This window comes from Nycticebus coucang, chromosome 12 (genome assembly GCF_027406575.1).
Source record: "Nycticebus coucang isolate mNycCou1 chromosome 12, mNycCou1.pri, whole genome shotgun sequence".
Taxonomy (NCBI): Eukaryota; Metazoa; Chordata; class Mammalia; order Primates; family Lorisidae; genus Nycticebus; species Nycticebus coucang.
Window position 1 is genome coordinate 55,873,376 of NC_069791.1, and position 144,179 is coordinate 56,017,554.

Genomic DNA, 144,179 nt, shown 5'->3' on the forward strand with positions numbered 1-144,179 from the left:
CAGACAGCTACTTGTCCAGTTTCACACCTTCCCAACCTCTTGGGCCCTCTCTCAATAACTCCACTTTGTCTACGTGGAGTTTGGCCACCCCAGAGATGAAGAAAGTGCTGGCCCAGACAGATCCACACATCAGGGCAAAGAGTGCCAAGAAATTATCTGGGCTCTGAACTCAGCCACAGCATAAGCAGCTCTGTGGGCTGCCCTGTAACCCTGTGGGATGGAAGCTGAAGGAAATGGTGTGGGGCGTGCAGACCTGGTCCCAGGCAAAATCTGTCTTTTCCAATCTATCATTTTTTTCCCCTTCCAACCCCTTCTTTAAAAAAAAAAAAAAAAAGGGCTAAAAGTCAGATACCCATCCTTGCACACCACTCTAGCTTATACACAAAACGTCATACCTCTATAACTACCAAAGCATTGCATATCCTTCTCATGGAACTTACCAGTCTTCTGTTATATTTCTTCAAGTTCTTTTCTTTCCTGAGTTAATATACCAAATTAGTTCCTGCTAAAGTGTTAATGACTAACCCCACTTTTCCTTTTCTGCCTGTCATCTACCCTCCCCAGCAAAAGGTTAAATAAAAAGGAATTTTAGACATAAATGGCAGAGTCTATGAGGGTGTTAATTTTGAGCAGGTGAAGATCTCACCCAGGGCTCATCCATTCTCGCTGTTCAGGTAGCTTCCACTTCCACCTGTGCATTAAGTCAACCAACCCTTCAGATATGATCCCCTAGAAAGAAGGGATGTTCCAGGGAATAGGCAGTTAATATGAAGACCGCCATCTACTGGCAGATGGTACCTATTGGCCCTATTGGTGCACTTGATAAGTTACTGCTTCTGCATGGAGCTTCCTGATTGGATTGCTTAAGGCTACGAACCAGTCCTTTCCCCCATTCCTTTTTCCTAACTTTTCTTCTTTATTATTTCTTCGTTAACTTTGATTCCTTATTGTATACAACATTTCACAGAGCACTGGCACTGGGAAAAATCTCTGGAGGGTATAACTGTTATGTACCATTAACACTTTAGTATAAATTAACCCATTTGACCACCCCAAGTCCAGAAGTTGAGCAGATATTCCAAGGAGATGACAAACTTGTTGCTCTACTCTTCCCTGCTGCCTTCCTTCCTTTCTCTCCACCTTTCCTCATTCCTCTTATCATTCATTATAGAAGTCTGGCCCCCAAATACATCTTGGCCGAGGAGGTAAAAGGACTGCAGAACATTTTCATTTACCAGAAGACAGCTGTGAATCTTTTAAAAGATTGATAATCTTACTGGCCTTACTCCATCAAACCTCATTCATGTCCTTTCTGAATCTCTAAAACAAATGCAACTCCAGGAAATTTCTTCAATCTTGGGAGACCTTATTTCCAGTTCCTTCGGCTCCTCTGGACGTCTCTCTCCTGCCTGCCAACAAGAAGTATAAAGATCATTGCCATGTTCTCATGCATGTTTCCAGGGTAGTGTGTTTCTTATCTGCACTCTTGATATGGGCTGTTTACTTCCCTAAGCTACGTTGGCTTCTCTTTCTTGTGTCTCACCCTCGTGTTAAGTATAAGTTTCAGCAGTGATCGTGTGAGTAGATGTGTATTGGTTAGGGGTCAAACAGTGGTAAAATGGTGGGTGAGAAGATCTTTGTGAAGTTCAGAAGACACTCTAGGTCTTCACACATCTGCTTCTGGGTCGTAAGAAGTGGGTGGTAGATCATGGGTTTACCAGCTATAGTATGAGTGCCCCTAAAGACACAGAATGACTTTCCAGGGATTATTTGGGCATGGATTGCTTTAAGGGAATTAATTTTCAGATCTGAATTCTATAGCAGCCCTTCCCTGACACTGACCCGCCTGACAGCGTACCTACCAGTGCACCTGGTTCTCTGGCCCTGGCTGCTCTTTCTCAGCAGCCCTTTCCCCGCTTTCCAAAAAGGAAAGAAAATAACTCTCACTCACCTTAAATCTTATTCTGGTGCATTAGGCCAAGTGTACAAACCTCCACGGGATCAAAAAAATTAACCACGGTGGTGATGTCAATCTCTGAAGCTTTCCCTGTCTTCTAGGTTTTTCTGTTAAGCACAAAGCATGGCATGAGAAACAGGGTCCTTTAACTCGTTGGGAGATATTTTGAATTCATAAATATTGTACAGTGAGGTGTAACGTGATAACAATGTTTGTTTAATAATTCTCCCTGTCCCCCCCTCAGCAGTTGTCACAGAACATATTGCCATCATGCTAATCCCATGAAAGTAGAGTGAGTAAAGGTAGGAAATATTGAAGACGGTACATCACTTCATGCAGGTGATAAAGTCACGGTACAAGTTCATGCTCTGTTTCTCTAACAACATCTATCCATCCATCCATCTATCATCTTAGAATTAGAATTCAGAACGTTAGCATTGGGGACATATATTAACCCACTGATTTGGATCAAAAAAATGAAAAGTTGGTGGTTTGGGAGGATAAAGGAGAATAAGCCTAGTGTGGGTGATGAATTTTATGATGAATGGATTTAATAATTAGTCTCAATTGTAGATATTATTCACAAATTGAATAGGCTAACTCTGTAGCTCTTAAACGTCTGACAAAAACGAAGTATATGATATTTATAAAATCAGCGTATAGAGATGGAAGTGGAAGACATTATTCTTAGTAAAGCATCACAAGAATGGAGAAGCATGAATCCTATGTACTCAATTTTGATATGAGGACAATTAATAACAATTAAGGTTATGGGGGGGAGCAGAAAGAGGGACGGAGGGAGGAGGGTGGGGCCTTGGTGTGTGTCACACTTTATGGGGGCAAGACATGATTGCAAGAGGGACTTTACCTAACAATTACAATCAGTGTAACCCGGCTTATTGTACCCTCAATGAATCCCCAACAATAAAAAAAAAAAAAAATCAGCGTATAGAAAAGGTTTTGTTAAATGTATATGGAATGAAAAATATTTCAATTTTTCTAACCCTTTTTAAGTATATTAAATTAGATGTGCCTCTAATCCAAAGAATAACAAGATAATTAATAATAATTTGATAAGTCTTGGTAAAGCATTTTTAGGTGACTTTCCAAAAACATAGAAACTTAATGACCACACAGACTGAGTAATAACTACTCTGAGTTAAATGTTTTCTAATTCTTTGCTTCCAACATATCAGAGGAGGACCTAATCGAGTTGTCAGCTGATAGATTATTAAAAATAATTCTTGGTGATAGTACAGTATGTTATTTTTGGCATCAAACTTGGAAAGAGTTCAGAGAATTAAATCATATTGCTATAATAAAACTCCATCCAAACATATTTATGTGAACAAAGTTTCCCAGAATTACTTCTATAAAAATGAATAGAAATAGAACGATACTACCCCTGCCTAATTCTAATAACAAGTAATATCATGCACAAATACTGCATAGATTAAAGAGAAAAGCCTTATCTATTTCATTAAGAGATACATTGCTAATAAAACATTCTTAATTGAACTTTCTGCTTTAAGAAAGTTGTAGAATCATGTGCAGTTATAAGAAACAATCCAGGAGAGCCGGCGTACCCTTAACACAGCAGCAACATCTTGCAACACGAGAACAGCATTACACCAGGATATTGGTGTTGATACAGTTAAAACGCAGAACATTTCTATTACCACAAGGATTCCTGATGGTTCCTTTTTATAGTCACAACTACCTCCCTCTCATCCTGCTCCTCTTTAACCTCTGGCAACCACTAATTTAATCTTCACTTCTATAAGTTTATCATTTTAAGAATGTTAAATAAGTGGAATCATAGAGTATATAACTTTCCGGTATTGGCTTGTTCCCCCCACTCACCTTAAGTCCCTGGAAATTCATACAGGTTGTTGAGTATTTAAATGGCCCCTTCCTTTTTATTGCTGAATAGTAAATGTTCCGTGGTATGGATGTATTGCTGTTTGCTATTTACTCATTGAAAGATAACTGGGTTGTTTCCAGTTTGGGGCTATTACAATGAAAGCTTCTGTAAGCACTCGCGTACAGTTTTTTTGTGAACGTAACCTTTTTCTGGGATAGATATCCAGAAGGGCAAATATTTGGTCTCATGGCAAATGAGCGTTTAAAACTTAAAGAAATCGCCAAACTCATTTCTAGAGTGCCTACATTCCCTCCAGCAATGTATGAGTGAGCTAGTTTCTCTACATTCTCAGCAGCATTTGGCTTGTCATTATTTTTTTCTCACATTATTTTAAAACAAACTTTATAATAGTTTTAGATTTACAAAAAAGTTGCAGAGATAGCACGGGCATCCCCTATATCTCTCCCCCCGTCTCCCTATTCTATTAACATCTTCATTGAATGGCACCCTTCTTGCAACTAAGGAACCAAGACTGGTAAATTACTGGTTAATTACTATTAACTAAACCCCACAGTTTATTTGAATTTCACTACATTACACTTTTTTCTGATCAAGAATCCCATCAGGATTCTTTCTTTCTTTCTCTCTCTCTCTCTGTCTTTCTTTCTTTCTTTCTCTCTCTCTCTCTCTTTCTCTCTCTCTCTCTCAGTCTCTCTCTCTCTCTCTTTCTTCGTGTTATCTTAGCCTTTTCTGGTCTATGACAATTTCTTAGATTTTCCTTGCTTTTGATGACCCTTACTGTTTGAGGAGAGCCATCAGGTATTTTGTAGAACATCCCTGAATTTGGGTTTGTTTGATGTTTTCCTCTTGGTGAGACTGAAGTGATGGATTTGAGGAGGATTACTGTGCAGGCGTCCTCAAACTTTTTAAACAGGGGGCCAGTTCACTGTCCCTCAGACCATTGGAGGGCCGGACTATAGTTAAAAAAAAAAAAAAAAAAACTATGAACCAATTCCTATGCACACTGCACATATCTTATTTTGAAGAAAAAAAACAAAACGGGAACAAATACAATCACACCGCCTCATGTGGCCCAAGGGCCGCAGTTTGAGGACCCCTGCTCTAGAGGGAAGTGCCATTCCCACTACATTCATGCAGTCACCATGCTGGTGACATTACCCTTGGTCACCTGGGTGAGGGAGTGTTTGCAAGGTTTCCCCACTCTAAAGTTAACCCTTTCCTCCCTTTCCATACTTTATTTTTCAAAAGGAAGTTAACAAGTATAGACCAGCCCTCAAGGGGTTATTAAACCTCCTCTCCTTGAGGGAGAAATATCTACATAAATCATTTAAAATTCTTCTTTCTGGAAGATTTAACTATTTTTTTAAAAATAGCTTTTTTAAGAGCAATATCAGATTTCTAGAAAAACTGAACAGAGTAAAGGATTCAAGCCAGCCCTCTCAAGCAACTGGCAGCTACTTGGCAAAAAAAAAAAAAAATCAGAGTTTAGACTTGATGTGTCAAGCTGTCAGTAAATCACTCCCTGCTTCTTACATCAGTCCCGTGGCTCCCATGTATTCTCTGTAACAGTATTTGTGTTTTTTTTAATTTCAGGTTAATATGAGGGTCCCAGCAACCAGGTCACAATATTTGAATTTGTTAGGTAGAGTCCCTCTTGTAGTTGTGTCCCACATCCAAAAGATGTGCCATACACCCCCACACTGTGCCCATTACGTGGGAGCACCCCAAACTCCCCGCATCCCCCTGCTCATTCTCCGTTGTTGGGGTCCTGCCACAGGGGCAGTGATCAACTAGGAAAAAATAAAAGTAAAAGTGGTGAGAGATAAAGGGACAAGACACAAAGAGGAAATTTTCAAGACTGGGCACAGGGGTCCATCCTTGGCACGGCTTTAACAAGTGGCGCTGCGTGTTTGTTCCACCCAGCTTTTATCGAAGGCTATTTCTTATTTAGCTAAGGGGGTAAACTTTGAAAGGGGGAAAGAAAGAATATCAGTAGTTTTTATAAGTAAGCATGTTAGTTCTTATTTTATCTATGATCATTAACTTTAAGGGTCTGGGCAGCCTTGAGAAATCTGGACTCTGAGTCTTGTGTGTGGGCAGCCTCTTGTTTGTGGTCACACACACAGATTTGTTGGGGGAGGTTAGACCCCTCTAGTCTCTCTGTGGAACAGACGTGGTGATGTCAGTTCTCTGAAAAATCAATGGAAAAGAGGAATATTTCCTTTATCTCCACCTGGAGGTGTTTCCTTCCACGGTTAGGATACAAGTCTTCTTGTCTACTGAGTCTAACCTTGTCTCAGGGCTCAAACTGTTTTGATCTCTACCCTGGCCATTATATAAATCTCCACAATGGGTATTTACTTCCAGAAGGTGGTCGACCCGGTTAATGTTCCTTCCCAGGTCTTGCATGCAGCTTCTGCAATGGCCATTGTTCTTCAGAGTGTTTATAGACCCAAAAGGGTCTTTGTAGGCTGTGTCTTTTACAGGCCAGGCTTCTAGTGAAAGCAGAAAGTGCCCAGACCAGTAATTTAACTGTCACTGTAAAAGTAAGCTAGCTAAATTGTTTTTATTCTGCCTTGCTCAACGTATTTCTCTGTTTTCCCCCTTTTCTGGAGGTGTTTTCCCTTGTCAAGAATGGTACCTTCAGTCCCCATTCTCCCTGTACCCACCCCCCAATTTGGATTGAAATGAGTTTTTCTCTATGTGGGCATGAATTAGATTGTGTACTGGTTTCATATTGGTATTGGGTACATGGAATAATTGGTTTTTCCATTCCTGTGCTACTTTACTAAGAAGAATGTGTTCCAATTCCATCCAGGTTAATACAAAAGATGTAAAGTCTCCATCTTTTTTAGTGGCTGAACAGTATTCTGTGGTATACATACACCACAGCTTGTTAATCCATTCCTGGGTTGGTGGGCACTTAATTTGTTTCCACATCTTGGTGATTGAAAATTGAGCTGTGATAAACAATCTAGTGCAAATGTCTTTATGATAAAAGGATTTTTTTTCTTCTGAGTGGATGCCTAGTAGTGGGATTACAGGGTCAAATTTGAGGTCTAATTTGAGTTCTTTGGGGATTCTCCATACTTCTTTCCAAAGAGGCTGAATTAGTTTGCAATTCCACCAAAAGTGTAATAGTGCTCCCTTCTTTCCACATCCATGCCAGCATCTGCAGCGTGGTGTGAGCTAATCTTACTGGGATTAGGTGTTAAGATGTGTTGCTTGAAGTTAAAAAAATATGGTAGTGAATTTGAAAATTGTATTGACTGCAATTTAGCTAATATTATGCACTGTACTTATAAAGCTGTTTTATAATACAGGAAAAATGTGTTACGGTAAGTGAAGTTTGTCTTTATTTGTCTTAATTTACTTTTAATTAGTATATTACAATGTTCAAGTCAGTACAGAGTTTATGGTATGGCATGGGGGTTGGGATTAGGCCTGATTTTAATAATAATTCTCAAGCAACCAGAAACTGCATTTATCCAGAATCTACCAATCCCTGTGGGTGCCAGATAATGGAGAGATTACTGCACTTTCTTTCCCTCCCTGTGCCTCCCACCCTGGCTCATAGTTTCCTCTATTAACATCTTGTATTAATGTAGCACATTTGTCACAATTAACGAATCAATATTGGTATATTATTAACTAGATTACATTACCAGTTATGTTATTAATGAATTAGATACATTAATAACTGAATTATAAAGCAAATATTGACATGTTATTAACTAAAGTCCATGGTTAGTTAGGATTCATTCTTCCACAGTTCTATGGATTTTGACCAACACATAATTTCACGCATCCCCCATACAGTATCAAAACAGTACATACATGTATATGGTATCCAAATACACTCTACAAAATAGTTCCACTGCCCTAAAAATCCTCTGCACCTTATCCACTCATCCCTTCTTTACCCCCCATCCCCAGCAACTGCTGTTTTACCGTATCTATTGTTTCAGCTTTTCTAGTATGTCATATTGAATCACATGATGTGCAGTTTTTCCAGACTGGCTCCTTTTACTTAGCAGTGGGTTTTGAAGGTTCCTCGTGTCTTTTCATGGTTCAATATCTCATTTCTGTTCATCACTGAATAGTATTTCATTGTATGCGTGTACCATCGTTTGTTTATCTATTCACCCATTAGAAGGATATCTTGACTGCTTTTGAGTTTTGGCAATTAAGAGTAAAGTTTCTACAGCCATTTTTGCACAAATTTTGTGTGACCTATGTTTTCAACTCATTTGGGTAACACCCAGTGGAGCAACTGCTGGATCCTATGGTAATCTACAGTTAGCATTATAAGAAACCACCAGATATTCTTCCAACATGGTTGAATCATTTTGCATTCCCACCAGGAATGAATGTGAGTTCTCTTTTTAAATTTCAGGTTGATACAAAGGTAAATTAGGTTACAATGTTTGCATTTGTTAAGCAAGGTCCTTGTTGTGGTTGTGCGCCTCACCTAGGGGGTGTGCCATATACCCTTACGTTGTGCAGGTTAGTTGAGAGCACACCAATAAATTTGAGTTCTTATTAACTCCTCATCACCACTTGGTATTGTTAGTGCTATGGATTTTAGCTGTCATTATAATCTTATTGTTTTAATTTGTCATTTCCTAATGATGAGGAACACCTTATCTTTGATGAGATACCTGTTAAGATCTTTTGCCTGTGTTTTAATAGGATTGTTTGTTTTCTTAGTTTTAAGAGTTCTTTGTACATTTTGTATACGAATCCTTTATTGTAGTGGTCCCCAACCTTTTTGGAACATTTCATGGAAGACGCATTTTCCGTGGACAATGAGGGGGATGGTTCAGAATGATTCAAGTGCATCCCATCTCCACCTCAGATGCCAGGCATTAGATTCTCACAAGGAATGCACAGCCTAGATCCCTGGCACGTGCAGTTTACAGTAGGATTTGTGCTCCTCTGAGAATCTAATGCTGCTGCTGATGGGAGGGAGAGCTCAGGCAGTGATGTGAGCGATGGGCAGCAGCTGTAAGGACAGATGAAGCCTGCCTTGCTCACCAGCCGCTTACCTCCTGCTGTGAGACCACCACCAGTACCAGAGGTTGGAGACTGCAGCTTTTTTGGATATGTGTTTTGCAAAGTTTTTCTCCCTGTCTGTGGCTTGTCTTTTCATGTTCTTAACAATGTCTTCCACAGAACAGAAGTTTTACATTTTAATGAAGTCCAACTTAACCAATTTTTTCTTCCATGGATCACATTTTTAGTGTCCTATCTAAAAAGTCATTGCCAGAGCAAAGGTTGCATACATTTTCTCCTACATTGTTTTCCAGAAGTTTCATGATTGAGGATTTTACATTTAGGTCCATGATCCATTATAAAATAATTTTTGTGAAAGGAGTAAAGATTGTGTCCATATTTTTCTTTTTTTGCATTTGTCCATTTGTTACTAGCGGTATTCATCGATAATATATCCTTTCTCTGTTGAATTGCTTTCAATCTTTTGTCAAAGGGAGTATATTTATGTGGGTCTCTGAACTCTCTCTTTTGTTTCATTGGTTTGTTTTTCTTTTTTTTTCCTCAATACCATACTGTCTTGATTATTGTAGCTTAATAGTAAGTCTTGAACTTGGGTAGTAACAGTTCCTCAACTTCTGGCTGCTGCTTCTTCAATATTCTGTTGGCTGCCCTAGGCTTTTGCCTTTTGATATAAGCTTTCAAATCAGTTTGTTGATATCCACAAAATAACTTGCTAGGATTTTGACTGTGATTACATTGAATCTACAGATTATTTGGAAAGAACTGACATCTTACCTAATATTGAGCCTTCCTGTCCATGAACATGGAATATCTTTCCACTTATTTAGATCTTTGATCTCTTTCATTAGTTTTATAGTTTTTCTCATGTAGCTCTTACACACATTTTGTTCTATTTATGCCTAAGTATTTCATTTTGGGGGGTGCTAATGTAAACAGTGGTAAGTTTTTAATTTTTATTTCCAATTGTTTATTCCTGGCATATAGGAAAGCAATTGACTTTTGTATATTAATCTTATATCTTGTAACCTTGCTATAACCACTTATTTGTTTGAGGAAATGGTTTGGGTGTTTTGGGGTTTTTTTGTCAATTTTTCTGAATTTTATACATAGATAACCATGTCATCTGCAAACAATCTGTATAATTTTTTTCTTTGAATGCTTTAGCTGGGACTGCCAGTGTGATATTGAATTGGAGTGGTGAGAAGGAAGATTCTTGTATTGTTAATTCAAATATTTTTATTTTAGATAGTCTGATAGATATGTAATGATACTTTGTGATTTATTTGCATTTCCATTATGACTAATGATACTATTTTTACATACTTATTTGCTATCTACATATCCTCTTTGATGAAATATTTTTAATGTCTTTTGCCCATTTTTCTAATTATATTGTTTGCTTCTTACTGTTGAATTTTGAAAGTTCTTTATGTACTTTAGATAGTAGCATTATGTCACATATATGGTCTGTAAATATTTTCTCCCTATCTGTAGCCTGATTTTTCATCCTACTAAAAGAATCTTTTGCAGAGCAAAAGTTTTTGAGTTGAGTCTAAGAACTCTTTGTTTACCCTTAGATTCTGATGATTTCCAACATTTTTCTTTCTAAAAAAGTTATAGCTTTACGTTTTACATGTAAATATTGACTCATTTTGAGTTAATTTTTATATAAGGTATGACATGTAAAGTTTTTTTGCAGGGAGGGAGTTTGGGGTGAACGTCTAATTGCTCTAATACCCATGAACGTCTAATTGCTCTAATACCATAATTCCATTTATTGAAAAGTCTAAAATTCCATTCAGTTCCTTTTGTGCCTTGTCGGTAAGCAGTTTGGGTCATTTGTGTGGGCCTGTTTCTAGGTTGTCCATTCTGTTCCATTGATCTGTATGTCTTTTCTTACACCATACAGTCTTGTTTATTGTAACTGTAAAATAAGTCTTGAAATCACATAAACTGATTTATCCTGATTTTTTTTAAAAAATAAATTGTTCTAACTCCTCAGGAATTCCATATAAATTTTAGAATAATCTTGTGTATATCTACCAAAAAGCTTGCTGGGATTCTGGTAGGAATTGTTACAAATGTATATATCAATTCAGGCAGAACTGATAGTGTTTATTATGTTCACTATTTCCATAAATAAACTTATATATCTCTTCATTCACTTAGATCTTACTGATCTCTTTCAGTGTGTAAATCCTATATATGCTTTGTTAGGCCTAATAATTTCTTTCTTTGTTTTTGTTTTGTTTTGTTTTGTTTTTAGCAATTTTACATGGCATTATAATTTTAGTTTTAGTGTCCACATATTTATTGCTAGAATATGAGAATACAATTGATTGGGATTTTTTTGTGTGTTTATCTCATATCCTGTAACCCGAATGAACGTACCTATCCGTTCTGGGAGTTTTGTTTTTGTTTTGAGACAGAGCCTCAAGCTGTCACCTGGGTAGAGTGCTGTGTCATCACAGCTCACAGCAACCTCCAACTCCTGGGCTTAAGCAATTCTCCTGCCTCTGTCTCCCAAGTAGCTGGGACTACAGGTGCCCACCACAACGCCTGGCTATTTTTTGGTTACAACTGTCATTGTTGTTTGGCAGGCCCAGGCTGGATTCGAACCCACCAGCTCAGGTGTATGTGGCTGGCACCTTAGCCGCTTGAGCCACAGGCACCAAGCCAGTTCTGGGAGTTTTTTTGAAGATTCTTTGGGATTTTCTTCATAGGAAATCTGACAATTAACTTCTCAAACCCATCACTGAACAAGTACTACATTTCTCATCGCTGAATATCACTATGATCACTTTTGAAGTACTCTCCTTGGGAAGCTAGGCACTGAATCCAGCACCTAGGTAGTCCACCCTTCAAAGCAATTTTGGAACATTTTTTCTGAAATGACCATCAGAGCTATCACTATATAGCACACAAAAACATGCAACAATAATAATGAATGCCACGCAGCAAAACACCACCACATGTCGACACAAACACAACTGTGAGACAGTGATACACCAAGGTTATGAAACCTTACTGAGTTGTTTGTACAGTGCTGCCAATGTAAGTACTTGGTGACAAATTCACAATATTAATTGTCAGAACTTGTACAAAAAGAGTTCCATAATTGCTTTGAAAGGTGGACTAGGTGCTGGCATCAGTGCATAACTTCCCAAGAGGAGTATTTCAAAGGTGACCATAGTGATGTTCAGCAATGAGGTATGTAGCATTTTTTCTAGGATGAGCTCATGAACTTAATTGTTAGACTTTATAGACAATCATGTCATCTGCAAGGGAAATAGTTCTTTTTTTAATAATATATGATTTTTATTTTCTATTCTTGCATTTTTGTCCAGGCTAGAACTTCTAGCACTATGGTGAATAAGAGTGTCTTATTCCCAAACTTAGAAGAAAAGCATTTGGTCTTTTACCTTTAAGTATGACATTTAAGTATAGGGTTGGGATTTGTATGTTTGATTATTGCTATAGATATGCTTCATCAAGTTGAGGGAATCCTTTTCCATTTTTGTTTTTTTCCAGAAAGATGTTGAATTTGTCAAATGCTATTTTTTTATGTCAATTGATATGATCGTGTAATTTTTTCTTTAGTTTGTTAATATGTGTGTATGATTGATTACATTGATAGATTTTTAAATATGGAGCCAACCTTGCTTCTCTGGAATAAACCCCATTTGGTCATAATGTATAATTCTTTTTATATACTGCTGAATTCTATTTGCTAATATTTTATTAAGGATTTTGGTGTCTGTATTTATGAAACGCGTTGGGCTATAGCTTCTTTTTTCTTTGCTGTCCTTTATCTGGTTTTGGTATCAGGGTAATTAACGTTAGCTTCATTAAATCAATCAAACTCCTCTGCTTCAATTTTCTGGAAGAGATTGAGTAGAATTGGTGTTCATTCTTCTCAAAGCTTTGGTAGAATTCTCCAGTGAAATTCATCAGACTAAAGATTATTTTCTTGAGGAATTTCTAAATTACGAACTTTAATTTTCTTAAGGGTTATAAAATTTGCCAGGTGCAGTGGCTCATGCCTGTAATCCTAACAAATGAGAGGCTGAAGTGGATGGATAGCTGGAATTTACGAGTTCAAGACCAGCCTGAGCAAAAGCAAGACCCCCATTTCTACTAAAAATACAAAAAAATGAGGCAGGAGGATCACTTGAGCCCAAGAGTTGGAGGATGATGTGAGCTATGACACCATGGCATCCTACTCAGGGTGACAGCTTGAGACTCTGTCTCAAAAAAAAAAGTTATAAAATTATACTGATGATCTATTTCATACAGGGTGAACTGAACTGTGGTGGTGTATACTTTTTGAGGATTGGCTTTAAATTCTTTTATTATCCTTTTGACACCTTCAGGATCTGTAGATCTGTAGGGATGCCCCGTATTTTATTCCTGACATTGGTCATTTGAGTCTTTCCTTTTCCTGTTTTTTGATCTTCTTGTTGGAGGTTTGCCAATTTTATCGATTTCTCCAAAGACTAGCTCGTTGTTTCCATTTTCTCTGCTGCTTTTCTGTTTTTAAATTTCATTGATTTCTGTTCTTATCTTTAGTATTTCCTTCCTTCTGCTTACATTTGGGTTTATTTTGATTTTCATTTTCTAGGTTCTTGAGGGGAATATTTGTTTTTTGACATGAGATTTTTCCTCTTTACTCATGTAAGTACTTAGTGTTACATATTTTCCTTTCAGCACTGCCTGTGTTCCATAACTTTTTATAGGCAGTATTTTCATTTTCTCTCAGTACAATGTATTTTTGGATTTCTCTTGAGACATCTTCTCTTCCCCTGGATTATTTAAAAATGTTTTGATATTCTCCTGTTATTGATTTATAGTTTGATTCCACTGTCATTAGAGAATACACCATATTATTCCATTTTCTTTAAATATATTGAGGTTTGTTTAATAAACAATATAGACTATATTGGTACTTTTCATTTTCTAAAACATATCAAAATTTGTAAATATTTTATATTTTTCACTAATAAAGTACTCATAATAGTTACAGGAACTTGGAAAATTATGGGTTTGAACACATTCTTATTAAAGAAAAGTATGACAGGGAAAGTGAAATAGAAATAGAATTCCAAAGGGAAAATGCAACAAGATAAGATTTCTAACCTATAAAGAAGCCTTTATTTTATGAATACTTTTAATGTAAAATATGTACTGAATAATTATGGTAACTGTTTTCCACTGGATATATGTAAACATATGATTTAAGAATTTTATTTTAAAATGTCAAAATTTGTACTAATCTGAAAATTACAACCATTTTAACTACATGTTTAAACATTTGATGTAAACACTTGGATGTTGACTTACAAATAAAAGAGAGTATATGTAATTCTTTAAATGTCAAGGACCAGGGGTCAAGTAAGCAAACAGCATCTGAAGCCAACTATTCTGGAACACAGTGCACCAACCAGCAAGATGTGGACTCAGGTGACCCATGAGGTAATGATCAGGACCACATACCTTCTTGGGTATCTTTTATTCATTCTCTTGAATACCTGTATTTATTAAGTACCATTTATTATTCTGTGCTCCTTTCTTTACTAAGTGTTAGTAATATATAGGTGACTAACTCAAGGTCCCAGCTCTCCAGGAGAGCATCTCTTACCAAGAAACCATGAGCGGAACCCCCATTTGCTGGGTAGTCTGGTTCTATCCCTGCCCTCCAGGGGTAACTGTGGTCAGTGAATGAGGATATACAGAGGTATCATTCTCTAAGCCTAGACCATGGCTTAGTTCTGTATAAGCCATGGTCTAGGACTTATTTACCCAGCACTTTCTATAGTTACTCTAACTTACGGCACATCATCATCTGCCTTAATTAGCTCAGTGAGAGAAGTTAAATGGACTTAAGCAAATTACAGGCAACCAACTCAGGCACCAAAGCTGGGATGGATACCACAAAAGAAGCCAGGCTTCTCAGCTCAGAACTTCTCCATCTCAGGCCAGCCAGATTTGTCCTGGTGGCAGCCACGGTCCTTAAGGAAGGAAGACAGGGCACTGTGGTGGAGTAAGAAGGGCTTGGTGAGAACTGAGGCAACCAGGTTCTTGTCCCCGCTGCAACACTGTTACTTTAAATAAACGACTTCTCTTCTCTGAGCCCAGTGTCTTCACCTGCAAAAGGAGAGGTGTAGGTTATAGGGGCCCAGGCCTCTGCACACTCTGTAACGCTAAGTCCCTTCTGGCTGGGTTCACACATAATCCTCAAGTCCCAAGCACTCTTCCTGGTTTGCTGGGGTTTTCACTGCAAATTAGGTTTCTCACAAAGAGCTTTCCAACTGGTCTTTTCCTCAGGCTGGGTTCTGCCAACTTGGTGTCTCCCTCAGCTCCCTTACTCCCAGAGCAGCATTTTTCCAGGTTCTGTGCCTCAGCCATTTCCTCAAGCAGCTTCCCTGGACCAGCCTGCAGGGCCCTGAGCCTGGCTCTTTTTCAGCTGCTTTATGCTTCCTGTCTCTGAGCCACCCCTCTGGTGCCAAAGTCAGCCAGGCACTTTCTAATTCCTGGATCATTAGCTCACTAATGCAGACCACACCCATAGGATGCCATTTAAGGGGAAAGTTGCCTACACTTATAAATGGGCAGGAGCTCTCCCACCACACCTTACGTGAGACTCCTCTCCTAAGCAGAGGAGGTTTTAGTCAAACCCTGCAGCCCTGTCAAAGCTGAAAATCTATGGTTTTCAAATGTTACCCAGATCAGCCTTCAAATCTGGCACCCAAGAGAATATGGTAGAGAGTCCAGACAAGTTGAAATAGTGTAGAATTCAAATATTTTATCAGCATAGCACGGTGGCTCAAACCTGTAATCCTAGCACTCTGGGAGGCCGAGGCGGTGGATTGCTTGAGGTTAGGCATTTGAGACCAGCCTGAGGAACAGCAAAGACCCCACCTGTACTAAAAATTGAAAAATTAGCTGGGCATGATGGTGGGCATCTGCAGTCCCAGCTCCTTGGGAGGCTGAGGCAAGAAGATCTCTCAAACCCAGGAGTTTGAGATAGCTATACTATCATGGCACTCTAGCTTGGGTGACAGAGTGAGACTCTGTCTCAAAATAACAAATAAATAAAAAAATAGATAGTTTATCCTTTGTCTCTGTAAGCTATCAATGTATCCAAGAACCAGTGTGAACACATTCATCTTTCTCTGCACTAAAATTGGAGCAACTAGAAAGTATGACCCTCTCAGAGTGACTCTTCTGCACCATCTAGGTGGTAATCTTGTGAACAAATGAACTTCATCAAGCCTGTTGCAGGAAATGTAGGTGATAGAACACACATTAATATCTCCACAGAGAAGCAATCTGACAATCCTGAATGTAAAATATTCTGCAGGACAATGGGCATGGATTCTTTAGCAATCAATGTCACAGAAAAGAAAAAGAGGCCAAAATTCTCATTTAAAAGACTTAGTAAATAATTAAATGCAGTATGTGGGTTTGTTTAGACCAGTGGTTCCCAATCTCCCTAATGCCGTGGCCCTTTAATACAGTTCCTGTGGGTCATGACCCACAGGTTGGGAACTGCTGGTTTAGACCCTTATGACAGATCAAATGTAAAACGGCCTTTTTAAACTGAAATTTGAATTGAACTGGGTATTGGGTGATCCTGTTAGGTCTTTGGTTTTGTAGTTATACCACTCCTCCCTTCTCCCTCCTCCCCTCTTTTTAGAGCTACATATGGAAGTGTTTAGGAGCAAAATGACACACGATGTCAGGAATTTTCTTTAAAGTACTATAGGAAAAAAAGAAAAAGAAAAAGAAGAACTAGATAGATGTATGGCAAAATGTTGGTAATTGCTGAATCTGGGGGATGGGAGTTCATTTCCTATCCTTGTGATTTCTCTGTATGTTTGAAAATTTCATTATAAAAAACTTCTTTAAAAAGGTCTGGGACATGCTAGTGTTTGGGTGTCAAAATGATATGTGACTCTTTACAAAGCCCAGACCCACATCTTACAATAAAGAGTGGGGGCCGTGGCGTCAGATAGAATGGGATCGCATCCTGGCTTTGCCTTCTGCTTGCTGGATGGTCTTGCACTGAATCTCTCAACCTCGTTCCCTTATATGATTAATATGAGATCAAATGAAATAACGTATAAAGTACCCAGCAAGATAGACATCTGGTAAACAGTTGAAATGGAAGCTATTGCCATCAATTACCTTAAACCCCAATGCATCAGAAAAATCCCTTTTTTTTCCTTTGAGACAGAGTCTCACTTTGTTGCCATTGGTAGAGTGCTGTGGCATCACAGCTCACAGTAACCTCAAACTCTTGGGCTCAAGTGATTCTTGCCTTAGCCTTCCAAGTAGCTGGGTCTACAGGTGCCCGCCACAATGCCCGGCTATTTTTTAGAGACAGGGTCTCGCTCTTGCTCAGGCTGGTCTCGAACTTTGAGTTCAAGCAATCCACCCACTTCAGCCTCCCAAGCACTGGGATCCTTTATCAGGCCATGTGGGGTTGGGCTCAGAAAATAGAAATTCAGAGAAGTAAGAATCAGGAAAAGACATGAAACAAATGGTCCATATTCTCAGGATTGGATAAAACTCTGATGTCCCCAAGGATAGAGCCCATACTCTTTAGAGACAGCCTCATTAACCTCAGCTGCCTGGGCCAGGTATGGAGGGGGTCCAGGCACAGAGCAAAGAAATCAGCTGGGAGGAGAGCAGGGGTCCCAGGAAGAGAACACAAGCTTTCTGCCTCCCAGTTTGTACGTGCACCAGGAGCCTTTGTTGCTAGGAAGAATCTAAATATATATAGTGTGTTGTTGTTGCAATGCTTCCTTCTGACAGCCTGTTGAGTATTTTCTCTCATAGAGCTCAGATTCCCCAAACTGGAAAGTGAAATCATTTTCAGACTCCCAAGGGAAGCTAGGGCCCCGGATTCATTTTTCCCTAGAGAAAGCATGTTTGCTGGAAATTAGGGAAGGTAATTGAAGAGGCCTAAGGCCAAAAGGGACCTGCAGGGGTCATTGAGTCCATCCTCCAGCCTCCAGGCAGGAGTGAAACTAATCCATTCCAGATGGCCACTGTCCCCTGTCTGCTGAAGACCTCCACCAGAGACCCTCAGAGCCTGACTCAGCAGCTCATTCCAGAGGAGGCTGAGCTCAGACTTTGGGTCTAATCTCAGCCTCGTCACTGACCCACTGTGGCTCTTGATGAGTTATTCATCTTGGACTCCAATTTTGCCATCTACAAAAAAAGGAATATTGATAGCCACCTTGCTGCTGTGAGGGTGGATCAAAATACACAATGGAAAAGAGCTTTGTGCCCAGGAAGGGGTCAGCATGTAAAATGCAGGGCAGTATTCCTTCCTCAGGTTTAAAAACTCCTGTAGAGCTTACAGAAACAACACCCTATTCTCATGGTTCCTTCCCACATGGTAGGAAGTAGTGATAAATTCCGAGAGGAAAGAAATCTTCCTTGGTTCCACAAAAATAATGTATCAGTATAATTGGCTCAGAACAAATTGAGTCTTGACAGCAGTGAAGAAATACACAGTGGTAACAACATCATCGTTAGAGAATAACTCTGCAGCAGCAAGCTGGAGCCCAGTTTCGTTGTTGGCATTATGTCAGCAGAGCTGAAGAAGACAATGAATGCAGACCTGAAACCTGGAAAATGAGGCCCAGAGAGGTTCAATAATGTCCTCCAGGCAGCACAGCAATTAAGGGGTGGAGGAGGACTTGAACCAGAGCTCTTTCTATTTACTGAGTTTCTGCTCTGTGCTAGGCACTGTGGAGACAGTTGCAAAAAAGACTATCTAGCTCTTGCGAAGCTTAGAGGCTAACAGGGAAGATAGACAGTCAACAGCCAGACACACACGCAGAAGTAATTGTAGGGGGTTCCAAAACAGGAGCGGGGTGGTGGTGGGGTCATGAGCACGAGTGCACGTCACAGGCAAATGTGGCCTCCTAGACTTGCAGAATGGCCCGAAATGGCTAACTATTATAAACAGTAGGCGGCCTATAATCCCAGCTCTTTAGGAGGCCAATTGCTTGAGGCTAGGAGTTTGAGACCCAGTCTGAGCAATATAGTGAGGACCCCCCACCCCATCTTTGCAAAAAATTAAAAAGAAAATTAGCCAGGTGCAACAGCTCACCCCTGTAATTTTAGCACTTTGGGAAGCTGAGGTGGGAGGAGATTGCTTGAGACCAGGAACTCAAGACTGACCTGGGAAAGGTCAGACAGATGCAAAAAAGACCATCTAGCTCTAGAATAAGGTGTCATTGGCATTATGAGCCAGATCGCATCTCTACCAAAAAAAAAAAAAAGGGTGTCTTGTGCCCGTAGTTCTAGCTCCTTAAGAAGCTGAAGCCAAAGGATCACTTGAACCCAAGAGTTGGAGGTTTCCATGAGTTATGATTGTGCTTTTCCCTTCAGTCTGAGCAATGGAGAAAGACCAAGGGAACGCAAACCTTCAGTCTGAAATGAGTCTACAGGCAGAAGACGGCGGGGTTTTAGACTGCTCCTCTGTGGAGCCTTCCCTAACGTCCAGGTCCCAAAGAGGATCACATGTGGGCAAGGGCTGTAAGAAGAAGCTCAAATGCCTTACCTGAAAAATTATTCAGCCTCACTTGTTCCTCTCCAAGGCAGGCTAGGAATAAGGAGGCAAATGGAGAAATAGTCCTTGTCATCTGAAAATTCATTATCCAAGACCTTGAATTATGAGATAAACCAATGGGAAAAAGTTTAAATTGATCTCTTTAAAAAGTAGTCCACTTTAAACATCCTTTCTTAACACCAACATGTCTTTGCAAAATAAAGTTACTCAACTTGCATAAAATACTGTACCTTATAGGTTGGTGAAAGGGATATTGAGAAACTACTAAAATCACATGTGGATCTGTTAACTGGAGAGGACCCAGCTGAGTTAGCCAGGGAATGGACACCCAGTGGACAACTCACAGAAATGGTGCTGGGCTTCCAAGAGACAGGTTTTAGTATCAAAAGACTAAGGAAGAGTCTTTAGGATAATCAATGAAATGACCCTCTCAGTAACTGCAATTTGAGAGCCAGAATTTAATTGAAAGGTGTCTTCATGAAATTGTGTAAGAAAAATGATGCCCAAACAATCAATTCTTGATGAATTACTTATTTTTTTTTTGTGTGTGTGTGTGTGTTTTTTGGCCGGGGCTAGGTTTGAACCCGCCACCTCCGGCATATGGGACTGGCGCCCCACTCCTTGAGCCACAGGCGCCACCCTGAATTACTTATTTTTATATTTGCAGAAACTATAAGCCACATTTATTTCCTGAGTGTATGTATATCTTTATAATTTGTGGTATAACTTTTTATATTTTCCACCGTTTACTATCTATCTCAGAATGCATGTTTAATGGTCCTTTTCCTGTTCTTACACTTGGTGATGAGGACTGGTCTCGGTTCACTGGAACTCACACATGTGGCCCCTATGTCAGGGGTAGAGAGGTCTGAGTAGTATTTACTTCAATTCCATTCTCAGTTTACTGTGTGACTCTGGCAAAGTTGCTTAACACCTTTGCGTCCCAGTTGGCAAGTCTGCAAAAATTAGGTGAATAATTCCTGCCTTCCTTCTACTCCATAAGGGTCTTGGTGGAGCAGGATGATCCTCTTGAAAGTAAGAAGTGGTATTCAGAAAAGAGGACGATGCCACCACCTGACCAGTTCCTGGTTCCCTGTGCTGCAGGAATGGAAAACTCCCCAATAGTAGGCAATTTTAACATGGTTTCTGTTTCATTTTGATACAGTAATAAACGCTAAGGTTCCTTTCAGGCCTGAAATCCTACGATGTGTGTCTTTACAGCAGTTAGGGCACAGGAGGATATGCACTAGGTGGCGAGCAGAGATCTGGGTGCTCAGGCTCAGGGTTCAGGAAATTCAAGGGAGTGTAACTATTATCCTGTTAGCCCCTTAATGCACAACATCCTGGAAGGTCAGGGAGGCTGAGCTTTCCTTCCTATGTTACAGATGTAGACACTGAGGCAGTTGCAGACTCTGCAACCTGTGAAACCAGTCATTCACCTCCAACTTGAATCCTCATCTTTTGGTCCCCAATTTCCTCTTCTAATTCTACTGCTACCGTGCAGGACAAGAAGCTAAAACCATCCAGGGGCCTGGCCACCGACCCACAGTATTTGGAACCATCCTGGGAGGCAATGGAGGCACTACTGGGGCAGGGCAGTGCTGGGGGCAGTAGGTAGAGGTCAAGCAGGCCCTCGAGCAGCTCCTTAGAGGTCCGTGCTGGACGCTGCCCCCACACCACGGTGCCAGGCCCTTTCCTCCTAATTGCTGTAGCCCTACGAGTATTGGGAGGAAAATGTCATCCAGCTGGTCTGGATTTCTGAGCACATGAGGGACCCAGAGAATGTTTCGTAAGCTCCATTCGGAGCCTCTGTTAGGCAGTGAGGGAGGCCCTTTTTAATGAGTTGAAGGAAGCCCCATTTACCAGCTGGCCCAGACTGGAGGTGGAGGGGGGCACACAGGTGGTGGAACCGGAGTGAGGCTCCTTAGAGTGCCCTTCTCTGCTCGGGTGTGTTCTCATAGGAACATTAGGAGACTAAAGAAATCATTTCTATTCTCATATCACATACTCAGCAGAAGGGATTCCCTGGGTTCGGAAATGGGCATAGGAAGGGGAGTGGCTGAGGTATGGCAAGCCTCAGTCCTGTGCCCGGGCTCAGCTGCCATGTAACGAACGCTGCTGGAGGGGAATCAATGCCTCAGGGCTCACCTCCCACAAAGCTTCCATCAGACAGACCCAGGTTCAAATTTTGTGTCTGTGTGACATTAGGAAATTACTAAATTATCATGCGATTTAAATTTGCTCATCTGTGAAGTGAGGACAATAACACCTCTTGGACAGCTGGGAAGATTAAAACTAAAAAACTTATAAAACACACAGCATGTTGGCAGGCATAGGGCGGCTTACTGAATTATGATAATACGTATTAGTATGTATCAATACAAAATGAAGCAAGGGCCAGGATGCTGCAACATTGTGCCGGGCACTGCAGAGGGTACCGGGAGGGATGAGACCCACTTGGTGCTCCCCAGGAGCTTGTGCTGAAATTGTAATGGCAGTGGGCGGTGGGTGTGGAGTGAGATGACTAATGCTACACGGCAGGAGACCGTCACCAGCAGAACAAAGCAGCTCCAGCAGGAGTGATGCAGTGAGTATACCAAACGCAAAGAGGAGAATTCCCAACACACTGGGCAGATCAGGGAGGGCTCCTGGGAAGAGGCAGAAATCGACTTTCTTGTCCTACTGGCTACAGTAAACTCGAGCTGGTTATCTAGTGACCCAGCAGAGCATGTTCAGTGTTGGATGCATCCAGAGACTGGGTGTTCATCTTCTGATACTCCCATATCTCTTTGGGGCAGAAAGAAGCAGAGTGAATGGAGGTTTTGCTCAAACTCTGCTAGAATCCTGAGTTCTGGATGGCCTGCTGAGCAAACTCATTCTACCCAGGTATGAGGAGCTGGAGCAAACCAAATATCTGGCTTGAGGCTAGTGGGCCAGCAGTTAAGAATTTTTAGCAACTTTTCAAGTATCTGGATTAGGCAACAAGTCTTCCTCAAGATTTGTCCTTTACTAGACATATGTCCCTTGTGAGAAAGGTTTAGGGGCTTTGTCCATTTGGAGGGGCAGTGGGGCCTGGGGGTGCCAAATGAAGACGATACTCAAGTCAGTGGTCCTGGGGAGAAATGCTTTGCAGAAAGCAGATCCCCATGGGAGGGAGTTTACTTTACCATCAGTGTCTTCCAATGCATGAGCCTGGGTGAGAGAGGGGGGCAGGGGAAGGAAGGGAAAAGCAAGCAGTGACACCAGGCACAACATCGTAGAGTTTGTTTTCCACAGTTTGTTTTCCACACGGCCCCTTTATCTTGTGTCAAATATATCTCCTGGGAAAAGAAAACATGCCTCAGGGCAATCCCTCGGGAACATTTTTTCCTCCTTCATGTGATTTATGTTGAAGCTTCTGGGAGAACCCTGGGGTCCCATGTGGAGTGTGAGGCCATTCATGGCGCTGCAGGGGATGTGGGGGGTAGAGGAACGAGCTTCCCAGATATCACAGGGCCTGAGCCAGCCTCTGTCTACCCAAGAGCTCCCAGATCTCAGTTGCTACAGAGAGGGTGAACATGGGAGCGGGGCCTCCTCATGAGGCGTGCCTACTTTTCTGCGGGACTTAACCCAATAGAAAGGACCTTGTTACAAATTTAAGTGCTGGTTTCAAGTCCTGATCCTGCTGCTTGATCACGGTTCGGTCTCGGTTTCCACAGCTGTAAAATGGCAATGTTAAAAACTGTTCTGCCTGCCTCGCCTGGTTACCATGGTCAGATGAAACGGCAGAGATAAAGGTATCACATTGGAAAGTACACACACACATACATTGTTACTGGATAGCTTGTGACAAGAAGGGCCCTTGGGGCTAGAGTCAGAAGATCTAAGTCCCAGCTCTACCACAGTATGGCTGTGGGCCAGTCGTCGTAATTCTGAGTCTCACTTTCTATACCTGAAAAATGGGGACAATATCATTCATCCCATCTCTCTTGGATAAAAAGAGGAGTAATGGGGTGACTGCTGTATAAAGTACAGTAGAACCAGTAAGTTGTCCATCTGAGGGGACTGTCACAAACTGGTCAACTTACAGAAGAGGTCAACATAAGGAACCTCCGTTGAGTACAATTGGTCCATGTCCAGTCTGTGAAAATTGGATCAACTTAAGGAGGTGGTCAATGTAGGGAGGTGGTCAACTGTGGAGGTTCTGTCATATATGGGTTAATATTACTATAAATTATTTTTAGGGTTTAACCAGATCAGAGGACAAGTGGAAACTTGTGAAGAAGAACCAATATTTTCTGCCCTTGGATTCAGTCACTTGAAATCTCTGGATTTTCCCAGTGGCCTGGCATCTTGAGAACATTTTTGCTTTGAAAGAAATAATTTGATTGTGGATATGAATACTGGCTTTCAAATTAGTGAATGTTGGAAATCCATGATTATGGCAAAAAGCACAGGTCAATTTATAGCATTTTTGTAGCAGAGTCCATCCAATATCCATTTTCCCCTTCTTTTACTAAGAGAACCTTATTTGATTACAGGAGTGGTAATGTGCTCAGGCAAAACAAATGCCATTTCCCATCTCCATCTGTAAATAAGGTGGGCTGTATCTGCTAATAGGGAGGACTGAATGGCCAACTTTAGACCAGAGAGATGTAATGAGAAGTTCTTGGTGAGGCTTAAGGAAAGTTTCTACAAAGGAGGGACTAACTGAGCTGGCAGGTGCCTTTGCTGCTACCCTTTGCTGTCTTAATGTTTGGAATGCAGAAGTGGTGTTCCAATAGCCATTTTGTGACCATGAGGCTATCTTGGTATCAAGATAGTGAAGCAAAATGACAAAGGAACTTGGTTGGTTAATGATGTTAATCAATTGTCAGTCTGGCCTTAGACTGTCTACTTCTGTACTTTTTTTTTTTAAGAGACAGAGTCTCACTTTATTGCCCTCGGTAGAGTGCCGTGGCATCACAGCTCACAGCAACCTCAAACTCTTGGGCTCAAGTGATTCTCTTGCCTTAGCCTCCCAAGTACCTGGGACAACAGGTGTGCATCACAGCTCCTGGCTATTTTTAGAGACGAGGTCTCGCTCTGGCTTAGGCTGGTCTCAAATGTGTGAGCTCAGGTGATCCACCTGCCTCGGCCTCCCAAGTGCTGGGATTATAGGCCCGAGCCACCACACCCAACCCGAATGTACTTTCTAACTCGATACAATCTTATCCTATAATATTAATATTATCTTAAGTCCACATAATTATTCTCTTAGGTGCTAAGAGATAAGTAAGCTGAGATCCAAAGAGTGATATTACCTGAAGACAGTCACCATAAAGCATGTGTTTTAATTTCTGGATCAGCTCCATATTTCTCAACCAAAGTGAACACCTTTGTCAATTATCCTAGGACTATTTTTTTTTTAATTTCAGAATATTAAGGGCATACAAATGTTTTTGTTACATGAATCGCTTTTACAATGCTTGAGTCATTGTACTGATTAGGTAGATTTTTGCCCCTTCCCTTCTCCCTCACCGTCACTTGATTTCCAATGAGCTTACTTCCTTCTGGCATATCTGTGCCTTTTGGTTATTTTTAATTTACTAGTAAGTCCATCTGATGTTTGCTTTTCCATTCTTAAGATATTTTACTTAGAATAATGGTATCTAGTTCCAATCAATTTGCTGCAAAAGGCACTAATTCATCCTTTTTTATGACTGAATAGTACTCCATGGTATACATAAACTATATTTTGTTAGTCCACTCATGAATTGATGGGCACTTGGGTTGATTCCACATCTTGGCAATTGTGAATTGTGCTGCAGTAAACATTTGAGGGCAGGCATCTTTTAAATAAAATGACTTTTTTTCCTGTGGGTGGATACCCAGTAGTAGGATTGCTGGATCAATGGTAGGTCTACGTTCAGTTCTTTAAAAATTCTACATACTGTTTTCCACTGAAGTTGTACTAATTTACAGTCCCACCAACAGTGTATAAGCATTCCTTTCTCTCTGCATCCACAACTGCATCTCCTGTTTTTGGACTTTTTAATAAAAGTTGTTCTTTTAATAGGGGTAGGGTGATATCATGTTGTGTTTTAATTTGCAATTCCCCGAAGATCAGTGATGCTGAGCATTTTTTCATGTTTCTTGACCATTTGTCTGTCTTCTTCTGAAAAGCCTCTGTTCCCATCTTTTGCCCACTTTTTAATGGGATTGTTTGTTTTTTTCTTATTGATTGGTTTGAGTTCTTTGTAGATTATAGATATTAGCCCTTTATTGGACTGGTTTTTAAGTCGGAGAAAGCTAGAAGGCATTACTGTTACCACTTTGCAGTTTGAACAGTAAACCAGAGAGGCTAGGATTCCAAATTAAGACCTTGTTACTTTTACAGTGAAGAACATATCCAGAGAGAGGTTTAATGATCTGAAGGTCCACAAATATGTACCCTTTTCCTAAAGCAGCAGAGAGAGGAAAAGTGGAGAGGGAGGCTACAGAGTGGGAGCCATGAAGCTAAGCCAAGGAGCCCTGTGCAGCACCCCTGCCAAGCACACACCCTGATTAAAGCCACACCCCACATTACACCCACAGTGACAGTCCTTCGTTCTTCCAGTTAAGGCCGAGGCTGTATTTAGCACTGTGGCAGTGTACCTGAATAAAAATGAAAAATCCTAGACCTCTGTGTGTTCAAAGAAAATCAAATAGCTTTTCAGAAACACCTGGAAGGCAGGTGAATTTTCTTTCTTAAAATAGAAATCTTTACATATCTGGAGTTTGGCATTGTTTCCTTAACATGGGGATACTGGACTGTGTAATGTACCAATTATGTAATATGACTCACTGTGATTTTAATCTCTGAACAAACCTACTTAAGGAATTGACAGAATTGAGTACAGTTGGTGATATCATGGAAATAAGACCTGTCTATGCAGATAAAAAGAACTGAAGAGTTCACAGACCTATCAGTCAGTTTTCAACCCTACAGTCTTATTCAAAGTGAGTAAGCAAAGCTTTTGTTGAAGCAGAAGTACTTGTTTGGCTACTCCCAAACAAAATGTCTTACACAGTATCAGGGGTGTCCAACCTGCTACCTGTGGGCCACACGCTGATTGTGGGAGGACCTGTTTTGCTTATCTGTGGTGTCAGATATTAGGAAAAGTATGCATGGTCCTTTCTTCCTTCCATTCAGCTTTTGTCATGTTTATGAATTTAATGTGTGGCCCAATGCTGCTTCTTCCAATGTGTGGGAGAGAAAAAAAAATGTTGGACACCCTGGCTCCAGAGAGATGAAGATGTTGCCCTGCCTTCTTCTATTCCCTTTCTTCTTTGAATCCCTACTGTCCTGATCTTCTAACATTGCACAGTTCAGCTTTAAGTTACATTCTGTTGTATAATGATCGCTAGTTCAATTGTGTCCTTTCAATGTAACTGTAAACTGCTTAAATGTAAGGAAAACAGCAAATGGGTTATTTAAAACTAAGAAGTATGACTTCTGCCTCCAGAAAGATGGAGTTGATGTACTTTTCTCTATTTCTTCCAAGTATAATGTAAAGCCCTGGACATTATATATAAGACAAATACAAGAATATTGAAAGACAGAGAGAAGAAAGCAGACCTACTGGAGACCTCAGACCCAAGGAAAAATATGGTAGGGAGTTCCTTGTGTTTTTATTATTATATTTTGCCTCATGTATCCCAGACTTGGCACTAAAGAGCTTGACAACCTGGAAATGCCAATGAGCACAAATAAAATCTTACTCTCTAACCAAAAGACAAGAAAAGGGATAAACTAACAATACAGAAAATATTTAGATAACTGGTCTACTGTAGCCAAAACCACAAACAAACAAAAAAAACTGTGGCTCCATCCCCACCCATTCTAGGAAAAGCTGAGTAGAAAACCTTGACTTCAGTTCTTCATAGACCATAACAAGGCACCAGAAATGAAACAAGACGTATTACTACATATCCAACAAACATTAAAAATAAACAAACAAATAGTAAAGGAATACTACAAACAACTCTTAACATATACATTTTGAAACTTAGATGAAATAAACCACTTCTTTGGAAAACATAAACCACCAAAACTCAGGAAATAGTAAATATAAAATTTGAAAAGCCCAATAACTATTAAGAGAATTGAATTCATATTTTTAAAAGTAAAAAGAAGCTTATAAACCCAGTTGTTTCTATCAGAGAATTCTACAAAATAAAACAGAATTAACACTAATTCTATACAATATCTTCTAGAAAATAAAAGAGGAAGAAATACTTCCCAGTTCATCTTATGAAACTACTATTATTCTGATACCAAAAATAAAAACAGTACTAAAAAAACTACAGATCAATGTCCCTCAGATAATGGACACGTAGTCCTCAACAAAATATTAGCAAAAAGAATTCAGCAATATACAAAATGAATTGTTTACCATGATTGGGGTTTATTCTAGAGTTGTAATGTTGGTCAATGTTTGAAAATAGTCTATCCACCATATTGATAGGTAAAAGAAGAAAAGTCACATGATCATAACAACCAATGGAGAAAAAGCATGTGAGAAAATTCTATACCCATTCATGTTAAAAACTCCCATGAAGAAATAAGAAGAGAAGGAAACTTCCTCGACTTACTAAAGAGCAGCTACAAATGTTCCCATATGTTAACAATCTATGTAATGGTAAAAGCCTCAAAGTTTTTCCCCTACAATTAGGAACAAGGTGAGAATATCCACTCTCACTTCTCTTTTTTGATATAGCGCTGGAAGGGATATCCAGCCTGTGGCTCTCAGGCTGTATGTAGGTTATTTGCAGACTGTGTTGCTTATCTGTGATGTTGAATATCACAAAAGTATATGGGGACCTTCTGTTTTGCTCATCAGCTGTTGTTCGTGTCTGCGTAGCCCAAGACAACTCTTCTTCTTCCAGTGTGCAGCAGAAGAGAAAAAGGTTGCACGTCTCTATATGAAATAAAAGGTTGCTTTAGGATAACACCCAAACTGTGTTTTCCTCTAAACCCTATAACAATCAACACAGAAGAAGATTTCTAGGACCAAAAGTGGGGCTTTTCCCCACACAAGCAGCAGACACCAGCTGGGAGTCCTCTAATTCAAGTCAGATGCCGCCTGGAGACAGCCCCAGATCCCACAGGCTGAGGGCTGAGTCTCTAAGACTGCACCCCTACCCACATACCCGTTGCAAGTCTGGCTTCTGACTGACCAGCTTCAAGTTGGGGTTCTCATGACCCCCTCCTTTGGGTTCCATTAACTTGCTAGGGGATCTCACAGAACTCAGGGAAACACATTTACTGGTTTATTGTAAAGGATAAATCAAGGGATATAAGGAAGAGACACGTAGGGCAAGGTACGGGGAAAAGGGCACAGAGCTTCCCTGCCCTCCCGGGTGTGCCACCCTCCAAAAACCTCCTCATGCTCAGCTCTCAAAACCCATTCCTGTTGGGTTTCTATGGAGGCTTCCTCACAGGAATGACTGACAACCATGTAGAAATGTGACTGGACGAAAGTACACCATCTAAACCCATCAGGGCCTGTCTATTCAGATTCTTCCCGGCCTCCCTAGGTACCATTCCTTTCTCCGGGGTACAGGGCAGGACCATCTCTGGAATAAGGGTCTTTTGACCCAGAATCAGATTAGAGTGCTGCCTTGGGCAGGTGAAAGAAGGGCAGAAAAAGGTCAGAGAGAGAGAGAGAGATTCTGTTTCCTGAGCCCTACAGCACGTCAACCTTATAGCAAGGACTATGGGACTTATGAGTCAGAACTATGGACAAAAACTAACACACAGAGGGTGCCAAAAATGTACATGCATTTTAATAAAGGAGAAAACTGTATTAAAATTGTAATACTCAAGTCACATCGGCTTCTGCAATTATAAGAGATACAAGATACAGTATATAATATACAAGATAAATGTGATAGGTATATACTGAATATTACTATTTTAATACAGTTTTTTCCCTTTCTTAACTGTGTATATATTTTTTGGCACCCTGTGCATACATTATAATACCACAAAGGTACACATATTGGAAAGAAAGAAATAAAACTGTGTTTATTAGCAGATCACATAATTGTGAGTCTACTGAGAAAATCCCAAGTAATCTACAAAAAAACTAAAGTAATAAGTGAGCTTTCAAGGTAAATACACAGAAATCAATTACATTTCTATAATAGCAATAAACACAGACATCAAAAATTAAAAATATAAAATGGCAAAAATAAAATTTACATTTGTTCAGAAAAATTAGGTAATTAAGTCTACATCTAACAAAATGTACACAACTTTCATACTGAAAACTACAAAATGCTGATGAAATGAACCAAAGAAGATTTAAGTAAATGAAGAAGCATACCACGCCTACAGGTTAGAAGATTAAACGCAGTAAAAATGTCAGTTCTCCCAAATTGATATATATGTTTAATGCAATACCTATCAAAATCCTAGCAACATTTTTTGGTAAATATACACAAGATTATTCTGAAATGTACATTGAAAGGCAAAGGAACTAGAACAGCTAAAACAATTTGGAAGAAGAATAAAGTGGAAGGTATCAGTCTAGCTAATTTTAGGATTTATTATATAACTGCGGTCATTGTGTTATTGTTGTTGTTGGTAAAAACACATAGAAATCAGTGAAATAGAATGGAGAGCCAAAAATAGAACCATACAAGACTGTCCAACTGGATGCATGAGAAAGACAGCCTTTCAGCAAAGGTCTTGGAGTAATCAGACATCCACAGACAGAACGATGAACCTCAACTGAAGTCTTATACCACATATAAAAAGTAACTCAAAACCAGTCACAGACTTAAATGGAAGTGTTTTACAAAACTTTTGGATAAAATCACAGGAGAAAACCTTCATGATTTACGGTCAGGCAAAGAGTTCGTAGACTTGACATGGAAAGTACAATACACAAAAGAAAAACACTGGTACCTTAGGCTTCATCAAAACTAAAAATGTTTGCTACAAAGAGCACATATTTGCAAGCCACGTTTCTAAAAATGAACTAATATCCAGAATATATTTTAACACACTCTAAATTCAACAGAAATGAATAGTTTAATTAGAAAACAAGCAAAAGATGTGAAGAGACCTTTTATTGACAAGGATGTACAGAGGGCAAATAAGCACAGGAAAAGGTGTTCAACATCAGTAGCTCCTGGGAAAATGGAAAATAAGACCACAATAAAATACCATTACATGCCTATCAGAATGGCTAGAATAAACAACAGAAGAATTCCAAATAGTTTCTGTAGATTCTCCCCCCTCGACGTGGTGGAGCTTGACCCCTGACTCCTGACCCCTGTGAGGATGGGCTATGCTAGGCACTTGATTCCAAGGAGCAGAGTATGCAAGTGGAGGCAGCAAAAAGTGGAGAAACCTGGCAGACACTCCCTTACCCAGGTGATCAGGTTAACATCATCAGTCATGTTGATAACATGTACCTTTTATATGATGTGGTGCCAGTGGTACCTTATCTTTGTGGTAATCCTTCCCAAATCCTAAGTCTGACCATGATAAAAGCATCAAACAAAGCCACATTGAGGGATAGTCTACAAAATACCACTGGCCAGCACTCCTTAAAGTTGTCAATGTCATCAAAAATAGAGAAAGTCTAAGAAATTGTCACAGACCAGAAAAGGCTCAGGAGACATGACAAAGAAAAAAAAATGTGGTACCCTGGATGGAATCCTCCATCAGAAAAAGATACATGGGTCATTACAAAAGTTTTGAGATACACAGAAATCAAGAAATGTAAAATTTTTGTGGATGGAAACAAAGGAAGCCTTCTCTCCCAGCAACACCAATAAGCCAAGCAAGTTGAAACTTGCATGGGTGAATCAGAAAGGACACTGTCTACTGTGTTCCTTGGAAGTGGAATAATGTCCACCACAGAGTAGGTGGCAGTGACCCACATATTAGAGGCAAACTAGTGGGATTCAAATGAACTGTGGTGTCTAGTTAATAGTAATGTGCCAGTGTTGGTTTCTTAGTTGTGACAAAGGAACTGTATAAACATAGATGCCAGCACATGGGGAACCGGAGTGAGGGGTGTCTTAGCTCAAACAGTTATAAAAAATTAGCCTGGACTGGGTGGCTTAAACAACAGACATTTATTTTTCACAGTTCTGGAGGCTGGGAAGTCCAAGGCCAGGGTGTCAGCACGTTTGAGTTCCTGGTGAAGGCTCTCCTTTGGGCTTGCAGACAGCTGACTTCTCACTGTGTCCTCACATGGGGGTAGGGGGAGAGAGAAAGAGAGCTGCTCCCTGGCCCTTCCTTATTTGGACACTAATCACATGATGAGGACCCCACCTTTGTGACCTGATCTAAGCCCAATTACCTCCCAAAGGCCCCATCTCTAAATTCTATCTCATTGGAGTTTAGGGCCTCAGCATATGAACTGGGCGGGGGATGGAGGACATAATTCAGTCTAAGGCAAGAGGTATATGGAACTCTCAGTACCATCTTTACCAAACGCTGGTAAAGATGCACAGAAACTAGATTACTCATACGTTATTGGTGGAGGCCAAGTGTGGTGGCTCACGCCTGTAATCCTAGCACTTTGGGAGGATCACTTTGAGGGCAGGAGTTTGAGACCAGCCTGGGCAACATAGTGAGACTTTGTCTCTACAAGAAATAGAAAAGTTAGCGGGGCATGGTGGTGCTAAACTGTAGTTCCAGCTCCTTGGGAGGTTGGAGTAGGAGGATTATTTGAGCCTAGGAGTTTGAGGTTGTAGTAAGTTATGACGGTGCCACTGTACCAGGCAACAGAGCAAGACTCTATCTCAAGATAAAAATAAAACAAAATAAAAGAAAAAACATTTTTAGTAGGAATTTAAAATGGTATGACCACTCTGGAAAATAGTTTGGCAGTTTCTTAAAAAATTAAACATGCAATTATTCTATGACCTAGCAATCATACTCCTGGATATTTATTCCATAAAAAAGAAAACTTACGTGCACATGAAAATCTATACACTCATGTTTATAGCAGCTTTATTTATATTGGCCCCAAACTGGAAATAATCACTTCCCTTTTAGTACTATCAGGATTTGCTATCAAGGTAATACTGATGTCCTTTGATAAATAAATGGTTAAATAAACTCTGGCAACATTCATACTATAGAATACTACTCAGCAGCAATAAAAAAGGAATACACTATTGTACCTGAAATAACCTGAATCAATCTCTAGAGAATTATGTTGGATATGAAAAGCCAGTCCCAAAGTGTTACAGGCTGTATGATTCCATTTACAACAACGTATTTGAAATGACAGAATTATAGAAGTGGAGAAGAGATCCAGGAGTTAACAATGAAGGGTGAAGGGAAGAAAGGAGATGTGATAACAGGACGACAGGTGGCATCCTTGTGGTGATGGAAATGTTCTGTGTGTTCATTGTATCAATGTCAATATCCTGGTTGTAATATTGTACTATAATGTTGAAAGATGTTACCACTAGGGGAAACTAGGTGAAGGATACTTAGGATCCATATGTTTTTTTTCTTACAACTTTCTGTTTATCTATAATTGTCTCAAAATAAAAAGTTTTAACTTCCAAAATAGTCAAAAGTCCCAAACTGAGACATTTTCAAAATCAGGCCAACAGTTACAGAGAAGGTCTCTGAGTCTCTTTGCAGTCAAAAGGGTATAGGGCGCTGTGTATCTGTAGCTGCTTTCAACTCTGCTCCCAGCCATGGGGAACAAAAATATCAGATTAGATGCATTAGAAGCCAGGAAATATTCACAGGAGTCAAGCAGGCAACAGAGAAGAATGGAAAAGACAAAAAGGGCATGAAAAGAACAATCAGCTAGTGACACTAAGAAACACTTGATCTTGACTTCTCTGAAGCCGTCATGCAGGGAGAATGGTCACATTCTGGGAGCTGCCATTGCCATGAACACTTCTGGAATCTCTTCCAAACACACCTTGGACAGTGTGTGAGAAGCTACGCTTTACAAATCTTCTGCTATTTGACGTAGATTGTATTTTCTGAAATCACTGACAATGACAGGAGGCACTATGGTATTCTGTGATGAGCACAGCCTTGGGGTTCAGTGAGAACCAGGCTTAAGGGAAATCTTTGCGACTTAGTAAATGCCTGACTGCAGGCAGGTCATTCAGTCTTTGTCAATGTCAGTTTCATAATCTGTAGAATAAAGTTAATTATGCCCATCTCCCAGGATTTGTGAAGATTAAGCGTGAGAATAGATGTGAAGCACCCAGGCCTGGGCCTGGCCCAGAGTCAAGTTTAACAAATGCCTGCTTTCAAATAATATTGAGAACACGAGTTGATTTTCTTGTAAGATGCCTGAATGAAATCTGAAGGACTTCCAAAGAAGGGTTCACAACCGTTCTGAGTTGCGTCAGTCAACCACTTTGGAATATGCTGATAATCTCCTAAACTGTATGTAGAACAAGTCACATTTTGTTTAAGAAGTTCTGGCATGTTTGTTATACACCCAATTTTATTTCCTTAGCGTCATATCCCACAATGACATGGTACCATTTAGTAAACAGATAGTCAGGCCCAAAAGGAATTATAGTATTTATAAAATGACATTGGTGATTTATCTTAAAAATCTAAACTGTGGGCTCAGTAGATTTTTGTCTTCAGTAGATATATGTTTCTGACACATTTTTACAAAATGGTTCAAGTACGTGTGCTTTAAAAAACCTCTTAAAAAATAACAATTTGGGCACTAACATGAATAATAACTGTGATTGATTGAAACATAGCAAAAGTCATTATGAGTTTAGAGAACATATTTGCAATCCACATATCTGACAAAGGACAGATATCCAAAATGTGAACTCAATAATAAGAAAGCAAACTGTCCAATAAAAGATGAATAGAAGACCTGGTCTCTAGTCCAGCAGGTAAGAAGGTCAGAAGTCACCACTATACCCTAACTACAAGGAGAAAGCCAGACTAACTAAAGAATCAGCAACTCCTCTAAGATCTGCAGGAGGAGTAAGGTCACAGGGCAAATTGCTGCCTTCAAAATAGAGAAACAGATCAGGGAATACACAGAGAGTCACAACTTACCAGGACAGAAGCCCCCCAAAATACCCAGCGCAGGAACCAGTGCCCAGGGAGGAAAACCTGAACTGGAATTGATGCACCGCTGCAGGCTTAGTAATGTTATGATGCCTGCGTGTAGACTACAATGAACTAAAGTAGAAACCAATAACAAAAAAAATAAACAAAAAAAAAAAAAAAAAGAGAGAGAGAGAGAGAAAGAAAGAAAATCCCAAATGCTTTGAGATTAAACACCCACTTCTAAATAATGTGAGTCAAAGAGGAAATATCAAGAGAAATTTTAAAATATTTTGAACTAAATATAAAAAGAAGCAAACTTATTAAACTTTGTAGGATGCAGAAGAAGCAATGCCTAGAAGGAAATTTGTAATAGTGAATGCATATTTTAGAAGAGAGGAAAAAAAAACTAAACATAATGTAAGCTTTCATTTTGGGAAACCAGGAGAAACAGAGCAAATTAAATTCAAAGTAAGCAGAGAAAAAAAATAAGAAAAATTAGACTGGAAATCAATGAAATGCAAAAGAAATCAATAGGAAATATTGATGAAACCAAAACTAGTTCTTTGAAAAGATGAATAAAATAAGTATGCCTCTACCAAGGTTAAGTAGGAAAAGAGAAAGAAGGAAGTTTTAAATTACTAATATTAGAAATGAAAGAGGAATCAGCACATTGTACCCCATAAATGCATTAATGTATAATGATCTATGTGTTTATGATTTAATAAAAATGTTTAAAAAAAGAAATGAAAGAAGAGGCATCACTATAGATTTCATGGATAATAAAGGAGTATTATGAGCAAGTCTATGTGCCCACAAATTTGATAACCTAGATGAATAGATCAATTCCTCGAAAGACACCATCTACCAAAAGTCACATAAGAAGAAATAGACAATCTAAGTAAGCCCATGTGCCTTAAATAAATGCTATACTAAATAAATAATTAGTAACCTTACAAAACAAAAAGCACCAGGTGAGGCCCAGATAGGGTCATTGGTGAATTATACCAAACATTTACGAAAGTACGCAATCTCTTTCAGAAAATAGAAGTAGAGGGAAGGAATGTTTTCTAGTCTATAAAGCCAGCATTACCCTAATACCAAAACCAGAAAAAGACAGAGAAAACTATCGGCTAATGTCTTTCATAAACACAGATACAAAAATCCTCAAGAGAATATTAGTAAATTGGGAGCAATAAGGGAGATGGCAGATGGTAAGAAGGACTTTAACACATGCAATCGGTGTAATCTGTCTTATTGTACCCTCAATGAATCCCCAACAATAAAAAAATAAAAATAAAAAAGCTTCAGAATATTAGTAAATTGAATCTAACAATATATAAAAAGAATTATACACTATGGCCAGGTAGGATTTATGCCAGGTATACAAGGCTGGTTCAGCATTCAAAAACAGTTGATGTAATCCATCTCATCAACAAGCTAACGAAGAAAAGTTGCATCATCATATCAACAGATGTAGGAACAGGCAAGGATGTCCCACTCCTTTCAACATAGTACATATACTGGAAGTCCTAGTAAATACAATAAGAAAATGACAAGAAATAAAGCGTACAGGTACACTGATTGAGAAGAAGAAAATAAAACTGACTTTGTCTGCAGTTGACATGATTGTCTATGTAGAAATCTACAAGAATCTACACAAACCTCCTGGAAATAATAAGTGATTACAGCAAAGTTGCAGGATAAAAGCCTAGTACACAAGTCAGTCACTTTGATATATACAAGTAATAAATTTGAAATTAAAAACACAATTTACATTAGAATCTAAAAAAATTAAATAGACATATCTAACAAAGTAGGTAAACGCTCTATCTAAGGAAAACACCAAAATGCTGATTCAAACAAATCAAAGAAAAACTAAATAAAGGAAGAGATATTTATGGATGGGATGTTTATGGATAGGAAGAGTCAACACTATCAAGATGTCAGTTCTTCGCAACTTGATCTATAGATTCAATGTAATCCCAATCAAAATATAAGCAAGCTCTTTTGTGGATATTGGCAAACGGATTCTAAAGTGTATATGGAGAGGCAAAAGACCCAGAACAAAGTTGTGTTATATACTTTAAATAAACACAATAAAAGACCATATGATTCTCTCAATTGATGCAGAAAAAGCTTTTGATAATATCCAGCATCCCTTCATGATCAGAACACTCAAGAAAATTGGTCTAGAAGGGACTTTTCTTAAACTGATAGAGACTATCTACAGCAAACCCACAGCCAATATCATATTGAATGGAGTTAAATTGGAATCATTTCCACTCAGATCAGGAACCAGACAAGGCTGCCCATTGTCTCCATTGCTTTTCAACATTGTAATGGAAGTTTTAGCCACCGCAATTAGGGAAGAAATGGCGATCAAGGGTATCCATATAGGGTCAGAAGAGATCAAACTCTCACTCTTCGCAGATGATATGATTGTGTATCTGGAAAACACTAGGGACTCTACTACAAAACTCCTAGAAGTGATCAAGGAATACAGCAGCGTCTCAGGTTACAAAATCAACATTCATAAATCGGTAGCCTTTATATACACCAACAACAGTCAAATTGAAAAAGCAGTTAAGGACTCTATCCCATTCGCAGTAGTGCCAAAGAAGATGAAATATTTGGGAATTTACCTAACAAAAGACGTGAAAGATCTCTATAAAGAGAACTACGAAACTCTAAGAAAAGAAATAGCTGAAAATGTTAACAAATGGAAAAACATACCATGCTCATGGCTGGGAAGAATCAACATTATCAAAATGTCCATACTACCCAAAGCAATATATAATTTCAACACACTCCCTATTAAAGCTCCACTGTCATATTTTAAAGATCTTGAAAAAACATTACTTCGTTTTATATGGAATCAGAAAAAACCTCGAATAGCCAAGACATTACTCAGAAATAAAAACAAAACAGGAGGAATCACACTACCAGACCTCAGACTTTACTACAAATCGATAGTGACCAAAACAGCATCGTATTGGCACAAAAACAGAGAAGTAGATATCTGGAACAGAATAGAGAACCAAGAGATGAATCCAGCTACTTACCGCTATTTGATTTTTGACAAGCCAATTAAAAACATTCAGTGGGGAAAAGATTCCCTATTTAACAAATGGTGCTGGGTGAACTGGCTGGCAACCTGCAGAAGACTGAAATTGGACCCACACCTTTCACCATTAACTAAGATAGACTCTCATTGGATTAAAGATTTAAACTTAAGACATGAAACTATAAAAATACTAGAGGAGAATGCAGGGAAAACCCTTGAAGAAATTGGTCTGGGTGAGTATTTCATGAGGAGAACCCCCCGGGCAATTGAAGCAGCTTCAAAAATACACTACTGGGACTTGATCAAACTAAAAAGCTTCTACACAGCTAAGAACACAGTAAGCAGAGCAAGCAGACAGCCCTCAGAATGGGAGAAGATATTTGCAGGGTATATCTCTGACAAAGGTTTAATAACCAGAATCCACAGAGAACTCAAACGCATCAGCAAGAAAAAAACAAGGGATCCCATCACAGGCTGGGCAAGGGATTTGAAGAGAAACTTCTCTGAAGAAGACAGGCGCACGGCCTTCAGACATATGAAAAAATGCTCATCATCTTTAATCATCAGAGAAATGCAAATCAAAACTACTTCGAGATATCATCTAACTCCAATGAGACTAGCCTATATCACAAAATCTCAAGACCAGAGATGTTGGCGTGGATGCGGAGAAAAGGGAACACTTCTGCACTGCTGGTGGGAATGCAAATTAATACATTCCTTTTGGAAAGATATATGGAGAACACTCAGAGATCTAAAAATAGATCTGCCATTCAATCCTGTAATTCCTCTGCTGGGCATATACCCAGAAGACCAAAAATCACAACATAACAAAGGTATTTGTACCAGAATGTTTATTGCAGCCCAATTCATAATAGCTAAGTCATGGAAAAAGCCCAAGTGCCCATTGATCCACGAATGGATTAATAAATTGTGGTATATGTATACCATGGAATACTATGCAGCCTTAAAGAAAGATGGAGACTTTACCTCTTTCATGTTTACATGGATGGAGCTGGAACATATTCTTCTTAGTAAAGTATCCCAAGAATGGAAGAAAAAGTACCCAATGTACACAGCCCTACTATGAAACTAATTTGGGACTCTCACATGAAAGCTATAACCCAGCTACAACTTAACAATAGGGGGAAGCGGGAAAAGAGGGGGGTGGGTAGAGGGAGGGGGATTGGTGGGATCACACCTGTGGTGCATATTACAGGGGTATTTGCGAAACTTGGTAAATGTAGAATGTAAATGTTTTGGCACAGTAACTGAGATAACGCCGGAAAGGCTATGTTAACCACTGTGATAAAAATGTGTCAAATGGTTTATGAAGCGAGTGTATGATGCCCCATGATCATATCAATGTATACAGTTATGATTTAATAAAAAAATTAAAAATAAAAAAATAATAAAAAATAAAAAAAAACACAATAAAATTTATTTTTAAAAATGTACTAACAACTCTTAAAACTTATAAGAAAACAAACAACTTTATTAAAAAATAGGCAAAAGACCTTAACAGACACCTGTCAAAAAGATATACTGAAGGCAAATAAACATATGGAGATATATTCAACATCATGTATCAGAGGGAAATGCAAATTAAAACAAAAAAATGAGATACAACTACATTCTAGAACAATGACAACACCAAATACTGGTTTTGATGTACAGCAACAAAAACTTTCATTCATTGCTGGTACAAATGCTAAATGATATGGCCAATTTAGAAGACATCTTGGTAGCGTCTTACAAAACATACTCGTATACAATCTAGCAACTGTGTCTCTTTGTATTTCCCCAAAGGAATTGAAAACTCATGTCCACACAAAACCTGCACATGGATGTTTATACCAGCTTTATTAATAATAGCCAAAACTTGAGAACCAAAATGCTCTTCAGTAGGTGAATGGATAAGTAAACCAGTGGAATTTTCTTGGAGTAGCACTGGCATCTAGTGGACCCCAACCTGGGACAGTGGCCAGAAAGGGATGGCAGTGAGGAAAGGATGAAACTTACACCAAACTTAGTGCATAAAACTGGAAGCCTGTAAGGGCAGACACTGTCATGTGCCGAGGGTGGCAGCTGAGAACAGTGCAGCCCCTGTCCTGTTTCCTGGAATCTTTTTATTGGGTACGTAACAGAATGTACGTGCAAGGATGCACAGCAGTCAGTAGGCAGCAGTCAAGGTTAAGAACAAGAGAGGGGAGATTAGAGCCCCCAGAAAGGTTGGGTAAAGGGTAAACATCTGAAGAGGCCAGATAACAGTGCAAGCAGAAGAGAGAGGAGAGCTAGTCTCATCTCCTCAGGCAGACATCTCAGCTTCTCTAGCCTAAGCTACTAGGTGATGGTCTCAGCTGCCTGCACTGCTGATTTCCTAGGCAGAGATACTCATGCAGACATTCCCCGACTGGGCACCTTCAGACTCCTTTCTTCTCAAGGACAGGGGTGGCCTGCCTGCAGGCTTTATGCTGGCTTTTGAAGGGCCCTTGGGGTCTCAGCCTCTCTATTCCCATAGAATATTATTTTGTGCTAACAAGAAATGAGCTCTCAAACCATAAAAATACATGGGGAAATCTTAAATGCATATTTATAGGTGAAAGAAGCCAATCTGAAAAGGCTACATACTAACTACCTGACATCCTGAAAAGGTAAAATTATGGAGACAGTAAAAGATTAAGGATTGTAGCAGCTTAGGGGGAAGGAGGGAGAAAAAGGCACAACAGGGGATGTTTTAGGAAACTACTCTGTATGAAGCCATAATGGTGGATACATGTCATTATACACTTGTCCAAACCCATAAAATGTAAAAGAGCAAGAGTGAAACCTAACATAAACCATGGGCTTTAAGGCATAATAAACATGAAAAAAATGCTCAGTGTCTCTAATCATCAGGGAAATGCAAATCAAAACCACAATGAGATATCACCTAACACCAGTGAGAATGAATTTTATCTAAAAGTCCCAGAGAGAGAGGAACATTTACACAGTGTTGGTGGGACTGCAAACTAATATAACTTCTTTGGAAACTAGTATGGAGATACTTCAAAGAACTAAAAGAAGACTTATCATTTGATCCAGCAATTCCACTATTGGGTATTTATTCAAAGGAAAAAGTCATTCTATAAAAGACACTCACATTTGAATGTTTACAGTATCACAATTCATAATTACAGAGATACAGAAACAACCCAAGTGCCCATCAATACACGAGAGGATTGATGAAATGTGGTATACATATACCATGGAGTATTACTCAGCCATAAAAAATAGTGAACTAATAGCTTTTATAACTACCTGGATGGAACTGGAAACCATGCTCCTAAGTGAAGTACCACAAGAATGGAAAAACAGGGTGGTGCCTGTGGCTCAAGGAATAGGGCGCCATGCCCATATACCGTGGATGGCGGGTGCAAACCCGGCCCCAGCCAAAAAAAAAAACTGTGAAAAAAAAAGAATGGAAAAATGAACACCGTATGTACTCACTCTTAAATGGAGCTAAATGATCAACACACACACATATGCATATGGTAATAAAATTCAACAGAAATTAAGCAAGTGGAAGAGGGGAGGACGGGATGGGTAAATTCACCTGATGGACACAACACACACTATCTGGGGGACAGACACAATCACAACCTTGATTCAAACTATATAAAAGCAATGCATGTAATTAAAACATTTTTACCCCTGTAACATTCTGAAATTTAAAAAAATAAAATAAATGACAAATAATAATTGTATATAAAAAAATGTTCAAGGTGATGGATATCCTAATAGCCTGTCTTGATCAGTACACATTCTATGGATGTAACTGAATATCTCATGTACCTCACAAATAGCCACAAACATTATGTATCAAGTTTTAAAATGAGCAAAAGATTTGAAGAGACACTTCACAAAAGAAGATGTGAAAGAAATGTTCAAAACTTTATTAGTCATCAGGAAGTACAAGTTAAAACCACAACCAGATACTATTTCACATGCCCAAGAATAGTTTTAATTTTAAAATCTGACAAAATCAAGTATTAATAAAAACTCTCATATGGTTGCTGGTGGGAATGCATGGGTATAACCACTTTGAAAAACAGCGTGGCAGTTTCTTGTAAATTTAAATATTCAACTGTTATACAACTCAGAATGCTACTTCTGGGTATTCACCCAAGATTACATAACAATATTTAGCCAAAGACTTGTACATAAATGTTAATGGTAGCTTTGTTTGTAAGAGCCTAAAACTATAAACAACCTAAATATCCATTAAGAGATGAAATAGAGGCTGGGCTGATAATCCCAGCACTCGTGGAGGCTGAGGCAGGTGGATCCCTTGAGCTCAGGAGTTCCAGACTAGCCTATGCAAGAGTGAGACCCATCTCTACTAAAAATAGGAAAAAAAAAATTACCCCAGTATTCTGGTGGGCACCTGTAGTCCCAGCTACTTGGAGGCTGAGGCAGGAGGATCAAATGAGACCAAGAGTTTGAGGTTGATGTGAGCTGTGACACCATGGCACTCTACCAGGGGAACAGAGTGCGATTCTGTCTCAAACAAACAAACAAAAAAAGATGAATAAATAAAATTGTGGTATATTTATAAAACAGAATACTATTCAGTAATAAAAAGGAACTATTAATACATGCAACAGAGTGAACAAATTGTGAAAACACGATGCCATGTGAAAGAGGCCAGAGACCTCCATGTGAAATCCCTCCATGTGAAAATCTAGAACAAACAAATCAATGGTGAAAACCATCAGATCTCAGGTTGCCTGAGCATGGAAACAGAGGGGATGCCTGCCTGTCAAGGGGCATAGAAAACTTTGGGGGTAATGGAAATGCCATGTGCTTGACTATGCGGCAGTTACGTGGTAGGCTATCCATTTGTCAAAATGTGTGCAGAGTAACTTATGTAAAGTATGCCTCCATAAAGTTGACTTTAAAACCCTGGGTTCATGGGTGGCGCTTTTGGCTCAAAGGAGTAGGGCGCCAGCTCCATATGCCAGAGATGGTGGTTCAAGCCCAGCCCTGGCCAAAAACTGCAAAAAAAAAAAAAAAAAACAAAACCTGAGTTCATAATTCCTCAAAACAAAGCAACAAATAACTCTTTTTTTTTTTTTTTGTAGAGACAGAGTCTCACTTCACTGCCCTTGGTAGAGTGCCGTGGCGTCACATGGCTCACAGCACCTCCAGCTCTTGGGCTTACATGATTCTCTTGCCTCAGCCTCCCGAGCAGCTGGGACTACAGGCGCCCACCACAACGCCCGGCTATTTTTTTGTTGTTTTTGTTGCAGTTTGGCCGGGGCTGGGCTTGAACCCTCCACCCTCGGCATATGGGGCTGGCACCCTACTCACTGAGCCACAGGCGCCGCCCCAACAAATAACTCTTACTGGACACTTCTGGAAACGGGTAGGGCACCAACACATTATTCTGAAAATGGGTAAAGAAAAAGTATTAATTAAGCATTTAATTCTTCTTTTCACAGGATATCCAAATGCAGTCATGTGCTATATAATGATATGATGGTGCTCCCATAAGATCACATCATATTTTTACTGTAACTCTTCTATGTGTAGATACGTGCAGGTACTCAAATACCATTGTCTTCCGACTGCCTACAGTACTTAATAAAGTCATATGCTGTACAGGTGTGTAGCCTGGGAGCAACAGGTTGTACCACACAGCGTAGGTACACAGAAGGCTGTACCACCTAGTTTCGTGTAAGTACATTCTATGATGTTTGTACAACAAAAAAATCACCAAGCAATGCTATTTCTGTTCATAATGCCAAAGAACATATCCTTATCATTAAGCAACACATGGCTATAGTTGAGAAAAAGTTTGATTTTATGGAATACTAACTAATATATGCAAGAGGAATGGTATTTTGCAATATCTAATGAACTCCCGTGCTATCAGTGTGTTGTGAAGCCATTATTCAGAAGGTGGATAGGAAATGTCATAATTGATGGCTTGGGTTGACAGACCTTTAACCCACTGATCAAACTTCACATCACAAAGAGTAGGACAACCAGATGTCACGTGCCTCCTGACAAGATGCACTGTGAACTTGAAACTAAACTGAACCCTTACTCTACAAATTTTATAAAAAGAAAAGGGAAAACCTTAAGTAACTTCACAAGAAAATAAACAGTAGAACAAATACAAAGCTAGAGAAATTTAATAAGTGATCTAATATTTTTACTTGTTAAGATATAGACTGAAGTGTTTGGGGGAGAAATTGTATGTCTGGAATTTGCTTTAACATTCTCCAGTAAGGCCAGGCACGGTGGCTCATTCCTGTAATCCTAGCACTCTGGAAGATCGAGGCGGGTGGACTGCTTGAGCTCATATGAGCGAGACCCTCATATCTACTAAAAATAGAAAAATTAGCTGGGCATTATAGTGGGTGCCTATAGTCCCACCTACTTGAGAGGTTGAGGCAAGAGGATCGCTTAAGCCCAAGAGTTTGAGGTTGCTGTGAGCTGTGATGACACAGCACTCTAGGCACTCAAGTCATGAAAACAGAGTGAGACTCTGTCTCAAGAAAAAAAAAATTCTCTAGTAAAATAAATAAATAGATAGGCAGATAACTAGACAAAATAATACTGGCAATTAAAAAAACCTGTTGTGGGCGGCGCCTGTGGCTCAGCGGGTAGGGCGCCGGTCCCATATGCCGGAGGTGGCGGGTTCAAACCCAGCCCCGGCCAAATTAAAAAAAAAAAAAAAAAACCTGTTGAAACAATGTCATGGTTATGTGAGAATTCTTTATATGGTTCTATTTCCTTTTATATACATATAAACATTTTCATAATAAAGTTTTTTAAGTTACAGTTTTCCATATAAAAACTTTAGTTATCTGGAAAAGCAACCTAATTCTTCTATGGTGCCAAACAAATTAGGCATCCCAAAGTTGTTTTTTTTTAGTCTAATTTTATTTTAATGAACGTTATACATGTTCTATATAATTGAAAAAGTCAGTACTCCAAAGCTTATAACAAAATCACCTGCTATTTCTTGAGTTTTCACTCTTAGGAATTGCGTATTGACCCTCAATGTCAATGTCTGTGAGTCTTTTTATCTCAGGCCAGGTGATTTCCCAAGAGAAGAGTCTTCCTCTCTGGTTTAACTTCTTCTCTGGTGGTGGGAGCTGGAAAAAAGGCAGTCTGGTTGTCCGGGTGGGGAAAAGATTCTCATGGAACCTGTTAACCCCTGGGTATAACCCCATTTTTAGAGGCATTTGGTGCCTTCATCTCCTGGCTCTAACTAGACCAGTTTCCCATTAGTCCCTCTACCCCAGGCATCTGAGTTTTCTGCTTTACTAAGTCAGTTTCCGCTCACCCATTAACCATCCATTGACTACGGTCATCGAAAACACTTGACAATAATTTATTAAGTGCCCACTGCATGATGAATATTATTCTAGCAGCTTGGGATACATCAGTGAATAGACGTAAGTGCATTATGGGTAGTGTTAAGGCACAGAAGTGTGTCGGGAGGAAGTTGGGTTGTGATTTTGAATGGGGCGGACTGGGTAGGCACATGGAAAAGGTGACTCTGGGCAGTGCCCTGAAGGAAGTGAGGGAGCCAGCTGTGTGGCCGTATCGGACAGCCCCCTGCAGTGGAAGTGTTTCGTCTGTGTGGTCCTCTTGTTTTGTCCTTGTAGGGTAGATATTTGTATTCTGTCCTATCATGTTCGTGGGGTTTGGGAGGGAATGGACATAAACATTTACAATCAATTTACCACATTTGATGAGAAGTGCTGCCCACCAAACCCAGCCTTCTCGTGCGAGTATGTTTCCCATCTTTCCCAGATTGCCTACCACCTGATGAGTATACATGGGTCATTACGAACATTTTAAGATACACAAAAATTGAGGAATGTAAAATCCACGTAGATGGGCACAAATGAAGCCCTCCCAGCAACACTGATAAGCCGAGCAAGTTCAAACTTGCATGGGTGAATCAGAAAGGATGCTGTCGATTGGGTGTCCTGGAAGTGAAATAATGGACCATGACAGTCTGTCTCAAAACTTGCGTGTGACCCACATATAGAAAGAAGTAGATGAATGTGTTTATTGTTAAGTTAAATTAGCAAGTGATTAGCTTTCAATAGCTTTCATAAAGCTCTGTTTTGTCTTAAAGTAGTTTGTTCCTTTCCTGCACCCTCTAAGGGCCAGCTGCACCTGTGCTGTCATCAATGAAGCGACCCTGCACCTTTGTAGCAGACGAAGTCCTCAGCAGGGGATGGGACTCAGAATAGAGTCCTGTCAGAGACAACCAGTGCCTCAATGACTGGAAGATAGTGTGCTAGGAGAAATTTAGGGGTGACAGGACTGTTCTGCGTGGTATTGCAGTGACAGTGGCCTGATTCTATGCATTTTTAAAACCCCCAGAACTGTCTACTTCAACAAGTAGTCTTTATTGTATGAAAAATTTTAAAAATCAACCAAGAATGTTGGCGGATCCCAGAATGAAGCATACACCTTGACAAATGAATGTGTCCTGTACAATGCATGGCAGAACCTCAAGGAGTGGAGTGAAGAGAGAAGATGACCTGGGAAACTTGGGGACATGATGCTTTGACTGAAAACTATAAGGCTAGAGACAAAAAGAATGGTACAGAAACACCATATTCTAGTTGGAAAATGTGTTTCTCACAGAGATACAAGTTAACAATTCTGTAACCTCTCTGGCTGAACAAATAAATACATAAGTTGGGGGTGATGGCAACCAGGCTTCTCACTGTCAGCGGAAGGAGTGACATTTAAACTAGAAAAGGCCAGAAGGGATTCCAGGGTGCTGGACTAGAGTAGGAGAGAGCAGCAAAATTCATCTTTATTTTAACATGTAGCAGATACGTAGGCAAAGAAATTAATAGAAGTATGTGTGCTCACATAGCTTAGCTTACACACATGGATTTCCTAGCTCTATCTGCAGCAAGGGGCCGGAAGCAGAGAAACCCTAGTAGCAACAAACACAACCGGCACTTGGATCTGCAGTGTCATTGGAGAAATACCATTTTGTAATAAAAGAATGAAGACACTGTGGAGAAGAAATGGCTGATTAGTGTCAGGAAGCAAAGATACGCTACATGTAAAAGAGAGGGAAAGGAGGGGAGGAGGGGAGGGGAGGGGAGGGAAGAGGAGAGGAGAGGAGGGAAGGGGAGGAGAGGGGAGAGGAGAGGAGGGAAGGGGAGGAGAGGGGAGAGGAGAGGAGGGGAGGGGAAAGGAGGGGATGGGAAGAGAGGTGAGGAGGGGAGAGGAGAGGAGGGGATGGGAGGAGAGGTGAGGAGGGAAGGGGACAGAAGGGAAGGGGAGGAGAGGGGAGTGGGGAGGAGAGGAGAAGAGAGAAGAGGAGGGCAGGGGAAAGGAGGGAATGGGAGGAGACGAGAGGAGGGCAGGGGAGGGTAAAGGAAAAGAAGAAGACAGGATGAAAAAAGAGGGGAAAGGAGAGAAGAGGGGAGGAGGGGAGGAGAGGAGGGGAGGGGAGACAAGAGGAGGGAAGGGGAGGGGAGGGGAAAGGAGGAGAAGAGAGGAGGGGAAAGGAGGAGAGGAGAGGAGGGGAGGGGAGAGGAGAGGAAAGGAAGGGAGGGAAATGGAGGGGAGGGGAGGAGAGAAGAGGAGGGGAGGGTAAGGGAAAAGAAGAAGACAGGATGAAAAAAGAGGGGAAAGGAGAGAAGTCACCTCAGAATGTGACTTTATTTAGAAATAGCATCTTTGCCAATATTATGAGTTGAAAGTCTCGAGATGCAATCATCCTGGATTTAAGGTAGATCCCAAATCCAATGACTGTTGTCCTTATAAGAAAAAAAGAGAGGAGTAGGGCGCAGGTCCCATATGCTGGAAGTGGCGGGTTCAAACCTAGCCCCGGCCAAAAAAAAAAAAAAAAAAAGAGGACACAGCAACAAACACGCAGAAGAAGGTGATGTGAATGTGAAAGGAGAGATCAAGATGTGTCTCTGAGTCAAGGAACACTCAGGGTTGCCAGCAACCACCAGAAACTGGAGGGAAGGCAGGGACCAGTCTCCCTCAACTTCCAGAAGGACGGAGCCCTGCCACTCCCTTGATTTCTGACTTCTGTCCTCTTGAATTGTAAAAGAATAATGTTCTGTTGCTTTAAGTCAGCTAGTTTGTGGTAATTTGTCATAGAATCCCTAAGAAACTGATAAACTGGTATATATAAATCACTGAATAAATAAAGGGAGAAGGGATAAATCTCCCTTACAGAAGAATGTCACATAAAGTATGTAGATAATCCCCACTCCAGGAGGTGGAGCTTAACTCCTCTTAGTGACTAGCTTTTAAAGAGTAGAATATATAAAAAGAAAAATAGTAACTCTACATCAGGGAAGCCCGGCAAACACCACCTTGACCAAATTATCAAGGTCGATGTCATGTTGATAGCATGTATCCTCTGATATGATTCATTAGGGAGGGACTTCACCTGTGCAGTAGTCTCTCCCCATAGAACCAAGTCTAATCATGAGAAAAATGTCAGACAATGACCGAACATGGTGGCTCATGCCTGGAATCCTAGCATTCTGGGAGTGCTAGATTGCTTGAGTTCAGGAGTTCAAGACCAGCCTGAGCAAGAGCAAGACCCCATCTCTACTAAAAATAGAAAGCTAGCCAAGCACCTGGCCCAGCTACTTGTAAGGCTGAAGCAAGAGGATTGCTCAAGGCTAAGAGTTTGAGGTTGCTGTGAGCTGTGATGCCATGGCATTCTATCCAGGGCAACAGAGTGAGACTCTGCCTCAAAAAATAGGAAGGAAGAAAGGAAAGAAGGAAGGAAGGAAGGAAGGAAGGAAGGAAGGAAGGAAGGAAGGAAGGAAGGAAGGAAGGAAGGAAGGAAGGAAGGAAGGAAATAAACCTCAGACAAACCCAAATTGAGACACATTCTACAAAATAACTGACCACCACTTTTTTTGTTGTTTGTTTGGGGATCCATTGAGGGTACAAAGAACCAGTTTACATTGCTGACCACCACTTTTTAAAACTGTTAAGGTGGCCGGACATGGTAGCTCATGCCTATAATCCTAGCACTCTGGGAGGCCAAAGTGGTGCATTGCTTGAGTTCAAGAGTTCAGACCAGCCTGAGTAAGAGTGAGACCCTGTCTCTACTAAAAATAGAAAAAGTAGCCGGGCACTGTGGCAGATGCTTATAGTTCCAGCTACTGAGGAGGCCAAGGCAGGAGGATCACTTGAGCCCACGAGTTTGAGGTTGCTATGAGCTGTCACGCCAGGGCAACAGAGTGAGACTCTGTCTCAGAAAAATAAATAAGTACATTAAACCATTAAAGTCATGATAAACCTGAGAAACTGATACAGAGGCAAGGAAACTAAGGAGATGTGATGAGTGAATGTAACATGGTATTCTGGATTGGATCCTGAAACAGTAAAAAGACTTTAGATGGGAAAATCGGTGATATTAACTGGAGTTTAGTTAATAGTTGTACAAATGTTAATTTCTTAGACTTAACAAAGGTACCATTGATAAGATGCTGACCTTAGAGGAAGCTGGGAGAAAGATACACGGGAACTCTCTTTACCACCTTTGCAACATTTTGGTAATTCTAAAATTATTCCAAAGTGAAAAGTTACAAACGAAAAAACACCAACAAATGGGTAAAAGATCTAGAAGCTAGTCAGCATTTTCTCTACCTCTACTTTCCATCTTGTGGTTTTATTTCCTTTCTCTTTACTGAACCTCTGTACCTCCTCCACTCCCCCAACCTCCTTCCCAAAGTAACAAATAAATTTAAAAAATAGGAAATTAAGTAAGCGACTACATGAGTGAATGAATGAATGAATGAACAGACAGACAGACCACTTACAGTAGGATGGGTGCATCCAGCAGTTTGGCGGGAACAATTAGGAAGTGTCAATATTTAGGTCCCACAGCTTGTCCACCACAATGGTGACAGCCACACAGGAACAGTGCTTCAAAATGAAAGTTAAATATTTATTCTGGCTCCCTGGTTCCTCATCCACCAGGGCTCCCTGCACAGCTGGCTTTCGAATGAAGCCAAAGTTTCTGCTGTTGGCCTTCTGACTTCCCACTCCACATGTGTTATAGGTAAACAGTCCCCTGGCTCCCACTCCATCTGATTGGCACTTGAGGAGAAAAGCATGGTCTGAGGACAGGGAGCACATCTAATCCGCTTCTGGATATCCTCAGGAGGTTGTCCTGCGCCTCAGATGCACCCGATAAGGTCTGTGAGCACCCTTTGTAAGCCTGACAACACTACAGTGCTGTTGCTGGTGCCCACCCTGTGCCTTTGTTCTCTCTAGACCAGGGGTCCTCAAACTGCGGCCCGTGGGCCACATGAGGCAGAGTGATTGTATTTGTTCCTGTTTTGTTTTTTTACCTCAAAATAAGATATGTGCAGTGTGCATAAGAATTTGTTCATAGTTTTGTTTTTTGTTTTTTTTTTTTTTTGTAGAGACAGAGTCTCACTTTATGGCCCTCGGTAGACTGCCGTGGCCTCACACAGCTCACAGCAACCTCCAAATCCTGGGCTTAAGCGATTCTCTTGCCTCAGCCTCCCGAGTAGCTGGGACTACAGGTGCCCGCCACAACGCCCGGCTATTTTTTGGTTGCAGTTTGGCCGGGGCTGGGTTTGAACCCATCACCCTCGGCATATGGGGCCGGCACCCTACCGACTGAGCCACAGGTGCCGCCCGTAGTTTTTTTTTTTTTTTTAAACTATAGTCTGACCCTCCAACAGTCTGAGGGACAGTGAATTGGCCCCCTGTTTAAAAAGTTTGAGGATGCCTGCTCTAGACTGTAAAGCCCTCCTTGCCGTAGCCCAGCACGCTGCTGGAGGAAGCTGACGCAGGCCAATGCATGTCAATTTGACCTGATGTGATTTCTCAGCCCCCGCAGCGCTTGTCTCTGTAGCTTGAACCACTTGATCTTTATGACTTGGGCTCAGAACTATACTAATTAATTAATTAATTCAAAGACTTAATCCATCGACATGGCAGCTCTATGCAGGGAGCAGGAATACTGAGATAAGTGCACCATGATTCCCAACTCTGAAGAGAATGTGTCACGCTTGGCTACCGACTGCTTTAGTTCTGACCACATTGGGGGTTATGCTGGTTTGGCATGTCCTCTCCCACTCCAGGCTCTTTGCTTTCTGATTTTCCAGTTGAGTTTTGGGATCTCCAACCTGTTGCCTGGCCCCCCAGCGTGGTGGAAGTGGAGAGAAGACCAAGTAGCTCAGTACCTACCCACCTGCCCACTCCAGCCCTAGAGACCCAGGTGTCCGGCAACTGCTTGACACCAGCAGACTTTTGTACATGCCCCTGAATGTTGATTTGCTCCTCAGCTGGAACCTCCGAGGTTCCTGGGACCTTGGGTGTATTGGGACCTGTACCGGTCCTTGTCCCCATCCCATCTTGCTCCTGTGAGGGTAAGGGATTCTGCTTCCCAGATCACAGTTTCTCCAAGGCTGCTGTAGGCTCCAGATGTAAATAGCTGTGCAACAGGTCCTACTGGTCAAAGGAGGGCCCTGCCCCAAATGGGAAATGCAAGGTTGTCTCAATTTTGTCTTTAATAACCATATCTTTCTTAATATTTCTCTCTCTTTTTTTTTTGAGGCAGTCTGACTTTGTTGCTCCTAGTAGAGTGCCACAGCATCACAGCTCACAGCAACATCAAACTCTTGGGCTCAAGTGATTCTCTTAGCTCAGCCTCCCAAGTAGCTGGGACTACAGGTGCCCACCACTACTCGCAGCTATTTTTAGAGATGGTGTCTTGCTCTAGCTCAGGCTGGTCATGAACTCATGAGCTCAGACGATCCACCAGCCTCAGCATCCCAGAGCGCTGGGGTTACAGGCATGAGCCACCGTGCCTAGCTGCCTTTTTTTTTTTTTTAAAGTCTGTGGTACCTGAACTGAGGACAGTTCTGCTGGTCAGGGAGTTGGAAGAGGTTAGGGCACAGAGTCGTTGAGGACACAGAGCTTTCCATCTGGTGTGGGGCAGTTCAGTTACAGGTACCCAGATCTCAGATCCCCTCAGGCCTTCAGGCCAGTCATTTCTACGACGTGGCTCCATTTGCCGTATCATCTTTCTTATGTGATCAATGACGTAGAGGAGGTTGGGAAGCACCATTACAGAAAGAGGCATCACTGTGATCTCCCTTGTCACCCTGGCTGAGATAGCGCATTTGTGAAGAATTCTGGGGCACCTGCTAAAGCTGAGGAGAGGTTGGATTAGCCCAGTGGGACAGTGGCCCAGGGGCTACATGTAGTGGAGACCATATACCCCATTGAAAGTTCCCAGAGATGCTAAACTCAGGAGAGCGCAGGACCAAGGGGACAGTAAGATCAAGAAAAGACCCGGGCTCCATCACCAAATCAAGAGAATTGGGGTAGATAGTGAGGCTATTTCTAATCCATGTGTCAACAGCCAGAGAGCAAGAGCAGGGGAAGTGATGGGTGGAAAGGGGAAAGGAGTCCATGTAGACACCTGAAAGGTGTTGCTGTCCTGTCTGAACCCCACCTGGCACCAGGGGTCCTGTCTGCAGTCTGAAGGGCCAGGCGTGGGTCAGAGAAAGCTGCCACTCTCAGCCCCTACCCTACTGTGTGCCTGGTATTGGAACTGTCCTTTTCCCTCCCCTCCACCACTTCAAATCCCACTCAGTGTTTGAGATCCAGCTCCAGACTTACTTCCTACTAAGGAGTCGCCTCTCCTGAACACCTCCCCCTATTCTGAGTCTTGTACACACTTTGGCATAGTTGCAGATTCATGCAACATATCCAGTCACGTGTGCTGGCCTCTCACCTGGAAATAAGGCCTCTAGAATGCTACTGGGCTTAGTAAACCTTCTCAAAATGAAGATGGTAATCAAGTTATATTGACATTCTTAATGGCCCAGATGGTTCACCAAACCTGGGTGTTGCCCATCTGGCGGCATGCGAGTGAGTGGGAAGACTTACCTAACATGTGTCAACTGGTAGAGGCCAAACCTACTACCAGGACACACACACCATGTAGCTCTCCCATAGGAACAGCATGCTATTCTAGGCCAGCAGTTCTCAACCCTGAATTCCCCCTGGGACCATCTGAGGCACTTTCAATAGCTCCACCTGACTTGATGGGCTCAGGATGAAGTCGGAATATCGGCGTGTTTTAGAATCTCTCCGAACAATTCCTACAGACAGCCAGGGTTGAGAATTTTGTTTCACATTTGTTTTAATTTTTTTCATATGCTTTTCATATTCTAGTGCCCAATTCTGGTCCAGTTCACCCATTCCAATGTCTAACTAGTGTTTTCTAGCCTTTTATTAAAATTTGATTTATTCATTGAGCATTTAGGCAGTTCATTAAGTGCCAGGCGGAAACAAAGAGAAACATAGTGCTTAACCTGAAGAAACCCACTATCAAATTTGTACTCTCTTATTAATTTAAAATAATAAAAACAAACCCACCATCAAGTGAAAGATAGTTTGCTTGTTTTTTAATGTAATAGCATTGGACCAAGCTTTAACATGTTTTGTTTTGTTTTTTTCCTATTGTTTGGGATTCATTGAGGGTACAAAGAATTAGGTTACACTGATTGCATTTGTTAGTAAAGTCCCACTTATCACTGTGTCCGGCCCGCAAGAGGTGTGCCATACACCATGACCCCCATTCCCCTGCCTCGTCCCCCCTCCCCACTTGCTCACTCCACTACCCACTGCCCATTAGCTCATCTGCGGCCTTTGTGAAGACAATTTTATGGAAATAGTAAAAGTGCACATAAACCTTGCTATCTAAACTCAGGAATTTGGTAGATTCAGATGCATTATTGGATAGTATTTTAATGTCTGGATTCTCGCTGTTGGCTACCTCTACTGCAGAAACCAAATAAATGAAAATAATGGGACTCCTCTCTACACAAATTTACCATCCAACTTCTTGCTATAGCTGAAGAACTGCACATTACGGTAAGTGCTATGCAAGTAAATGAGTTCAGAATGAGCAGGAAGAAATGGCCACCTAGATAGATAAGGGTCCCTAGCCTTGGGGATTTTACAGCAGATCCAATAATCAGGCCAGGTAGGAAGGAAGCTCTCCAGGCTAAAGGTGTGATCAGAACCAGTGCCAAATCTCTTTTGCTGGAGACATTTCTTTCCTCTTCCCACTTTTGAGCCCTTTGTTTCTCTTGCAATGCCTAACACTGTGAGAATCTACCTTATCAGGCTCAGCTGGGGTGTGCAGATTGCCCGTGGGTGGAGGGATCATGAAGGGTTTTTTTCCTGGTCAGAAAAATGTAGGGTATTGGCAAAAAGAAGCAAGGGGAGGGCGACTAAGAGGTGGTGCTTAGCACTGCCTGAAAGACCAAAAAGAAAGCTCAGATTAAAAAGCCAGCAGCCACTACTCTCCTGGTGTCACGCTCCATAACCTTGGTGACTGCTATGGCCTTTCTCTTGGTATCCTTGGATGATTTCTACAGTGTTCACTTGCACTACTGTCTCCCTGCCCTCGCCAGTCTGACCCTGGGCTTTCATATATCATCATATATATCTGGGGCTACTGACGACCTGGACCTGCTCATCATTCACTTCCCTCTCTCCCTCATGGGATTATGACAAACATGATGGAGGAAGAGGCTTCAGACTCTTCTCCTTTGTCCTCTAGTTTCAGGTAGTACCAATAAATGAGCAATGAAAAGACTAGCCCTTCCGAATCTGTGAGATCCCCTGAAGCGGAAATCTTCTAGTCTCCACCAAGGATTGACATCTCACCCCATCTCCGCTTTGATACTGCCACTGAACCTTGGACCCCTGCTTCTTTGTCTTTTAATGTATCTGCACATCTGAGCAGAAGACGACTCCACTCATACAACTCCTTGTCGTCTCTTTTCTCTGGCTTCTCTCTTGCTGCAAATTTAAGAATGTTGTCTCCCAGTTAGATCCCTTCAAATTACTTCCCAGGCCCTCCATCTGTTGGCCCACAGAGGAGGATCGATAAGAGAGTTCAAGAAAGCCGACAGCCAGGAGCATTCCCCATGCTGGACTGAGGAAAGCTTGAAGCAGACCAGGCACAAACCCTTCAGCTCCTTGTCAGCAGCCTTTGATCTTCATGGCAGCTAACATGAAAGTAGAACTTGGCCCTCCAACTGTACAGGATGAGACTTGACAAGGAAATCAGTTTCCCTGACAATTTCAAAAGCCCCGACACTTTCGTCACTTGGCACTTGGCCACGGGGAATGTGGTGCTGTGGACACATCCGCACCCCACCAGAGAAACCATTTTCTCAGGAAGGACAGGCAGTTCAAGTGCAGGCAAGTTCGTGAGGAATGAAGGACAAGCTCTTCCCCGCCCTTCGCCGAGGACAGGTGGAGGATTTTCACTGAACAGGTAAAGGAACTTCCTACCTGTCTGGGTGGAAAGACACCAGGAAGGATGGCCAGGGAGTCTGAAGAAATGCTTTCCTTAACTCTAAAGAATAAGCATATCTACTGCTGGTCTTGGAAGGTTTTAAGCCAAAGATGCTGTAGCCGACCTTTGTAAGATCCTTCCACGTTTGCAAGGTTGAGTGTGATTAAAACGCATATTCTTTCTGCTTATTTAACTTGTTCTTAGATAAGCAAACCAAAATAAATGATGTTGGCCCTTTTATTACAGTTCCATCTTACCATTTGGCTTCCTGAGTACTCTTGTCAGCTGACTTAATTCTCTAGATTATTTTCTCAATTGCTTTGTTTGGGATTATTAGGAGATAACTAAGATCCTGGGTTTGCGATTGGTTCAGAACCAGTCCTTAGCAATGAGGCTGGATATCTTGAGCATTCCTAGTTAAAAAGTACAATCACCTTTCAGGGATGCCTGGGGGAGTCCTATTAGAATAGAAGCTGAACTAAATGATCTCAGAGTTCCCTACTGACAGCAAGAGTCCATGACATGTCTGCTTTGGTGATAAGCTCAGAGGATTGTGTTGTTTTTTTTTTTTGAGACAGAGTCTCACTATGTTGCTGTTGATAGAGTGCCATGGCATCACAGCTCACAGAGACCTCAAACTCCTAGGTTTAAGTGATTCTTTTGCCTCAGCCTCCGAAGTAGCTGGGACTACAAGCGCCTGCCACAATGCCCGGTTATTTTTTGTTGCCGTTGTCATTGTTATTTAGCAGGCCCAGGCCAGGTTCAAACCCACCAGCTTTGGTGTATGTGGCTGGCACCATACCCACTGTGCCCAGAGCATTTTTAATGGGGCTCTGGAAGCCCTGCCTGACAGGCAGTACTGATTATTCCCCCCAAGAGCATGGAGTCTAAAACTTAGTATGTTGAGAAAATGAGAAATAAGACACAGTCCTCTTCCTCAGCAGGACCTCAGCTGGAAGTGGAATGAGAGGTACTCGGGAGATGAAAATAGGATACACATATCTATTAAGGCATGAACTAAAACTCTAAGTTAGCATGTGACACTACAGATGTTATGTCAGAGTGGCCCACACAGTGGATGAATGGAGAGCAAGACTAGATGAGAGGGAAAGAAATGGACCCTGAGGCCGTCTGGCCAGTGGACCTATAGTAGCATCTTCCCAGATGCAGACTCTGAAATGAAGTTTAGTGTGAAGGAACGACCTTGGAAAGTGCTCTCGGTATCAACACTTACAGTGGAAGGCAAAAAAGCAGGAATGGGCGGGGGGAGGGGGCTGCAATACAGGCCCAGGGCCTCAGTTAACCTGCTGCCACAGCTGTTGTCCCACACCGAGTCTTCATGTCCTTGTCATTGAGTGCAGGCTGCCTCTGGGATGGGGGAATGTCTGTGGATGAGGCTCTCTCTCTTTAGCAAGGCTAGTTCCAGAGAGGGCTATACCTAAATCAACGGTTCTCAGCCTGTGGGCCGCAACCCACAGAACTGTATTAAAGGGCCACAGCATTAGGAAGGTTGACAACCAATGACCTAAATGGTGGTAGTGCACTTCCTGCAGGTGCTGGAAAGGAATCCTTCAGCCCTGAAAGGTGATCTGGGTAGTATAACCCAGCATCTACTGGGATCAGAGACTTTGGAGCTCAGCTGGATCCTGCTGTCCTGAGCAAAGTGGCCTTGGGAAAGCTGGTAAAGTTGGCTGACTTCCCCATAGCACCCTCTCATTCCTCCCCAACATCCTTCATATCCCCCTCTCCCTTGTGGCATCCCAGAGCTTCAATATCTCAGTATAAATCCTTACTAAGGGTTGAGAACTCATGATGTTGCCTCCTTTTAAATGTCAAGGAGCATTTTAAAGGTGGCCCTCATAGGGAGAACATGATTAACTCAAACGAAAGAGCTACTAATAGTGCAATCTCATTATCAGGGTCAGAAGAAATCTCTGCCGTGGTCTATTAAAAACTAGATTGATAAAGAGAAATCAGATCCAAAACCCTTCCCCTCAAAAGAATGTTATTTTGAGGGACCATATTTCCCCCAGAATACATGTTCCCTGAACTTTGAGCAGGATCCAAAGCTGGTAAAAGTTTTCCCTCCTGGGTAAGTTCCCAAGGAGGGTAATGAGAGACTTCAGATGCTTGGCAGACATGAAGCTTGGGCTGCCTGAGGGTGTATGCTGGTGTTTCTGAACTCCCTTGAACACCACGTAAATAATCATCATTTTTAGCAGCAGCAGCAGCCCTACCACCGTGCTCCACCACCATAACCACAGCATTGGCCAAGGCAGGTATTTCTTAATTAAAACAACTATCTTTGCTTACCATCATTGCAATTAGAATTAAATGAACCAGGCCATTTCTTTTAAGGCTTCAAAATTATAGCTGATCTCAACATTCACGTGCTGGGGAAACAAGAAAGTCATCACCCATTCTGGAGGCATGGGAGGAAGCAGGGCCATACGAGTTAAAGAGAGAGGTTGTTCTCCTCCGGGGAGAATCACCAGGAGAGGGGATGGCGTGGCTTAAGAACAACCAGAGGAAAAATGACCACTCCCTTTTAAGACATGTATAAGAATGTGTAAGATCCTCACCTGCATGGAAGGAGACCAGGAGAAACAAAAATCAATTAGTCAATACACAAGCATTTATGCAAAGCCACTTTGTATGAGTTACTATGTTAAATCTATGGAGGACCCAATAGGCAGGGAAATAGAAAGATAAATGACACAGTGGATGCAGGTCCTGATTTCACACTGTCCTTCAAACTACACTTCAGCTATGCACACTGAACGACAACCAAATGACAAAAAAGTGAATGTTAGTAAAAGGAAACTCACAGCAGTTCCAACCAGCCATGAGGTTTTAGAGGACACAGAACCCGGGTGGTGGAGAGGAAGACGAACTTTTTCCAAGACAGACAAACAGCACAGCACAGCTAAGAAATGCACCTGGCCTATCCTGGCATCAGTGAGCAATAATAAGTTGCAAACAAATGAGCAGGCGCTGTTAGGGAAATTTAAATCATTAAACGCTTACAACAATGTTACAAAGTAGGTCTGATTATTATTATCCCCACTTGACAGACGGGGAAATTGAAGCATAGACGGTTAAATTAATTTGCCCGAGGTCACACAGATGGTATGTGAGAGCTGGGATTCAGGCCCAATATTTCCAAAATATGATCATGTCAACATGTAATCAATGTGGTATTTGCCATTGCTTTCTTTTTCACACAAAGAATTGCATGCTTTGAAATCTGGTGTGTGTTGTACGCCTATAGCACCTTTCGATTCAGACTAGCCACATTTCAAGTCTTGATAGCCACATGTGGCCAGTGGCTACCCAACTGAACAGTGTAGTACCAGACCATGGGTTGGGTCTTTAATCCCTCAGTACTGTACCTGCCATGGTGGGTGGCCTGATCACACGCAGTCAGAGGGTGATAGGGTTGGAAAGGGAAGCCGGGGACAGGCTGAGGAGGATTTCTAAGAGTAGATGAAGGAATCAATGGTTTCGAGAGACCTCTTTTGATTTAACATAACAAATGCAATGCCTCATACATGAGAGTTCAACCCGGCACCCCTCATGTGATCACCCATTGACATAAAAAAATTTACTGTGATTTGTGGTTTACAGGAGGTAATGGGGTACAATCAGGGAAAGCCTCAGCATTGCAGACTAGCACACAGGGGCGTGGTCCCTTCCTGCACCACATACCAGCTGTGTGATCTTGGGCTAGTTATTAAATCTCTTTAAGCCTTAGATTCTGCATCTAGAGGTAGAAAATGGGACTCGTCATGCTGATGTCACAGTGCTATTGTAAGGATTAAACCAGATAATAGACTTAAAGCTCTCAGTACAGTGCCTGACACATTGTACATGCCCAAGAGATGTTGGCAATTATTATCAGGAGCCCCAAGTTACACAATCACAAAGTTTCAGGGGGCTTAGTAAGCCAGGCTGGGGGTTGCCACCTGCATCCCGGCACACGCATTGCAATTTGACCTCTTTCCATGGTACAGCAAAGCCGAGTCAGGTGGGGGAAGTGCACGTGCGTAAGACACCCGGTGACCTAGGAGGAGGGTACTGGGAAGGGCTCACTCCAGATCCCGCTGGCTTGATGAAACCATCCAAGAGACAAACTGGGATGCAAAGATGGGTGGTGACGCCTCAACACGCATTCTCACCCAGTTGGGGAGAGCTGCTTGAGATCCTTGAGCATTATTAGAGTTGGGAGGAGACTTAACTCACCAAAGGTAGATCACCTCTTCTTGTTTTGCTGGGAATGAAATCCAGTGAGGTGAAGTAATAGCCCAGAGCCAGGCAGGAATTTCAATTCCTGGTCTAGTGGACCACGTTTAATGAATCTTACCTGTGACTGTCTTGTTCTCCTATCAACCCTGGCTGCATGTCAGAATTACCAGGAAAGACTTTTAAATCTACAGATGTCAGTTTCCTCTACAGGTGATTTCCTATGGGCATGCTGCTTTCCGCCGACCATTTCCCAGGCTCCCTGTCTATTTCCAAACTTTCTGTCCCCTCCTCCCAAACCCAGTTTTTTACATAGCTCCTCAGTGAGGCTACCCCAGATAACCACGATAAGAATAATAGCAATGTTAGTAGTAGTGACAGCTAATATCATGAGGATTTATGATCTGCCAGCCTCTGTGCTAAGCACCTTGCATGGATCATCTCATTTAATCTCAAAAGGACTATACCACTTTTAAAGCCCCCTTTTGTAGAAGTGGAAATTAAGACTCAGTCAGGGGTAGAGGTTTTGCCCAAATTCTACTGTTGTAAGTGATGGAGCTAGAACTCAAAGCCCCTACTAGGTCTGACTTCAGAGATCATCCTCTTGACTCTGATTCTAGAAAATCATCACATTAATTTGAACTTTCTGGTATTTGCTTTGCACATCAATCTTTTCCTTACATATCTACCTATCTGTTGTTTTCAACTATAATGTAGGATCACCAAGTACAAAGATAGTTTCTTCTTCCTTGGGGGAAGTCTCTGCTGTTTGTCTAAGCCAATGTGAGCTCAGTGAGTTTATGGGCTGAAAAGAGGTAGGCAAAGGATAACCAAGGAACAGAAGCTCCAATCAGTCATCCTGGGAACACCTCTGGTAACCCAATTCCATATTCAATGGGCATTTTTGAAACAGAAAACTCATAAAAATATGAGTTGGAGTGGACAACAGAAGTCTAGCTATGTTATAGATAAGGAAACTGAGCTCTTTAAAATTAAGTGACCTGTTAAAGGTAACATAATTGGGCCAGATGTGGTGGCTCATGCCTATAATCCTAGCACACTGGGAGGCCGAGGCAGGTGGATTGCTTGAGCTCAGGAGTTCAAGACCAGCCTGAGCAAGAGCAAGAGTCTGTCTCCACTAAAAGTAGAAAAAACTAGCTGGATGTTGTGGTGGGTACCTGTAGTTCCAGCTACTTAGAAGGCTGAAGCAAGAGGATCACTTGAGCCCAGGAGACTGAGGTTGCTGTGAGCTACAGGGACACCACAGCACTCTACCCAGGGGACAGAGTGAGAGTCTATCTCAAAATAAATAAATGTTACATAAATGATGGCAGGGATAATACCTGATTCCAGGAAATAAACACAAAAGTTATTATCACCATGCATTGTCTTCTTAACATATATCTTCATTTCTGTACAAATTATCCTTAGTCTACATCAGGAGGTAGATATTTTGCCCACATTTTAATGATGAGGAAACTGACAGATGAGGTAACTTCTCCTTACACAGCTAGGTAGTGACAGTAGAGACAGTCAGTTTTTGATCCCAAACACATCCCAAATCCAGATCCCCTGTCCCCTGGTTCGTTCATTACATACTATTTCTCAAATGCACTCAGAACTTATTATGTGATGAGGTACTTTACTTGCGTTTTGACAATCATTGCAGCAATTCTCTGGAGCCCCCCTTTTTTTGGTAGCCCCATTTTTAAAAGGAAGAAATAGAGAAGGCAGTAACTTACTGCAGTTTGCTTAGCTAGTCAGGAGGGGGGCTGAAATTCAAACACAGGTCTGTTTTACTACACATCTTAACTCTTAACTACGATGATGCACCATGTTAAATGACCCAGACCCTAAAACTACAAAGTTAGGGACATTGTTAGACTTCTCAAATACACCTAGTTTGCTCTGGCTTGTGATAATGATGGTGGGAGATGGTCCTGTCCGACACTCTGACTCCCTTGCTAACTGCTGGTAGCATTCTCTCTAGCACCGTCCCCAAGGTGGGCTGCAGTAGTGGCACTTTCTGATAAAGGAGACATCCCCTTGTATCTCTTACAAGCCTGAAAATAGATGAAACAAGAGGTCACACTTTCAAGAGCAAGCTCCTTGGGATTGAGAGCCAGCTGGAGATATTTCAGTCCCAATTAGGTAATTTTGTGGGGTAAGTCACAGCTTATAAAAATGAACAGTCACAGCAATGCTATGCAAGCAACCTTTCTGAAGGACCTCAAGTATCACCACTATGAACATTGTTAACACTTTCTTCTGTGCCTTTACACCGTTGAACTCCAAGTTCCTTTCCAATGTAATCTTCATAAGTGTCCCAACATCACACTGACATTAAAGAGAAAGAGAAGGCAATTGAGCAAGACAGAATTGTGTGGAGGAATCTAGATCTAGTCCCAAGCAAGGATGGTTAGAGCAACCCTTCCTCCAGGGCACAAGTCACTCAAATACAAGCATCCAACTCTCTCCCAGGACTGAAGGTCAAGCATTTCCATTTTCTTCTATTTGAAAAACAATATTAATAGATGCATTAATAAAAAGGAAAAAAAAAAAACAGGAAAAAGAAAAAAGGAAGTTTCTATCTCTACTTTTCATTTTTTAAAGCTCCAGACTTCTCTGTTCCATTCATTGTTTAAAAAAAAAAAAATTTTTTTTTGCAGTTTTGGCCAGGGCTGGGCTTGAACCCGCCACCCCCGGTACATGGGGCCAGTGCCCTACTCCTTGAGCCACAGGCGCCACCCCCCCCCCAATTTTTTTTTTTTTTTTTTGCATTTTTCTAACATGTGCCTTCCCCACCATTCTTCACCATAGGTGGTTTAAGCCACCTTTCTCCCTTATTTCCACTAAATTCAGGTTCCTGTTTCTTTGGAATCTTCCCATCTACTCCTTCCAACTGTCTCACCTCACCTCTTTCCTCTCTCTCTCTTTTTAATTGGAGCGGTTTCTTCAAGTTCTAAGAAAATCCACTCCCTTGTTTTTTTCTCTACTCCCTCCCTTTCAGCTGCTTTCCTGATTGCTAGTGCACCGGTTCTGTTTTACTGACCACAATTGGTGCAGCTGGGATGGTGAAGGAGCACTGAAAAGGAAATGCTAATCAGACTTTTATACAGAGTATAGTAAAACACACACACACACACACAAATAGGGTTCACATTTAAGAAGGAAAATCCGTTTTTGCTCTATCTCACAGTGAGGATGGTTGTGTCTCACCCCAATGACCTGCCCAGGCAAGGGAAGAGCCACGGCACGGGTTGTCTCTTCTACACCCCTGTTTAACTGAGCGGTTTTAGACTGAGCCCAAACATTCACAGAGGAAAGTGCAAACAGACTTGAAGGCACATTTCACAGCATCGGTGTCCCTGATCATAGAAACCAGTGTGGGGAGGAAGCAAGAAGGAAGGATGGAGCCTCCTATTTCAGTGAGGGCTAGGAGTGACACAGAGGAAGCTCATGCAGACCTTTGCCTTGGACCGTATTTCATATAGGATTAACTTTTTATTTTTGTTTTTAATATGGGCCAGAGGAGAAGGGCAGATAACAAGGCCACTGCTATACTCATATTCTGTCTGTAGCCTGATACCAAAAGTACTTGACTGGATTTCTTTGAGGATGTTCCCAACCTTACCTAGGAAACATAGAAGGCCAGGGAGTAAGGGAGTCAGAGGCAAACAGAATCTAAAAGAGAAAAAGTGATCAGACTGGGGGAAGTCTGTCAGTAAAGACAGTATCCCAGACTTGCAAACGGGAGATCTACAGAGTTCTCATCAGGGGAGAGACTCATCATTCATTCTCTCTGGGCCTTGCATCCCCATCTGTAAAAACAGGTTTAAATTGATTAACCTCAAAGTGATACTCCAGATATATGTACATTGTTGAACAGTAGAAATAAAACCTATCTTCTTTGTCTATTTGGTTATGGGCGATAGAAAATAATCACAGAGTGAACCTGGCTTATTTTGGATACTGTCTTCATTGATTCTCAAAAGAACCATCTTGGAGAGAGAAGGAAAGGACTGTTCATTTAAAATCAGACTCAATATCAAAGTAAGTCTTCACCACCATCCATAGCTTCCACAAAGCCCTGAGTAGGGCCCCTTTAAGCTTGGGTGTGTGTTCAAGAAACAGGCAAATTCACTTGCGCCCTGTCTCACAGCCACATCTTACCAGTGGTGGGAGTGGGGGCCAGGCAGGGGAGAGGAGAGGAGGAGATGGGAATTTTCTAATGATCTTCTTTAGTTAATAGGCACAAGTTGTTAGCCTGATCTAAGAAGGCCTCTTTCCCTGTGTGCCAATTCCACCCCCTCCTTTTTGTAATGGGTTTAGTTCCCACAGCTAATGTACTGCGTAATGAGGCCGGAGAGAAGCGGAATGCTCTGGAGTAATGATATGGAGCCTCCTGGGCCCTGACAAAGGACAGAGAGAGCCCGGCTGGATGGTCTCAATGACAGGGTCCAGGGTTCTTTCAACCCTGGCGAGTTGACGCTTCCTGCCAGGGCTTATGCTAAGCAGAGAGTCACAGTCCAGGACCTGGTATAAAACCCCAAGGGGTCCTGGTACAGGGCAAGCCCCTGCCAAGCCAAGTGTGTTTCTTTTTCTAAGTCCTGATCTAACGTCCTCCCCCATCCTCCTCCAGGTCTTCCACCCCTTGGTTCAGAGGCTCTTACTTTGAGGATGTGGTCTACATTCCCCACAGGGTAAGAAGGGCCCCCGCCCAATTCTGTCAACATTGACTAAGCTGCAGATGAGGACAAAAGCATTGCTTTTTGGATAGGCAAATGCCCAGTAGAAAAAGTAGCCATGTTGAGAAGGTGACCTTAATCTTCTTGGTCATTTTTGATGGTTCACTCCTCCGTGTTCCACAGCTCTCTGCTGTCATAGACCACGTCATTCTGCGTGGTATCATCATTATGTGTGCCTTCGTCATTCCCACTTGACCTGTGCTCCTTGATTTCTTCTTATTCTTCTTTTCATTCTCTATGGCCTCTAGTTATTATTTTTTTATTAAATCATAGCTGTGTACATTAATGCAGTCATGCAGTACAATGTGCTGGTTTTATGTACAATTTGAAATATTTTCATCAAACTGGTTAACATAGCCTTCGTGGCATTTTCTTAGTTATTGTGTTAAGACATTTATATTCTACATTTAGTAAGTTTCGCATGTACCCTTGTAAGATGCACCGTAGGTGTGGTCCCACCAATTACCCTCCCTCTACCCATCCTCCTCCCTCCCCTCCTCTCCCTTTCCCCTTTCCCCATATTCTTGGGCTATAATTGGGTTATAGCTTTCATATGAAAGTTATAAATTAGTTTCATAGTAGGGCTGAGTACATTGGATACTTTTTCTTCCATCCTTGAGATACTTTGCTAAGAAGAGTATGTTCCAGCTCCATCCATGTAAACGGCCTCTAGTTATTAATATAATGCACAACATAGGCCAGAAGCTCATTCCATGTGTGCTGAGCTGAAATTACTTAAATGATAGGGAACTGGGTTTCGGCATATTTATGTCCTTGCAAAGAACCTGGGGATCATTATAAACTATTCTATAGAGATATCAACCCAATGGACCCTAGGGAACTCTAAAGGGGGGCCAGGGGATGAGTAAAGGTAAGAGCTCAGAATCAAAATAAAAAACATTATTTAGTCATTGGATGAATCCAGTAGTCACCTATCCATAAAAAAAGAAATCAGAACTGCTGGAAAAATTCAGCAAGGAGCAACTGGAATGATTAGGAAGAGGTTGGTATGAGGGTCGCCAGTATAATGGGTGCAAGGATTGTACCCTCGTACACGTCACAGTACACAAATTGTATATGATATTGATTTAGTCTTCATAACATTTTATGGCTGTGCCCTGTGCCATGCAGAAATATTGTCTGGCACTTTCAGACTTTGAGATGAGGAGCCTGGGTTCTTAGAGGTTTGGTTACAAGGTTACACAACTAGTTAATTTTAGGGACAATGCCCACAGCCCAGTGCGGCTTACACTGTGCCATGGATCTACCAGAATTCGTCAGTGTTAGATGGCTGCAAATAAAGATGAATGAAAGTTTAGAAATTCACATAGCTTGTTCGCTGCTTCTGCAAACCTAGAAGCTTGGATGTGAGAAAAGGTAGAACAAACAAAAAGGCCTTTTCTTAGGTAAGTAGTAAGCCTGTGGCGCTTTTTGGATAACACTCATCTGGTCCTATTGTGCGCCAAGCTCTATGCTCCCTGCTTTATTTCCCATGGGAACTCCGTGACTTAGGCAAGATTCCCCGGTCCTTACACAGGACAGGGAGAGCCTGGCTGGAGGGTCTCAATGACAGAATCCAGGTCTACTTTAAGAGACAATAAATACTGTAATTTTTTTTTTTTTTTTTGGAGTTTTTGGCCAGGGCCGGGTTTGAACACGCCACCTCCAGTACATGGGGCTGGCGCCCTACTCCTTGAGCCACAGGCACTGCCCAATACTGCAATATTTTTAAAGGGAACTGGGGAAATTCATTTCTCATGATTTCCAAAAGATTAACAAGAAAAAAATGGGCAGTTGAGGAAAGGTCCCCGGTCTTGTAAGGCTGATACTGAGTTTGCATTCGGGCATCTGCCAACAGTAGAGTCCTGAGCTGGTCCAGAGCCACCTGGCCCCCTGCTGATTCAAGGTGCCATTTCTCAGGGTCTCACACCAAATCACCAATTGTCTGCAGGGACTCTTCTTATCTCTTGCAAGGGTCTAAGATGCATGGTCCCGCAAACTGCTTCTTCACTGTTACCCTCATCCTGAGAGGTTTTCCCTGGGTTGCAATCTCCAGAGAAGAGCCTCTTCACATTGAATCTTCATTTTTCTGCATTCCGGTGGAACGTAACTCTCCAGCCAATAGGAGGCCATGTGTCTGAATCAATATGACATTCCAGGCACATGGCCTCCTACTTGGTCCACCTTATGCCCTTGTCCCTGCTCTTCTTCCCTGTGCCTGGAACCCACCCCTGGCCCCACAGTATTGACATGGCCTTCTCCCCTTCCCACTCAGAGCTCCACTTAAGCATTATCTCCTCAGAGAGCTATTCCCCTTAACTAAAAGAGATATCCCTTTCATCCCTTCTATCTCCTTGCCCTGAATTTTTTTTTCTAAGTCCTATCACTACTTAACAGTATATTATCTATTTCTTGGTTTGTTTATTGTCCCCACTAGAATGTGATCTCCAGCTATGGAAAAGACCTTGTTTTGCTGACTACCATGTCTCTGGTTCCCAGGAAAGTGACCAACTCATAGTAGGCCCTCAGTAACTGTCTGATGAATGAATAAATGACCACTGAGAGTTCCTTTACCCCAGTTTATTTGCTGTGGAAAACCAAAGTCAATGAAAGAGCTAGGTTTCAAAGAACTTTTCCTTTCACCTTCCCTCATTGCACATATTGTCTCTGGGGCAGTTGGGCCAAAGCTTTATCATCACATCATTGCCACTACCACTGCTGTTATTATTATGTACTTGCATAACAGTTCATATCTTAGCAATTATTCATTAGACTAATGTGATCTTAATAATTAATTGAGTACCTATAACACAAGCCAGCCCAGCATATTAGCAATCCCCTGATTAAGGTTTGTTCATTCACTCTCATAATATAGCCTCTATCAGCCAAGTATACCATAATCACAATGGAAGGCCAATGACTATTCTCCAATTCTTGTTAGGCACCGTGCCAAGTTTTGGGATAGCGACTTTCACGTATATTTTCTCATTTACTCTGAGCAGCCCAAGGACGTAGGGATTCTTGTCCTCACAGAGTACCTGAGTGTGCCAATGTCAAATTAAGTCTGTTTGACTCCAAATTCCATGCTCTTTCCTTAAAAACCATACTGCTGGCTATAACCCAGTTACAACCTAAGAATGGGGGAAGGGGCAAAGGGAGGGGAGGGAGGGGGGAGGTGGGTAGTGGGAAGGAGATAGGTGAATTACACCAGTGGTGCATCTTACAAGGGTATATGTGAAACTTGGTAAACTGTGAAGCTAGTGAATGATGCCCCATGATTCTATCAGTGTACACAGCTGTGATTTAATAAAAAAGAAAAAAGAAAAAAAAAAAACATACTGCTGGACTGACGGTGTCCTGCACTAGAGAAATTCTTACCTTTTCAATTACTCCAGGAAGCAAGCTCTGGTTTATTCACCTGTAAAATGAAGGAGCTAGCCTGAAAGACCATTGAGGTACCTTGCAGTTCTAAGTTCTGTGATTCTCTGTCACCTCTGCCTGATGTGAACAGATCCATCCCCAGGCTCACAGAATGAGCTTCACCACCTCCTAAATCTGCAAGTTCCAATTTCTTTAAAAGACCCTCAGATAAAAGACCCTGCCTCCTCACTTCATACCCCTGTCTACTTCTCAGAGCATTTTCTTTCCCTGAGGAGGACCCAGGACCTCAGATAAAAGACCCTGCCTCCTCACTTCATACCCCTGTCTACTTCTCAGAGCATTTCCTTTCCCTGAGGAGGACCCAGGACCTCTCTCTCTGTACCTCCCTCCCTCCCCCAGGCCCTGCTCCTCTGACATGCACCCCCCCCATCAGAAACCAGTGACGTTCTCTTTCAATTGGCCTCATCATGTTCTTCCTGGTTTCGCCCAGAGCTGCTGCCAAGACTTCCCACCTTGCCTGTCTGGCAAACATAACTCCTTTATGTTGGAGCTTGGTTATCAGAAATAAAATGAGACATGTTTCCATTGACAACCCTGAAGTTACAGAGCGCAGGAAATGGGACCAGCCTCCTCATCAGTTATCAAAGAAAGGGAGTAGGATTCAAGCCAGTCTCCAAGAATCAAAGTCTATTTACCCCAAACACCAGCAGTCACTAGTAAAGTCGTGTACCTACTTGGTTTGGAAAAAAGGTTCTGGCCTTCTAAACACTAAAACACCATGAGGACTTACTGATTGGGAGAACAGAGAGGGTTTATGATCCACTTAAAATATTTGTGTAAGGAAAGCAGGGATTCACCACCTGTTTCCCCTTCCACTGATATTTATGACAGCTGAGGAATCTTACCCTTCACAAAAACCTCGGCTCCATGCCCAAACTTTCTAGCCATTTTTTCCCCATCTGCACAAGCATTTCCATAGAAAACAATAAGTTCTGCCTTGTCCTAGAAAGGAGAGTGCTCCCAACTTTCACTGGATGAGGAATATTTTTCCATGGGTTTCAACAGCTCAACCCAACCTCCGGTTTGGAACATGAGACTGAAAGGGCCTCTGTGTTCTTCTCTCCCAGATCTGGGCCATGGGCAACTTTCAGTATGACCTCCTATGACTAGAGGTCAAGGACATAGCACACACTAGGCACCCAGCTGGAGGGCAACACTGGGAGGAGGAGCAGTCCCTTCTGCCTCTGTCCAGTGCTTCTTACTGCTAAAATCCCATTAGCCATCTCTTGGAAAGAAGCTGGACATGATTAATCTAGAAACAGATTCTGGGGTGCTCCTCACCTTCCACGCCTACACACCTGCCTCCAAGGGCCAGAGTCCCACTGGCCACTCTGGGGACACTACAGGCAAGGATTTCTCCCGCCTCTGAGAAACTCAGAGAAGAAACACGGTCTTTTTGAAGAAGGCACCATTACCGAAGGTAAGTAGTAAATTACAGAGCTAAAGGTGCCCTTTGAGATTGGTCCAAATCTTCTCAGTTGCATAAATATGGAAACTGAGGCCTGGAGAAGCAAAGTGAGATATTCAAGGCCTTGAGGACAACTATAAGCAGTCAAAGACAAAACCACATCTTCTAACTTTCAATACAGTGTGCTTTTTATGATACCATCAGGATCAGAAATAAAATAATGTATTGAGCCCCATCTTTGGGATGAGATGCTACACAAAGCACACTTAATAGACATGGTACAGGCTGTTTGCCCAAAGCTTTGTGTGAGAACAGAGGACTAATCAGTTCAGAGTTGCTGCCAACAACTCTATTTCAAAAGGACACAGTAAGAGCACACACACTGATTTGAGAGGAAAATTACACAAACCGTGTATTGCCTTTATCATAACGATTCTTGGAATGACAGGACAACTCCTGTAAGTTATGTCACAGATGGGAGGTGGGTGAGCTGCTGCAGTTTTGACAGGTGAGAAAGGGCAAAGAGGAGGCCTATTGAATGGATTAAGATGACAGACTTAATCCATTTCAGCTTCACCCTTTCCTTCCAGACCCCTGGAAATGATATACTTTAAAAATCCATAAAATGCTGGGAAACAGGAAGCTTGAGGTGATTCTAGAATGACAGGCCTTGAAAAAATATCCCCAGAGGCTCAATCATCCTTGAGGTAGGGCTTCACCCAAACATACCTCCAGAAAGGCTGATCTACATGTTCTTTTTTTTTTTTATATATATATATATATATATCCCAAATTTGGTGTGGTGGATCATGCCTATAATCCTAGCACTCTGGGGGACAAGATGGGAGGATCGATTTAGCTCAGGTGTTTGAGACTAACCTGAGCAAGGGCAAGACTCCATCTATAAAAAACTTAGCCAAGTGTTATGGCAGGTGCCTGTAGTCCCAGCTACTTGGGAGGCTGAGGTAGGAGGATCACTTGAATTCAGGAATTCAAGGTTGTTTTAGCTAGACTGAAACCATGCACTCTAGCCTGGGACAAGAGTGAGACTCTGTCTCAAAAAAAAAAATCTAGACATGAGAATTCTGCAGTCTCCAAAGTTAACACTTTCTAATCCCGCCCTAATCCTCATAGTGAGGAGCCTAAATTCATTTCATTTCACCTAAAATCATGTCCATGTGCTGGAGAGGTAGTGGCAGTACAAACCCAGCTGCATTCTGTCCCTACTGCACAGTCCTGCCACCGAGCTGGGCTGGATGAACCCTCCTTACCTCTGCAGCCATTCCTCCTGCAGGCTATTGGGCTATTGGAACCCGTATCTTTCCAAGCCTTGTGATTCCTTCCAGGGCCCTCCTTCTGGCCTCACCTTCTAACATGCCCAGATTCCCTGCACTCCACCCTCTTGCGACATACCCTGGAGCCTGTGAAGTCTTTTCTGATTGTCTCTGCAATGAGGATAATGAATTGGCCTATCTTGCCTGATTGCCCTATGATTAAGCCACTACTTGTTAAGTACCATAATGTAATAAAGTCGCCAGCTCATTTTATAGAAGGTCTTTTTCTCAGGAGTCCAAAGTGCTTTCTAAGTGTTATCCTCTTCCATTACCTTATAGCACTGGAAGCCAGGATCATTATATTGAAATTGTAGCCAAAATTTCTATTTCTGTCCTATCATAGCTTTCTTTCCCCTTATTTGGTTCACCAAAGTTCATAGAAGCCACCAGAATAGCTTCTGCCTCTGGATCAGTGGTCAATTCCCAATTACCAACAACATACGGATTAGCTAGTGATACTCTGTGGGTCTTTATTTGCTGCTGGCCATTGTGTGGCATGACCTTACAGAAGACACATGATTCCATGCCAATGATCATGAGGAAAGCGGACTTCTACGGGATGGAGTTGCATACAGATATCTAGAATGGCGCAGCTCTGGACAGTTGGTCAACCCCAGGGACCAGGTGATGTGTGGTCAACTCCTTGTGCCTGAGAGAAAGAAAGTTCACCTGCTTTTCCAAGAGAACTTGCTTCTAGGGTATGCTCATCAACCCTCATGTGCTTAGCAGGACACTGCAAATGCCTGTTAAGGAGCCGGGATCCTCCGTTAATCTGTCTGCAGGCTCTAAACACCCACGGGGGATTTGAATTCCACACTGCTGAAGCAGGGCATAGGCAGCAGCTGTAGCTCAGCACCTGCCACAGGGGCCTGGCCGGATTTCAGAAAGGGTCCTCTGAGGCCAAAGATGGCAGGAAGGAGAGATTCCAGGGGGATCAGAGGGTGGCAGCTGGGTCTGGAGGGGAAGGTGCAGAGAGTCAGAGTTGCTGGGGGTGAGGGAAGGAAGAATGGAGAGTGTGCAAAAGGCAAGTAACCCTCCATGAAAGTGGGGATAAAGAGGCTAAATGGAATAGGGGTGACCCCAGCTGAAGCCAGAGATCACTTAGGGGAGTTCTAGCAGAAAATTTCAGACCAACCTTCCCAAGGACACCTTCCTAGCTTCTATTTTGGCCACCAGAGGGCTCCTGTATTCCAAAAATATTATGGAAAAGTGACAAATGTCTCCAATATTTTTCACTGTGAGCATACACATGAGAAATTAGCAATTTCTGTTTATGTGTACAGGCAATTATCTTCGAGGTCTGAAAATTCAATTCTGATTTTGATAATGTGTCCCTGACTCAACATGAACAAAAACCCTCCACCTCCCTGCTCAGTTTCTCTAACTGCAAAAATAAAAGGCTGCCCTGTAACTCATTACAATCTATAGTCAAAATCTGATGGGGGAGAGGCAGAGATGAAAAGGGTCTAGCAAATGAGACCGAGACTGCAGAGATTCAGATTATCTCTTCTGTGTTCATAGTTCAGGATGACAAGAGCTGGATCTGGGAGATCTTGCACCATCCTTGCCCTGGTGAAACTCAAGGAAAAAATGTGTTTGGTAAAAGGTTCAGGTTAAGGTGCCAGTCCTGTTGATTTCTAACTATATGACCTTGGCCTAAACTCCTAACCTCATGAAGTTGTTTTTTCCTCTATAAAATACAAAGGGCTCTTATCTCACTGGATGGACATGAGGATTGAATTAAATAATGTCTTTCAAGGGGGCAGACACATGGTAAAAGCTCACCACTTACTCAAGTATATCCTGTAAGTAAGCTTGGTGCTACCAAGAGTAGCAAGAGAATCGCAAACAGGTACAAACTTGGCATCCCCAGTGTGAGGAAGGGAAAACTAAGAATGATATCCTGGGGCGGCACCTGTGGCTCAAAGGAGTGGGGCGGGTTCAAGCCCAGCCCCGGCCAAAAACTGCAAAAAAAAAAAAAGAATGATATCCTGTCTGCCTTCAAATATTTGCAGGGCTATTACATGGGAAAGGGATTAGGACATTTTCTATGTCACCCCAAAAAGTGGAAATGAAATCCACGGGTGGAAGTACTGGGGGATCACATCAAGCACAATAGAGTTGTATGAATTGCTTAACAAATAAAGCTGTCGAAAAATGGAGCAGACCCAAATTAGCCCGTATTTAGGAAGGTGCTCATGGAGAGGCTGGATGAGCAATGCCAGGGAAACTGCAATGCAGATTCCTGCATCAGATGGGAGAGGCTGGATCATAGGGCCTTTCCAACTCAGGGAATTCTACAATTCCTTGTTATAAGCAAAGGGGAAAAAAGACAGCACTGTTATATCAGTGAGGAGCCCATGTGTGTCAAACGATGGTCTTTCAGCCTGACAGCTGCCGATGGGAACCCTTCCTTCAGATCTTACCTCCCTGGGCAGCTCTGACCTTACCCCAACCACAGAACTGCTGGTGCCCAGACTTTGGACAATTACTTCTATGCCAAGAGTAGTATCATTCACATCAATGGTGGCTGATCATCATGATCCAATATTTGTGGAATGACTGAAAGGTATTTCTGACATAATAGTGGATAAACAAAGGCAGGCAGGGATAAAGGCAAAGCTATAAATAAGGAATGAATAAATGATGAAGAAAGTGGTATAGGATGGGTACAGTGGGGCACAGGCCTAGCTCACAGTCTGAGCTCCTTTAGATCTAGAGCCCTGTGATTTGGAGGCACCTTCCTTCCCTCCCTTCCTCTCACAGCCAGCAAAGCCTGTCAAGAGGCAGGAGTCTGGACATAACGACTTTTGGAAATCCTTCCTCTGTATGAGTCCCAGAGCAAAAATAAATTCCATTTAGACTTTCTCTCTAGAGAGAATTGTCATGACTTTTCTAAAATAAAACAGGAAGAGAGAGAGAAGGTATTCCTAGCTGTCAATAAAGGAGGCTAATCAAAGGAGATCAGGGAGAGTAGTGTATCTTGGGAGTCAGAGCATGGGATTGTGATCCAGAGAAATCTGTGCAAGTATGAACACTATCCAAACCTCAGTTTCATTACTTGAAAAACAGAGATAATCTCATAGTACCTCTTGGCCTTTGATAAATGTATCAAGGGCCCAGCACAGGGCGTGGCACATAGTGGGATTCAGATCCCAGTAGGCATGCCCTTGTTATTATGGACTAGGAACCAGTCAGAATCAAGGGAACTTAAAAAAATCCCAGCTCAGACAGGACGAATATGTATATTTATGGAGTATACTTGCCCAGCAGGTGTGAAACCACAAGGCTGAGTGTCTGGAGCGTATCTGGACCATATGCATATAGTTTGTTTGGCATAAGGATGGTTGGAAAGGAGGACACGGATGTGCACACTATGTAACTAAACATGCACAGGGTTGGTTACCTTAAAAAGAGATAGACTGGGCCATGTGTATTATAGCAAGGGAGGAACATTCTCCACATGGCTAGATTTAGGAAAGTAAATGGGCCCCCACTGCACGTAAGGCTGCCTCAGGAAAAGCAAACATCAGACTCGTAGAAATAATCTTTAAGTGCTGTCATGGGGCAGCTGGTAGCCAGCTGCTCTCCCATTTTTCGAAGGCCAGCAGAAGAGGAGATGTGCTATGACCACATCAAGAGGGAACTGCATTATCCCAAAGAACTCCCTGACCATCAGGTCTGGGAAGATAACAGTATCACGGACCATGGGAGGTTATTTAATAGCCTTTTTAAATGCTTTAAATATAAGGCCGTTATTTACATGAGGGGAATGTTGTCTTGCATCCTCACTGTACTGAAGTCTGGCAGACTACCCCCAAATGCTGGCTATCACAATTACGTAACATTTCATTGGAAGAATGGAAAACTACCATCATTTTTTAAGCCACAGGATTATGATTTGTAACAGGGTCATGTGGGTCTGTGGCAGAGATTGGACAGAACTGAGTGCCAACTATTGTCCCAGACTGCGTGCACTGTTAGGCAGAGCGCTCTGCCCAGGAAGAAGCATACCAAATACTTTAGTAGGCTGCTCCATAACTCTGCAGGGCAAATATAATCACCTTTCCTCTGCAGGGGAAGTCTCGGAAGAGTTAACTCTTCAAAAGTTAAGCAATTTCCTACTCGAAAATTTGAAGTAGGAGGGAATGCAAGTTCCCTGTCCTGTTTGTAAGGCCTTCCTATCTATCCCCTTCCAGCCCACCCTCCCTTATTCCACCTGAAAAGTCTGCAGCTCTGGTGGATTTCGAGGTTTTTGACACTGACCCACACTACCAAGTACATTTAACACTGTAACCCAGAAGACATGGATAATCACTCACACAAACACACACGCGTGTATTTCACAAAACAATATGTACTGCATGCACGGATGTTCCTATTTTCAATTTCACTCTATTGTCACCCATTCCATTTTTAAATGTCAGTCATGATCTGAATTTCACTATATAACCTGAAGTTTGAAAAAACAATGTTCTTCTCTTCTCTACTGATCTCTCCCACCATTAAGACTGTGATTGCTCTTTGTTTCCTACAAAATAGAGTTCAAATTCCTTACCAGGGCAAACAAGACCTTTATAATCCTGCCTCCTAGTTCCAGTTCTGTCATCCACCTGAGCGCCCAACATGCCTGGCAACTGTCCTTTCCTAGGTCACCCAAGCCACTGTGCATTCTCACCATCTCTCTGCCTTGTTTGGGCCCTACCCTCACCGTACACGCACTTCTCACTGCAAGAAAAATCACTCTCCCTTCGAGAAATATCCCAGCTATCACCTCCTCTGAAGACTACTCTGATTTGCCCAAGCAGAAGCAAACTCTCCACCAGGCTCCCACAGTCCTGAAAAATTCTCTTCTTTATATGGCATGTAATGATCGTCTAACCCTTCGGACCGCTTATGTGTCTTTCTTTGTTTTGACAAACGTAGAAATAATCTTTTAAAAAATCCTTTCCTTTTGTGCGGCACCTGTGGCTCAAAGGAGTAGGGTGCTGGCCCCATATGCCAGAGGTGGTGGGTTCAAACCCAGCCCCGGCCAAAAACTGCAAAAAAAAAAAAAAAAAAAATCCTTTCTTTTTATAATTGGCCTGGCCTTCTCCTTCATCTGCGACCTCCCTCCCCCACCTTTATAAATACCGGATCCCCACTCCCCAGTAGAATGGGACGATCATAGAATAGTAGAAAGGGGAAATGGTCAAAATTAGTTGTGTTAAACCAATCTGGTTCTTATGACTCTACTTCTAGACTTACAGTCATGTTTTCAGGGAATCCATGCTTGGCAAAGGCACAACACAATTCATCTGAATCACAGGAGATTAGAAAAGGCAAACTGAGGTGGAGAAACCAAGTGAGAACAGTGGCTGGCTCAGGCTGCAACACCAGGGTAGGTGCTGAAACAGAATAAGTAATACTGATTCACAGGCCAGAGAAATTCTGTCACCAAACAAATATTGCAGTCTCAGCTGGTAGGCAGAGGATGGCAAGGGGTACTAGGCATTTCAGAGCTTAATGAACTCCCAGGCCACCTTTATCTATAAAAAATAATAACAAAGCTTGGTACCATAGCTCAGTGAGTAGGGTAGGCTGGCAAGTTCGAGCCTGGCCTGGGCCTGCTAAACAACAATGACAACTGCAACCAAAAAATAGCCGGGCGTTGTGGCGGGCGCCTGTAGTCCCAGCTACTTGGGACACTGAGGCAAGAGAATCACTTAAGCCCAAGAGTTTGAGGTTGCTGTGAGCTATGATGCTATAGCACTCTACTGAGTGAGATCAGGTGACACAGTGAGATCCTGTCTCAAAATAAATAAATTAATAAATAACAACAAAAAAAACAATGCTCTAGCAGGGGTCCTCAAACTTTTTAAACAGGGGGCCAGTTCACTGTCCCTCAGACCGTTGGAAGGCCGTACTATAGTTTAAAAAAACTATGAACAAATTCCTATGCACACTGCACATATCTTATTTTGAAGTAAAAAAACAAAATGGGGACAAATGCAATCACACCACCTCATGTGGCTGGCGGGCCACAGTTTGAGGACCCCTGATAGCTTTCAAACACCTTATCCCATTTAATTATGGAGTGTCAGCTGGAAGGACTTTAAGAGATCAGTTAGTTTATTCTCTCATTCTGCCACAGATGAAAAGGACACTGAGAACAGGGAAGTGACTCTCCCAAGGTCACATCCCTGTGTTACAAGGAGCTAAGTGCACTGCTCTTTTCATTAAACCTTGCTCTTCATACACAGAGGTAGCCAGTGTTCCCATATTGTCATTGACTCAGAAGCTCCAACAGCTTCACTCTGCCTGGATTTCAAAGTCCCTCAAATCACATTTAAAAGATTCCCAGGCGGAGGTTCTATAGCCTCTTTCTGGTCAATTCTTATATTAATTTGCTGCCACATGAGCTAATGTGGTCTTCATAGGATTGTATCCCTATGACCAAAAGTGCCTAAGCTATTAACTCACCAGTAACAGGTGCCAAACGCCTCTTCGTTTTGCACAAAATGTTCATTTAAAACCAAATTGCACATAAATCCCTCCAGTTTCTGCTCATTTCCTGCAGCCCTTGGCCTTTTTTGGTCTTTTCCCCTTGGGTGCTCCCAATCCCGCCTACTGGGCTCTCTGAGATGACACGTGCAGAAGAGGGAAACTGCCTGTGCTGGCAGATCAGCTATGTTGTTCGGGGCAGGCTGGCAAGTCAAGGGCTACGTCCACCCCAATCTTCGTGAGGGGTGATCAGGACCCCCTATAGTAGTTGCTCTCATGGAACTGAAAAAGCCCTCAACAACTCTTCTAGACCAACTTCCTCTTTTTTTATAGATGGGGAAACTGAGGCCGGGAGTGCAGAAGAGATTTGCCCAAGCAACTTCGGGAGACCAGGCTAGGAGGAGACCTCAAGTTTACACACCCCCCAGACCAGTTCACCTCGTCTACTATCTACCTGTTAGTTTGCCAATGAGGAATCTGAAGCTTAGCGAGGTGGAGAGATTACCTAAGATCACACAGCTACCAGATATCAGATCCAAGACTAGAACACTAGAACTACAGAAACAGAGGCTGCTAAGGAAAGGGAAGCCGGGGTCCAGGCGTCTTTCACGTGTAGGAAGGTCTGGGGCACAACTCCAGGGGGCACACTAGTTGCACTGCAGTCCATGTGCTCTCGGCACGTTTGTGGCCAGCTGAAGGCGGGGAGAGAGGGCACGAGGAAGAAAGGGGGTGCCCTGACCCTCCTGGCCAGCTCCTAGGGGCCGCCCAGAGTTGGGGTGGCCTGGCCCCCCAGCACTGCCCGCGGCCTCTTCTCTGGGGAACCGGGGACAGGGTGCGAATGCCTTTCCCCATTCAGTGGGATTATCCCTTTTGAATTTTTTTTTTTTTAAGCTGCAGCTAGCGAACCCTGCCTGACAACACCGAAGGAATTTTTCCCAGGGATCGGCCGAAAGCTGACTCACATTTAAAGACTTGCCCAAAGTGGTCATGCCCCTCTGAGCAAATACCACAGGCATGTAAAACCCCGCTCCCCGCGGCCTCCCGAAGGCGCGGCCTCCCGGCGCGGCGCGGTCGGACGCGGCCGGTGATTGGAGCAGCGCTCCGCCGCTTAGCCCGCGCGCAGCCAATCGCAGCGCCGCGGCGCCGGGTTGCTAGCCGGCCCGCCGGGGTTCGCAGGGAAGGCGCGGGCGGGTAGCTGTCACTGCTTGTTTCCTGTCCCGGCGGCGGGGGCGAAGCGGGTGGGGGGCTCTGGCTGTTTGTTTAGGCAGGTAAGGCCTGGAAGAATAAGAAAAAGAAAAGGCGGCGCCACCTACACAGGAGGCTGCCTCGGGGCCTTTGAGCTCCAAGTTTCCATTCCGGAAGGTGCGCGCAGCTCGAGGCTCCCGCCCGCCCCGCAGAGGGCCCTCCCGGCCCGGATCGAGCGCATTCCCGGGCTGCTTCCCCCGACTGCGAGGCCCGACTGCCAGCCCGGAACTAGGCACGTTCGGCCCGCCGATAAAACTGCCATACCCAGGAGTCATTTCTCAGTCACAACCCACCAGTGCAGAAGTGAGAGGAGCCCCAACTAGTAAATCTCGAAAGGGGTATTGGCAGGAGGAATCCGAAGACCAGGGTTTTCGCCCTTTTCACAACTGAATTACAGCTAAATCAGCCTAGGGTCCTGGCTGAGTATCCTCTCAATTGTAGTTTTTGTTTTTTTCTCATCTTTCGCACGGGAAGCTAGGGCCTAATCATCTTTGGCGCTAAGATTCTGGTTCTTAGCTCACACTGGAAGGAGTACTGGTTCCCCAGTCCCAACTTTCTACTCAGCAGCCCAAGTAACATGTAAACGGCATCATGTCATTACCCTCCTTAAAGTTTGGAGTACCTTCTGCCGTCCTGTGCATTCAGCGATATCAGTCCAGTGATAACTCCTGGACTGCTTGAAATTCTTACTTCTCCCGCCATCCTCCTCCCCTAAGCTTTTGCCTTGCCTCAGGCCTTCCCACATTCTGTTCCCTTCACCTGGATCCCCTACCTCTCCCTCCTAGCCCAATTCCTAACTCATCCTTCAGGTCTCAATAAAGTGGCACTTCCTTAGTGAGGCCCTCCCTGCACCCTAATCGGAATTAAGTCCCACTGCTATTGTCTTATGGCACCCTCTGATTTTCCATTATACAAGTCCTCGAACTTAAGTCCTCGAACTCATCCTAGAAAAAGTGCTACATACTTCATTGCTGAATATCACGCGGAAGTGCTCCCCTTGGGAAGCTATGCACCAATGCCAGCACCTAGTCCACCCCTCACTGCAATTTCGGAACTATTTCTGGAATGACCATCAGCTGTCATTGTACAGCAGACAAAAACATGCAACAATAATGAATGCCTCTCAGCAAGACATCCCCACACCTTCACACTAACAAAGCTGTGAAACGCTGATATACCAAGGTTTCATACCAAGGTTATGAAACCTTACCGAATTGTACAGTGCTGCCAATGTAACCACATGGTGGCAAGTGTGCAAACTTCTTGCACCAGGGAGCAGAACTAGCTGTGGCTTTTGTCCTCAGAAAGCTAACTGTCCAATGGGGAAACAACTGGTATAACTGTCAATCAATGTAATTAATCACCAATCCAACCCTCACATATACAATCACAAACTAAACTGAGTGCTAAAGGATGATTGTATTCATGGGCACAAGGAGGGACCCTGCTCATGCCAGGAACCAGAGAAACCAGCATGACTGGGGAAGTGAGATTGGAGGAAAGCACAAGAAGAGAGGACCTGAGCTCTTGCAGGGCTTTGTAAAACATGCTAAGGATTTTGATCTCAATCCTAAGAGCAATGGGAAGCCATTGGCAGGTGGCCTTAAGATGAAGATTATATTTTCCAGATTTTATTTTAAAAATATTAGTAGCTGAGTTACGGGGCATAAATTAAGTAGGGTGGGAAGAGGCAGAAGCAGAGATGAATTGGAAAGACATGTTTGGAGATGAGAGATGATAGAGACTTGGATTACAGTGATAATGGTGAAGAGAGTTGTCAGATTGAAGAGAATTCATCAATAGTGAACTGTATAAAAAGCTCAGTTTTCTCATCCCCCACCCCACCCACCTCATTTTCTCCAGGTAAAAGGTCCACGTCCAATCACAAGATCCACCCCTGTCCCTTTCTACACACATGGTACATGTCTGGTCCATGTTTGCCGTGCTCATTCTCATTCATCCTGGAATAGCGGCCAAGCGGGCATGGACGTGGTTCCACAGGGCTCTACATTCTAGGAGCCTGTCTCTATCTTCTCTCCTTCCCTTTCTCTAACATGTCGACTATCTTATCCCTGTACCTCCGTGGGCCATTTTTGAAGGGTATCTTGACCTTTCCCTTGCACTGGCTCTCCAGGGCAGGGATTATTCCTGATCCCTTTGGCTGCCCACGGGGCCCCATAGTGGAGGGTCGGAGCCTTCAGTATGGACCTGATTGTAGGCAAAGATGGTGGGGAGGGTCTGGCGAACAGGACATTTTCTGTTTCCACAGTGAGGAAATGGAAAGTCCTGTCAGCCCTGCTTGTGGCCCTAAGCCAACTTACCCCCTCCTGCTTATTGTTCTTTGTAAGCCCTGGAAATGCTCCGGCTATTTCACTTTCATTTTCCTGATATACACACATACTCACACAGGCAGGCACACACACATGGGTGGCTGCCTCAGGCTGTGGTGTTTCCAAAGAAGGTAGACTGCATTACCTGCTCCTGGAGGCTAACTCCATACACAATGAGCCTTGTATACTGAGAAAATGTGTGTTTTTCAATATTTTGCAAAGCTGCCCACTTTTATAAGATCCACCCTTTTCATTGACTCCTTCCACTGACCTCTGAGGGAGGGCATTTCCACCTGAAAAGGTAGAGCTTTGGGTGGCTCTGAGCCAGGAGGCCTCTTTGATTGGCTCTGTGTGGAGGCAGTCTTGGAGACAGTCCACTGCGCACAGGGACGGGGGTGAGATAGATGGCTGTGATGCCAGTTAGCTTCATACAAGGAAAAGATCCCAGCTCCCAGCTCCCCTGGCCTTCTGCTTCCTGTGGCTCCTGGCAGTCCTTAGTCTCCAGAGAGCCTAGGGGACAGGATGTGAATAATTCAGGCACCCAGTCAGCCCTCTGGGAACTGTCACCCCTCTGGGAGTGTGTGCACAGTGTGTGCACGAGAAAAGCAGGAAGGTATGGCCCTTTTTCTATAAAAGCCAGTGCTGCTTCAAAGCTGTGAGACCCAGGCAGCAGCCTTTCAGGACTCAAGAGAAAGCAAGGTATCTAAGGGGTGCCTCTGTGTGCTGTCTACCAGTTCATAAAGCAATTAGAGGAATGGGCTGGCCCTTTCCATTGATTCTTTTTTCCTTTATTCATTCACCAGGCAGGCATCCTGAGGCAGGGATCAGAGATTGTATGGTAATCATCTATGTATTCTCACCACTTAGCATGGGGCCTGGCATCAGAGAGGCTCTTTGGTGAACAAATTCATTGAATGGCCCATTTACCAAGTGCTGTGCAAGACCCCGAGGGTACAAAACAAGTGTGAGGCACAAATCCTTGCCTTCCAGAAACTTACAGTCAAGGTGGAGAGACTCAGTTGTGCAACAGTGATTTGTTGGGCTTGAGGGTAGGTGCCACTAAGAAGTGATGAGTAGACAAGCCCCCAAACAGAAAGAATAAGAACCCACCCCTCCAAAAGAAACACCTGTTCCCAGCAGTGATCTTATCACCATCAGTCAAGGTTCTATTAGGGTTTCCTCCTTGGCACTGGCTCTTGGCTTTATATCTTAGAAGACTCTGCCACCTTTCTGGGATCCCACAGCACAAGGCAGCTAGCTCATGCCACCATGGGAGAGGCAGGTCCCAGACTGCTCATAGGCACTGACTGGTACAGATCTGGCAGATTTGGGTTCTCATAGAGTTGCCATCACTCCCTGGCTGTCTAGAGCCACACGGGTCAATAAGCCTTCCTGAGCCTCACTTTCTTCATCAACAAAGATACCAACAAACATCCACAAAGCATTGACCCCATGCCAGGCTCTGCTTTAATGTAGTCAGTCCTCCCAGCAAGAGCAGAATTTAAACCTGAGGAAGCAGCTCTTAGTGAGACCACCTGAACTCAACCCTGGCTCTGGCCTGGCAGCCAGCTCTCAAGCCCCTCTTACAAGCCCTCTCACTCACACACCAATTGCCCCCAAGCAGAGCATACCTCCTGGCTTCCTACTTTTACAGAAACAAGGTTCTTTCTGTCTGTTTCTCCAGGCCCTGACCTCAAGCTCAAGCCCAAACCTGGGACTCCAGGCACGTCCTGATTCTCCACCCCGTTGGGCTGCCACTCAGAGAAGTTTCCCTGAACTCACCCTCCTCTTTCCTGGGCACGCAGCCTCCGGTCAGCGGTCAGCGGTCAGGTCCCCTGACCCATCCTCTCAGCGCCCCTTCGAGTCCTGCCCCTGCAGTCTTTTCAACCTCAATCGCCTCCCGCTGTTCCCGCCTCGCCAGGCTCTCTCACACTGCTTCCTCTGCCCCTTTCATCCCTGCCCCCCACTCAGCTCCCACATCCTGCCCTGGGGCCCTCTCCCTGGCCCCAAGAAGTCTGTCTCGGTATTGTTCTCCACTTCCAACATTAGCATTCTCAAAACCCACATTTGCATTTTGATGGCTCCTGTCCCAGCTAGACAGGAGTACACTTTGATGCGTATATATTTTGGAGAGGGGAGCTTTCTCCTGCTCAGTGTCTAATTTTCCACTTTGATTCAAGTGCATTCTTTGGTTCTGGCCTGATTTACTCTGGGCCAAGAAAGGCTTTAGCCAGCACCTTTAGGCTATGCTGAGGCCTATAAGATAACGGAAAGGCTTTGCCTTGTGGGAGCTCAAGGGAACAGAAGTCTCACTTCCCACGCCTCCCAGTCCTGCTCACAACATCAAAGCTTCCTGCAAGCTCGCATCTGCAGCCAGTGTTCTCCCCTCCAGGGCACAAGGGCCTCTGGCCTGAAGCGTTCCCTAGCACAGCTGCAAAGGCGGGGATTGGAGTTCTCTGGGGTCACGGCTTGCTGGGACATCCACCTGAGTTATGGATTATCCCAGGCCTTGATTCTAAGACAAATCACCAGAAATAGGCAAGGACGATGAGATAAATAGGCCACCTCACATAGCCAAGTCCTCCTCTGTTTCCCTGTGTACAACCTGAAGACCCCTGGGGATTTTACTTTACCTTAGGGGATGGAAAAAGAAAGTGACTTGAAGCCCAAACTGCGTTTTCAGCTGGGGCAGGGGTGTTGGGGCTTTAAGTGTTTTTATGCCTCTAGGCTGCTGGGGTTCAGCCAGCATCAGAACAGCCAAATGCCAAGCAACAGAAAGGAATCCCCTGCCAGGTCTCCAGGGGTTTCAGGGCCACTTTTGACAGAGGTTTAGGGATTGTGGTTTGCATGGCACAGCTTTCTAAGGTTTCATCCCAACCTTGGAGTGATTTACAGTTCCTATTCCATTGAGAAACTTTCAACATTCATTTCCACCTACAACTGAGTTCTTTCATGAAGCCACCCTAAATTACATCTTATCCACATTGCATGGGGATGGATATTGAGGCACTGTGGTGTGGGGAAACACAGGCAGCAGTAGGAAAAGGCTGGGGTGCAGATCTGGGAGGCTCTGGCTCTAGGGAGGCAGCAGGTCAGACTGACAGAAGAACACAAGAGAAAATCCCCATCCCTCCAGCTTAGTCAGCGTTCACCTAACATTGCTTGGGAGAGTTCTATGTTCTAGCACTGTGCTGGTGCCTGGAATTGATGCAAAAATGAATAGAAGCTGACAAGCTCAAATATCAAGGAATTTATGTTCTAGTGGGGAATAAATAATTGCATCAGATTATTAATAATTATTGCCTATTAATATCTTGCTTGTGCTGGATGTTTTATACATGTGTAACTTCTAATTTTCACAGCAAGGTTATATCCTTTGGCCCATTTTTACCAGTGGTAGAAAAATGGCTCAAATTAAAGGGCCCAAGGTTGTATGCTAGGAAGTTGCTGAGCTAAAATTCAAATCCATTCCTACTTCATGACCCAAGCTCCTTCCCCAGAACCAAGCTGCAAGGCCAGGCCAAATCCTAATAACCAAGGACATGAAATAACAAAGTGCTACACAACAATTCAGGCAAAGAGAGCCCACATCTGGCTATGGGAATTAAAATCAGCTCCATAAGACACCTGCTCTAGCTGCATCCCAAGGGTAGATGGGAACCTCTGAGGAGGGCACAGGGGCAAAAGTGCTAATAGGCGCTGGGGAAATAGTGAGTAGCCCTGGGGTGGAGAATCTGAGAAAGAGAGTATACGTTGGGACCAGAATGCAGAGAGTCCCATCTGTATCTGGGCATAACTGCAGGCATTAGAAGTGTTCTGAGTTACGTAGTGAATGAAAAAAGAGATGTTTAGGAAGAGAAATCAAGAAAACGTAGGTTAGGCTCTGCGCCTGTGGCTCAAACAGCTAAGGCACCAGCCATAAACACCTGAGCTGGTGGGTTCAAATCCAGTCCGGGCCGCCAAACAACAATCACGCTGCAACCAAAAAATAGCTGGGCGTTGTGGCAGGCGCCTGTAGTCCCAGCTACTTGGGAAGCTGAGGCAGAAGACTTGCTTGAGCCCAGGAGTTGGAGGTTGTTGTGAGCTGTGATGCCACGGCACTCTACCCAGGGTGACAGCTTGAGGCTCTGTCTCAAGAAAAAAAGAAGAAGAAGAAGAAGAAGAAAACATAGGTTAGGTATCCTGGGAAAAGAAGAGAATAAAGTGACAGAAGAGATTCAGATCATGAAAATAGTCCAAGCAAAGTGAACAGAGAGCCTGAAAAACGTAGCTGGAGGCTGGCAAGATGGTCTTCGGCATCTGGAATGACTTGGAGATGGAAATGGGCATCTGGTACTTGAGGTGGGGATACAAGTTTGGAAACTGCAAGTAAAAAAGGTGATGATTGAAACCCCAGGAATAAACTAAAGCAACAGCGGTAACAGAAGAAAGGAGAGGTGAGGATCCACTCTAGACTCAAGGGTCAGAAGAGGAGGTAAGAAAGCAAAGGAAGGAAGGGACGCAGCCAGACAGGTAAGGCAGAAGTAATGTAGCACACCCAGTGGGAACATTCAATTCCGTGGCCAACAGCATCAAATACGCCTTCTTCTGACAAACATTCCTTGCTCGACCAAACTTAAAGCAGGCCCCTGAACTCCTCATAGGCCCATCTGTGCACTTTCCTTATAAAATCCAGTTTTAGCAAGAACCCCGCTAAATTAGCTTAGCAAGACGCCCCTATGCCTTGATATCTGATCAGGTTCCTCAGCCTCCACCATCCCCCAGGAGATGTCTGATCACCTGGGCTACCTTCGACAAGAATCCTGTGGGTGGTTCAGCCGGAATCCCCCTGAGCCCTGATGCTTCCTCTTAGTCATTTTTCATCCACTGACCCCCACCCTGTTCCTGGGCTATAAATTCCCTCTTTCCAGTGCTCCATTCAGAGTTAAGCCCAATCTCTCCCTACCACGCAGCTCCTTCACCATGGGTTCTGTACCTGTCTTCAATGGTCCTGAATGCAGTTTGCTTTCCCATGCTTTAACTAACCAGGGTCACTGAATGAACTTTCTATAACACTGCTGCCTACGAGTCAGACATACTGGACTGGGTATGACTCCCAGCCTATCACCTGGCCTTGGATTCTGTAGCTTCAGTGTCCTGTTTTGTAAAAGGGCAGTGATAGTACCAACCCACCTGATTGCTGTGAGACAGAGCACATCGTAGGTACTCAGTAAACAGTAGCTCTTCCTGTTATTGTTTGTTTATGTTATTTTTTCCCCTGGTTTAGAAACTTAAGATCACAACTCAAGATACAAAGGGTCTTTGTATTTATCCCAATCATTCACTCCACAACTGGCCTTTTTTTTTTTTGCAGTTTGGCTGGGGCTGTGTTCGAACCCACCACCCTTGGTGTATGGGGTCAGCGCCCTACCCACTGAGACACAGACACTGCCCAACAACTGGCCTTTTTGGTCACTATGTAAATGTTTCCTGGATGCTGAGAAAATGGAATGAATGAAGATTTCCTATTGCTGCATGTGCTGCTGCCCTGACCATTTGGCCCTTGTTGGTGTATCATTACTAGCTGTTAGTAAAGAAGGAGTTTGAGAGTTAAGAACAGGGGCCTTCAGAGGCTCTGAATGCCAGCCCCTTCCTGCCCTCTGCTTCAGTTTCTCTAAGCAGACTATCAACCTCCAACTTCTACCCATGAATTGTGGACAAAAAGACCCAGTCAAGGGAGTAGGCTGGTTATGTGGTTGATTCCAGGGCTAGGTTTGGAGTGGGAGCATGGGGACTTGAAGTGACCAACTGGCTTCTCTCAGACAATGTGGAGGGAAGGACTTGTGGCTTTCTGATTTCTCCAGCCTCAGTTGGTAAGGGGTGTGTGGGAGAGATTCAGAGAAAAAAGTTTAGATGTGTCCGCATGGGTGCCTGCCCCTGCCCCTAGAGAGGGAAGGAGGTTGGACAGGGCCAAGGCCTCAGGATGGCTTGGCTGTACCTTGAATCTACATCCAAGGTACTTTTTCCTTGGCCTTGGAGTAAGGATAGAACAGCCCATTCCATGGGTCTGGTCAAGAGGTTTTTAGAAGAATTCCTTCCCTCTTAACAGAGAATCTTCACATGTCCTTGCCGAATTTGGCTCAAGAAATCTTTGCCCTGGGAGCCATCTGTTGAAATCTCTCTATCAATGACCCATTTGTTGGTTTGTTTGTTGGCCCTTGTTGGTGTATCATTACTATTAGCTGTTAGTAAAGAAGGAGTTTGAGAGTTAAGAATAGGGGCCTTCGGAGGCTCTGAATGCCAGCCCCTTCCTGCTCTGTTTGTTTGGGTGAGGGGTTGGAGGGGAGGAAGAGTTGTGAAGGGCACAGGAGTGTTTGAAAGCCCAGTCTGCCTCCTCTGTGTTGGCTGCACCAAGCTCTGATAATGCCAGTGGCTGAGATAGCTGAACTATGAGGCCTGCCTGAGCTAGCGGTTACACTTTCATCTCTGTCTGTGGCCAAGGACAGGGACATGGGGCCAGCCCCCAGGCTGGCTAATGAGTAATTGAGGACCTTGTCTGTGCACGGTCTTGAGACATGCACTGGGGTGACCTCAAGGTCCCTGGGAGAGGTCTCATTCATCCTAAAGCTGGGGCCAAAGCCACAGGGCCAGTTCCTCTCTGTCACCTCTGCTATTACCTCCCACTACAGTCAGATCTATGCCCTGGTTTGAGCTATTTATGAAAGTTATTCCAAAGGCTTTCCTCCTTCATTCTGCCTTACAAATCCATGGTTACAAATCCATGAACTGTAGGGTGTGCAACTCTTGCTTTCATTTCAACCACCACACTGTTCTCTCTCTAGTTGCTTCCTTTCTCTCCAACCCTGAGAGTTTCTGCAAATCCCCCCACCCCCTACTCCATGATGAGGAAGCCTTTGGAAGGTCAGGAGTACACCTTTGTGAATGGTTATATCATCTTGATCTTCCTTCCTAGGGTAAGATAACTTCATTCCTTACTCTTAAAAGGCCTTGAACAGGCTCGGCACCTGTGGCTCAAGCGGCTAAGGCGCCAGCCACATACACCTGAGCTGGCGGGTTCAAATCCAGCCCGGGCCTGCCAAGCAACAATGATGGCTGCAACCAAAAAAATAGCCGGGCATTGTGGCGGGTGCCTGTAGTCCCAGCTGCTTGGGAGGCGGAGGCAGGAGACTCGCTTGAGCCCAGGAGTTGGAGGTTGCTGTGAGCTGTGATGCCATGGCACTCTACCCAGGGGGAGGACAGCTTGAGGCTCTGTCTCTAAAAACAAAAAAAAAAGGCCTTGAATGGTTGCCCAAGGCCCATAGGAGGCATTTTCCAGGCAGAGGCATTTGATTCTTCATCTTCCTACTGCTCCTACACCTGCTTTGTGTAGGAATCTGTTCCTATGTATCTGCTTCTCCTTCACAGCTATAGGGCCCTGGTGCAGTTAGTTGCCTATAAGCCAAATGCTGTTTTTCTTCTGTACAAAGGGGTTGCTACACTACTTCATAGGACTAGAGGGCAGGACTAGGACCGCAGCAAGATGGCAGACTTTGAGCTCTTGACAACTGATAGAATCAGGTTACTGACCCAGCCAGGAAGGATCCTTTTCCTGGGAAGGACATGCTGAACGGACCAATCCAGCCCCCTCTAACCTTTTCCCACCTACCTGCCCAGGTAAAGCTATGAACGGACCAACCCTGGCTGCCCTAACCCTTTAAATCCCTGTCCACCATAGCCCACATGTGGATTTCTCCCTAGTCAGGAATGTCACCCCACCTGCACCCAAGGTGGAATAAAAGCTACTTTAATTGCGCGAATCAGATCTCCGTCTTCCTTACGTCTCGTGCGTTGGAATGATTTTTATCTTTGGGCCCAGAACCTTTTAACAACCAAAAGATGTTAATTCTCTGTCCTTGGGTGACCTGTCTGTCCACTTCTCCATTAGTTACTCTGCTCTCTCCTTCAAAGTGAACACAGTAGCATGAATTACTTGCATAGTGTCTTCCAAAAGAATGAATGGATAAATAAATAAATATGTTGCCAATGGTAGAAAATATATGTGAGCATCCATTCACTAAGAATAAATCAGCTCAATCATCACAGAATTTCATAGTGGTGTAAGGAGTTGAACTAGGCACATACACAAACCATGCTCTAAAACAAATGGAATTGGGCCTAAAAAGGTATTAAGACTTTCCTCTTTTGTGTTACAGTTTTTAGGAAGATGAATGTTTGAAAATAAGCTATGACCGTTAACAAAACTTAGTTTTGCTATAGCATCTATATTAGGTGTTGGAGAAATTTCTGGGGAATGGGAAAATGGATGAATGATTAACCATCAGCCATGGGAGTAACATCCGTTTGACCTTCTGGGAGATTAGATACCTGTTAGGGATCTGGGTAGCAGCCTGCTGTGTGGTCTTTGCTATGCCTCCTACCTTCTCTGCCTCTAACCCCTGCCCCATCTGAGTCATAAGGCTACAGAATATCCAGTCCTCTGTCTTCCTATAGGAGTACTAGAAGGCAAATACAGTGAGGAACCCAGGTCTACCAGCAGCTTCCTAGGACAGGCTCACATGAATATGATCCCACAACTTTCTGTGGCTGTCAGAGCCAGCAGAGCAAGGGAGGGAAAAGAAAAGAGGAAGAAAAATTAACTGGACAAGTCACCCCAGGGCAGTAAGGCCCAAGAAAGCGCCTTTATCTCCACTCCTGCAATGCTTCACTGGGTTCATTATTGTCCTGTCTCCAGGACAGGGTCCTTTCTCCTTCACTGCACAGTTAGGCTGTCTCCCAGGGGCTGGGCCTGGCAACACGGAGAAGCAGCAGGCAAAATATTAGTGGTTGAACTTGTGAAACTATCCCACTTCACTCACAACCTTCCAACCTCTATCACTTTAAAGCAGAAATTCATTTGGAAAATGTGACAGTTTCCCTAGAGTAAGAGGCTGAGGACTGCAGCTGGTAGGGCCATGGGCTGTCTCAGCTCAGCCTAAGGGTACTGTTTCTCAACTAGTAGCCAGAACTTTGAGGTGGGTTCTGCAAAGAGTTCCAGGAATAATCTAGAGCTGGCTTTGGAGCTCAGAATACTTGCTTGTTGCTAGCAGAAGCTCAAATTTTACCTCCTCCAGGAAGCCTTCTGGGATTGCCCCAGCCAGTCTGCCTTTCCCAACTCCAATAAAGCTTTTCCTTGTGGAGCACTTAATATTATGTCTTTTTTATTGCTCTTATTGCCTAGGTCTTTTCTTTTTTACTAGTCTAAAAGTTATTGGAGGGAATAATTTTTTTTCTTTTCTTTTCTTTTCTTTCTTTTTTTTTTTTGTTGAGACAGAGTTTCACTTTGTGGCCCTCAGTTGAGTGTCGTGCTGTCACAACTCACAGCAACCTCAAACTCTTGGGCTCAAGTGACTCTCTTGCCTCAGCCTCCCAAGTAGCTGGGACTGCAGGTGCCCGCCACAGACCCAGCTATTTTTTTTTTTTTTTTTTGAGACAGAGTCTCACTGTGTCACCCTGGGTAGAGTGCTAGGGCATCACAGCTCACAGCAACCTCTAACTCTTGGCCTTAAGCAATTCTCTTGCCTCAGCTACCAAGTAGCTGGGACTACAGGCACCTGCCACAACGCCCAGCTATTTTCTTGTGGTAGTTGTTATTGTTGTTTGGCAGGCCAGGGCTGGATTCAAACCTGCCAGGTCCGGTGTATGTGGCTGGCACCCTTAGCCATGGAGCTACGGGAGCTGAGCTGAGCTGGCTATTTTTTTAGAGATGAGGTCTTACTCTAACTCTAGCTCAGGCTGATCTCGAACTCATGAGCTCAGGCAATCCACCTGTCTCGGCCTCCCAGAGTGCTAGGATTACAGGCATGAGCCACCACGCCCAGCCTCCTTTTTTTTTTTTTTTTTGAGACAGAGTCTTACTCTGTTGCCCAGGCTAGAGTGCAATGGTATCATCATTACTCACTGCAACCTCAAACTCCTGGGTTTAAGCAATCCTCCTGCCTCATTCTCCCCAGTAGCTGGGATTACAGATATGCACCACAATACCCAGGTACATTTTCTGTTTTTAATAGAGACAGAGTCTTGCTCTTGCTCAGGCTGGTCTCACACGTCTGAGCTCAAGCAATCCACCTGCCTTGGCCTCCCAGAGTGCTGAGACTACAAGTGTGAGCCACAGCACTGTTTGACTCTTCTAAGAGTGAGACCCTCATTCAACATTAAAGAAGCAATCTAGTAAGGTGGGTAGGATCATAGCTTCCAGAAACAGACTACCTGGATTCACTGAAGTCACCAGCAAGTAGGTGTGGAAAATAAGTGACTTAACCTCCCTGTGTATGTGCAAAGGAGGATAATAACAGGGCCTACCTCCGGAATATAAGGATCAAAGGATATGCTTAAGGCTCCTAGAGTAGTGCCTGGCATTTGTTTACTATTTCATGAAAATCCTTGAGTTCAGATCCAGAGTTTTTCTATCCAAAGTAACTGAGGTATTAATTACTCAGGACTCAAGCTGATATGTTTGTCAAATCACATCACTTTTTCTGGCTCTTCCTGGAATGCGACATGAACTGGAAATCTACCTCTACCACCATCATTAACTTCTGACCTTTATCTTCAGTGACCCCCTGGCTGTGGGTAGGTCAAAACAGATAGACTCAGTTTGGAGAATACACAGGGATGCCTGTATTCAGCCCAGGTATACCTGGACTCAGCCCAGGTATGCCTGGACTCAGGTCAAGCCAGACAAACACCTGATTTCCGGAGAGGAAAGGTGATAACATTCCTGAGGCTTGAGTGGGTTATGCAGTGTGTTGGCAGCAATCCGTTCTGCTGACTGCCTAAAACCATTCATCAGTATTCCCAGCAAACTTCCCACGGTACCTACCTGACCTAGAAGAGCCTTGGGCACACAAATTCTCAAGCCTGAAGTTCAATCACATACCTGACTACGTTAAACACCAGGTCTTATTATAATATCTTCCTGCTAGTGGATGGGTGAAGGAAAGGAGCTCAAAGGCCTGGAGCAGGTTGAGTCAGTGGTCAGGGGAACTCTTCTCAAAACGTATATAGTTTAGGGGCTGATGCACAGAACTATTCCAGAGGGAAAATCCAGTGGAGCTGTTGATAAAGACATGGAGTGTCAGATGGTGAGATAGCTAAGTTCTGGTAGAATTTAAGTATTTATTTCATTCAAGGCATGCACTTGGCATCTGTGCAGAATCCTCACCGAAACTCTGTGAGGTGCATTTGCGGAAACCGAGGCTTCTATGGGCAGAATGAAACGCCTACAACCACCACACCACTAGTATGTAGAAGATTTGAACCCCACTCTCCTGACTTCTGGTCCAGTGTTTAATCCATCATTCACATGTGTTCATCCTCAGAGGGACCCTGGAGCTTATCCTAGCTAGCCTCCAGCCAAGGGAATTTTCTAGAACATCGACCTAATGAGATACCTCCCTCAAAAGGGCTTTCTGAAAGCCAACCCCCTAGTGGAGATTCATGCACTAGCAGCCTTAGCCATAGAGTGTTTTTTTCTTTCTTTCTTTTTTTTGAGACAGAGTCTCACTTATTAACCCTCGGTAGAGTGCTGTGCTGTCACAGCTCACAGCAACCTCCAAATCCTTGGGCTTAGGCGATTCTCTTACCTCAGCCTCCCGAGTAGCTGGGCACCCGCCACGATGCCTGGCTATTTTGTTGTTGTTGTTGTTGTTGCAATTTGGCCGGGGCTGGGTTTGAACCCACCACCCTTGGTATATGGGGCCGGGGCCTTACCCACTGAGCTACAGGCGTCACCCCAGAGGGCTTTTTTCTTGTTAACAACTATTTAGCTCCTGGGGAACTGTCCTCTGAAACTCATCTTGGGAAATGCCCATCTGGCCCTTTGCACTCACCTATTGATGAGGAAATTTGAAGCATGGAGTGTTGCAGCAGCATGCCTGAAAATAGGCAATGAGTTAGTGGCAGAGCCAGACTAGACTTGGGGTTCCTGACTCCCAGCCAGACTTCTTTTTCTTCCATAACTGGCTAACAATGTTTATTAACTTTGTATAGATCCAGTGGAGAACAATCCAGAGAAAGGAGAAGACATCATTTTACCTGTGGAGAAGGTTATGAACAGATCTCAAAAACATTCTGCTAATATAGCCAATATATTAGCAAAAGCAAATCCTCATGGGGAACTGTCTATCTATGAGGATCATTACAAAACTTTTGAGATACACAAAAATCAAGAAATGTAAAAGCCATGCGGACAGAAACAAATGAAGCCCTCCCAGCAACACAGATAAGTTGAAACTTGCATGGGTGAATCAGAAACTGTCAACTCGGTTTCTTGGGAGGGAAATAATGGACAGTAACACAGTCTGTCTCAAAATGCTCGTAGTGGCCCACATATAGCTGCTGAAGGGGATAAGATCAAGGGAAGAGTTATGAGTTGGGCTGGGATGATTTGAGAAAGAGTTTCTCAAAGCTATAAATATGGAGACAGAGTTCGAGAAACTGAATCCCTTTAAAGGAAAAATAATTACATGTCAAATGTGAAAGTCTTACTTTGTTCATTTAAGAAATTAATTTTGATTCACTTTCTGGTGTTGTCGTAAGGAGTACTGGACATATACGGCTGGTGCACACCTTGTAAAGATTAGCTGACTATTTCTGGCCTTCCAGATATGCAAGTTGGATATTTTCTATGGAACTCTAGGAACTGCCATGCTCTGCCATGACTTTCCTTGCCTCGAGGTGAGGCATCAAGGATTTGGGGGCTATCAAATGCACTTGGAAGGAGAAAAATCTACTCATGAGTCCTGGTTCTGTGAATTTGGGTCCCTCAATTTATGTTTCGGGGTCTTAGCTTTCTTTTCTTTCTTTCTTTTCTTTTCTTTTCTTTTTTTTTTTTGCAGTTTTTGGCTGGGGCTGTGTTTGAACCTGCCACCTCCGGCATATGGGGCCAGAGCCTCACTCCTTTGAGCCATAGGTGCCGCCCTGGGTCTTAGCTTTCTTAATTGGAAAAAAGAGAATTAGATCCAAAGTGAGAGGTACCAACAAACGACAGGCTGGATCGGGATCACCTGGCTGATTAAAAGAACCAGTTTCTATGCCTGCCCAAGATCTAAGGAGCAGAATTTCCAGGAACCTGTGGTTTTTAACAAAGCACATCGAGTATTTCTGATGTAGAGTTAGGCAGGCAGTCTATTACAAACTGACTAGCTTGTTCTTGAACCCCTTTCAATTCTCAAATGAATTGTTCAAGCTTTATCCAATGTCAATGCTCTTGTTATAACATGGAGATATTAATATTCCATTGTGATACCTCCAAGTGGTATCAGCATATTGAGGACTTTGTAAACTCCAAAGCTACCTGCAAATGCATAAAACGCTGATAGAGAAACAATTTTGGTGTATAAAAACTCACTTTATTTAGGAAAATAGGGAAATTTTGCATCCAACTCCATGGGATTTTTCCACATAATATTGCATAAAACTTGAAAATTGAGCTGATCCAAACTATGAAATGGATGAAGCCTTTTCTTGGTAATATTGTTTACCCTTTTCAGTCTTATCCAGCACCCTTAATCTTCTGTTACTTTCCAGGTTACCCAGAGGGAAAGCTGCTAAAGTGGTTTACACAAATTCAGTACTTTCCAAAATGTGTCCTGTGCGGCTCGGCGCCTGCAGCTCAGCGGCTTGGGTGCCAGCCACATACACCAGAGCTGGCAGGTTCAAATCCAGGGCCTGCCAAACAACAATGACAACTACAACCAAAAAAAAAAAAAAAAAAAGCTGGGTGTTGTGTCAGGCCCCTATAGTCCCAGCTACTTGGGAGGCTGAGGTAAGAGAATCGCTAAGCCCAAGAGTTTGAGGTTGCTGTGAGCTGTGATGCCACAGCACTCTCCCCAGGGTGACAGCTTAAGACTCTGTCGCGGAAAAAAAAAAAAAAAAAGAAAAGTAAAAGAAAGTGTCCTGCGGAATATTTATAGGTTTTAGGAAAAAGGAATGGGGAGCATTTGGGAAATGCTGTGCTAACCAGGTTTTATTAAGAATTGTTTACATGAACAATTTACTCTGTTAACATGAACTGTGGATCTGCAAGAAGGCAAAAGGCGTGATGAGCATTGCTGAACACACTCGGTGAGGGAGTTCCCTGCCTGAGGGCCATCTCTCAGGACAAGGGAAATTTTGCATTAAGGTTCCAGCCATCCTTGGCTTTAGATCTCTTAAGTGTTCTTCCTTTTCAAATTAGGACAGCTGGGAAGGCAAGGCTCAGTGGAAAGCGATGGTGCTAAAGTGGTGCATCAGCTGGGAAGCTTCTAACAGATAGGAATTTCTGGGTTCCACTCTAGGCGTGCTGACGCAGTGGGTTTGCTGCATCTAGCCCGGGGTCATCTTTGGACCTGTGTCTGGGAACTCTCCAAGGAATGAATCACTTCAGTCATCTCAGTGGGAGAAATTCTTTTGGCTAAAGGGCTAGAGAGGGAAGAGTGTAGTTTTCTAGCAGTCCTTAAATTATACCAGGGTCAGGGCACAAGCTTATGTCTTATGATGCTGGCCCCACCCTGAATGGTGTGGGGAGGACTCTAAAATTCCTTAAACACACCTGAGAGTGGGGCTTGTAGGAATCTGGAGGCTTGGACTATGTTTCTAATTTGACCGTAACTTCGCTGTGTGACCTCAGACCCCTCTGGTAACCTTTCTGAGCTTCACTTTTCTCCAAAGTGGTAGCACTCACATATGCCTTGGGCAAAACAAACAAGGCAATAGCCAGGGCTGTGTTTCTGGTTTTCCAAAGACAACAGCTAGTGAGGCTATTATGCTTATTGTTTGGGACATTAATTCTATTACAAACTGACATTTGATTAAGACACAATCATTTTCTTTTTTTATTATTAAATCATACTGTGTATATTAATGCGATCATGGGGCACCATACACTGGTTTTATAGACCATTTGACACATTTTCATCACACTGGTTAACATAGCCTTCCTGGCATTTTCTTAGTTATTGTGTTAAGACATTTATATTCCACATTTACTAAGTTTCACATGTACCCTTATAAGATTTTCTATCCTTCAAAGAGACTCATTGAGCTACCCCATACATTCTGAAATAAATAGTGAATCAACATTTTATTTAGTTGAAATTCAACAAAGAATTTGCAAAACAGCCAGGCTGCAGAGGGCAAGATGGGGCAGGGATTGGAGACAACTGTCCCGATCAATCAGAGCACGCTTTACCCGATTTGAGGTGGGGATTATCTGGAAAATTGCCTCAGCTGTTCATTTCATTTTCAGTGCTTTCTCAATGAACCATTGTTATAAACATTTTTTCAATATCTTCCAACCTGTCACTGAGACTGGGGGTTTTGACAGTTCACAGACTCGGAAGTGTAGAAAGAATTCCGTATTGTTTTTGCAAAATGCATTAAGTCCACTGGATTAAACTAATTAGAGGGAGACAACGCCTCTCTCAAAGAAAACAGAACTGATTATGAAACCATTATTTACCAAATACTCATCGTGTGCCAGGTACCAGGGTAGCTCCTTTTGTAAGTGTTATCTCATTCAACCCTCAGAACCACTTTGTCAAGTCAGTTTAGTTACTTTAAAGTAGATAGGAGAGGAATTGAGACCTGGAGATGTTCAAACCTGCCCAGGAACACAGCTAGTGAGCATAAGGGCCGGGATTCAAAGGCCAGGCTCTTCCCATTGCACGTTGCTGCTTTTATTTCCAGCCTTTTCATTCCAACACAAAGAAATCCCAGGGAACGAATGAGCTCTATTCCCCATTCCTCTTTTACATGGAGATAATGCAAGACGTAAAAGTTCTTACTAGGGTTTAACTGTGCAAGAAGAGCAGAAGCCAGGTGTCCTACTGGTCACCGCTTGTGTATGATCTTATCATTGTACCTCATTATCCGAAAGCCAGATAAGAGACACAGTCATACCAAGTTCCAGAGCAGGTCATTTTGGCATGGTCCTAACTGGCATAGGAGTCAGAATGTCCTCAAGCAAATCCATTTCTCCATGTCTGATTTTGCCTTTCCAGAAAGAAGGGCCGTGGAGTCATTTTCCAACTGGGATAACTTCTCCAAAGAAGATGCCTAGTTTCGACAGATTATTTCCCAGAGTGAAAAGCTTCCTCTCCAGCCATTTGGCCAGTGCCCGTTTAATCTTCTCACCAGGGCTGCCTCTCCCTGCGTCCCCTTGGTTTGGGGTGGTGAAGGGAAACTCGGCTAAAGTACAGTGGGTAATGGTTGCAGTCCACCTGTTCTTGGAGGATTCTTGGATGAGAGAAAGAAAGAGGAACAAAGAGATCACCTTCAAACGTATCTCTCTCTTTCGGTGGTTTCGTAGGGAAAATAAGAGCTTTAATGCACATCCGTGGGTGGCCGTGTGGGTGGGACCAGGAGGACACACACCAAACTGGCAGTGCAACAGCGTTTCCTTTGGAGAGAAGAGTTGGAGCAGGACTTGGGGAGGGGATAAGGGAGGACTTTAGGCTTATTGGTGAAGACCGCATTTCTAAACAATAATATTTGTATGAAGGAGAATAAGAAGAGGAAAGGATGAGAAGGAGGAGGAAGGGTAACACTGCTTAACAATAAGAAGTGTAACTGTCATGAATGGTTAACTCTCTGATCTTGGGCTGTTTAGAAAAAAGTGGAATCCAACATTGCAGATCCAGCACTAGGGCTCTCTAGGATTCGCTGTGGCATGCCTTTAGAAGGTTCTATGACCTGTGCAAGAACATAGAGACAGACTGAGAAATGATACCCCATCCTAAGGTTTGCACCTTAGCAGCCTCACTCAGAAAGGGGGGAATGAGAATAATTGACTTGTCTAGACACAGGAGGTAGTCATCGCACTCATGGAAGAGAAAATTTATTTCTAAGAAAGGGTACTGAGAGAGCTTTTATATGCCCCATAAGAACAGGCACCACCCTTCTCCCCAGAAAGACACCTCGGCCAGTAGTGCCCCTCTTCACTGAACACTGAATAAAAATCTAGGACCTCTGCCTTCCTGCCATGATAGCCCTGCCGGTGGCATATCCCCATCCCTGGGAGTTGCAACCCTGTGAGTACAAGATGTTTCAAACCTGGAACCGTCACCCCACAGGCTGTGGGATGTTCAGACGACCTGGCATCCAGGCAGAGGAGGCAGGCAAACTGCCAGCCCAAATACCTTTCCTGAGGCCCTGTGGAGGAGAAAACATCAGTGGGAGGGCAGGTCCCACTCAGATAAGCAGCATCAGAGCTGGAGGGGCTGGGCCAGATTCTGAATGATAACAGGAAAGTCTGCAGGTAGCCACCAGCCCAGGCAGGGATTCATTTGCCTGGAAACTCGGGGCCACATAATTTACTCAAGTGGCAGGAGACTGTCACGCTGTGTGGGGGCAGCTGGCTAGTCCAGGTGGAGCTGTTCTTGCCCTGAGGGGAAGGTGGTACCTTGAGAGGCAAGATGGCACCCCTGATGCTGGTCCCTGTGCTGTGTGGCTGGAGTGAGCACAATGGAGCCCAGTGCCACCAGGCAAAGATTTCTTATCTCCAGCTTCCTGAGGTTGCTTTTGGCCAGGACTCCCACACCTCTCCCTGTCCTGGCATTCATCAGCTCAGTGAGAGTGACAGCTCCTGCTCCTGACTCAGACCCAGCCAAGCCTTCTAAAGAGGACATCAGTACCACTGTGTGTCACTCCTGTCTTGGCTTTATTTGCTGTGTGTATCTTGGGAATGTCATCTGACCCTGTTGTATTTTGGAGTCCCCTAACCCCATCCAAGCTCTTGGTCTGTGAAGAGCAAAGGTAGACATCGAGATTCTGTCCCTCCTGACCATTGAAGAATGAGAAAACTGGCTCCTCAAGGATAGAAAACTAATTATTCAGAGCAAAAGTCTGGCCAAGACTGCCAATTGTCCCTCATCTCTACTGTTCCCCTCTTAGAAACAAAATGCTCAGTTTTAGTATTTACAATCTAAGCAGAATGAAGATGATACTTACTAGCCTCCCTTATGGCTAATGGGATTTAGGGGAAGTGTTGTGGTTAAGTTCCAGAAAGCTCTTTTAAGGGAAGAAGCAAAACTTCCTTGTTTCTGTTGGTGCTCAAGCAGCCATCTTGAACCATGAGGTGTGGGAAGGTTGGCTTGAATGGTGGAGCTCAAGCAGCCATCTTGGACTATGAGGTAGGGATAAGTTCTGGGAAGACTGAGCTAGACAGAAGGATCCTGGGTCCTTGATGACCTCTGTAACCTCCCTTACACCCCCACACTATCTCCTTCACACTTTTTCAAAGTGATGATAAAATAAATTTCCATCTTATTTAAAGTCAGTAATAATTTGAATTTTTGTCACTTGCAGCAAAACTAAAACTAATTGTTACAAGTAGACAGTATGTGGCACATTTAGAAGAAATAGCCAGCTCTGGAGACATGCTAAATCAGGATAGACTTCGGTTTGTGCCGAAGAACAGACCAAGTCACCTTGGAAGAAGTTTCTTGTCTGCAACTCAGGGACAGTTTCAAGAACACTAAGCAAAGAGCTCAAAAAGGGATCTCTGTTTATTTAGATTGAAAAATAAAAGAAATGCCTTTTGGAGGGAAAGTCACTGCCCATGAGGAACTGCGTGGGTAGCATTAACTCGCATGGGCCCCTACCCTCAGGATTGGGAAGATGGGGAGGGGAGACTTACAGCACACAAATCATCAGCTGGGTGTGAAATTGCACCTTCTGGTGTGACAGGCAGAGCTTTTAAGAAGGGAAAGGAGAGGGTGAGTGCAAATAGTCCAGATAATGAAGTCACACATGAGCCATTGCATGATGGACATTGATTCATTTACTCTAATAAGGAGCTATTATGGCCAAGGCAAAGGAAGAGAAACAGATGATGAGACACGGACTGTGTCGCTGAGTAACCTATGAGGTCTAATAGTGGAAATAAGATGCAGGATAGCTGGGAACATGATATGAAGTGGTACATACATGGAGAAAGGCTTGAGTTAGGTGTCGGCGGGTCTGCAGAGGGAGAAGAGGTCCCTACCAGGGTGTTTCAAGGAAGGTTTGGGGAGCAGGTGGCCTTTGTCTATGGTCTTGCAAGAAGGGAAAGATTCAGATATGCAGGACTGGTGGAACAGAGAATGTTTTCTATAGGTTCCCTTCTTCTCGAAACCACTGCTAGGGGGTATACTGCCTTGCAGTGTCATGATTAAACACTCTGTCTCAGCACTCTCTCAGGAAGATCGATATTAGCTATAGGCAATAGTGTATTCTGTAAGAAATACAGGTGGTGTGGGGAATATTTTTATGGTCTACAGGCTAAAGGATGAAGGGAAGACAAACCCTCCATTTCTAAATTAGAATTAGATTTGAGCCATGGTACTGTAACATCTCAGCTCAGTTCTTTGAGCATGTCAGGGCTGAAGACTCAGAAGTTGATGGAGAATGCCCTCCCAGCTCTGGCCAGGCCCTGGCAGCAGGACTTAGAAGAAGTCATAGGCAGGCAGTTGTAGAAGAGAGGAGGAGAGGGCTTAGATTGGCACACAGCTCTGTTATCTCATTTACAGGACCATAGTAGAATGTTGTGGTGCAGGAAGTGACATGAGGAACATCAAAAGCACACGGATGTGTATGGTGATGGTAGGAAACTGACAGTCTAGCTGTGGAGAATGCCGTCACCAGACTGTGAAAAGGCCCTCACTGCCCTGGGATTCGTGTTGACTGGTAGAGGCATGATTTTCTATAATTCCAGTTTTTCTCTCCTTTTCCTTTGGGGACAATGCAGTGTAGACCTACGATGGTTCACCACCACCATGACCAGAATGCACGTTTAAATACTCAGGCTCCATACTCACTAGAACCAGTCCTCCACGCCAGGGGAGCTGGAGTTCCTTCTTTGTCTTTAATTTATGAGTAAATTAGAGGCAGAGGGATGGGGTGGCAAGGAGGGCAGAAATGCTTTTGCCTCCCTTTGCAAGCATAGCGAGAGAAAGCAAAAAAATAAAAACAAGACCACAATACGCGCAGTACTTGTTGCTCCATAGAAGAGCATGTGTGGGGTGGGGCTGGGGGCTGAGGGAACATTTTTCTGTTCTTCTTTTAGACCTTCGCTTAGAAACAGGAAGTTTGTTTGGCCCACTTTACCTGCTCAGGCCTCTCGCTGTCTACCTTGAGGCACAATCTGCTGTTTGTAATATCACAGTCAGTTGCCGTGGAGACAGTGACGTGAGCACATCAGCCTTCTGGCTGTAGGAAGGGAACAGTCTGCTGAGATGAGGCCCCAGGTACAAATAAATACATTCCAAAGCAACAGGTGAGCTTCAGAGAAGCCAGCTCTCGGGTTTCTACCGAAATGTTTCTACCATTAAACAAACACTGGAGGAAACACAAACATCTGTCTAGAAGCAAAGCCTGGAGCTTATGAATTCCAGGGCTGGCTGTGGACCCTGCATCTGATTTCCTGTGTGGGCTGGACAATTGGCTCCATCTCTCTGTGTCTTAGGTGAACTGGCTCTCCTTCCTGACTCTTCCCCCCAACCCTGGCCTCATGGTGGGATTGGGAGGGTGGATGCAATTGGAAAGTAGAGGGAAGCGTCTCATTCCATGGTGGCACCAGGCAGAAGTGGGCAGGGGAGATGTTTACCCTGCCAGGCCTCATAAAATCATCTCTTTTTTTTTTTTTTTTTTTTTGTGATTTTTTGGCCGGGGCTGGGTTTGAACCCGCCACCTCTGGCATATGGGACCGGCGCCCTACTCCTTGAGCCACAGGCGCCGCCCTCATAAAATCATCTCTACCAGCAAACCACTGCCATGTGTTAACCCCTTCTCTTCTCCAGTCACATCAATACACTAATGCGGGAGAAAGTTCAGGTGACGTAGTATCTCTTAGAACAATCGATATTTTAAGGGCGAATTCGGCCATTGTTGGAGAATTGGGCAGGTGAAATAGTTCATTGAGCCTATGCATTGGTTTCACTGTGTTTACATGTGCCCTTCAATAGCTAGGTTTAGCAAATGTATAACAGGAATACTCCGTTAGCTTACTGAGAACCGGCATTTATGTGGGGATTCACCAAATCACTGATGACCTATCCTAAATTTCCAACCCTCTTCTTGGTGCACTCAGGTTGATATACCAACATTAATATTATGGTTTATATGAAGATAAAATATATATTTAACCTATGCTCATCCTTAATCATTATTAAGCACTAGCGTTGCTTTGTTCATAATAGAAGTTCAATAATTATTTAATGACTCAATGAATTAGTGTTAGCATTCAAAAACTGGTTGTAGGACTGGGTATGTAGGCATGTGCCTGTGACCACAGATGGGTATTCAATTCTAACATTTTAGAGCTGGAAGGGACTTTAGATCATTGTTTATCACCTTCATCTACACAAGGTGAACCTGAGGCTTGGGGAGAAGTGACCTTCCCCAAGCCACAATGAAGAGAAAAGTCAGGACAGAGCTCCAAGACCCAGGACTTCCAGCCCTCTTCCCCTACCTTCATATCCATCTTCCCTCCGCGTGCTCCAGTGGGGCTAGGCCAAGAAACATTCCTGAAATCATGGGGAGCTAGTACAGTTGCCCCAGCCTGTGCACAGGCAACTGCGTGCTGCCCTTCCCTGGGAACTGGCTCCAATGTGGCTTTTACAAGGATCTGGAGCCCACAGTGGCAGGCTGGTCCCTCCCCCTCCCTACCATTGCCCACCCCTAGAAAGAAAACTGGGTCTATGCAGAGTCAGACATCCCATGTTTGAGTTCAATGATATACCAGCTGCAAAACCTTGGCCAAATCACTTCAGTTTTCTGGGCCTCCATTTCGTCATCTGTAAAAGAACATTATCTATAATAATGCCTGCCTTGTCGCTGTCCCAGGTTGTTAGGGATCAAGCGAGATAAGATGACTACAAAAATGCTTAGCTATGGAATCTGATACATCAAGATGTAATGATACGATAATAATTATTATTTCCAGTAATTTCTTACCCTGGAGTAGTGAGATAACCCAGCCAGCTCTATCTCGTGATTGTGAGACATCTTTGGGACATTGATTTGCACCAGCCACACATCTACATGTACAATGGCTACTCCTCTCCTTCTGGCTCTTCCAGGTCACTGATAAGCCTATGCTTCTGCAGTAACCCCAGAGGCTCCCAGGAATGACTGTGGGTGAAGCTAATCCAACACCAGGAGAGGAGGGGTGCTCTTCATTGCTGGGGGCAGGACAGCCATAGATGAAACATGCTGTGTACTCTCCATGCGGTGTTTTGCAGATTCAGTATATGTAAAGTTGTAGTTACTTGAAATGCTTGAGTAAAATGAACCCAAAATGCCAACAGAACCAGAGTCTGTACCTCTGGAAAGCAACACCAATGACTTCTTCCTTTTCTGTTCTTTCTTTCAGCTCTGTAACAGCACAAGCTCAGAGCTAGTGAGCAACCTTCTGAGCAAGCTTCTCTCCCCAGTGCTTGGAAGTGCTTTGGTGTACTGTTGGGGGGACTTCCACTGCCAGGGTGACACATTGGAACTGAACCATGTCTACTTCCACAAGTGCCTTATACTCATTTATTAGAAATAAAAAGGATGGAACCAGAACTGGTTGTGATGGAGCGAGTTGCATAACCATGAGGAGGTCACCTACCTTGTGTTTGACCCATTTCCTTTTCAAAATGGAGAGGCCTTTGCAGCACAAACCAGTCTGAGATTGTAGTGAGGCACTGGGCATGGAAGGACTTGTAAGTAGTCACGCAAATGTAAAGGGTAACCATTACCCGGACATTGCATTAATCCTCCCTTTCCTTTCTGATGTGGCCTTCATGCTGTCAGTATGCTCCGTACTACATTCTTCCCCGTGAAGACTCATCTGATTTTATTTACATAGACTGGACTTTCTGAGGTGCACGTTGTCTCAGTGTCCTGCATTCTGCAAGACTCCATATGGCTTGTCAATTTGTTGATATGTATATAAGCATTGTCCAGTGTGAAGGGGCGAATTGGTGCATCCAGTCCTCTTGTTTAGTGGATGAAATAACTGGAGTCCAGAAAAACTCAGGGGTGAAGGACTTCTCAAGGTCTATGGAACACTAGTTTATTACTCCAGAGTACAAGGTCTTATTTCTCAGAGTTTTGGAGAACGGAAACATCATCTGGTGCTAATTTGAAGGCAGTAGGTTGGGTCCAAGGGGCCCCAGGGGGATGAAAAATCCTCCATGGCAAGACCCATTGTGGTTAATATCAGTCCAACTTGTTTCTCTTCTCCTGCACTGAGTGCAGGAGGGCTCGACAGATGCTTCTTTGTAACCTTAAATATTTGAGCAGCCTGAAATCATGGCCCAGTGCTTGCCCTGCCTGCTCCTTCCATTAGGAAAGGACCCCAGATCTTACTGAGGCCGCCCCTCATTCCTGTGATTAGATATGGCCAGGTCAGGAGACCAAGGGGTCAGAGGCCCTGAGAGGGAAGAGGGAAGGGGGCTGTATCTTCTTTTCCCAGCAAACAATGCCTTCAGTTTCTGATGCTGTTAAGAAGGTATTATTGCAGAATTTAAGTTCATTCCAACAAGCAGTGGGTTTGCCAAGTCAGTCAAGGGGGCTTTGTGGTCATGGACTATGAGCTCAACTGTCCACCATGGAAGTGCATGTGTTGACCAAAGCAGGTCATTCTGTCTTGATAGAAACAGTAGGACAAAGCTAACTTTGGAGAGAAAAAATAAGTATGTGGGCGTGTGAGTGTATGTGTGTGCAGCCTTTTATTAACTGATAATAAATTAATCTTTTGGATTTGTTTATCAAACTAACTTTCTCTTCTCCACCCATTTTTATTAATTGATAAAGGCACTACTGCCCTCTACTGGCAACCACAGCATCCTTTCCAGTGTTGGAAACTGCCTGGGGGTCTCATTGCTTCAAGGACAAACATTTGAATACTTACCACAAATGCTTTTTAAAACAACTTGCAAGTAAGTGTATTCCATAGGTTTTAGACAATTGGATAAATTTCCATGTCAATACATTTTTAAAACTTTCTCATTCTTTTTTACAGCTTTTAATCTTCCATTGGGTGTTAATATCCTGCTTTAGTTAACCAGCCTCCTGTTGTAAACAAAATGGGTTTGTTTTACAATAAGTACTCTTTTTTTTTTTTTTTTTTTGTAGAGACTGAGTCTCACTTTATCGCCCTCGGTAGAGTGCCATGGTGTGATGTCACAGCTCACAGCAACCTCTAACTCCAGGGCTTATCAGCCTCCCGAGTAGCTGGGACTATAGGCGCCTGCCACAACGCCCAGCTATTTTTTTGTTGTAGTTTGGCAGGGGCTGGGTTTGAACCTACCACCCTCGGTAAATGGGGCCGGTGCCCTACTGAGCCACAGGTGCCGCCCACAGTAAGTATTCTTGAGCTCGTGTCACTAAAATGTTTTTGCTTCCTTTTTCCCAGCCTTATTCACCTTCTGATACTGTTTTCTATAGTGTTATTGAGCCATTGGAGGTTTACCTGCTATATACCACAGCCATTCGTTGGGACTCCCTGAGGTCAACTGCACACTAAAAAGCTTTGTGAATGTCTTCTGGACAACAGAATGTAGGATGGAGCACTTTTATGGCAATGGGCTGGGTCCTGAACTTCAGAACAAAATCTGTTCAGACTCTGGCTGTGGGCATGAGAGGACAGACTTCACCACAGAACTTCTCTGAAAGGAAGATGGATCAAGACGATGACCCCTGGTGTTGAGCTAGAAATCACCTGCAGGTAAGTGAAGCTGTACCACCCTTGGGCACGCAAGCCCAAGCAGTGAGGGACCAGAGGAAATGAGGACTAAATGAGACAGCTTCAGGCAGTAGGCTTCCAAGAAATGTAACAGACTGTTCCTTTCCATAGGTTTGCATGGCCTTCTAGCTCTGTCCTTATCCTCTCTGTCTGATTTCAAGAAAGCTGGCTGGTTCCAAGGACAAGGAAGTTGTGTTGTTTGTCTGCAGACTATGGGGCAAGACTGACTTTTTAAAGAAATGTGATGCCCTGTGGACTCAGCTTGCACCTGTGCATTTTTGCTGTAAGCATTCCCAGCCCATCACCTGGACAAGAGCTAAACAAGACGATCAAAGAAGCAATGGCCCCCACCGATATGGGCCCATATCCATGATCACAAGAGACAGTGTTTCAATTTATCTATTTCTGTGTAGGAAACCACCCCAAAATGAAGTGGCTTAAAACAATAATAATTTATTATTTTTCATGACTCCATAGGTCAGGAATCTGGGCAGGACTCAGCTGGGCCGTTCCTCTGACCATGAGCTGTTATCTGGGGTCATTCACTTGGCCACATTCTGCTGCTAACTGGGCTGGGCTGGAAAGTCCAAGATTTTAGTCATGTGTCTGATGCCTTGATGTTCCTCCACGTGGCCTCTCCAGGTGATTTCCCTGGGCCTCCTCATAGCATTGTGAGGGTAAACTGGCTGGACTTCTTACATCCCAGCTGGCTTCTAAGACAGCAGAGGCAGAAGCCACCAGTTCTCTGAAGACCTAGGCTTGGAAGTCCAAAAAGTTTACTTTTTGCCAAATTCTGTGGGTCACAGCAGGTCGCAGGCCAGCTGAGAATCAAGAGAGGGGAAAGAGACTCTGTCTCCTCATCTTGATCTTGTATGCAAGTACAAGGGAGGTGAAGAACAATTGGGGTGCTGGCTTTAGAAACCCACTATCACAAACAGTGAACTGAGAACTATGGGTAGAAGATGCCTGTAGAATTGGAAACATTTTGAACAAGCCCTATGGACTGTCAGTGTCTCTATAATTGTGGTTTGATTTGCATACTAGTGACTGAAAGCTATTTTTCTCCATCAGAAAACCACCCCTTTCATTGACTGTGCAAAGGCCTTGAGCATTCTTGCTGCTAGGTGGAATAAGAGAGGAAGGGAGCCTTGTGAGAAGGAGCTGGGGCTGGCTTTGGAAATATGGGTGGGACTGAGGTGGAAGTGGAGGCATGTTCTTTCAGAAGCACACCAACTTGCCTCCTTCCATACCAAGTACAGAAGTTGTAGTTGAGGTGTCATTCTCCCTTTCCTCTTCCATGGTTGACATTCCTATTAGTTCCTACACTCTCCGCTAGTGAACCCAGACTTGGACTTGGAATTCTCATTAACACAAAACCTAGGCCCACAATGCAAATGGATCTGAACTGGCCCATGACATGAAACCTACTTACTAATACAGGCTAACCACTCTAAAAGATGTCAAAGAAACACTGAAAGTCCCTTGCTAAGAGAGAAAGTTGGTAGCCACACCTGTGCCCAGGAGAGCCTAGGCATGCTCACTTTGATCTGGGTTGGCACTCAGAGCAAGAGAGAATATAGGAGAGAGGGAGAGAGAATGGCACCCTCCTGACAGGCACTTTCCCAGCTATCACAGGATAACAAGTCTTTGTGGTTTGTTGAAAATCATGCTCAGGTGTCCTTGTGGACCCATCAGGCAGAGGAGTGAAGGGCCCTGAACAGAAAAGCATGAGACCTTTGTTCTATTTCAAGCTTTGCTTTCACTGTTTAAAGAACCGGCATTTATCCGCAAGAAGCTGGTGAGATGATTGGACACTTTGAAGTGATTGAGGGCCCATGTGTTCTCAAGTCCATTTCTGTAAAGAAACAGAGCTTATTCCAATGACCTTTTTCCAAGCTCTGAAATGCTATGGTCATGAAACTACATGAATTTTGGGGGTCTTTCCTATATCAAGACATGGATGACTTTTCCAACCCTTCTGTTTCAGACACAGTTACCCTGAGACAGAGAAGAAAGAAAACTGGACCAAACTTGTCTTATTGGTAGCTAAGGAGACAGAATAGGAGTTAAAGACCTCCTGGTGGGCAAGATGGCTTTGAGTTTTGGGTTTTCTTGTGTGTTTGCTTGTTTTTTTAATTTATATATTTATGGACAGGAGTTAGGAGGAATGTTAGGAGACGTCTGGCCTTGCAGCCCTCTGCCCAGGGGTCCAGGTGTTCATGCTCTGGCTATCGGTTTGCATCACCAACAGAAGCTAAAAGGTGACTGTCCTTGCCAAAAACACCCTGGGCTTCAGGAATGCCCATTAAAATCCATTTCCATCCCCTGCCTCCTTCCTCTCATCATCTCCCCCCACTTTTAGACTTGTACCTTGGTTATTGCGTCTGCCAGAAAGGAGTAGACATTGTCAATATCTCAGCAATGACAAATTCCACACCACCCTCCCTTGTCCCTATCCCCCCCAGTTGCCTGATTAGGGTTTTGGAAGAAATCTCAAAATCCTCAAAGATGTTAATCAGAATCTCAGAATCTCCAAATCCCTGAAAAAGTGAGTTGATTTGGACTCTTGAACAAATCCAGATGGAGTGGAATCCTGCTGAAGGCCCCAGATTGTGCAAGAGGGAGAGAGAAAGAGAGAAAGATGAGGAAAGGAGACAAAAGAGATATTAAGAGAGAGCTGTTCAGAACCCAGAGACTTGAAAGACAGGCTTCTCTCTCCTCTGCAGCTCAGGCCACCGCTGAGAGGCCAACGGTAAAGGAGCCCAGCGAAGGGGCCAAGGCTGCCTCTGCTTTCCCTGAGAACACAGCGGAGGCCCAGTGGGGTGGGAAGACAACAGGGCCCAGCTGTGGGGGTGCCTCGGAGGGCTGTGACATTGATGCTGTCTCCAAGGCCTGCTGGGGCAGGGACAGGCATCCGGACACGGTCTCCTCAGCAGGGCCTCGGCAGCCTGGCCCCACAGCAGCCTGGGCCCCAGCCCCAGCCGAGTAGCCCTGCTCCGAATTTCACACCATGTCTAATCCAATCACTGGCAGATTGCAGACTCTCTGCCTACCTCCCAGATCGAGAATTCTTGGCCGGCTTGAGCAATAGGCCCCTTCCCAGCCCAGCCGGCTGTCCTGCTCATCCATCTAAACCATTCTCCAAGTCTCCCCCTGCCCCCACCACCCCTTCTGGGCCCACCGAGTTAATCCTGTTTGCCTGGTCTGTCAATTTAAACAGCTTTAAATATGCCTCACCAGGTCCGGGTGGCAGAACCCCGATGCTTAAAAACAGAGGCCTCGCATCAAAGGGGGTTGGGGTAATGAGGGCCACAAGGGTGTCATTCAAAGACACAAAAAAAGCCCCTTGTTAAAAAACAAAAAAAGCTATCCAAAGCAATCACACACACATGAAGACAAAGCATCACCGCCCAACCAAATGAAGTGTCCTGTATGAAGTTCAAAAACAGCTCTAAAGTGGAGCTATGTTGGTGGTACAGTAGGCATGGCCATAGCTAAAGGTATAGAAAGGGCTTCTCCTCGTGGTCAGAATCTCTGACTGATCCATCCATCTGGGGGTGCAGTCCCACTCTCCTTCAAAGTCAAAAGGGTTGGGCTGGATGGATAGCAGGGATTATTCTGTAGCTGAGACCCAGAGAGGGTTCAGGGAAATATGTGTCGTGTAAGAACAGATGCAGACATTCGACACACGGTGCTGCCCTCGACTGAGCTCTGGCCTCAAAGTTTATGGTGAGTAGTGCAAAATAGGCCCAGCAAAGGCTCAGTGGGGTGGGAAGACAACAGGGCTCAGCTGTAGGGGTGCCTCTGAGGGCTGTGACATTGACGCCGTCTCCTAGGCCTGCTGGGGCAAGGACAGCACTTGCCCAGTGCTCCACAAACTTTAATGTACAAATAATCACTGGAAGATCATGATAAAAACGTAGACTATAACTCAGTGGATCTGAGGTCAGACCTGGGATCCTGCTATTCTGCTGAGCTCCCAGGAGAACCTGGGTCCATGGACCACAATTTAAGTAGCAGGGACTTAGATCCAAGTGCCCTCTGCTTGGGTCTTGGTTGCCTTGGCTTCCATTTCCATTCCTCCCTCCCACAGCTCACTACCTTTTCTGTTCCCTTCTCCATAAGGCACAAGACAAGTGAAACTTGTGTTAAAAGCATGCTACATCTAGACCAGATCTCAGAAGGGTGTTCTCCCATTCTGTCTCTGTTCGTGCAGCAGCCAATCCCTGGAAGAAGCAGGAGTGAACAGGAGCTGCTTCTGGGAAAGGCAGACAGCCAAAGGTCTCCTTGTAGAGGAGAAAGTGAAAACTCAGCTAAAGCCACAGAAATGGATGAAATGACCCTTAAGTGGACCCTCCCAACCCAAGATTCTATTACTAAATCATGTCCTTGGCTTTGATAAGGGAAAGTCATTTGTCTCGCTTCCATCTGGACAGGGAGTGACTCAGGGTGCAGGATAGCTACTTGCATCTTCAGAGGACTTTGGTTAGCAGCAAAGCAGTGGGTCTTCGGAAATATAGGACAGAAAGGCTATTTGCACGGGTTTTCTGAGTTTTGTTTCGACTTAGAGAGAGGGACAGTCCCACTTCCCACAATTGCTAGAAAACAGAGACTTCTAACCACAGTGGCATTTAGCTAGCCTTTTAGCATACTCCCTTCTCATATACTTTTCCCAAATTTCACCCAACCTTCCACATCATTTCCAGAAAAAGGGCAAGGCTCACCCAGCCCAATCTGATTGCACATTCTTTGTGCTTGGAGTACTCACTGCAGAAGGTGAAAAGCAGGGTTTTGACATGAATGGAAGGGGCTATAGGTACAACTTGCAATGCTAGGGGAAAAAGCAGGACAGTTTCTAGGAAGAGCCGGGCAGCCAGTGCTCTAGGAAGACAGAAGCAAGAGTCATTAGGACAGCATGTGGGGGAGGTGACCCCAACCACAGCTTGGTTCATGGCAGCAGCCACAGTGGAGCATCCGTGGCTGAGTGGTGGTGGACAGTTGTGAGGGAGGTTTGAGTGGAAGAGATGGGGAGGCTGGTGTAAGTGTACACTTTATCAAAGGTAGAGTCCAAACTGAAACCACATAAAAGAGGAAGCAGATGAGAAGTGGAGTGCAGAGGACTCAGTTAAGATCTTTACCTCTTTACCTGAAGCTTTACCTCAACCACAAACAACCCTCCCCTTGAGGTGAGCAAAGTGCCAAAAGTGCAAAATTTAAGAGCTATTTGCTGTCAGAGCCATGCAAGCATGCCCCTCACCTTCTGAAGTTCTGAGTTGGCTGTCCAGGGAAAAGAGGCAATTTTTGATCCAGAGGGAAACTGAGTGCCCATGTTCTCTTTCTCAACATTTACTGACTACCTACTGTTTTCAAACACTATGTCTGAGTTAATAGGAAGGCTGTAAATAATGTTCCCTGTCCTTGGAAAAAATAGCTACAGAAAAGATAGTTTTGACAAATGGGATGTTAAGCTAGTAGTGAATGGGTTTATGCATATTCTTCAAACTCTTTGTATATCTCACATATTTTATAATAAAAACAAAATGAATTAAAATGCAGGAATGAGGATATTCCAGGGAAATGTGAGAAAAGCAAGGATAGTTTTTTTAATAGACTCTGGGGAAGAAATGATCAGCACTGATGTGCCATTAATCAAGGGTGGTCCGGCATCACTGAAAGCAAAGGCCAGCCTGATTCAGAGACTGACAGGTTTGGGTACCTGCCCTTTGCGATTACTTTCTTTTAAACTTCATTTTTTTTTGTCTGTCATATTTAAGAAATCTTTGCTAAGAACAAGATTACTAATACTTTCCTCTGTGTTTTCTAGAAGTTTTATGGTTTTAGCTATTATATTTCAAGTTAATTTCGTATATCATGTAAGGGAAGGGTTAAGACTCATATTTTTTTATCGTATGGCTAATCCAAGTTACCAGAACCATTATTGAAAATTTACCTTACCCATTAAATTGCCTTGATATTTTTGTCAAAAATCAATTGACTATCGATAAATGAGTCTACTTCTGGATTTCTAATTAAATTCCATTATGGTCAGAGAATATGCTTGGCATAATCCAAATCCTTCTCAACTTATTAAGACATTTTATGGCACAGAATATGGCCTGTCTTAGCCTGTGCTTTGAATGTACTTGAAAAGAATGTGTATTCTGTCATTGTTGATTGGAGTGTTGTATAAATGCCAAGTATGTCAAGTTGGTCGACAGACTTTTTCATTCTTCTATATCTTTACTCATTGTGTGTCTCCTTATCCTGTCAGTTAATTGAGAGAGGAATTTTTGTAATCCTAGACTCTAATTTGTGAATTTCGTTATATGTCCCTGCAGTTTAGTCAATTTTTGCTTCATATATTATGAAGCTTTGCTTGAGGTGTAGTCATAAATGTCAAGGAATGTTAAGTCCTCTTAAGGAATTGACATCATTGTTATTTTTAAACATCCTGAAAAAAAAATATGTATATTTTGTAGAGACAGAGTCTCACTTTATGGCCCTCGGTAGAGTGCCATGGCTTCACACAGCTCACAGCAACCTCCAACTCCTGGGCTTAAGCGATTCTCTTGCCTCAGCCTCCTGAGTAGCTGGGACTACAGGCGCCCGCCACAACGCCCAGCTATTTTTTGGTTGCAGTTCAGCCGGGGCCGGGTTTGAACCCGCCACCCTCAGTATATGGGGCTGGCGCCTTACTGACTGAGCCACAGGTGCCACCCAAAATATATATATTTTTTGAGACACAGTCTCACTATGTCACCCTGGGTAGAGTACTGTGTTGTCACAGCTCACAGCAACCTCAAACTCTTGAACTTAAGCAATTCTCTTGCCTCAGCCTCCAGAGTAGCTGGGACTACAAGCACCTGCCACAACACTGGGCAATTTTTTTGTTGTTGTTGTAGTTATCACTGTTGTTTGGCAGGCCCAGGCTAGATTCGAACCTGCTAGCTCTTGTGTGTGTGCCTGGTGCCCTAGCTGCTGAGCTACAGGTGCCAAGGCCCTGAAAATATTTTTGCTCTGAAAACTACTTGATCTAATAATATAGCTGTTCCAGCTTTCTTTCTTTCTTTTTCTTGAGACAGAGTCTCACCATGTTACCATCAGTAGAGTGCTGTGATGTCATAGCTCACAGCAACCTCAAATACCTGGGCCCACACGATTCTCTTGCCTCAGCCTCCCAAGTAGCTGGGACTACAGGTGCCCACCACAACGCCTGGCTAATTTTGTTGTTGTTGTTTTTGTCATTGTTGTTTGGTAGGCTCTGGGCTAGGTTCTAACCCACCAGCTCCAGTGTATGTGACTGGAGCCCTAGCCACTGAGCTATAGACACTGAGCCTGCTCCAGCTTTCTTTTAATTAGTTATATGAGGTCAGACAGTCAAGTTGATGAACTCATCCTAGAAAAAATGCTGCATACCTCATTGCTGCATATCACTATAGTCCCCTTCAAGGCACTCCCTTTGGGAAGCTATGCACTGACATCAATGCTAGTTCACCCTACAAAGCAATTTTGGAACTCTTTTTCTGTAATGGCCATCAGAGCTATTGTAGTATGAGGTCTGACATTAAGTTTATGAAATCTTCCTAAAAAAAAAACTGCTACATACCTCATTGCTGAATATCACTATGGTTACCTTTGAAGTACTTGTCTTAGCCATCTGGTAACCATAGTGATATTAAGCACACAAACACACACATGCACGTGTGTGTGCACGCGCGCACACACACACACACACACACAGAGTGGGTGTTTTTATAAGTATATAATTGGGTTTGGCTTGGTTGCCAGTCTGAAAGTCTCTGACTTTTAATTATTATGTTCAGACCATTTACATTTAATGTATCATTGGCATACAATTATACTATTATTTTTGTCTATGTCCTATCTATTCTTTGTTCCCTTTTTCCTTTTTTTTCTGCTTTATGAATTGAGGAATATATACTCCTGTTTAGTATGAATCTTTAACTTATCACATTATACCTTCAAGTACTATCATATCATTTTACATATAATGTAACAGCCTTATAATTGTATACTTCCATTTTCCTTGCCTGGCCTTTGTGCTACTATTGTCATTAATTATGCTTCTATATTTGTTATATACCTCAAAATATATAGCCATATACTTATTTAAATAATCAATTATCTTTTAAGATAATTTTAAAAAATAAGAAAATATTTCATTTACTTACACACACATATTTACCATTTCTGGCTTTTTCATTCTTATATGTGGGTCCAGGGTTCCACTGGGTATTATTTTCCTTCTACCTAAAAGACTTCCTTAAACATTTCCTGTGGTGCACATCTGTTAGTGATGAATTTTTCCAGTTTTCATGTATCTGAAAAATTCTTCATTTAACTTTTTTATTGAGGTAAAACTCACATGTCATAATAATTATTTTTTGGTGAACAATTAAGTGCAATTTAATTGGCATAACACAATATTATGGAATTTGCCTTCATTTAAAAAAGATATTGTGGAGCTACACTGCAACTGCGACCGGAGACTGCCTGGACCTCCAAAAGAGCTGCTCCGCCCAGACTTCCGTAAGAACTGTGCCCACCCAGACCTCAGTAATAGCTGTGCTGTGACACTGACCCACGACCTGCGCCCGCCAGGCCTCTGCACACCCTGACCAGGCACTGTGGGAGCTGCGCAACCCCACATCCTCCCTCCTGTACCCTCTCTGCCTCCACACCAGCCTGCTCGTCTGGCCAGGCACACTGGTAGCAGTGTGCCCTCCACAGCCCTCCCTGCCTCTATGTGGAGCCCTTCACCTGGCTAGAGATGGCTAGAGCCTTGGGTTCTCTGTGCCAAAGTTGCTGGGCACCAGGCATTCCCAGAACCATGTGCACCACCCTCCACTCTGTTGCTGGATCAGGGTGTGTCACACTCTGGAGCTGCTTCCACAACCAGAACTCCCTGGCTGGGGCAGCCCCAGAGGAGCTACACAGGGTCACTGCCTACAAAGATCTAGTAACAATAGAGTGATCCCGCTGGGGTCTAATTTGGAGAGACACCTCCCCAACTCTGAGGATGGCCAGAGGCAACGGTGAAAAACAATCATGAGGCAAAATCAACAGTAAAACTCTGGCAATATGAATAATCAGAGTAGATCAACTCCCCCAAGGATCAATGGGGCAGACACAGCACAAGATTCTATGCACAAACAAATAGCTGAGATGTCAGAAATCGAATTCAGAATCAGGATAGCAAATAAGATCGAACTAGAATTCCAAGCAGTAACCCAAAAGATATCTCAAGAATTCAACAAATTCAAAGACCAAATGACCAAAGATTTTGACACATTGAGACAAGAAGTTGCAGCCCTCAAAGATCTGAGAAACAAGTAGAATCCCTCAGTAACAGAATGGAGCAAAGACAAGAAAGGATTTCTGACATTGAAGACAAAGCTTTCGAATGCTCCCAAACTCTCAGAGAGGAAGAGAAATGGAGGGCAAAAACAGATCACTCTCTCAGAGAGCTCTGGGATAATTAAAAGAAAACAAATATTCATATTATAGGGATCCCCGAAAGCGATGAAGTGGCTTCACAAGGCACAGAGTCTCTTCTCCATGAGATTATGAAGGAGAACTTTCCAGACATGCCAAGAGATTCTGAAATTCAGATAGCAGACAGTTTCCGAACTCCAGCATGACTTAACCCGAATAAGACATCCCTCAGACACATCATAATCAATCACTAAAGTTAATATGAAGGAGAAAATTCTGAAAGAAGCCAGATGAAAAAAACCATCACCTGTAGGGCAAAAATATTAGAATAACTGCAAATTTCTCTGCTGAAATCTTTCAAGCTAGAAGAGGATGGTCATCGACTTTTAATCTCCTAAAACAAAATAACTTTCAACCCAGGATCCTGTACCCAGTTAAACTGAGTTTCATTTATGACGGAGAAATTAAATACTTTAAGGACATTCACATGTTGAAGAAATTTGCCATAACTAAACCAGCTCTCCAGGGTATTCTCAGACCTATCCTTCATAAAGACCAGCATAACCCTCCACCACAAAAGTAAACCGACCCAGAAAATTTTGATCAAATTCCAACTTCCACAGTTGCAAAAGGATTAAAATGTCCACCAAACTCTCAAAAGGCTTATCAGTATTCTCAATTAATGTGAATGGTTTAAATTGTCCTCTAAAGAGGCACAGGTTGGCTGACTGGATACAAAAACTCAAGCCAGATATCTGCTGCATACAAGAATCGCATCTTACATTAAAAGACAAATATAGACTCCAGGTGAAGGGATGGTCATCTATACTCCAGGCAAATGGAAAGCAGAAAAAAGCAGGTGTTGCAATCTTATTCGCAGATGCAGTAGGCTTTAAACCAACCAAAATAAGGAAGGATAAGGATGGACACTTCATATTTCTTAGAGGTAATACTCAATATGGTGAGATCTCAATTATTAATATTTATGCTCCCAAGCAGAACGCACCTCAATTTATAAGAGAAACTCTAACAGACATGAGCAACTTGATTTCCTCCAGTTCCATAGTAGTTGGAGATTTTAACACCCCTTTAGCAGTGCTGGAAAGATCCTCCAAAAAGAAGCTAAGCAAAGAAATTTTAGATTTAAACTTAACCATTCAACATCTGGACTTAACAGATATCTACAGAACATTTCATCCCAACAAAACTGAATACACATTCTTCTCATCAGCCCACGGAACATACTCCAAAATCGACCACATCTTAGACCACAAATCTAACCTCAGCAAATTAAAAAAAATAGAAATTATTCCTTGCATCTTCTCAGACCATCATGGAAAAGTTGAACTCAATAACAACAGGAATCTGCATACCCATACAAAAACATGGAAGCTAAACAACCTTATGCTGAAGGATAGATGGGTTATAGATGAGATTAAGAAGAAAATCATCAAATGTTTGGAACAAAACAACAATGAAGACACAAATTATCAGAACCTCTGGAATACCGCAAAGGCAGTCCCAAGACAGAAATTTATAGCCCTGCAAGCCTTCCTCAAGAAAATGGAAAAAGAAGAAGTTAATAACTTAATGGAACATCTCAAGCAACTGATCCTTCCTTATTCTGGTTGGTTTAAAGCCTATTGCATTTTGGTGGGTTTAAAGCCTATTGGAAGGAAGAACATTCCAACCCCAAACCCAGCAGAAGAAAAGAAATAACCAAAATCAGAGCAGAATTAAATGCAATTGAAAACAAAAGAATTATACAACAGATCAATAAATCCAAAAGTTGGTTTTATGAAAAGATCAATAAAATAGATAAACCTTTGGCCAACCTAACCAGGAAAAAAAGTAAAATCCCTAATTTCAAAAATCAGAAATGGTAATGATGAAATAACAACAGACCCCTCAGAAATTCAAAAAATCCTTAACGAATACTACGAGAAACTCTACTCTCAGAAATATGAAAATCTGAAAGAAATCGATTAATAGCTGGAAGTACGCCACCTACCAAGACTTAGCCAGAATGAAGTGGAAATGTTGAACAGGCCTATATCAAGTTGTGAAATAGCATCAACGAGGGTGGCCCCTGTGGCTCAGTTGGTAGGGCACCGGCCCCATATACCAAGAGTGGCAGGTTCAAACCCGGCCCCTGCAGAACTGCAACAAAAAAATAGCCAGGTGTTGTGGTGGGCGCCTGTAGTCCCAGCTACTCAGGAGGCTGAGGCAAAAGAATCGCTTAAGCCCAGGAGTTGGAGGTTGTTGTGAGCTGTGTGATGCCATGGCACTCTACCAAGGGCCATAAAGTGAAACTGTCTCTACAAAAAAGAAAGAAAGAAAGAAATAGCACCAACTATACAAAATCTCCCTAAAAAGAAAAGCCCAGGACTAGATGGCTTTCTGTCAGAATTCTACCAAACCTTTAAAGAAGAACTAGTACCTATATTACTAAACCTCTTCCAAAATATAGAAAAAGAAGGAATATTACCCAACACATTCTATGAAGCAAACATCACCTTGATCCCCAAACCAGTGAAAGATCCAACAAGAAACGAAAATTATAGACCAATATCACTAATGAATATTGATGCAAAAATACTCAATAAGATCCTAATGAACAGAATCCAACAACACATCAAAAAATTATACACCATGACCAAGTGGGATTTATCCCAGGGTCTCAAGGCTGGTTCAATATATGTAAATCTATAAATGTAATTCAGCATATAAACAAACTAAAAAATAAAGACCATATGATTTTCTCAATTGATGCAGAAAAAGCTTTGGATAATATCTAGCGTCCTTCATGATCAGAACACTTAAGAAAATTGATATAGAAGGGACATTTCTTAAACTAATAGAGGCCATCTACAGCAAAACCACAGCCAATATCGTATTGAATGGAGTTAAATTGAAATTATTTCCACTCAGATCAGGAACCAGGCAAGGTTGCCCATTGTCTCCATTGCTCTTTAATGTTGTAATGGAAGTTTTAGCCATTGCAATTAGGGAAGAAAATGTGATCAATGGTATCCACATAGGGTCAGAAGAGATCAAACTTTCACTCTTCGCAGATGATATGATCGTATATCTGGAAAACACTAGGGATTCTACTACAAAACTTTTAGAAGTGATCAAGAAATACCAGCAATGTCTCAGGCTACAAAATCAACACCCATAAATCTGTAGCCTTTATATATACAACAATAACCAAGCCGAAAAAACTGTCAAGGACTCTATTCCTTTCACAGTAGTGCCAAAGAAGATGAAATATTTGGGAGTATACCTAACAAAGGATGTGATATCTCTACAAAGAGAACTATGAAACTTTAAGAAAAGAAATAGCTGAAGATGTTAACAAATGGAAAAACATACCATGCTCATGGCTGGGAAGAATCAGCATCGTTAAAATGTCTATACTACCCAAAGCAATATATAATTTTAATGCAATTCCTATAAAAGCTCCATTGTCATCTTTTAAAGATTTTGAAAAAATAATACTTCATTTTATATGGAATCAGAAATAACCTCGAATAGCCAAATCATTACTCAGAAATAAAATCAAAGCAGGAGGAATCATGTACCAGACCTGAGACTGTAGTATAAATCGATAGTGATCAAAACAGCATGGTATTGGCACAAAAACAGAGAAGTAGATGTCTGGAACAGAATAGAGAACCAAGAGATGAATCCAGCTACTTACCGTTATTTGATCTTTGACAAGCCAATTAAAAACATTCAGTGGGGAAAAGATTCCCTATTTAACAAATGGTGCTGGGTGAACTGGCTGGCGATCTGTAAAAGACTAAAACTGGACCCACACCTTTCACCATTAACTAAGATAGACTCTCACTGGATAAAGATTTAAACTTAAGACATGAAACTATAAAAATACTTGAAGAAAGTGCAGGGAAAACTCTTGAAGGAATCGGCCTGGGTGAATATTTTATGAGGAGGACTCCCCAGGCAATTGAAGCTGTATCAAAAATACATTACTGGGACCCAATCAAACTGAAAAGCTTCTGCACAGCCAAGAACATAGTAAGTAAAGCAAGCAGACAGCCCTCAGAATGGGAGAAAATATTTGCAGGTTATACCTCCAATAAAGGTTTAATAATCAGAATCCACAGAGAACTCAAACGTATTAGCAAAAAAAGAACAAGTGATCCCATGTCAGGGTGGGCAAGGGACTTGAGGAGAAACTTCTCTAAAGAAGACAGACGCACGGGCAGCACCTGTGGCTCAAGGAGTAGGGCGCCAGTCCCATATGCCGGAGGTGGTGGGTTCAAACCTAGCCCCGGCCAAAAAAAAAAAAAAAAAAAGAAGACAGACGCACGATCTACAAACACATGAAAAAAAGCTCATCATCCTTAATCATCAGAGAAATGCAAATCAAAACTACTTTGAGATATCACCTAACCCCAGTAAGAGTAACCCACATAACAAAATCCGAAAACCAGAGTTGTTGGTGTGGATGTGGAGGAAAGGGCACACTCTACACTCCTGGTTCCTTTTAGAAGGATGTTTGGAGAATACTTAGGGACCTAAAAATAGACCTGCCATTCAATCCTATAATTCCTTTACTAGGTTTATACCCACAAGACCCAAAATCACAATATAACAAAGACATCTGTACCAGAATGTTTATTGCAGCCCAATTCATAATTGCTAAGTCATGGAAGAAGCCCAAGTGCCCATCGACCCATGAATGGACTAGCAAATTGTGGTACATGTATACCATGGAATATTATGCAGCCTTAAAGAAAGATGGAGACTTTACCTCTTTTATGTTTACATGGACAGAGCTGGAATATACCCTGTTTTCCCGAAAATAAGACATCCTCCAAAAATAAGACCTACTTACAAGAAAGATAAGACGTCCCCTGAAAATAAGACCTGGCACATCTTTGGGAGCACACCTTATTTTTGGGGAAACAAGTTGTTCTTCTTAGCAAAGTATCTTAGGAATGGAAGAAAAAGTATCCAATGTACTCAGCCCTACTATGAAGGTAAATTATAGCTTTCGCATGAAGGCTATAACCCAACTATAGCACAAGAATGTGGAGAAAGAGCCAAGGAAGGGGAAGGGAGGGGGGAGGTTAGGGTGGAGGGAGGATAATGGGTGGGGCCACACCTACGGTGCATCTTAGAATGGGTACAGGCAAAACTTACTAAATGCAGAATACAAATGTCTACATACAATAACTAAGAAAATGCCATGAAGGCTACGTTGAACAATTTGATGAGAATATTTCAGATTGTATATGAAACCAGCACACTGTACCCCTTGATTGCACTAATGTGCACAACTATGATTTAACAATAAAAAAATTTTTTCATTAAAAACAAACAAAAACAAAAACAAAAAAGCAGTGGAAAGGATTCTATCAAGCGGAGGTTGAGGGGAGAATGACATATCCCCACTGCCTCAATTAAGAATTTTTATGTAGGGTGGCGCCTGTGGCTCAAGGAGTAGGGCACCGGTCCCATATGCCAGAGGTGGTGGGTTCAAACCCAGCCCTGGCCAAAAACAAACAAACAAACAAATAAAAAAAAGAATTTTTATGTAAAAGCTGAGCTATTACACAGATGCCCTACAAAATATCCTTCTTTTTACTCTGTTGCTAGTCTCTTTTTTACCCCTTTTTTGATTTATTGTTCTTATTATGTATTGTTGTACATTAAATTAATGTCTTACAACAACTCAGGCAATAAATTATCCATAACTAAGAAAAAAATGATATTGTAATGTTGTGAAGAGTTCTAGGTTGACTGTACTTCTTTTAATACTTTAAAGATATCACTCCATTGAATTTTGACTATCATTGCTTTCAACAAGAAATCTAGTGTAACCTGTGTACTTATTCCTCTGTATGGAATGTATCTTTTTTCCTATGGCTGTATAAGATTTTTTTTATCATAAATTTTAAGTAATTTCGTTATGATATTTTTGTACATTTTTATTCATGTTCCTTGTGCTTGAGACTCTTTAGGTTTCATGTAATAGTGGGGTTTTGATTTTGTCAAATTTGGAAGATTTTTTTTTTTTTTTTGGCCGGGGCTGGGTTTGAACCTGCCACCTCCGGCATGTGGGGCCAGCACCCTACCCACTTGACCACAGGTGCCACCCCAAATTTGGAAGATTTTTATGCAGTGTTCAGTGCTTCTTTAAAAAACATTTTTCTTGTTTGTTGGTGGTGGTATTCCCTTTCTGTCCTCAGAATTTTTAGTTATTCATATAGGATGTTTGGAGTTGTCTGACAGCTCACTGATTACCTCTTCATTTATTATATATTTTTTTCTGTGCCATTTTGGATAGTTATTATTGTTATGATTCATTCTTCTGCAGTGTCTAATATAATATTAATTCTATCCAATGTATTTTTCATCACCGGCCCTGTATTTTTCATCATTAGAAGTTCAACTTAAGTCTTTAATTTTCTATACCTCTACTCTACATGCTTTAATTCTTGAATATGTAGATTACAACTGTTTTACTATTCATAATTGTTAACTCTATCATCTGTGTAATTTCTGAATCTGTTTCTATTGACTAATTTTTTCCCTTCCTTAGTGGTGTTATTTTTCTGATTTTTTTTTTTTTTTTGATGGCTGGTACTTTTTATTTGATGGCAAACATTATTAATTTGACCTTGTTGGATGCTAAATATTTACATATTCCTATAAATAATTTTGAAATTTTTTCTTGTATGCAGTTAAATTTCTTAGAAAGAGTTTAATGCTTTGGGAGTATTATTTCAAGCTTCATTTGGTGGAATCAGGGAGGCTTTATGTTAGGGCTATTTTTCTCAACTACTGAGACAACCCTTTTCTGAGCACTCTACCCATTTCTCCCGAATTGTGAGGTTTTCTACTTGAGTAGGAATGGAATTATGAAATTTTTGCAGCCCTGTGTGAGCATCACTTGCTGCTTTTCAGTGGATCTGGGTAGTTTTCTCACATATACTCACTGATTAGCACCCAGCTGAAGACTTGCAGGGAGCTCTGTGCAGATCTCTGCTGCTCTCTCTGCACAGTTCTCTCTTCTCTGATACTCTGACACGTTGACTTAGGCACTCTAGCTGCCTTTACTCGCTCTGATTCCCAGACCATTTCCTTAACCTAGGGAGACTACAAGGTTCTGTTTGGATTTCCTCTCTGTGCTTTACCCTGGAAACTCTTTCTACGAAGAGTTTCTTTTCTACGAAGGGAAATCATAGCACTCAACTTATTTACTTCACTTATTTCATGATCACTGTCCTGTGTTACCTGATGTCAAAAGTCTGAAAACCATTGTCTGTGTGTGTGCATGTGTGTGTGCGTTCCTGTGTATTGAATTCATACAATTAAGTTTGTAAACTCATCCTAGAAAAAGCGTTACAAACCTCATTGCTAAATATCACTATAGTTACCTTTGAGGTATTCCCCCTGGGAAGCTATGTACTGGCACCAGATCCTAGTCCACCCATCAAGGCAACTTTGGGACTCTTTTTTTTTTTTTTTTAATGATCACCAGAGCTGTTGTTTTACACATGTCTTACAATTAAGTTTGCGAACTCATCCTAGAAAAAGTGGTACATACCTTTTGCTGAATATCATTATGATCACCTTTGAAGTACTCCCTTTGGCCATCTGGTGAGCATTGTAACTTGTATGTATACACACACTTGTATATATACACACATTATCCAGTTTAAGTGAGGTGGTAAATATGATCCCTGATACTCCATTTGGCCAAAAGCAAAAATTCTACATTACTTTTCTAATCCTTGGTGTCCTCATCTGTAAAATAAGATTGTCGGATTAGAAGTGGTTTATAAATTACTATTATTTCATGTCTTCCTTTCAAAACAGTTAGCTTTAAAACTCTCAGAATATGTACTTCTCTATAGCTGATTGAAACCTATACTCTTCCACTGTCTTAAAGGGAGATCTCAATAGCTCCTGACTCCCAACCTCAACGTCTCTTTCTAGATTTATCCACATGGATGCTAGACAGAAGAGGTCTTGAGTAAGATGTGTTGTCCTCTTGTAATTTAAAAGCTGATGAGGGCCATGTGCCATGGCTCACACCTGTAATCTTAGCACTCTGAGAGGCCAAGGCGGGTGGATTGCCTAAGCTCACAGGTTTGAGACCAGCCTGCGCAAGATCAAGACCCCATCTCTAAAAATACCTGGGCGTTATGGCGGGTGCCTGTAGTCCCAGCTAGTTGGGAGGCTGAGGCAAAAGAATCACTTGAGTCCAACAGTTTGAGGTTGCTGTGAGCCATGATGCAAGGGCACTCTACCAAGGGCAGTAAAGTAAGACTCTGTCTCAAAAAAAAAAAAAAGAAGCCAATAAGCCTGGGGTAACGTTCCCTGCCCCTTTCTTCCTCTTTCCCCTCTTTCCTCTCTCCCTCCCTCCATTCCTTTCTTCCAACATATGACTGCTCTGTGCCTGACCCTGTGCTAGATATAGTGATGAGATTGTCATGTTTCCTGAGGTAACAACAGTATGAAACATAATTGTGGCACCATAGAAGTGATTTGAAGACTAATGCTGTGAGCCTTATCCTACCGAACACTTGTGAGCAATGAATAGAAACTTCACCTCCTTTTTTAGTGCCTTGCTTAGTCTTAAATTCTATAGGAAAATGACAACAGAAAATTCACAGAAAGGTCTGATTTTAATTTGCTTACTCTTTTTTTTTTTTGAGACAGAGTCTCACTTTGTCACCCCCGGTAGAGTACTGTGGCGTCACAGCTCACAGCAACCTCCAACTCTTGGGCTTAGGCAATCCTCTTGCCTCAGCCTCCTGAGTAGTTGGGACTACAGGTGCCCACCACAATGCTCAGCTACTTTTTGTTAACGGTTTGGCCGGGGCTGGGTTTGAACCCATGCTTGGTATATGGGGCTGGTGCCCTACCCACTGAGCCACAGACGCTGCCCAGTTTGCTTACTCTTGAAAATAGGCTTTGCTGTTTTTTTCCCTGAAAAACTGTGACATAGATTTTTTTTCCTTTAGGAAAGACATAAGTTTAGATTACTATAACTTCATCCGGCTAATTTAAAATGCCATCTTTTTTGGTGATCTGGAAGAGTAATATGACTCTTCTCAGGGTATTTCCCATCCTGTCTGCAAGGGAGTGATGTCTGAGTCCTTCATTCATACTTTTTTGACTAGGTGGAGAAAAAGAAATTTATCCTTCCAGCTAGTCATTGGGCATTTTTATTTTTACATTTTGGGGTGTGTGTGTGTGTGTGCACGCGCACGCGCGGGTGTGTGCATTTCAGCATATATTCCCCTTGCATCATAGCACTGTGTGCAATTTTGATGGGAAAATTCCTTGTCCACCCGTAGCTAGTAGGTGAGTACATGAACTAAATAAAGCCCCTTAGATTCTCTATCCTGACACTTAAGATCTTGAAGAGAAAGCTATAAAGATCAACAACAGCAACAAAAGACTGGAAGGCATTCTTTCTTGGGGCAGTGGCAGAAAAGGTGATCCAGAAGCTGGTCTGATTCCTCTCCTATGTCCATGCCTTGTGCTGTATCTTCTCATGTGTGATCTCCCTCTTATTTAATCAACAGCTTAAGGGAGCCAAAATTGACTTCTGTGACCTGCTACCAAAGAGTCAAGATGAAACAGCCACCTCCAGTGCATGGTACACACATGATAAAAATGTCTCCTCCTTCGAACCCACAGAAGAACCCCACTGTGGTGGATGCTGTGATATGCTGCTCAGAAGCCAGCTTCAGAATCAGGGATTTACTCCTCCAGCTGCTGGAAGTGTAGCTGGTGGTAGCTCCCACCTGAGTCCATCTCTAGGAGCTGCCGTCTGTTAAAGCACAATTCACCCAAGGTCACACACAATAGGGAGCAGCCCACATCCAGTGACAGGTGGACCACTTTTCTCAGGATAAGACAGCTCTTAGAAGCCATCTCAGTTCCAGAGCTCCCCTTGGAATTGTCTGGGGCTTTTACAACTATGTTGCAGTTCGGTTTCTCCTTTGCTCTGTCCTACTTCTTTCATTTCCTCATAAATATTTTTCCTACAATAACTTCCCAATAAACTTCCTGTAAACAAACTTCTGCTCCTGCACAACTGATATAAGATACCTACCTAGGGCGCAGGTTCAAGCAGTCGTTGCTGGCACCTGTCTCTTTTCTGTGTGACTTGGGTTTTTGGCAAGCCTCAGACAAATGCAAAGGGATGGTTTCCTCAGTGTTACCATCATTCATTTATTCAAAAAGTCTACTGAGCACCTACCGGGTATCAAGCTCTGTTCTGAGTTAACCTGACATAGCTCAGGGTATATTAATGAACACACACATTAAAACAAAATTAAATTCCTGCCCTTGTGGGGTATAACGTTGTTCTCACAGGTGAGAGGTACACCACTTTTTCAATGGTCCCAGCATTAAACATCTCACCTTCATTTCCCAGAAGTAACCCTTCCCTTCAGAGGTTCTTTATCCCCAAGAAGGTAGTTTGAAAACATCAGTATGAGAAGAGCCCCAGGTCCAAGCTAGGTACAGATTAGTTCCAGTTGTACCTGCACAGTGCAGCTTGGTTTTATTTGATTGCTTGAGACTTTTACAGCTGTGCTTTGCTTCCCTTGGTTGAGATATCTTTCTCAAAACTGCCCATTCTCTCAACCACACTAATTGCATCAAATCACCTCAACCCTTACTGATCTTCCATCCCAGATCCCAACTCCCATGTTCTTCATGCTTTCTCAAGATCAGTGATTTCTTCTAAAAAGCCTTCATAATTCCCATCCTCTGTGTACCTCCCTCTCCCCATTGAATCGTACTGAGGTCAAATGCAGGTACCACTTTCTGGCTCCACTTCTTTTATAAAATATAAATTGGCCTTTTAAAGTCTGATTTGCTGGCCGGGCCTGGTGGCTCATGCCTATAATCCTAGTACTCTGAGACACTAAGGCCAGTAGACTGCTTGAGCTCACAAGTTCGAGACCCGCCTGAGCAAGAGTGAGTGAGACCCCTGTCTCTACTAAAATAGAAATACTGAGGCAAGAGGATTGCTTGAGCCCAAGAGTTGGAGGTTGCTGTGAGCTATAATGCCACAGCATTCTAACCAGGGCAACTGTTTGAGACTCAGTCTCAAAAATAAATAAATAAATAAATAAATAAATAAACAAATAAATAAATGTCTATTTTGTCTTTTGATTTCTACCCCACCACCACTCCATGCCCGATCTATCTGTTGCATTCAGTACATGGTTTGAGAAGTAATGGCTCATTATCTCAGAAGGACAGATCTTTCTCAGGATATTTACTATTTTCTTTATGGTTCAAACAGGAGTATGATAGGCTGCCCAAGTCTGAGATGTATGGTTCTAACAGGACTGTGGTACCATTCCCAGCCCAGGCACTTCTTTATCATCATCTTTATTTATTTATTTATTTTTTTCTGCAGTTTTTGGCCAGGGCTGCATTTGAATCCGCCACCTCCAGCATATGGGGCTGACACCCTACTCCTTTGAGCCACAGGCGCCGTCCTATCCTTGTCTTTTTAAAGTAATATAATTGCAACCAGAGGCTATAGCCTTTCCCTCTCCCCTTGCAGGGCTAAGTGCCATAGCATAATGTATAAGAAAATAGCCTAAGCTTTGTAAGGGCAAAGGAAGTAGTAGATTTGCTTGACTACAGTTAAGAATGTGGATGGGCAAGTGGAGAGATTTGGGAATGGGAAAATATATACAGCATGCCAAACTGTGGTTCAAAAAGAAACCCTAAGTCCCTTATACTCTATAACTAAAGGGATCTGCTTCACAGATGATCCAGGTAGCCAGAAAGCTGCCATGGATACAGTTATAGATAATTCTTCCATCTCATCATGAGCCCTTCAAGGGCAGGGACCACATTCAGCCTGGCCCATGATGGTTGTTTAATAGAAGGTAGAAAGGTCAGCCTGAAACCGATTCTCTTGGGTTTCCTATGAGTTTCTCTCACAGAAGGAGAAAAAGTTTCAGAATATCTGTAAATTGCCTTAGTCATTTTTCCTGTTACTTTTCCCTCCACCTGCCTCTGCTCTAGGCCCACAAGCGTTGACCAAATACAGTAGCAGAGATGACAAGAGTCATGCAACTTAAAGGTCATGGTATTGAATAATTTAGAAGAAACCCGAAGTTCACACAGTCTGCTTCCCCTCCTTTTCTAGATGAGAAAACTGAGGTCAGGGAGGGAAATGGGGTGTTGAAGGTCATGCAGCATGGTGAAAGAAAAAGCTAGTGTCAGTAACTCCTTAACCAGGATCACCACCCTCTTTGTCACTCCAAGACATTGACTGTCACTCAAAAGGTCAGGGGTCACAGAGCAAGCCTTATAGAAGCTGATGAACTCTTCCTAGTAGTCTCTGTGTATGTAGGGTAGTTGCCACCTCAAAGAACCCTGATGGATGCCCACACAGTCTAGAGTCCTTGAGTTTTTCCTACAGGTGGAAGATAACTTTCTTTTTTTTATTTTTTTATTTTTTATTTTTTTTGTAGAGACACAGTCTCACTTTATGGCCCTCGGTAGAGTGCCGTGGCCTCACACAGCTCACAGCAGCCTCCAACTCCTGGGCTTAAGCGATTCTCTTGCCTCAGCCTCCGGAGTAGCTGGGACTACAGGTGCCTGCCACAACGCCCTGCTATTTTTTGGTTGCAGTTTGGCTGGGGCTGGGTTTGAACCCGCCACCCTCGGCATATGGGGCCGGCGCCCTACCGACTGAGCCACAGACGCCGCCCAGTGGAAGATAACTTTCAAAATTGGCCATATAGTTTGGGTTCGGGGCTCTTCAGTGTATTGTCTACAAAAATATCATTCTTCATTAAATTCAGAACACCCAGTTAAATTGTTGTCTAATTTCTATTCATGCAAAATTAGGTCAAAGTTCAAAATAATGTAACATGGGGGGCAAAGTTAGGTATCTTGATGTTTAACTTCAAAGTTCTCAAATAGTTCTGAATAAAATTTTCAGTTACTAAGGGTGACCACATTTATTTTTAATAGCCAACCACTAGCATTTCTACTCAGTTGTGGCTGTTGATCAGAGTTAATGTGTAGCTGCTTTTTCTTAATTTCTCCATTTAACTCATGGAACCTTCTGCCCTGTGTTTCACTGCCACAAAGAAACTTCTTTTAACGTTCAACAGAAAAGTTCATCCTGCCTATCTTGCTGGGTTAACTCGCAGCTGACCCCTGTATGTATCTATACTGCAGAAAAGGAGGTTACAGCATGTCTTCATGATGATATTTCCCTGGAAAAGTGTCTTCTTCATTTCATAACCAGTTAAGTTTCCTTTAACTGATTGCCAAAGATGGTTTTAGAACAAGCAAGAAAACCAACCTCATTAGAAGAGCATAGTAAACATTAGCCAGCATCACTAATCCCTAAACAATAGTGTGCAAGTATAGTAAGCTTTAAAGAAATACAAAAGGGGTGATGCTTGTGGCTCAAAGGAGTAGGATGCTGGCCCCAAATGCTGGAGGTGGCAGGTTCAAACCCAGCCCTGGCCAAAAACTGAAAAAAAAAAAAAAAAGAAAAAGTTGTCACATTTCTCATGATAGGTGTAATAATGGCTAATACTTCCTACGTGGCAGTTACTGTTTTAGATGCCTGATACTGGTTAATGACTTCATCACTAGGAAGTGATTGGCTAGTTCCTGTTTGAGCATGAGACAGGATGGGGATCTATTAGTTCAATTTATACATCATGAAATCGAGGCAGAGTAGTTCAGTGACTTGCCCAAGATCACACTCTGGTTAGCGATGGGGCTCAGATTTGAACCTAGCTAAATCTGAATATTCTCCATGACACTTTATCATCTCCAGTGCTTTCTGGTTCAGCCAATAATAATCCTTCTTCACTTCAGAACCTCTTCAGGGGAGGCTGAGTCTTTTTATGACTCAGAACACAAAAACCCCACATAAACACAGTAGAGTGACAGTTAAACCGAGTTATTAAGTCATTCGTGGTAAATAGCAGTATACGCAGGAATGCTTGGGTAACACGAAATTTTTCTTAATTTAGGAAATGGCCTTATTGCCTTTTGTGCAAAATCTGCTGGGGACATAATTCTAGCCTGGAAGTCAGTGAACTTCTTTTGTCAATGACTCGACAGTAAATATTTTAGGCTTTGCAGGCCATACAGTCTTGGTTGCAGTGACTTAGCCCAGCCACAATAGGGCAGAAGCAGCTATGCATGGCCAATAGGTAAACACAAGGCTGTAACTGTGTTCCAATAAAACTTTATTTATGGACACTCAAATTTAAATTTTAGATAATTTGCACATGCCACGACATATAGTTCTTCTTTTGATTAAAAAAAAAAGAAATAAAAAGGTAAAAATCATTTTTAGCTTATAGCCCCTAAAAAAGTAAGCAGCAGGCTGGATTTGCCCAGTGAATTGCAGTTTGCCCACCTCTATTCTAAGTGGCTGATTCTTCCACCTCTTGAGCTGCCCAAGGGCTGGGATCCTATCAGAGTCAGCTTGGTACATTACAGATATTTAGTAGAAGTTTTCTGGATTAAAATGAATGGAACTCGGAAAGGGGGAGGAGAAGGGGGCATTTTCAGAAACCCCATCCTGTCTCATGCTCAGACAGGAACTAAACTCAAACAAGTGTAGGATTTTTTTTCTCCCTGCATTTCTCTCTTGCTTTTTGTAATAGTTTGTTCACTTTTGATTGCCCTAATACCTGGTGTATTCAGGTCCCCCCCTGAGTTCTATGTATAACTCTGACTGTCTCTACATGGCAAGTTTCGGACTGTCATTTGTAGATAGAGATCTGGAAGGAAAGAAGAATGGGCTCACAGCTTCCTCTGCTGGGCTCCCGGCCAAGTTGCCCCCCCCCCCGCCACTGACAGCAAGTGGGGGGGGCTTCCAAGGGATTTAGTGGTTCCTCATTTGGCTGCATAGCAAAACGGAATACTTCTTTCCGATTTCTGCTGCTGATAGCATGGCACAAAGATCAAAGGGAGACGTGCTCCAGATAATATTGAAACCTTCTGCCTCCAGCTGCACAGTAACTATTTGGAAAGTTTGTGAATCAATAAGGTGTGTGGCTTAGAGGAGAGGGCACCTTCCTGAGGTTCTCTAAAGATCTGTGAACTGGAGACCCCTGTGGTCCTAGGACTTTGGGGGGTCAGAAGAAATTCTGCATATCCCATGATATAGGCAGATTCACCCTCTGAAGCCTTCTCCTAGCTGAGAAACAAAACCTTCACCATCCTCATCCGAGGAATCTGAAGGCTCTATAGTCATCAGGCCAGCACAGTGTAAAGATGATTTCTGGCTGGTTCAAGTGTCCATGGGCTTCCCAGGGGGCACCTTTCTCTGTGTGTCCAAAGTGCCTGCTTTGGTCACAGCTAAGGAACCACTGGTCTAGAGTTTGATTCTTGGTAGGGCAGAGTGAGAAAAATGGAAACTTCCAGTAGGGACAGGATATTTTTCATTGGAGCATGAGAATTTTCCCTCACCCATATTCCTTAACAACATCTACTCTGAACAATGATGAATTCCACAGCTTAGATAGTACAATCTCTCCGCCCCTGTCTGCTCAGATCAGCCTTTAAAAAGTGTTCACTTGGTAAAGGAGGGGATTTCCCAGCAGTGCTGCACGCGTTCCCCTCTCTCTTGGGGGAGACACTTCTTTGCTTTCTTTACTGAGGTAATTGGCACTCCTTCTTACTTTTCCTTCCCACGCCTACTGTACATGTTCCTGGGTCTATAGTTACGAATAGGGGGTTGCCTCGTTTGAGACCTGAAGGGATACTGAGAGTTCTTCCAACAGTGTCTCATGTCGTTGCCTAGACTAGAGTGCAGCGCCATCACCATTGCTCACTACGAACTCAAACTCATGGCTCCAGTGATCCTCCTGCTGTAGCCTCCCTAGTAGCTGGGACTACAGGCATGTGCCACCATGCTCAGCTAATTTTTCTATTTTTTTTAGAGACAGGGTCTTGCTATGTTGTCCAGGCTCGTATCATACTCCTGGCCTTAAGTAATCTTCCTGCCTTGGTCTCCCAAAATTCGAGACTTAGAGGTAAAATCTGTGTCTCTTCTTCAGAATGCTTACCAAAGCTGTAGTTTTGCATTTAACCGTGTGATATATTTTTTGGTCACCCTTGGTACAGTGAGTGCCATGGTGTCATAGCTCACAGCAACTTCAAATTCTTGGCTCGAGCAATCCTTTTGGCTCAGCTTCCTGAGTAGCTGTGACTACAGGTGCCTGCCACAATGTCAGGCTCATTTTTTTCTATTTTTAATAGAAATGAGGCCTCACTCTTGTTCAGATTGGCCTCAAGTCCTATCTTCATGCAACCCACCTGACTCGGCTTCCCAGAGTGCTAGGATTACAGGCATGAGCTACTGTGCCCAGCCTAGCTGTGTGATTCTTTCATTTACTTAAAAAAAAAAAATTGAAAAAATAGGGAGACTAGTAAAAGTGACCCCAGGTACCCCCAACTCAGTTTTTTTGTTTTTTTTTTTTTAGAGACAGAGTCTCACTTGGTTGCCCTCAGTAGAGTGCCATGGCATCACAACTCATAGCAACCTCCAGCTCCTGGGCTTAGGCGATTCTCTTCCCTTAACCTCCCAAGTAGCTGGGACTACAGGCGCCCGTTACAATGCCCGGCTACCCAACTCAGTTTTAACAGTTACCTATTCTGACCATTCCTACTGATTCTTTTATCGTGTTGTATTAATTCTCTTGAATGGAGCTTAACCTCCAAGAAGGTAAAAAGTGTTTTTCTTGTCACTGCATCCTTAGAGTGCCTGAAGTGCCTCACGTGGGGCACACATTTTCTGAATGAATGATGGCTTGAGTGGATGGACAATGCACTATTATTATGTACAAGGACAATCCAGGTTGCTACAAGGGCACAGATGATGAATTAGTTAGCTTGCGCTGCCATGACAAAATACCAGGGGCTGGGTGGCTGGCACAATTGACATTTCCCACAGCTTGGGAGTAAACTGTAAATCCAAGATCAGGGTACCAGCAGGGTCAGGTTCTGGTAAGGGCTGTCACCTGGGGCTACAGGCAGTCAACTTCTTGCTCTGTCCTCACAGGAGGCCGGGGATGGAGAGAGCAGGTTCCCTGGTGTCTCTTCTTATATGGGCACTAATCTTATAAGGAGGACCCCACCCTCATGATTTCATTTAAACCTACTCATCGCCCAAAGGCCCCCATCTCCAAATACCATCATATTGGGGGTTAGAACTTCAACATATGAATACTAGGGGACACATCTAGCATAGATGGAGGAGTTCCCACGTGTCCCTTCTGTCTGCTTGCTTCTCATGGTTTGGAAACTGAGAATTTGTGAGGAAAGAGAAGAGGGGAGAAGGTGTGGGATGGATCTACAAAGCCCAAGAAAGGCAATACAGATTTCCTTAATCATGCTGGTTGGCAACAGCCCAGTCCACTAACATGTCTACACAGTTTTTAGTTCTCCACACCAGAATTTATGCGTTGGCAGTGATGGCCTAGAACAGCAGTTCCCAAGGAATACCAGCACAGAGGCTGGCTTCTTGGAGAAAACCGTCAGTGGGCCTTATGTTTGGAATGCCACTCCACCCTTTTGTTGATATCAACTCTAACAACCTTGGAGTTCCATATGTATTTTAAGTTTAAATTTTGTCTAAGGCAGTTCTTTCCATATGTATTTATCATGGAACTATTAACCACTACCCCGAAAATCATCAACCCCATATAGAACCAGTGCCTGCAGACTGTGTTTCAGGGCACTTCATAAACATACTTCTTCCTGGACTGGCCATTTCCAGAAAAGATAAGTTTTGTCTACAGCTATACCACCCTGAACACACCTGATCTCAGAAGTGAAGCAGGGCTGGGCCTGGTTAGTATTTGGATGGGAAAAAAGAGAAATTTTATGTTTGTTCCTTTTTTTAACCTTTAAAAAATTACATAATTAACACATGATCAATAGAGAAGAAATAAAATGTAAAAATAGAAAAAAAGAGAAAAGAAAAACTGCTTATGATACCTCTGCACAGAAACCACCTTTCCTTCCTTCCTTCCTTCCTTCCTTCCTTCCTTCCTTCCTTCCTTCCTTCCTTCCTTCCTTCCTTCCTTCCTTCCTTCCTTCCTTCCTTCCTTCCTTCCTTCCTTCCTTCCTTCCTTTCTTTTTGCGGTTTTTGGCCAGGGCTGCATTTGAACCCACCACCTCTGGGTATATGGGGCTGGTGCCCTACCATCCTTTGAGCCACAGGCGCCACCCAATTAGTACCTTTCTTTTAGACTTTTTTCAATGTGTAATTACTACACATGTTCCTTGAAAAATATTTTTTTAAAGAATCATTGATATGAATTACCAGTGATGATGGCAAAACAGTTTTAAAAAGAGAATGAATTCCTTGACAACTTAAGTGTGGGGTTCTTCCTCAAAAATTCCAATGTGGCTTTTTTTCCCTGTGGTTTCTTAGTTTAATTTTGAGTACTTCGCACTTGTCCTCCTTGGTTTACCTGGCATCCCCCTTAGGCTAAAGTGAGTCCACTTGAAGCTTCTAATAGCAGTACTGTGCAGGGGAAGGTTGCAAAGTGCCCCACTTCTAGATATCGGGCGACTTGAAAAGTTTCTGAACCATCTCCCATGGAGCAGGGTGATGAAGGGAAGGGTAGGAATCTTGTCCTCTAGACATACTCAAGATGAGACCAGGAGACTTGGAAATAAGTTTGAGCTTACTTCTCCAAGATGTGTCTTCATAGCACCACTAAAAATAGCTTTTCAGTCCTACCACATGCTCTCCCCTTAAAGCTGGGTGACCTAGCCTTTTTGGTTTTGAGGCATTTTCCATGTCCTCCCTACTCTTCTTTGAAACTATTGTATGGCCTATATTTATCTACATTTGAAATTAAAGTAACTGGGAAGAATTTTGAAAAGACTATCATGAGACCCTTTGAATTAACTGGAAGCCTAGTGTGAAAATTATCTGAAGAGTAGGTGGGGCGCTTTTCTCTCTGACATACCTGTGGCAGATTGATCCCTGGTGCCCGTTCTTGACTCGGCTGCAGTGGTACTGTACACCAGTACCCTTGCTGTGACAGGCTGGTGTGCAGCGCGTCCTTCCCTGCCCTGGACCTTGAGCTTGGCTAACAGTATGTCAGAGGACCTGACAAGAGCAAAGCCTCCATACACTCCTACGGTTGGCCCTGCCTTCTTGTGCACCTGCCTTTTGCCCTGAGTTGACTTTTCTTGAAGGAAGCCACTGGCACAAGGAGGATGAGACACACGTGGAACAGACCAGAAAGAAATCAACAGCTTGCAGCTAAGCGCAGCTGAGCCCAATCTCGATCAGCCAAATCCCAGCTGAGAGGATGCATGAGCAGGAAGTAAATGCTTATAGTTGTCTACCTTTGAATTTCAGCCCCACCCCCCCCCCCCCCCGCCAGCACTATTGTGGTATAGCTGATACACACAGGATAGTCAGTTCATGTGAAAAGCAGATATGAGATGCCCCATAAAACTACCAACCAATCCACATTAAACACTAAACACATAGGTGGTCTAGTATGGTGGTAAATTAAGTCTTGAATTTTCCTGTGTCCTGATTGCAAATATCTAGCCGCGTTTTCCTCTAAGGGACGTTCTTGTCCGGGTATAAGCCCATTGAAGAATGTGAGTAGTATCACGCCGTGCAGCTGGTGTGTCTTCATGCAGGACATTACAAAGGACACAGAAAACAGTAAGGGCAGTTTGGCACAGATAAAAATAGCATAAGCTTTGGAGTCAGAAAGATGTTATTTTAAAAGTAAAGCATTGTCTGCTACATAATAACTGTGGAACTTGTGGCAAATTCCTGAACATCTCTGGGCTGTAGCATGTAATGGGGAAATAGGGTAGTATTCAGTATTTCTCTCATTTGCGGCATGTCTGAGTCTCCCACAGTTCTGACACCTAGGAGGCACCTGGTAGCCCCGATAATAAGGATTGTTACCTAGTCTCCCAAGGAGCTGGCAAGTCATCTTACACACAGACTTTTCTCAAAGGGGTATTAGATCTCAAACAAAATATGGAAGATGCCTACTGAGAAGAAATGTGGCTGGAAAGGAGGGATCCATGCAGAAGTCTAGAGGGAGGGGCTGGCGACACTAAGTAGGAGCAGAGCTGGATTTTTTCATGATGCCCTCAGTTTTGTGGACCATTTTGCAAGACTCCGGGAAAGGCCCTGGCTGTTTTGTACTCTTTCTTAAAGAGGGTCCTGCAAATGGTGTAAGCTTCAGAGACCCACGAATCTGCTGCTCTGGGTCTAAGTCAGTGGTGAGCCTCGCTGCCAGGCTGAAGAGTTCAGGCTTCCCTTGTAAGCCTGGAGAGCTGAACGGTGGGGGAGGAAGTGGCGCTGTCATATCCCAGGGAATTCTCTCCAACTCTCTGCGCTGGTCCAGAGGGCCCATGAGCATGCTTGCATCGACAGGCAAGCCAGCGCAGGCCTTTCTGCTCAGGGCTCTGCTGCGGCTCCCCCTCGGCCTCTAACAATTTGGGGAATCTAAGGCATGGGCTGCTTTCCTGCCGGCTCTGACCAGGCTGACACAGCCATCCAGCTAAGAAGATTAAGCAGGCTTTATTTACAGAAGCCTTCTAGTGACAGCAGCATCCACCACACCCAGGTAGAGCCTGGGAAGAATGAAAGCACATTCTTTTCCTGTCGCAGCTGAATGCCAGGGCAAAGGCTACATCCGCCACAAAGATAATGGAGACAGGTATCCGGGAGGCCTGGGTGGCCCGAGCTGCACCTACCCACAGCCAGGCAGCATCATGGAAAGACTGACTTTAGTGCTGGGTCTTGAGGGTCGTGGCAGTGAATGCTGACACAGGGTCTTGTGTCCAGGGAGTCCTGTAGTACCTGCACAAGCGTAGCACAGGAGAGGGATGCAATGAACATTTGCTCAATGAATGAAGGAGAATACCCATTGCCCAGCTCCCTTGCCTCTCTGTCCCATCCTTTCCCCAGTTCTCACTTCTGGAATAAAGAACTTTTCAAACTAAGAAGTATTTTATAAATGTAAGCATTAATGAAAAAAGGTTATTATATTAAAAAGCAAGAGCAATATACCCTGCAGGGGTGGAACTTCCACTCAAAGCATTGTGTGCAACAGAAATTACTCCCCTGTCCTCCCACCACATGCCCTGAATTTGTGTGTGCTGCACACACACACACATGCACGCATGCGTGCACACACAGCTGGGGTGATGGTAAAGCCATCGCTGGTTTTGTGGTAGAGATGGTTAAGTTCACAATTTAATAGTCTCATTGGGTCCCAGTTCTGCTGTTTCTTAACAGAATGATCTTGGGTGCATTACTTGACCTTTCTGGGCCTAAATGTTCTCATCTGTAAGATGGAACAATAATACCACCCACCATGTAGGGTTCCTTGCGAGGATTAATTTAGATAATACAAAGCAACACAAGAATTGTGAAGGGTTATTACTACTGATAGAGCAGCCAGAAATTAGGTGAAAATGAACTATTAAACTTTTGTTCTGCCTGTCATTCAGTGGGGACAGGAAAAGAACATGCATTCATTCCCCCCCTGCAAAGACAAGGCTTGGCAGATGATGTGGTCACTGGAAATATTTCTGTAGATTAAATTGCTAAACTTTGAGAGAGAAACCAGTAGGAAGCCAGAGAAGATGTCCTAGAGGAGATGGTTTTGAAAAATACCTGAGATGCCTGATCTCTTGACATTCACTCCCACTTTTTACAAACCCAAATGCCTCAGTTATCGTCTCTGACCCCTATAAAGATGCTAAAACCACACTAAATCATGACTTGTCTCACTGATTTCTGGTCTGCTGTGTTTTCTCGGATTTCTGCCCATCCTTGTTCTTACTCATCTACCATAAGCCGTGTGGCCAGTCCTTCTCCTGTGATGATCCCAGACCAACACCAGAAGCACTTAGAACAAGGATGAAAACCTTGTGGGTCATTACGGTGCTTAGACCAAGGCCCAAAGCACACTGGGCCATAGGGCATTTATAGGAGTCCTGTTCGTTCAGCTAGCTTCCCTCTGTTCTCCCAAACTTCTTCTATTCCAGCCATCATTCCTGCTGAACTTGGTTTAATATTTTGAACTTGGATCCTAAGCTTTCAATCATAGTGACCCAGGCTTTCAAACCATTAATTTTCCTTATCATAAGGAGACTTAATGCCTTTAATTGACATTTCCTTAGTGATGGTCACCTGGATTATTTCATACTGCAAAGAGGAATCAGAGAATAACAGAAGGAAAAGTACTGAGTGGTCTGGCCTCTCAGAATTGTTCCAGCTGACTCTGGGGCAGCCTTCAGAACCTGATATTCAGGAGAGGAAGAAGGCTGACATTAAACTACACAGTCTCATTCTTGCTACCAAGAAGCCATGTGCCCTGGGGCGAGTTGTCTCATTTCTCTAGTCTTCAATTTGTCTGTCTATTAAATAAAGTTTGGAGTTAGATACATGCATTTTTGCTCTAAGTTTCTGATTCATATGTTTTACAGCAGTGAAAAAAACCCTTGACTTTTGAATTCCTCCAAGGCACCATCTTTCCTGTAACCTCCCCATAGTCTGTGCTTTATGCTGTAGCAAAGAGTTAATTTCTCGTACCTGGTCAGCAGACAGGGTTTGCTCATGGTCATCTAGGATGCAGGCACCTCCCTTCTCGTGGTTCCGCCTTTTCTAGGCCCTCTAGGGAAAAGAGGTTGGGGATAGAACTTGTAGTTTTCTACCACAAGTATACCACATACATTACTTTCCTCGCATACTATTGGTTATGACTTAGTCATGTGACGATCTCAAATTGCAAGGGAAGCTAAAACCCATGCTCGCTCACTCACTCATATGTTCATTTAACACAGAGTCACTAACATAACATTTTGACCAGGAACTGTGGATGTACCACAAAAAGAATTATTCATAATCCAAGCTCATATACAATAGTATATGTACACTGTAATGAATACATGTAAATGTATAAGAGAGGGACTGTGTTGTAGGATTCCTGGGATGGAGAAAAGGCTTCCCATTATAGTGTTTGATGCAAACAGGAGACTGGAAAACAGATGGGAGTTGTACAGATGAATCCATGATGGGACGGGGAGCAGTAATCAAATGATGTGATGTTAGGGCTGGAAGGATGGAAGCTAATAGGACCTTGAAGATCTTAGGCTGCATTCATTAGGAAATGGGGCCAGTGACAGTCTTGAACATTTGAGCCAGTTGGTTTTAGAGGAAAAAGGGATTACTAGCCACATACCATATTCTCTATCCTTTGCCCAGAGCCTTGCCTTGCCAGTGCCACCCAGTTCCAGATAGAACCAGAGAAAAGTATGGAAGACTTGGACTCCCGAAAAAACAAATCAAACCCAGTTCCACTAAGGGTGGCGGTGGTGGATGATGGTACGGTGGCTGATGGTCCATGGACATCACCTCTCCTCAGGGACCCACACTCTGGGGATAATAAACAGCCACTGACCTCTAGTGGTCAAAATGGCCCCCAAGTGGCACCACATACCCAGCTCCACAAGTCTATCCCGAGTGAGTGCAGTTGCAGGAGAAATTACTTAGACTGGAACTTCTCTTCTTTTTAGCCTCTCCTTTTTCACCCTCCATGGACTTTCATTTAAGTAAGTCTCTCCATCACTCATCAACTCAGCCAGAGTGCCTGGACCAAGCTGGGGAGCTTCAGGAGTAGAGGGGACAAATGGTACTCATCCTGCTGTCCACAGCCTGCTAAAACTATTTTCACCTCATGAAACACCCTGCATGCCAATGAGAATAATATATATATATATATATATATATGGTTTTTTTTTTTTTGAGACAGAGTCTCACTTTGTCACTCTTGGTAGAGTGTCATGGCATCACAGCTCCCAGCAACCTCTAACTCTTGGGCTTAAGCAATCCTCTTGCCTCAGCCTCCTGAGCAACTGGGACTATACGCACCTGCCACGACTCCCAGCTATTTTTTTGTTGCAGTTGTCATTGTTGTTTAGCAGGCTGGGGCCGGGTTTGAACCTGCCTCCCTTGGTGTACGTGGCCGGCACCCTACCCACTGAGCTACAGGTACTGCCCAAACAATGCATATGTTAAAAGTCAAGATCCTACTCAAGGTTAAATTTTATTACACTGTAAAAAGGGGGCAGGTTTTCTGATAATAATAATTACTGATGTTAAACAGTATGCCTGGCACCATTCTAGGAATTTCAGAGATATATACGTGTGTATGTGTGTGTGTATAAACTTAATTAATCTTCACAAAAACTCTTTGAAGTAGGTACTGTTGGTATCCCTCATTTTAAAGATGGAGAAATTGAGAGACAGAGGGTAAGTAACTAGCTCCAGATTACAAAGCAAGGCTGTGGTGGATCAGACACCTAACCTAGGCAGCGTAACTGCAGAACTTACGCTCACAGACACCATAGGATATTGCGCCCAGCTCCATCTTGGACTAGCCATGTGACATTCCTGAAGTCCCTGACCTCTACTTCCTCCTCTGCCACAAGAATGGGCTGCACTAGAGAAGAGGTTAGACTATTCTTAGAAGTGAAAGGGACATAGACAACAGATAACAGGGCCTTTGCTTTAGTTAAAGTAGGGCCAAGAATCCAACTAACTCAATTTTCTTCTTTGCTGCTCCTTTTCCCATCTAAGGGGTTCTTAAACTCCTGGGAAAGATCTCAGGACTTAAAGAACTGGATGGCACCCAAGAATTATATTAACTAGCGTTTATTTAGCATGTATTATATTTCAGGCATTGCATTAGGTGTTTTTGAAATCCTATATCCTTAATCCTCACAACAATCATGAGGTAGCAGTTATTACACTCATTTTCAGATAAGTAAACCAAAGCACAGCTAGTTCTAAGTTACACAGCTAGTAAGTGGTCTGCCCGATGCCAAGACCCATACTTTTTTTTTTTTTTTCCCCTAGCAAGCTCCACAGCCCCTCTGGCAGCAAGGACTGTGTGCTGGAAATCAGTGTAGTAGGGTCTGGTTCCAAGGCTGGCCTGGAATCACAGTACTAGGTAAGGAGAAGGTGAAGATAGTTCTTTCTGCAGGGAAGCTGGAGGTAAAGGAGAGCTCACAGGAGACCCCAGATAGGCACTGGGGCATCTGCACCATCTCTACCCTTACAGAAAGTGTCAGTCGAAGGAAAACGTTGTGATTTAATCTCTTACACTCAGGTTTCTTTTTAATTTCTGGCAGCCATACCGAGGAGGTAATAGAAGCAGACGTCTTTGCTCTTTGCCACCAACTCAGACATGAGCTGCCTCTAGGAGGAAGCAGCAAACTCTGGCTGAGCAGGGCTCACGTCACCCAGCCCACTTGGTGGTTGCTTATCTCCCCTTGGCAGATAAGGAGAAATTGTTGGTTAGAGGCCCCTGTGAGGCCCGTTTTCTTGAAGGCATGTGTTGGTTCTGAAGTGTGTAGTTATTGCTCTAACTCCGCACTCTAGATAGAAAAGTGATATCGACAGGTCTTTGATGTCCTCTGCCAATTTAAACAATACCTGATTCCAAATGATGCTTTTTAGTTAAAGAGAATCAGACCTGTATTCTAGCCCTTGCTCTGCTCTCACTAGCTGTGCAACCAGGGGTTGTACATGTACCATCTCCCTCTCTCTCTGTATGTAGGGAGGGGAAAGCAATTTACCCAGTTTACCCAGCAAGTGACAAGTAGGCACTGAAGCTCAGCTCCTCCACCGGATTCATTTGCAAATTTAGCAGGGTTTATAAGTGCTCCCTCTGTGCCAGGGTCAGTGCTAGGAACCAGGAATGGTGTGATGAACAAACACACCCCCAGCTGGAGGGGAACTCTGAAATCCTCTGGCTGCTTGTGCTCCATTTAAAGATGGATAAAGTTTATGTCTCTTGCCCAGTGATTAATGACGGTGTTTGCCCTTTTCATGTTGATTTGCTTGAGTTCTTTGCAAATTCTGGTTACTAGCTGTTTGTCAGAATTGTAACATGGGAATATCTTCTCTCATTCTAAAGATTATCTATTTGTTTTGTTGATGTGTCCTTAACTGTGCAGAAGCTTTTCAACTTGATTAGGTGCTATTTATTTATTTTGAACAGACTTTTTCCCCAAGAAGACAGACTAATGGCTAAAAAAAAAACAAACACACGAAAATAATGCTTATCCTCCCTAATCATTAGAGAAATGCAAATCAAAACCACTTTGAGATATCATCTAAGTCCAGTGAGAATAGGCCACATCACAAGGTCCCAAATCTGTAGATGCTGGTGTAGGTGTGGAGCAAAGGGTATACTTATGCACTGTTGGTGGGATTACAAACTAATACAGCCTTTTTGGAGAGAAGTATGGAGAATTCTCAAACAACTAAAAGTAGACCTTTCATTTGATCCTACAATCCCATTACTAGGTAACTACCCAGAAGAATAAAAATCATTTGCCATAAGGACATTTGCACTTGAAGGCTTACAGCAATTCAATTTATAATTGCAAAGACATGGAAACAACCCAAGTGCCCTTCAACCCAAGAATGGATCAGTAAACTGCAGTGTATGTATACCATGGAATATTATTCAGCCATTAAAAGGTGGAGACTTTGTATCTTTTGTATTTACCTGGAAGGATTTAGAGAACATTCTCCTAAGTAAAGTATCTCAGGAATGAAGAAGCAAGCATCCCATGTACTCAATATTAAGTTGAAACAAGTAGATTAACAACGATAGGCCCACATGAGAGAAACACAATTAAATTCAAGAAAGGGAGAGGAGAAGAAGGGCTCAGCAAGTTTTCACCTTACAGACACAATGTACAGGTATATGGAACACTCACTGGGAGAAGGACTCAACTACAACTCGGACTTTACCTTGGAATCACAAACAGTGTAACCTAATCGTATGTCTCATCACATTAACCTGAAATTAAAAAACAATCATATGTATCATCATATTAAACTGAAATTTAAAAAAAAAAGAGGCCAAAAAGGGAAGCAGAGCAACTTGTTCAAAGTCATGGAAAAAGTGAGGAGGTATATAAAATGACCTTGCCCACATGCCGAGTGCGAAGATGACTGTAGAAATCAATTTAGTATACTTAGCTGAATTTTGTGAATGAAGGGCTGGTAAAAGAGGAGAGGAGAGGAGAGAAAGCCCTATTTGGAGGCCTAGAAGTCAGAGACCAAGAAGTCAACAGAGCCTCAGCAGATCTTTCATTCCCCATAGCAGCTTTTTCTTCTCTATGAATAGCAAGAATTTAAATATTCAGCAGAGTAGTCAGTCTAAAATGTGATTTCCCTAATATGAACTAAAACGGGGAATGGAAGTAGGGAAAATGGTACCAAACAAAGTGTGGGAAAGCTAGCTGTTTCCCTGTAAAGTTGGTGCCTCTGCATGGTTTTTTGACTATCTGAACTTCAGGGAAACCCAAAGGTGTATCTGAGGACAGTGGACAGTAGGCCCTGAGGAGACACATGATCCAAGGGCGCGTGGCCGTTGGCAAGGCTTTGTGCTTCATGTTTACAAGAAATGCGTTACAGGCCAGGGACGGTGGCTCACACCTGTAATCCTAGCACTCTGGGAGGCTGAGGCAGGTGGATCACTTGAGCTCAGGAGTTTGAGACCAGCCTGAGCAAGAGTGAGACCCTGCCTTTAAAACCAGCTGGACATTGTGGCACATGCCTGTAGTCTCAGCTACTTGGGAGGCTGAGGCAAGAGAATCACTTGAGCCCAAGAATTTGAGGTTGCTGTAAGCTGTGATACCATGGTACTTTATTGGAGGCAAGAAAGTGAGACTCTGTGTCAAAAAAAGAGAGAGAGAGAGAAAGACAGACATTGCCAACTGAGTTTTAATGACACTCATTTCTTCTCACATGTAACCCGAACACTCTAAAAGATAAGGAGCAAGCTGATTTTATGCAAACTGAGCTATAGGCAATTTCAAAGCTTACCACTTTATCTTTTACTTATTTATTCATGTATGGATTTGTTTTGAGACAGAGCTCACTTTGTCATCTGGGTAGAGTGCGATAGCGTCACAGCTCACGGCAACTTCAAACTCTTGGGCTCAAGTGATTCTTCTGCCTCAGCCTCCCAAGTAGCTGGGATTATAGGTGCCTGCCACAATGACTGGCTTTTTTTTTTTTTTGAGACAGTGTCTTATTCTTGCTCAGGCTGGTCTCAAATTCATGAGCTCAAGCAATCAACCCACCTCAGCTTCCCAGAGTGCTTGGATTTCAGGGGTGAGCCACTGTGCTTGGTGAAAGTTCACCACTTTAAATGAATTCATTGTGAACCAGAATATCACTCCCTAATTTGCCTTTGCAGTCAATTCTGATTTTAATTTTTTTTTTTTTTTTTTGAGACAGAGTCTCAAGCTATCACCCTTGGTAGAGTGCCATGGCATCACAGCTCACAGCAATCTCAATCACTTGGGTTTAGGTGATTCTCTTGCCTCAGCCTCCCGAGTAGCTGGGACTATAGCTGCCCACCACAATGCCTGGTTATTTTTTGGCTGGAGCTGTTACTGTTTGGCAGGCTCCGGCTGGATTCGAACCTGCCAACCCTGGTGTACATGGCTGGTGCCCTAGCCGCTGAGCTACAGGTGCGGAGCCCTGGTTTTAACCTTTTTACATCAGATTTTTTTCAATGTCTGACTTATGGGATACATAAACTCTTCAGATGAATCCAAAGAGCCATGGAATAAACTCTGAACTCACTCCATGTGGCTATGTGGATACCGTCTTCAGCACTTACCCAGTCACCAGCAAGGGAACAAAATAAGTAGGCAAAGGCTCTTGGAGGAGATTGCAGCCCAGTAGAGGAAATAGATCGCTGAAGAGGAGATTTCAGTATGATACTCTCACAAAAATGTACTCAAAGTGCTATGGTTAAGGCCATACCTTTTAGGCACTTCCATTTTCCTATAACTTAAATCCCTACCGAAAAAGATTGCCTTTCATGCCAACTTGTACCATGGAAACAGAACAAGAGCAAGAACTCAGTGCATCCAGCGTCCTGACCATGTTTCCTGGTTCTGCTGAGGAGTGTGAGGCCCAGAAAGGCCTGTGCTCCTCCAGGGCATGGGCTGCCCCATGGGTGAGGGGCTCAGGCCCAGGGAACCATGCGGATGGACACTCACTGAGCTTTCCTGGCTGTGAAGGGAGAAGCAGAAGACCGAGCCCCCAGAATGTTGCTCAGAGACTTTTTCTTGTCAGCATTTGTCCAGGTTTCTGGATGGGAACATTGACTTCAGGGAGGTGAACATGTTCTTGAGGGGTTAAGGTACCTGGAAAACTAGCAGGACTAGGAAGCGAGAAAATCGGGGCAAAGGAGGAAATGGAGAAGAGAGAAGGGGCTGTCAAGAGGAAGCAGTGATCGTGTAGTTTCTAGATCTAGTCAGCTCCTACCTGGGTGGGGTCCAGATCCCACTGGGTGTTAAGTCCTCCATGAGGGAGGAGTGTGTGCTGGCCCTGAGCATTTATGTCCAAGCCAGACCACAGCTGGAGTCTTAGGCTGAATCCATCTGTGGAGGTCGGCTCTGGGTGACCTTGGCCTCTTCCAAAACCTGTTCATTCAGGCCAGGATAAAGGATGGGAGGAATGGCAGGAGGCCAGATGGCAGGGGATCATGCTGGGGTGGGCACTATGGCTGATGGGTTCAGAGCCCCTGGCTGGACTTCTGTCCCTGTCCTCACCAAATATTCCTGCTTGTGGCTGGCAGGAAGAAGCAGTTTGGCTGTGGGGAATTAGTAATAAGATACAGAGTTCTTCACCTCCAGGTCACTAGTTCAAAACCAGGTCATTGGTGAGTCAAAGTTCCTAACCAGGGGGGCATGGTGGAAGTTTCATTTGAGTGACTTGAAGGCAAATATTTGCCCTCCAAAAAGACA

The 144,179-nt window shown here is 43.1% G+C and overlaps 1 long non-coding RNA gene across 1 annotated transcript; it reads right to left on the minus strand.

Moving 5' to 3' along the window:
• Positions 1-14,798: 14,798 nt before the first annotated feature.
• LOC128562787 (uncharacterized) lies at positions 14,799-82,038 on the minus strand. Its single transcript, XR_008373502.1, has 3 exons — positions 81,923-82,038; positions 19,438-19,541; positions 14,799-15,002 (listed from the first exon to the last, which is right to left on the minus strand). It is a non-coding gene; the product is annotated as an uncharacterized LOC128562787 (long non-coding RNA).
• Positions 82,039-144,179: the final 62,141 nt, after the last annotated feature.